The sequence below is a fragment of the Diospyros lotus genome, chromosome 5, assembly GCF_014633365.1.
Source record: "Diospyros lotus cultivar Yz01 chromosome 5, ASM1463336v1, whole genome shotgun sequence".
Taxonomy (NCBI): Eukaryota; Viridiplantae; Streptophyta; class Magnoliopsida; order Ericales; family Ebenaceae; genus Diospyros; species Diospyros lotus.
Genome location: NC_068342.1, coordinates 17,650,244 through 17,760,176, shown reverse-complemented (window position 1 = coordinate 17,760,176; position 109,933 = coordinate 17,650,244). Strand labels below are relative to the sequence as shown.

At 36.4% G+C, this 109,933-nt stretch overlaps 5 protein-coding genes across 6 annotated transcripts; 2 read left to right on the top strand and 3 right to left on the bottom strand.

Annotated features, from left to right (window-relative positions):
- Positions 1-20,477: 20,477 nt before the first annotated feature.
- Positions 20,478-63,251, top strand: LOC127801420 (T-complex protein 1 subunit beta-like). 2 transcript variants are annotated; one of them, XM_052336571.1, is made up of 12 exons: positions 20,478-20,629; positions 20,755-20,801; positions 20,890-20,946; positions 21,361-21,426; positions 21,636-21,747; positions 22,009-22,137; positions 37,522-37,593; positions 45,218-45,333; positions 45,761-45,837; positions 46,737-47,222; positions 62,164-62,479; positions 62,855-63,251. In XM_052336571.1, exons 2-12 carry the CDS (start codon positions 20,796-20,798, stop codon positions 62,999-63,001), a joined length of 1,584 nt encoding a protein of 527 aa, XP_052192531.1. In that variant the 5' UTR covers positions 20,478-20,629; positions 20,755-20,795; the 3' UTR covers positions 63,002-63,251. The 2 variants fall into 2 exon arrangements, with proteins under 2 accessions (XP_052192531.1, XP_052192530.1); XM_052336570.1 differs by having other exon boundaries at positions 22,003-22,137.
- An 803-nt stretch (positions 63,252-64,054) lies between these two features.
- Positions 64,055-76,292, top strand: LOC127801918 (golgin candidate 4). The gene is made up of 15 exons (XM_052337450.1): positions 64,055-64,459; positions 66,129-66,227; positions 66,991-67,119; positions 68,731-68,919; positions 69,283-69,421; positions 69,501-69,565; positions 70,511-70,678; positions 70,819-70,932; positions 71,913-72,059; positions 72,528-72,824; positions 72,916-72,981; positions 73,491-73,693; positions 74,463-74,517; positions 74,969-75,151; positions 75,520-76,292. The coding sequence occupies exons 1-15, from the start codon at positions 64,253-64,255 to the stop codon at positions 75,856-75,858; spliced, it is 2,400 nt and encodes a 799-aa protein (XP_052193410.1). The 5' UTR covers positions 64,055-64,252; the 3' UTR covers positions 75,859-76,292.
- Positions 76,293-76,549: 257 nt separating this feature from the next.
- On the bottom strand, positions 76,550-80,640 carry LOC127801919 (reticulon-like protein B2). Its single transcript, XM_052337451.1, has 5 exons — positions 80,307-80,640; positions 77,989-78,169; positions 77,765-77,906; positions 77,225-77,294; positions 76,550-77,038 (listed from the first exon to the last, which is right to left on the bottom strand). The coding sequence occupies exons 1-5, from the start codon at positions 80,515-80,517 to the stop codon at positions 76,869-76,871; spliced, it is 774 nt and encodes a 257-aa protein (XP_052193411.1). The 5' UTR covers positions 80,518-80,640; the 3' UTR covers positions 76,550-76,868.
- A 9,644-nt stretch (positions 80,641-90,284) lies between these two features.
- On the bottom strand, positions 90,285-92,814 carry LOC127802347 (probable methyltransferase At1g29790). Its single transcript, XM_052338100.1, has 3 exons — positions 92,692-92,814; positions 92,324-92,433; positions 90,285-92,154 (listed from the first exon to the last, which is right to left on the bottom strand). The coding sequence occupies exon 3, from the start codon at positions 92,123-92,125 to the stop codon at positions 90,629-90,631; it is 1,497 nt and encodes a 498-aa protein (XP_052194060.1). The 5' UTR covers positions 92,126-92,154; positions 92,324-92,433; positions 92,692-92,814; the 3' UTR covers positions 90,285-90,628.
- Positions 92,815-102,269: 9,455 nt separating this feature from the next.
- On the bottom strand, positions 102,270-103,118 carry LOC127802672 (uncharacterized). Its single transcript, XM_052338623.1, has one exon. It carries the CDS (start codon positions 103,107-103,109, stop codon positions 102,456-102,458), a length of 654 nt encoding a protein of 217 aa, XP_052194583.1. The 5' UTR covers positions 103,110-103,118; the 3' UTR covers positions 102,270-102,455.
- Positions 103,119-109,933: the final 6,815 nt, after the last annotated feature.

Below are 109,933 nucleotides of genomic sequence, written 5' to 3'. Positions count from 1 at the left end.
TTAATCTTGCCCACCTTTTGTTTGCCTCCCAACCAACACAACAAATTCTTCTTTTTCACAAATTGCCATGGAAAATGATAAAGAATGAAAATAGAGAAAAACAAGAGAGAATAACAAAAAAATAAAAATAAAAATTGTATATGGTAAGGGCATTTTGATCATTAAGAAATACTTAGTGGGGATTAACTAATAGTAGAGAAAAAATCACAACACAAGATTAAAACTCAAAAGAACTTGGTGTATTTTCTTAAATATCATGAATAATTCTTACAATTACTTTTAAGTCTCAAGAGTATTACGTGAATTTCTCCAACAAATATTATCATTTGCCCCATAAGTCTAAATAAACATCTTAGATTAATAATAATTATTTTTAATAATTTATATATAAGTAATTCAAACGATTATTTTCTCAACAAAAAAATTAATTAATATTCATATAAAATATATAATATCTTAAAAGGGTATATTATTGGTTTACTTAACCCTTAAAAAAAGTGTTTAACACTAGTCAAATATATTAAAGACGAGGGAGAAAGAGGGGAAATGTCTAAGTTTAGTCATATGTGTTTAGCAAACACCAAAGCAATGTCCACTGAATGCCTAATTTGAAATCTAGGTGTTTGTTGAACACTTTGATAACAGTTGAGTGATTATTGAACCATCAATATTTTAATGATGTTAAATCTAAATAGGAAAATGATTAGGAAAAGATAGAAGAAATAAATAAGAAAGAAATAAGGAGGATGTTGTCGTCATTGCTAATGCTATTTTCGCTAGAAAAGAAAGCGAAAGTGAAAAGTTGGCACAAAAAGAAAAGGAGATGAAGAAAAGAAAGAAACAAAGAATGAAGGATGGGGAGAATGGGCAAAAATATAAGGGCATTTTAATTAATTTTAAATTTTTAATTGAAATTAACTAACGGTTGGAATTTTAGTGCAACAAAACTCATCATATAAAGAGTAGTCATTATTATTTTCAAAACTACAAGCATACTATTTTCTTTTAATATATAAATCTCAAGAATACTAAATATATTTTTATTCATTTTGTTTCATAACTTTATTTTTTGTTGTAATCAAGATAGATAAAGAATATATGAAAATTTATCATACGATAGCCTAAGTAATTAAAGGCCGATGGTAAACTTCACAAGCTTAAAAGGCTTGAATTTTGGAAGCTACCTTCATTATTTTTTGTGACTGGGTAGTGTCTCAATATAGCAATCCCTGGGTTTAATGAGGGGAAATGAGATTATAATGCTATCAAAGAAGCACTAGTAGGAGATTTTACTTATAAACAATTGACAGTTAGGTTCTCAAATTGAATTCATGCATAAACAAACATAAGTACACATCTTTGAATAGTCAAATCTATCTATTCTCTTGACAACAATTAAAACCCAGGATGTTGTCAGGTGAGTATGGCGAGCTAATATAAGTACCCACAAATGTGAGAGGTCTATAGTTCGAAACCTAGGGTGCCCGACTCCTGATTTACTTCATCTCCTGTAGTGTGGGACCGCTAGAGAGGGGCATCTATTCTGGGCGTTATCAGAACAATTAAAAGCTTTATTGGGTTAACGATGCCCATTAAGTCTCCATTTTTATACCTAAAAGGAGAAAATTTTTATTTTAGTGCATTTGAAATGTAAATAAATTTTTGAAAGTGTACATTTATCATGATTCATGAACATAACAAAATTCTATATTTAATATATTGACATTAAAATAATTAATTATTATTTTGTTAATATATTTTTTTCTTAAATCCAAATTAAAAGATTGCTTTTAAATATCGTGAATCATAAACAAACTTTTTGGTAAATTTCGCGCGATACTATTGAAGATTGGAAAAAAAGTATAGGCTTTCTTGTGTTTTTAGAAATAACATTTATTCCTATTAAATAAATAAAAAATGATAGTTTTACCCTTATATTTAAATAATATACTCTCACTTCTTCTCTATCATTTGTCTTATCTAATGTGCATCTCACTCTCTCTATTCTTAGGAAAAAATTATATTTGCAGCCACCTATTTTACTCTTCGCAACCATTAAAAATTTATTTTTCCTTTTACTCTTTGTAACCATGTTAATAACTATTTACAGTCAAATTTTTCAAAAAATACCCTCTTTTATCACCATCGTACATATACACAGCCATTCCTGAAACACATCATCAAATTTAAACTCCTCGAATTATCGACCAACTGTGTGGGTGTAGGTGTGGGCCATTTCTGCAAAATTAGAGGCGACATCACGACTGCCACCATCACGGTAGATACATATATATATATACACACACACACACATATATATATATACAAACAAACATACATGTATATTTACCCACCCATTTTTGTCCTCCCAAAAAAATGGGTTCTTCTATCTTCAAATGCTATATTTGTTTTGTAACTTTGGTGCCTCTCTTATTTTCCCCCATTTGGAATCCAATCCTTCCGCACCTGATCATATTATAGGTTATTGAGACAACTCTGTTCCTGTCTATTTCAAGTGATGTGTTATTCTGTGAGTTTATGTTAGAGGCATGAGATTATACACCATCTATAAAACTTATTATGTGATCTCACCAGCGGAAATACTTGGTCTCTCATTCACCTTTGTTCCATAGCATCATCATTTATGCTATATGTGTGTAATCCATTTCATGATCTTAATCAGATTGTTTGTGCCAAATCATCTTTTATACACACACAGATACACACGTATATATATACATGTACACATATATGCATATATATATATACACACACACATAAACACTGGGCATGGCGGCCATACCCGCCGACGGGTTTGGCCGCCATGGCCAATTCCCAGAATCTGTGTATATATATGTATATGTATGTATGTGTTTCTTCTTGTGTATATATATATATATATTTATGTATATGTATCTGTGTATGCAGGCTTTGCGTGTGTGTATATTTATGTATATATATGACTGTGTATGCATTATTCTATTTTCATTCATTTTTTTATTTTTGCATCACATCTGGCGTTCTTCTCCGCATCATCTTCGGTGTGAATGGGAGGCTGCATATGTCTGGCGGGCAGTTCATTGAAGGAGAAAGTGGCTAAGGGTAAAAATAAGTTTTCAAAAGAGGATATTTAAGGTATATTGAAATGTGGCTATGAAGAGTAAACTGATGGCTGCAAATAGAATTTCCCCTATTCTTATTCTCCTCCTTATTTTTTAGTAAGTTTTTTAGTGACTTTCAACTCTTTCTCCCCTTTTTTATTTTTTAACATAACTCAATAGAACTAGTAGGTTCTACATTGATCACTAGCTATATCTTTCTCAACTATTTTTCGTATTTCACTCTATTTGTGGCATAAATTGATGCTAATAAGTTTGAAAACCCCTTGCAATAAGGTTTTATTTGAACACGATCATGTTGATAGTTGTCATGGCGATGGGTTTAATCAATAGAAAGAAATAGAGAAAAAAAAAAAGATCTCTCTTCCCAACCAACCATTATAGAATCACCAATTCTTTCTTCTTTTGTCTCTTTTTATCTCTTGCATTTCTTGCAACCGCAACACTAGGGTTGGGTTTAGTTCCATTTTTTACAAATCAAACACACATGCACTTCCTCTTTCTCTCTATATGCGTGTGTTTATGTCTCGACTCACTCTCTTTATGATAGATTCATCTTGATAACCCAATGATTTGGGTTTGCTTCTAGTGAATGATGACTTTTATCTATTTATTTATTATTTCGTAAAATTAAAGTGAAAAGAGTGACTGAAGGGCATTTTTAAAATTTTGCACACAAAAAAAAATAATAGCTCATTAACAATAGAAGGAACGCAATTTACCATCGTAGAAATGGAAAGAGGTTGATGTAATATTTGAAAACACTTACACCATTCAAAAATGTAGCATGGGATTTACCCCTTTTTTTTTCTTTTGCTTCACATAGTTTGAAACATTTTATTTCATCTATTAAGTGTATAGATGAAATAAAATTTGTAAGCATTCAATATTTCAAATAATAACTACTTCATTTACCTTCCATTTCTTGTTAGTATCAAAACTAATCTTAGATTAAGGTTCTAAGGCCATTTTTATTTTTAAGGCCGAATAGACAAATATATCTCGAACTTTAGGTCAATTTTTAATTTTATCCTAATTTGACCTTTGCTTCAATTTAGTCATCTAACTTTTAAGTTTGTTTCAATTTTATCATCTTTTTAGGAAGCATGTGCCCAAACAAACGTGGTTATTGATGTGTCGACTGATGTGTCAAGTAACTTACAACTCAGCATAAATGGCGTCGTTCCGGTAATTTTTTGTCATTGAGCACGACCAAAACGACGACATTTTGGCCATGCAAAAAACACCCCTCGGCCCCTCTTGGCCCCACCCCTTTTCGCAATTGCCGACTAGGGTTTTGAAGAGGGCCACGAGACCAAGCCAATGGTGACAGAAACTCACTATAATTGAATGCGACAATGCACAGGTTCGACGGTGACGGAAAGGGTGTGACAAGTTCGAGGGTGACAGAAAAGGTATGAAGCGTTGGACGGTGACGGAGAAAGTGCGAAGCATTGGATGGTGACTGAATCGACCACGGTGCTAAAGTTGATGGATTTCAAATCAACGGCCACAACAACCATCGACACCAGCTAGGCATTGGCTTCTCTCTCTTTCGGGTATGAAGCTTATCTCTCTAGGTTGTGGCATGTCTGTTGATTGACCCGTCTTTTCTCTCACTGGAATAACATATTGTTTCCTTTTCTTGATATAATACATTGCTTGAATTTAATAATAGTGTTTGGTGTTAGGTGAAGTTCGTGAAAAATTGTGAATCAGTGGTCTCGAATTTGTGATCCCAAGGTTGTGTTCCGTTCTGACCATGGGCAAAAGGCAGAAAAGACAACGAGGGTAAGAATCTATGGTCCCCTACATGTGTTTTATCATGCCTCTTCCATGTTTTGTCCATGTTATGCAACAATGTGAAACAATGATATTATTAAATTATTATTTGATTACTATTTTGTCCATTATTATCCATTGTATTATTTAATAATAATATGCAACATGTTGTGTCCATTACTGTCCATTACATGATTTTGATAACAATATGCAACATGTTTTGTCTTCTAGAATTTTAAATACTGTGTGAGAATTTGTCATATTGTATACATTGTTAAAGCATGTTTTCTCCACTATATTTTATGCAATATGCTCCTTCACGAGAAAGACAAATCTTTGAAAAAAAATATGCTACATAAGCATAAAGTTATTATTTTATACAATATGCTACAACATCTTTATGTGTTATGTACTGTACTGTATTCATGCATAGTGTTGATAAGAACATTATAATATTTTTGTCAGCTTCGTATGTTTTTACATTATAGTGACAACATACCTCAAATTTTTATATGGGTATATTTGTTTAGTGTCCATTTTTGTCTTATGGTGACAGCATACCACGATGTAGTTATGGTATGGGGGTACATTTGTTAGTGAACTCGTGATGATGTATGAGGGTGGTGAGGCAGTTTTGATTCAGAATGTGGAAGGGTTGCCATTAAGGTATTTAGTAAATAGAATAAAAGACTTAGGGTATAGTTACATAATGAATGTGGCATTTCAGATGCCTAGATCTAAAGGTTGGGAAGGGTTGATGTTTGTGGGAAGTGATGAGGAATTCTTCCAAATGACGAAGGTTGGCTTAGGGTATGAGTTTTTGAAGGTATATATTCAAGCTAATAATAATAAGAATGCTAGAGTTAAAGATGGTTTACATCCAATTGACATGCGTGGACAGATAATAGAGAGAGATGCAACAGCTAATATTATACAGGAAGAGAATGTGGATGAGGGTGAGGGTGATGATGACAGTAAAGATGATGACTACCAGCTCGTGGAGGCAGAAGAATCAGGGAGCTTGTCAAGTTCTGGTCCACAGTCCTCTAATGAGGATGACTGTGACATAGCAATGCAAAATAGGATGAGACTGAGAGGAACTTGTATAGAGCATGGTTATAGTTTAAGTCTTGATAATAGGGACAACATGACTACACATTACTTTATTAGGAGTGGTAAAAAAGATGATAGAGATAGAGTGAATGTTGGTGATGACAGTGGCTGCCATAATGTATATAATGACACTGACAATGATGACAAGACACCGAACAATAGTGAGGAAAAGGAATTTACTATTAGGGTGCGAAGGAAGAAGAAAGTTAACATTTACAATCCTAGTTGTGACCACAAGGAGTTTGACTTTTGTATTGGTATAATATTTGACAATGGTGCACAATTTAAACAAGTTGTTCAAAAGTATGGTATCAATAAAGGGTATAACATAAGGTGGGTGTGAAAAATTGATAGAATGATGGAAGCAAAGTGTAATGAGGCGTGCAAGTAGAAGACATATGCCTCTCAGAACAAGGGTGAGAGAACTTTTATAGTGAAGACTTATAATTCCAGCCACACATGTTTCAGATCCATGAGCAACAGGCAAGCCACAACAGAGTGGTTGGCAACAGAATATTTATCAGAGTTTAGGAAGAACCCGAATTATCAAGTGCAGGTAATGGAGAAGGATTTGATGGAAAGATATGCCCTGTCTGTTAGTAGAGTTTCTTATTATAGAGCAAGGAAAAAGACTTTGAACAAAATTAGAGTAACCCTGGAAGAACATTATGGATGATTGAAGGATTATATTCTTGAGTTAAAGAGGGTGGATCCTAAAGGCACATTTGAGCTGGGAGTAGTAAGGATAATCAGAATAATCAACCTCTATTTAAATGGATATATATAGGTTTCAACAGTTTGAGAAAAGGGTTTATTAAGTGTTGCAGTCCCATTATTAGTGTCGATGGTGCTTTTCTTGAAGACTTTGACTGGTGGGGCCCTTTTGACAACAATTGGGAGAGATGGAAACAATAAGATGTTTCCAATTGCATGGGCAATTGTGAGAGCTGAGACTGAAGTGACATGGACGTGGTTTTTATCCTTATTGGCACAAGATCTAAGGATGGATACTGGGCTTGATTATACTATAATCAGTGACCAATAAAAGGTTAAATATTTTCAATTGTTTATCTTTATCTTTTATTTAGTTACAATGATGTTGCTTATTCTTGCTGTTATTAACTCATCATTTGTTTATCTTTTATATATGGCTTATTAAGTGTTGTGGCTAATCTATTCGTGCATGCTGAGCATCGAAATTGTGCCAGGCACATCTATGTAAACTAGAAAAAGGTGCACAAGGGACAAGTGTTGAAATTTCTATTTTAGAAGGCTGTGAATGTAACTTATGAGGCTGATTTCAATGTTGCTATAAAGGAATTAGGGGCCAAAGTATCAAAAGCCGCTAAAGCTTTCTTGAGCAAAGGGTGCACCATTTCTGTAAGACATTTATTAGTATTATTCCTAAATGTGATAACGTCGGCAATAACATTGCCAAAACCTTTAATGGTTATGTCTGTAAGGCAAGAATAATGCCTCTTATTTGGATGTTAGAGGATATTAGGACATCACTAATGGAGAGGATGCACAACAAAGTTAACATTATGCTAAAATATGATGATGTGGTGTGTCCTAGAATTAGGAAGAAAAATGAAAAACTTAAGCTAGATTCAAGATGGTGCACTCCTAAACCAACCCTAAACAATAAGTTTCAAGTGAGGGTTTGGGAAGATCAGTATATTGTGGATTTAAATGCTAATACATGTTCTTGCAGATTATGGAGTCTTAGTGGTATTCCTTGTAGTGATGTTATATCTTGCATTCATTACATGAAGCAAGGTGTAGTTGATTATGTAGATGATTATTTTAAGGAAAATGCTTATTACTTGGCTTATAAGTATGCATTGGAGCCTATAAATGGCAAAAAGATGTGGCATGTTGTTGATAGAGAAAAAGTGAAACCCCCATTTTACAAGAAGGGTCCTAGGAGACTTAAAATTAGTAGGAAAAAAATAGTGAATGAGAAAGACACATCCTCCCGAAAGCTGTCTAGAGTTGGAGTTAGAATGCAATGTCAAATTTGCTATGAATATGGGCACAATAAAAGGGGATGTACAAGAAAAGATAATTCTCCAGCTCCTCCATCAAGACAACACAATTCAGTGAGTTTTCTAAGTCATTTAATTTTACATTTTTCTTATGTTACATTTCACTATTTTCAGTTACATTCTATTTTGAGTTACGCTCGGCCTACTTTTTGAATATTATAACAATCATCAAGTAGAAAAAAGGCCAAAGAAAAACAAAATAGTTCATCTCATACTCATTGTAGTCCTAGTTCATCACAAGCTCATTCTATTCCTGTTGAGACGCAATAACATATGGAAACACAAGCCAGTCAAACTGGTCAAAGCCGAGTAATAAATAAAAAGAGAGCTCAGGTATAATTGTTATTGATAATTATCAATAGTTTTATTTGGTTGCCATATTTTTATTGTTTAAATTTTATTTTGCTTTCCACTGACTCGAAAAGGATATGGAGTGAGGATATTCTCTAAGACTGGGAATATGTATTTACGGGTAAGTATTGATGTTATTTCGATTTTAATTTTCATATATTAAATTATTATTACTAGTTTTATTCTATACAAATGTTAGATTTGTTAGTGGGTCTTCTGGAGCAACAATTCTTGGTGCTGCTAAGGTAATCTCCAAACGACTAGTTAATCAAGCAGTGAGGAAGTCATTCAGGATTACAAGTTAAGTGAAGAGTGGTTCAAGTAAGAGCATTGACCATATTGTTATTGACTGCACTCTCACCCTGCAATTAAAACACAATAAAAACAAATCATAATAAAATTTTTATATTTTTTTTTATTTTAGTGAGAGGTTTATACTCGCCAGTGTACGAGTGCAGTTATAGTTCAAATTTAAATTTATATTTTCTGGATGAATTCAGGTCGTCCACTGAGAGATTTATTTATGGCAAAAGAAAAAGAATGTCACACACATGCACACGCATTTGGACAAATTGGCAACAAGGTTTTTTATGGATTTTTTTTAGACAACAGATACTAGAAAATAAAGTAAGGCAGAAATTGAAATAAACATTAAACGTAAAAATATGAATTTGGATAGTGCTTGAGTTAAGACAATTTCAGTACCAACCCGTTGATTCCCAAATTTTAGCATAAAAAATTAGCAACATTAATTTAATTTCAAATATGAGGGTTTGTTATTAAATGCAATTAGAGATGATGATAGTTCTAGGTTAAGCAATCCCCATACATGATATGCGAGATTCTAATTTAAGCAACCACCATAAATCCAATTGCAATTAATACACAAAACAACTAAATTAATCATCTGGGTTTAGGTATGATAGCATTTCCAGTTCTAGTAACTCTCATATATGGCATGAAAGCTCTAAGTTAGGCTTACGCTCCAATCCAAACCTAGTGATTTTTCAATAATTAATACACACTCATACTGAAATTTAAATTAATGTTACTTATTTAAAGCGCAGCTTTCTTTGGGAATCATTGGCGTTGGACACTGTCCTTGCCTTAACCCAAGATTAGATTTAACTACTCATTTTTATTTGAAAGTTAATTAACAGAAATTTAATGACGTAATTTAAATAACAGAATTTAAATGACAAGAAATTTAAAGGCATAAACTAACCGGCCATTTAGGCGGTGGATAATTAAATGACAAGAATTAAAATTGCAGAAATTTAAAGGCATAAACTAACCGGCCATTTAGGCGGTGAATAATTAAATAACAAGAATTAAAATTGCAGAAATTTAAAGGCATAAATTAACCGGCCATTTAGGCGGTGAATAATAAAGTAATAATAAATGACATAAGAATTTAAAAGAAGAAAGAAAAAAAGTAAGATTATAAGAGAAAGTACTAAAGAAAATGAGAAAGAACAAGAACAATTCTCAAAGAAAGAATTATAAGGAAACAACTAAACTTTTATTCAAGAATAATAATCACACTTACAAAGGCAATCAAGTGATCTATTTATAGGCCACAAGATGCAATACAAACCACACAATTTCAATTATTCAACTAGACATAATTATATCAAATGGGCACTCACACACTTAAAGTTAAATGGATTTTAGTTATAATACACACCTAATATTAAATGGATTTTAGCTAAAATACATACCTAATAAAGCACTCATAAAGTTAAATGGATTTTAGCTATAATATTCACCTAATAGTTAAACGGATTTTAGCTAAAAAACACACCTAATAAAGCTCTCACATAAAAAATAAAAATAGATTTCTATAAATTGGTTTTTAATCTTCATTAGGATTAAAAATAATCCTTGGGCCTTCTCCAAATAATATCTTCCATGAGTTGCTCAAATTGGGCCTTAATTCTTCATGGGCTTGAATTCTTCATGGACTTTAATTTTTCATGGGCTTGATTTCTTCATAGGTTTGATTTCTTCATGGATCTGAATTCTTCATGGACTTGATTTCTTCATGGATTTGAATTCTTCATGGACTTTAAGTCTTCATGGGCTTGAATTCTTCATGCCTAAAAATAATAATAATAATAATTTAATGTTATTAATAAATTATATATTATATATATGTATTACACATGGCACATATATATATTAGATTATATTATATATATATATATTACATGCATGCATATAATGATATATATGTATTATATATAATTTTATATATTATTATTATTTACTTTAGAACTTCATTTCATTCATCTTTCAATTTAAACTTGCATATAACCATAAAATATATATTAATATCTAATTTAAACCATTTTTAAGATCAAAAGAAGGGTATAATTATAACAAAAATTTTTATAAAATTAACCACTAATCAGTTATTGATTGAAATTGTAATTGCAATTGTTGAATTGTTATTATTCAGAGACGAAACGGGTTTACAAACATGTTATGCGTTGAATGAGATTCACAAAGTCGTCGTGGTGTGGTATATGATCTTTTATGAATAGCATGTATTGATAATATGATGTTATATTATCTTTTATGTATTATTAATGATAAACAACATGTTGTATTTTGGGCTTAAGGAAGCTGAATTGTTGATCTATGTAGTGCACAGTATACAGTGATGTATGTCCCATTTCTAACTACATAGGGAATTCTAGTTGCTATGTCTAGTTTTCCATAAGTTTGTTTAGCAAGTTGTATTTTATTTTGTTGTTTCTTATACATTTTACATATATGTGCACAAATATAAAAGGATACTTAGACCAAAAGTAGGTTGAAAAAATCAAGTATGAACTAATTAAGTAAAGAAGCTCATGCTAAAGAAAGATACCTTATGCAAAGTGTAACATCCCTGATTTTGAAAATAATTAGTTTATGGATTTTAAGGTGATTTATTGAGTTATGTGCGATTTTGAGGAAATTAATAAATCATTGAATCGACGGCAGGAAATGCCTTGGAACTTGGATGTCCAGGGAAGGGGGCATGAGATTGGTGAGTATCTCGAGATGAGGCTAATGATGCTGGAAACAGTCAAATCGAAAATAAATAATTTGTCTATAAGCCTGAATGGATGTTGGTACCAAATGGTCGTAGGGGGCCTCCAGAAAGCTAAGGGGACCATAGGGGTGGTTCAATTTTTCCAGTAAGGCAATCTTGAATTATTTTCGAGTGAAATAAAGATCCCGTGTAGGCGCACGGGAGAAATCAACCTTGTCGAGTAATTTGGAGTTATTAATTTTGGGTTTTAAGTATCTCAATGATTATTAATTTAAAATTTGAGGATATAATTGCAAGTATGCAATGCATGAAGTGGGATTAATAATTTAATTGAAGAATTTATAATGATTTTAATAAATTATATATGCAAATTATATATATATTAGTAAATGAGTGAAGGTAAGTTCCAACATATAATATATGTATTCATGTGTGTGAAGTGTATGTGAGATGGGCGTGAAGGCCAAGGCTTGGCCATAATGATGGAATTATAAATGTATATATGGAGTGGTGGCCAAGAAGGATACAATTATAATATGTAGATAATGTAATTATTATATGTATGTATAGAGTAGCAGCCAAGTGATAGTTATAATTAAAATATAATATTCATATATGTGTGGAGTTACAAATACTCTTGGAACTTGAGGAAAAAGTGAATAATGGACTACCAAATGATGCCTAGGAAATTAAAGGAATAAAATGATGATGTTTTAAAGAGGCATAATTAGCCTTGTGTCTTGTGAGGGTAAAACAATGGATGAAACCATGGATTTGGATGTGGAAACAAGGGGCAGCTGAGGTTATAAATAGGTGGGCATGGGAGTTAAATGGAAGGCATGGAGTAAGGGAAGCAGGAAAGGTGGCTGAGAGCTTGGAAAGGAATTTTCGGCAGTGAGGTATATTAATTTCAAAACTAATTTATAGTTAAATTAGTTAACTTAATAAGCTCGTTAATTAGTAAATTAACCTAGTAAAATAATTTAATGGTATTTATAGGAGGATTTCAGTAGAATGGTTGTCATGGATTTATTTAATTAATTTTGTTATACATATAGGGATTTTGAGTGCATCAACGGTACAAATTATCAGGCGGCACGTATCTCAAGGTAAGGGTTTAATATGCTCTGTGTGTAAATTATTTTTGCCATGGCTTGCATAAGATGTTGAGGGAGTGCCTATGTATGAGGCTGTGGATTTCTGACTGTGAGAGTCTCGAGATAGGTTCTTGGAGGAAACCACTAGGGGCTACCTAGAGCCTGAGATAGGTGCGCTGGAAGGGATTGCATGCATGTTGCACTTCATATTTATCTATGATGTCATGCTTAATAATTTATTGCATTACGTATTACCTTTACTGAGTCCCAGGACTCACCCTTTCCATTCCTACTAATCACACGGATAGTTCGGGGTCCGGTAAGGGGAAGGCGGTGTATGCTGAAGACCAACTGAATGATGAGAATGAAAATCCATGACGAGAATGCAACCTAGTAACTCGTGTCTATTATGTAATTATTTTGTGGTTGTGTTGAACATTGATTGTATTTCCCAGTTGGACTGGTTACTTTTAATGAGTACTTTGTGTAAGTAAGTTGTGATATACCATAATTACAGTTATTAATCTGCTTATAAGGCACAGGTCAAATTCGAGACTCGAGTGTCCTTCCGCTGCAAATGAGTCTTAGACATTGAGTTCTCAATGGTCGGGGGAAGTGAAGCCTGGACCCCACCTAGTGCGCCCACGTTATCTTTATCCCCCTGTTGCTAGGGCATAGCCGGCCTCCGAAGTAGGACCTACTGATGTAACCCTAGGTTACGGTGACACCCGGTAGTGGGGACGGGACGTCACACAAAGTAACAACTCAATGACATTTTCCAGGATAAATGGTCATTGAAAGAAGGAACTCAAGAAAGCATTCATGTACCCATAAATGAATGATAAACGAAAATCATAACAGTAGTGCCTATTTATAATTATTCATACACTGATTACTCTAAAGCCAAATATTTGAAATTACATTGTTCATTTTTCATCAACCATAAAATCAACACAAAACAAACTAACCTTAACACGATTAGACCCCTAACACACTGATTTTCTTTCATCCTATATTCTTAAAGCTTTCTTTTCAATTGAAAATTTTCTTCCAAAATACACCTATTGTCTTTTTCAAGTTTTAGTAACTTTTCCTTTCTCTTAAGACTTTTTCTTAAAAAATGATTGCTTGTTCTTGTAGCGTTTTATCCTTCTCACCCATGTCTGCCACGTTACGTTTGATTCCATTTAATTTGTCCAACAAAATACCACATAATTATTTCTCACGAGTCGTGTGTTCATCATCAATCCATTTAAACCATTTGTAATCATCATCTTGTCAACCAAAACCATCCAACAATCAATACCATTCACATTAACATTTTTTTCATAGATATGGATAACAAATTACCTTCCATAATCAACATCGTAAGGTTTTCTTCCAGGATTAAATTTACTCCATGATGTATAGCACCAAACAGGTTCACCATGTTGACACACAATTTTTTTATGCGAGGTAGAGGAGTTGATTGAAGTTTCACTCATTTTCAAATTGGATGTCATCTTAACTGAGACAAGATGGTAAAATTTATGCGTTATAAAATATTTGGTGGGAATAAGAATAGTATATGTAGGCAGGATACATGTTCCTTGCAAAAAAGACAACCAAAATTGAATAATGATCAAGTTTACAAAAACTAGAATTACTGAGAATCATTTGCCAGCAGAATATGGGAATACATTGCAAACTGCTGAACCGTGTTAATGCAAGAATTGTCCTATCTAATAAAAGCAGACAACTAAGCTATAAACATCTAGCATTACGACCAACAACTTGAGATATCTTCTAATTCTACATAATCTTCTATGGCAATAAAAGAAAAGTTTGTTGCCTTGATAGAAAATTTGATATCCATCAACTTTTTGTGTTAATTGTATAAAGTAATAGGTTAATTGTGTTTATTATATAAAGAAATTGACAAAATACCTACAATCCGTGCCCACCGTCGATTTTATATAAAGAAATTGACAAAATACCTACAATCCGTGCCCACCGTCGATTCCAAATCTGTCACCTTTAAACCTTTTCAACCCTTCGAACCCGTGCCTACTATTGATTTAGTCACATTCGCACCTTCAAACCCTTCAAAGCAATGCCCACTGTCGTCTCCGTCACCGTTAAACCCGTGTGTTGTCACCTTCGATTACAGTAAGTTCTTGTTGATGTCGGCTTAGTCTCATGGCCCTTTTCGAAACCCTAGTCGTCAATCACGAAAAGGGACGACACCGGTAAGGGGTGTTTTATGCAAGACCAAAATATCGTTATTTTGGCCTGGGCAACAGAACGACCAAAACGACGTTGTTTTGGCCGTGCTCAATGACAAAAAATTAGTTAAATAGTGTCGTTTATGATAAGTTGTAAGTTACTTGACACATCAGCGACCACGTCAGCTTGGGCACACGCTTCCTAGATCGAGGATAAAATTGAAAGAAACTTAAAAGTTAGATGACTAAATTGAAACAAATGTCAAATTAGGATAAAATTGACCTAAAGTTTGGGATATATTTGTCTATTCGGCCTATTTTTAAATATGGCAAAGAATGAAATATTTAATAAATTTTAATTAAACTTAAATATGATGTTTTGCATTTGATATAATTTTGATGATGAAAAACAATTGTATTTTGATGATGAAATAAAGTTATGAGATTTCAATGTTAAAGAATTTTATGATTCAAAATATTCTTTTTCATGTTATCATTTATCGTTTCAGTTTTTATAAAAAGAATAGTCATCTATGTGTTTATGTTCTGTTGATTATGTCTGAAAATAGTCGACTATGCTAGTTTGATCTGTCGACTATTTTTCACTCTGTCGACTATCATGTAAGGATAATCGACTATAGCTTTTCATCTGTGGACTATATTTGTTCATGAATTTCAAAATCCTCTTCATATTTTTGCATCTATCGACTATGTCTATGTGTCTGTCGACTATGGAAAATTTGTGTTATAAGATAGTCGACTATGCCTTCTTGTATGTTGACTATGTTTAGTTTTACTTGAAAATATAGTCAACTATGCATTTTCTTCTGTCGATTATATTTTTTGCAGAAAGCTTCCAACGGCTAATTTTTCAAACTCTAACGGTCACAAACGGCTAGTTTCCTCTTCAATCTTTATGTAAGCCTATATATACAACCCAAGCAAGATTAAGAGACAGCTAATGGACGGGAATGAAATAATTTGAGCTTACTGTTATTCTTGTTTGTATTTACAGTGATTGTGCTTCAATTTTTTCTCTCTTCAAGGCTTTGATTTTAACTTGTATTAATTCATTCAAGCCTTGTTTTCATTATGAGAGAACTTGTAACTAAGAGTGCCAACTCTTAGCATCTCGTTTACATTTGTATCATTCTTATTTTCCTAGCTTTGTGCTAGAGGATTTACTCGTTGAAACAAGGGGCTGTAATTCCTAGCTAGGTGCTAAAGGGCTTGCTTGTATAAGCAAGAGGTTGTAATTCATATTCTTGGACTAGATGACCTACTTGGATTAAGTAGGGGGTTTTAGTGGATTGTTTGCAAAATCCTTAGTGAGGAGCTAAGGTAGTGGATTAGGCTTGGGATAAGCCAAACCACTATAAATCCTTGTATTTCTTATGCTTGTGCTTCTTGATTTATTTATCTTTCCAAGCATTTCATTTTTCCTCACTTGGTTTGATGAAGGGTCAATATTTCCTAAATCTTAATGAATTATATCCCCATTTTGGCTTTATAATTATGCTTAAAATAAATAATTATTTGCATTACATATTATTACAGGATAAAGCAAGGAAGTTGACTTCTACAATTAATTAGGGGCATAAATGAAAAACGTTGGATTACCCATTATTGTTGCTCAAATTCATGGACAAATTATGAAGTCTAGAGGATGTTTCAAGTGCACTTGGCCCAACTATCAAATAGAATCCAACATAGGAAATGCCCAAGACCAATCAAAGGCCCAACAAAGCCCAATTTGTAGAAGACTTTTCTTTGTTTTGTATTTTTATAAGTGCTTTACCACCTAAAGTCTTTTGTATTCTTATGAGTAGTCTACCACCTAAAGTCTTTTGTATTTTTTGTCTTTTACCTAATTTTCTTCCACTAGTTAGGTAAATGTTTTGTGAGTGCCCATTAGATATAATTATGTTTAGTTGAATAATTGTATGGTTTGTATTGCATCTTGTGGGCTATAAATAGCTCACTTAGGTGCATTTGTGAGAATGTTGTTATTACTTGAATCAAAGTTTAATTTTGTTCTTAGAATTCTTTCTTTGAGAATTACTTTTGTTCTCTCTTATTTTCTCTATTGTTTTCTCTTGTGATCTTACTTCCTTTCTTCCTTCTCTTCAATTCTTATGTTATTTATTGTTACTTTATTATCCATCGCCTAAATGGCCAGTTAATTTCTACCTTTAAATTTTTGTAATTTTAATTTCTGTCATTTAAATTATCCACCGCCTAAATGGCCAGTTAGTTTTTTGTTATTTTAATTCTTGTCATTTAAATTATGTTATTTAAATTACACCATTTAAATTCCTGTCAATTAACTTTTAAATGGAAATGAGTAGCTAAATCTAATCTTGGGTTAAGACAATGACAGTGTCCAACGCTAATGATTTCCAAAGAAAGCTGCACTTTAAATTAGTAATATTAATTTAAATTTCAGTATGATTGTGTTTTAATTATTGAGAAATCACTAGGTTTGGATTGGAGCGTAAGCCTAACTTAGAGCTTTCATGTCACGCATGAGAGTTACTAGAACTGGAAACGCTATCATACCCAAACTCGGATGATTAATTTAGTTATTTTGTGTATTAATTGCAATTGAATTTATGGTAGTTGCTTAAATTAGAATCTCACATATCATGTATGAGAATTGCTTAAACTAGAACTACCATAATCTTTAATTGGATTTAATAACAAATCCTTTTATCTGAAGTTAAATTAATGTTACTAACCTTGTCTACTAAAATTTGGGAATCAACGGGTTGGTACTGAAATTGTCTTAATTCAAGAGCTATCCAATTTTATATCCTCACATTAAGCATTTATTTCAACTTTTGCCTTACTTTATTTTCTAGTTTCTGTTATGAAAAAAAAACATAAAAAATCTTGTTACCAATCCATCTAAATACGTGTGCGTGTGTGTGACATTCTTTTTCTTTTGCCATAAATAAATCGCTCAGTGGACGACCTGGACTCATCCAGAAAGTATAAATTTAAATTTGGACTACAACTGCACTCGTACACTAACGAGTATAAACCTTTCACCTAAATAAAGAAAAAAAATATAAAGGATTTATTGTGTTTTAATTGCAGGGTGAGAGAGCAGCCATGGTTCACATATTTTTTCTTTGTAAACTTACATCTGTTATTTTTATGCTTTACGCTTTAAAACTCTAAAACCTCAATCTGTATCAAAAAGTTTTTCAAATTCTATCAATTAAGTTTTTAAAATAACCAATTCACCCCCCCTCTTGGTGTGTGCTATAGCACCTCTCGTTCTAACAAAATATTTTGTAAAATATTTATAATTAAAACCACTAATGCATGAAAAAAGGTAAAGATAGCCTGGAACAATTTTTGAGCTGTTTCTATAATTTGTGAAATGTTTTGAGGGCATTTCACAATTATAGAAAACTTTTAGAAATGCATTTCTTGCGATGAAATAACCAACGACCATATATATAAACAAGAAATTTGTTGAACTATTAATCAAAAATTTGTCGACGAATTGTTCGTTTGAGAGCATTGAAGCCAAGAGATGTTATGTTTACAAGGAGATCAAGTTGAAGCTCGACATTTTCTAGCCTCATTTCACCATCGTGTTGTTGTAGGAATAGACAATGCCAACCCTGAATTCAGGGAGGCTCAGGTATTTGGAGTGGTTGTAAATGATGTGGATGAGGCCGGCGTCAATGACGATCATTTTTGGACGATTTCAAATAGGCTTATGAAGTTTGGCAGTTGAAAAACAGTGGCGGAGTAGAATTTCATGGAGACGAGGTGGATGTTATTGTCGGCGACAAAGGCAACGAGGCTCTCGAGGGTTTGTTTGTCAAGGACGATGCCCAATAGGTTACTTATGATCAAGCCTTTCGCATTGATCTTGGCTTCTATACGTTTCTTCCAGAGCTTTTCTCTTGATTTGGAAGTAGGGATTCAATGAACTCTATGAATTTATTTTTAGGTAAATGTATTATGTTTCAACTATCTTTTATTATTTTTTATATTAAAATTTATATTTAAAAAACCCCTTAAAGTGCGTTTGATTGGCCATATTTTCCATGAAAAATGGCTATTTTTTACCTAAATTATAGCTTTTAAGGTGTTTGATTATTCAAAATTTCCAAACAAATTGTTTTCCCACTTTTGGTCACGTAATGCCATTTTTTCATTTTTTTAGGAAAATGTTTTTTCACGGGGATGAGGTAGATTAAATTTTATAGGGAATTGGAAAGCAGCCCATCGCGTAACCCGTCTTTCCATCCCCCCAACAACAATTTATCTTCATTCTCTAGGGCTTCTTCTTTCTCATTTGGCGCCGACCCTTCCCCTTCATATTTGCCACCATCTCCATCGAAAACGAGCTCCAATTTCGAGTTCTAGATCGCCATTCATCTTCGTTTTCGTCCATGGTAAGGTTTTAGGCCATATTTTTTTTTTCGTAGATTTGGCGATCGATCTTGGTCTTCATCCATGGTAAACTTTCCGACGCCTTTCTTTTTTGGTTTCTGGCCACCTTCTGACTTCCTATTCGTTTTCTAACTCGAAATCGACGTACGGTTTGCAATTGCTTGTAGTCCCATTCTTCTTCATTGCATGTGTTTTAGCCCAGGTAGAGACGTGAAGTTGCTTAACAACTTCTCCAACAAAAGTCAATTAATAAGGCGAAACCCATAATGCTGTAATTTTCAAATTTTTAAATGCTAAGCGAAAACGATGGCTTCCTTCGTTATCGCCACCCCACATCCTCTCTCTCTTTCTCCATCTTCTCAATAGATGCAGTGGCGGACCCAGTGAATCAATTCCCAATTCCTCCCCTACTCTTCCATTTTTCTTTTTATTTTTCTTCCTTCCCAGGGAGAAACACATCAAATACTAGAGAAAAAAAAAAAAACCATTCTTTGTAAATTTACAAATCAAAGAGCTATATTTCTCAAATGATGTACTACAACAAATAAGATATGACATCCAATTATACCATAAAAAAGAAAAAAAAAAAAACAACTTTCAAGTTCAAATAGGTACACTTTTCATGAAAAAATGGACAATTTTCATAAGAAAAATAATGGATATCAAACAACCAAAGTTAGAAAAAATGACTAATTTCATGAAAAATAGTGACAATTAAACACTAAAAGTTTAAAAAGTATAACAATTTATAGGTACAAAATTAAGCCAATCAAGCTCTCAGGGCATTGTGCAAGTGGTAAACCTCCTAAATTTTCTTGAGAGTGACGAAAGATCAATTCATGGTGGAGGTAAAAATTTCTCATTTGGTGGAAATTGATCGCATGTCTGCTTAGAAATGTATAAGTTTGCGACTGTATATAATTTACCTGAAAGTCGAATCAGGAGGGAAGGACGATCTCTTCCAGGACTAGGTGGACGAAGCACGGACACCTGGGTCATAAAAAAAACTAAAATTAAACTAATCAAACATTTTAATTAACAATTTTCATCCAAATCATTTATAGATAATTGAATTACCTACAACTTATTTTATTTTTATGTAAGTTCTATACTTATCATGAAACGCGCGTTTATATTCTTTTTAATTTATACTTTAGCCTACATTTGTGTTTTCTATTTTTTAAAAAACTGTTATTTTTTTATTTCTATTCTATATTAAAAACGTTTTCCATTTCATGCAACTTAGATTAAAACTAACTTATTTAATTTATCATACATTTTTTATATAATCAAAACCCCCCTCATTCCCCAAACCCTAAAACGATAATGGTGTTTAGCTTCTAACACCTCCTTTCAAGCCTCTCAGTATTGACTGCCACTGCTACTGCCTACAATTACAAGAGGGAGGGGAGGAGAGACAGAGAGTCGAAACCCTAATCGCGAAATACTGGCGGAGGTAAAGTCCGATAGCTTGCTTGCTAACGGATATTTGTTTTACTCGCATACGGAAAGTGATGATGCAATGCTATGCATTCGTGCCTGGATCTAGTATTTGAATGACTGTCGATTCACTTGTTTCAGATAATTTACTGAGCGAATAGTCTCTGTCTGAGTGATTTGCCATGGCGGTACGTTGAGATTTAGACAGGGCCTCCGTTTTTGTTTCAGTGTGCTTCTGTTGCGTTCTGGCTTGATCTGTTTGCTGAAATGTTGTAGGTCGATAAACTCTTCAAAGACGAAGCTACTGAAGAAAAGGGCGAGCGTGCCAAAATGGTGAGATATTTTTCTTTGTTTTTTTTTTTAAGGGGCTTAAGTCTGCTGGGTGTTCTTTTTTCTTTTTCTTTTTTTCTTAATTTTTTTTTCTGGTGGATGGATGAATGTTGTGCTCACTTGTACTCTTAAAGTCAAAAAATATTCGGTTATATTTCGGACTTGGATTTGTATAGGGAAATGAGAAGGAAAGGAATAAGAAAGGAACTGAGTGTACGTTTATTTATGTTTTTGTTGGTTAGGTTGCAAATAGATTTTGTAGAAAATTCTTTTCTTTGGTTTGGTTATCAATGAAGAAATGCATATGCAAGTAATTTTATTTTGATGTCATTTACCTCCCTTAGAAATTTTAGTTCCAAACAGACATAATTGTCTAACTTATCTCCACATGCTTAACCTGTTTCATTGATCTTGTAGGCACTCTTCGTTGGGGCAATGGCAATTGCGGACTTGGTTAAGACAACATTAGGTCCAAAGGGAATGGTGAAGTTTTTTCTTAGCTTGGCATTTCGCTAAATTTAACGATGCTCCTGTTTAGGCAGGCTTATATTGTCCTCCAACAACAAACCCCCCCCCCCCCCCCCCCCCCCACACACACACACACACAAGTAAATAATTTAGGCAGTTCCTTTTACATGTGTATTAACTCAATTTATTGGTCTTGGTGGTGTATCTTTACCTTCTTTTGTCAGGATAAAATTTTACAATCAACAGGAAGGGGGCACAATGTCACCGTCACAAATGATGGTGCAACCATCCTGAAATCTCTCCATATTGACAGCCCAGCTGCTAAAGTCCTTATTGGTATCCTCACTATAGTTATTGTTGTTTTATTATTGCACCTTGAAAAGTGGACTGTATAATTGTTTAGGTCCTTTAGGGGTAATATTTAGTGGGATTTATCAAGTTGTTTGATTTTCTAGTGAAATATGTATTCTTAAGAAATATTTGTGCTGTGTAATAGCCTGTCAGAAAGTTTTGAGGTTGCATACATAATTGATATGCCTGTTTGCAAGGCGATGCTGGTGGTTAAATTTTACTGGGTGTCCTTACATTTAGCATTAGACATTTCGAAAGTTCAAGATGATGAAGTTGGTGATGGGACAACATCTGTTGTTGTTCTGGCTGGGGAGCTTCTGAGGGAGGCAGAAAAGTTGATAGCATTAAAAATTCATCCAATGACGATAATTTCAGGTTTCTATCAAGCCTTATTCTGTTCTTGCTTTGTAGATTTTTATTACTTTTTGTTAATGGTCTTTTGAGGAAAAATTTCTATCCATCATGTTGCATTAACTTATGAGCAACCTGGAAGTTGGAAATACCTAACTTCATTTGCATGGTGTAGTACTCAGACTGAATTTTGCTAACAATCTGGTGTTGGTTGGCCTATTATTTCTTCTGTCTTCTGAATTCACATTTTTATATCAATTTCTTGCTTATGCAGTGTGCATCATAATTTCTATATCCTTTATCTTTGTACTAGGTTGTTGTGCATACACAAGCATTTGATAATTTTGTGGAGGGTTTAGTTAACTGTAGTAGTTACCTTAAGTGGGTAGTTATAAATAGATGTATGAAGAGTTGGAGTAACTACAACCAACTAGGAAGTTGTAAAAGTTTGGTATTTGTTTCTCATTTTTCCCCTTACAATTAATGTGACAATAGTTTAAAGTTTTGATGCATATTTTGGCATGAAAAGTTTCACAAGACATGTAATGAAATGACCTCTTGCCTTTTAATGATAGTATAAACGACACACTAGTATTGACAGATGTTTCATCAGATGAATTTATTTTTGGTTTGAAACTTTATTGATAGATGTAATGATGGACATCCAAGGATCATCCTTTTCGTAAAATTTACATAATTGGAATCCCTATACTTTCTCATGATGTGTTTGTACAGGAATAATTGCTTTGCCAATTAATACCCTACTTTATTGTTAAGCATGGTGCTGATTAACATATCTTGACTTATGAGGTTTTTGTCTTGACATATTCAACATTTTATTTGTTTTTTTAATCTAAAGCACCTTTAATTTATCAAATGTCTAATATTGTGTTACGTGGTTAATTTTTGAGGGCTTGTTATGACTCTTGGGATTGTGCTTCTATTTTTGCTAGAGATATGCCATTGTTGGACAAAAAAATATATTTTTCTTAGAAAACCTATTCCCATATATTCCACAAAGTGTTAGTCGTTTGTTACCTTTAGGTGAGTATAGAACTTTTATTGTAACACTAAGAACTCTTCCCGAATTGCTATTTGAAGTTAATTTTTTGAACTTGCACAATCAGGTAATATATCAATGGTCATGATTGGATCATGAAAAAATCCTCCTATTTAATTAACCCTTGATTTTTTTCTCCAACCATGAATCATAGTCATCACATTTTAGGTTCGTGGTCAATCCAAAGACACATCATGACCTACACCTACAAATAGCAAAATTTTGGGTTGGTTTTGATGTTATTTGTGAAGTATGGCTGCTCATAGGATCAAGTAACATAGGAGCCTTAGTAGCAATGATAAAGTTACTCATTTGTGATAGGAAGGTCATGGGTTTGACTTGTAGAAACAACCTCTTCACACAATAAGGATAAGACTGTGAAAAATGACCCCTCCCCATCTCTCATGAAACAGGAAGCACACTACACTATAGGATCAAATGACATAACATACCGAAGATCTTCAAGAAACTATCAATGTGGGATGTTCTTGTTAGATTTATTGTTTTCCATTTGATCATTTCAATTGCATTTTCTCTCTCTCTGTTTCTCAAAGCAACATTGTCATTCTATTGTATTGTCTTTGCTTCTCATCACACTTCTTTTTCTTGTTTCTTTGTTCATGGTTATGTTGCATTTCCAGGTGAGGATGTGGCTTAAACCTAGAAGGATGACGTTGTGCCTTTTGACCTTTGACTAATTAAATGCTATATAAGTGGTTTGTTGAAATAAGCTAAATTCTTGAAAGCTTACTTGAATTTTATTGAATCTGAGTAGAGGTATTTATATAAGTAAAAAATATTTATGCTATCTCCTAGAAAACATGAATAAATTCAAATTTAGACTTTAGAAGATAAATAACAACTGATATTTAAAATGCTAGAATTATCTTTTTCTTTCAAGTTGCATCATTCCTTTAAATTTAGTAGCTTATCTTATCTTCTAGGTTGCCTCATCTTTTTCAATCTTGAAGTTTTATCTTATCTCCAACAATCCTATCTCCCCTTTCTAAAACTTGAGCAACCAATCTCATCGTCCAACACTCTTCCCCTCAAGTTGGTGAATAATTATTTGTCATTCCCTGTTTGCCAATAAGTGATTCGAAGCCTGGTCTTGCCATGGCTTTGGTAAACACATTAGCCACTTGACTTCTTGTAGGAATATATGATAGGTTAATTCCTTCTTCCTCTATTTCCCGCTTTATGAAGTTTCGGTCTATTCTCACATGCTTTATTCGATCATGCTGAATTGGATTATAACAATACTAATTACTGATTTGCTATCACGATACATCTTTGTTTGCTGTAACAAAGGAATATGCAAGTCTTTCATTAGCCTTTCTAGCCAAATCACTTCACAAATTCCTTGAGCTATAGCTCGGAATCTTGCCTCATCACTGTCATGTCCCAAGGGTAATTAGAAGGGCAATAATGTAATTAGTTATATTAGTTTGTTAGGAGATATTTGGATGTTTATTAGGAGCACATGGGTGCTGTTAGAAATTAGTTAAGGAGCTAGCTAAGGCCCATAAAAAGGCCCATTGTAAGATAAGCCATGTTGAAATTGATATTGAATCTCTACTTTCTCTCAAGTCTCTCTCTCCAATCTCCCTCACGTTCCTCTTGCTTCTTCCCCTTTCTCTCTCAATATCTCTCCCTTTTTCTACTGATTTTCCCCCTCCTACAATTCTGATTTCATTCCCCAATTCCTCTTCTAACCTATCACGAACCCTAGGTTCGTGACAAATGGTATCAGAGCCACCGTTCCTCGGCGGTTCTCTCTGTTAAGTGATTCCAGCGAATACAAGGACTCCAACGAGTTTCCTTGGTTACGGTGTGATAGGCGAATTCAGCTTCTCGTGAGTCCGACGGAGGAGTGGCTCTCGGCTTGAGAATTCCGAAAGTGTGTTTGAGTTTTGAAGACGAAGCCGACCATTGACGCTTGGCAACGAATTTCAGTGAGTCTTGCTCGAAGTGGAAGGGAACGCAGCTTCAACGTATTTGGAAGCCAAGTCTTGTAAGCTACTGCAACCATCGAATTCTCAATTCTTCAGAATCTCGTTGGTTGTAGCACAATCACTCAAGGAAGGTGTCGCGACCATTTCCAAAGTGATCGCTATTTTGCAGTGGGTGTCGCGATCTGAACTAGCAATGAGTTTGGTGATTTTGGAATCAGAAGTGATCGCAAATTGGAGTGGGCATGGTGTTGCGGTCGTACCCATTGCGGGCAGAGATTAACGATCGAAATAGAGGAAGGATTTGGTGTTGTGGTTGTATCAATTGTTGTCATCGGCTGAGGCAGCCTTTCGGTGAATCGCACAGTTTGGGCAGACGAGGTGGACGTCTCATCGATCGGAAGCATCAATCGATTGAGTGGAGGAGGAGACCGACTGAGGAAGGCGGGTGAAGGTGAAACTGGCCCTATTGTAAGAGGAGACCGACTGAAGGTAAAATGTCTCCCATTGTAAGAGGAGAAGGCATGCTGAAATTGATATTGAATCTCTACTTTCTCTCAAGTCTCTCTCTCCAATCTCCCTCACGTTCCTCTTGCTTCTTCCCTTTTCTCTCTCAATATCTCTCCCTTTCTCTACTGATTTTCCCCCTTGCTCACAGTCTAGAATTTCGATTGGAATCCATCGCCTGAAATTACTGCTCCATTATGATCTATCTTAATGAAGTCGGATCGGAATTACCGCAAACTTATCACGAACCCTAGGTTCGTGACAATCACTACTGTGGGCAATAATATATTATTTTTTACTTCTCCATGTAATCACATTTCCCCATACTTTAGTACAATAACCCAAAGTTGACTGGTTATCTTCAATAGATCCTGCCCAATCTACGTCAACAAAGCCCTCAATTCCTCTTTCTGCTGTTTTTTGAAATAACAATCCTTTCCTAGGTGTCCCTCTTAGGTACCTTAGGACATGAATAACAACATTCATATGTCTTTGGGTAGGGGAATGCATATATTGACTTACCAAACTCATTGCATAGGCTATATTGGGTCATGTAAGGGATAAGTAGATCAATTTTTCCACCAACCATTGATATCTTTCCCTTTCGACCGGTGCGTCATCATTGATTTGTCCAGATTCTCAGTTTTTTTTCTAGAGGTGTTCAGCTGGTCGACACCCTAGCGTACCTGTTTCTTTCAACAAATCTAGTGTACCCTAGCATACCTATTTCTTTCAACAAATCTAGTGTATATTTTCTTTGTGAGATGAAAATGCCTTCTTTCAACAAATCTAGTGTATATTTTCTTTGTGAAATAAAAATGCCTTCTTTTCTCCAAGCCACCTTCATTCCTTGGAAATATCTCATTGTTCATGGGTCTTTGACTTCAATTTCAGCTCTCAATTGCTTCTTCAAGCTTTCTATTTCTTGCATTGCATCCCTTGTTACTATAATATCATCCACATATATGATCGATTTAGCCATTTTTTCATTAGCAATGTGTTTTATAAACAATGTATGGTTTGCTTGCCCCCGTTGATATCCTAACCAATTAAGAGTCATGCTGAATTTCTTGAACCAAGCTCTTGGTGATTGTTTCAACTTGTATAGAGACTTCTTAAGCTTACAAACTCTTCCGGCTTCCACTTCTTGCTCAAAATCAAGGGGAACTCTCATATGTATTTCCTCATCTAGATCTCCATTGAAGAAGACATTTTTAATATCTAATTGATGTAAAGGCCACTCTGAATTGACAGCAAGAGAGAGTAATACTCTAATAGAATTTTGTTTAGCCATAGCAGCAAATGTCTCTTTATAGTCAATCCCATAAGTTTGGGTGAAACCTTGGGCCACTAATTTGGCCTTATATTTATCAATTATTCCATCTGCATGATATTTTACTGTATATACCCATTTACATCCAACTACTCTCTTATTTGAGGGCGGTAACTCTACTATATCCCATGTATTGTTACCATAGTTCTGAAAGGCGCGAGGCGCACGAGGCAAGGCGCGCCTTTGCCAAGCGAGGCGCACATTTTAGGAAAAAAACTCAAAATCTTGTAAAATCATAAACAACTATCAAATTATCAATAATAACACATTCATATAATTCATGATTCATTATCTTCAAATTCTATAAACTAACAACATCAAAGTTAATTCATTCATCATGCAAATTCTAAACTAGAAACATCATCAAAGTTCAAACTTAAAGTCTCAAACTTTACAAGTATCAATTATAATGCAAAGTTCTAAATAAACACATAAACACTACAAATCCACAATCAATATAAAGAAGTTTTTTAATCAATCATCATCAAGGAGATCATCAACATCAAGGTCAATATCTTCATCATCCCTTTCAATCACCCCTTCATCTTCTTCTTCATCTCTCAATTCTTCTCCCTCTTCCAAGTCTTCATCATCTTCGGTCCCTGCCTCACTTTCCTCCTCCTCTTCAATCTCTTGAGTTACTCGCTGCTTTGAAGTCGAAGTCGAAGCCGAAGTTGATCCCAATTGTGATCGAGTTTGTTTAGTTCTAAATTGATAACTAGGCTCTCCAACTCCTGCAGCTGCAATAACATTACTCCATGTCAACCCATCCCCAACGTCATCTGGAAAAACAGTTTCATCATCTTTATCATTCTCCTCATCAAGTTTTCCAGTTAACCATTCATTGCTTTCATCAATGTCGGTCAATATGATGGGGTCAATGGTATCACGCATTTGATACCGACGCCTCAATGCTCTATTGTATTTCACAAACACCAAGTCGTTTAAACGAATTTGATCAAGCCTGTTTCTCCATTTAGTATGAAGCTGCAACAATTTATGTAAAAACATACTAAGAATAAGCTACATGAAACAAACCAACTACTAATAAAAATTATAAGTGTTATATGTACAATGCACTTACATTTTCAAACACACTCCAATTACGTTCACACCCAGATGAACTACAAGTCAAGCTAAGAATTTTAATTGCAAATTTTTGCAACGTGGGTGTTGACATTCCATATGAAGTCCACCATTCAGCTGTCCAATAAAATTCATGGGTTAGTTATTATCTATTATCTAGAATGATTATATATATAATGTAATATATATATATATATGTGTGTGTGTGTACTTGGTGATTTCTCAGCTCTCTTTCTAATAGCCATATAGTTTCCAAAGAACCCATCTGCATTGTTATACATCGAAAGCTCAGCATCAATTTGGTCTTGAACCTTTACATATGGATTTAACTTTCTAATGCATTCATATAAGCCAGTCATGATCGCTGGATCTATACGTTTAGCCTTGTAGAAATATTCTGGGTTCAAGTACCAACTAGCTGCATGCAAGGGGCGATGAAGCTGAACATCCCATCGATTATCAATGATCTGAAAAATGGGTGCATATTTCTTTTCATCCCCATTAAAAGAGTTAGCAATCGCTTCTTTGGCCCTATCCATGGCCTCATATATGTATCCCATAGCAGGCTTCTTCTCACCATCCACTAAGCGCAATACACGCACCAATGGACCAGCCACCTTTAAAGCAAATACAACATTGTTCCAAAATGAAGTCATCAAAATCATTTCTACAGCCTTTTTAGCCCCTGCTTCTTTTACCCACTTGCTTGTCATCCACTCCTCGGAGGTAAACATCATTCTAAGGTTGCTTTTCAGACTATTCATCCTGCCCAAAGTGATAAAGGCAGTTGCAAATCGTGTTTTTGCAGGCCTCAACAACTCTTTCTTGTCACTAAACCTTCTAAGCATGTTTACTAGACCCGAACGAGTATAGATATAGCTATTCACCATAACATCTCTCTCAAATGTCTTCTTCATATTAGGTAACTTGAAAATATCTTCCAACATTAAATCCAAGCAGTGCGCTGCACATGGTGTCCAAAACAACGTAGGATATTTTGCCTCCAAAAATCTTCCTGTTATTATTTAGAGTGAAATTAACAAGATATTAGTAAATAATAAATATCTAATGAATATTCAAATTGTTCTATTTATAAACATAATACAAATTACAAAAATGAATTTCATACCTGCTAAAACATTGTTTGAAGCACTATCAGTGACCACTTGCACCACATTTCTTACTCCAATCTTTTTCACACATTTACTTAATAATTGAAACATCTTTTCCCCAGTCTTTGAATAACTAGAACCATCAACAGACTCCAAGAACATACTTCCTTTAGGAGAATTGACTAAAAAGTTAATCAATGTCCTTTCCCTCTTGTCTTTCCAGCCATCTGACAAAATGGAACATTCATATTTGGCCCACGCCTCTTCATGATCTTTCATCATTTCGTGAGTGGCTTCCACCTCTTGTTTGAGAAGGGGAACCCTAACTTTATGATAACTAGGCGGCTTCACACCCGGACCATACTGACCAACTGCTTCTATAAATACTTTAAAACTGTCATATGTCACTGCATTGAATGGAATGCCTGCATCATACATCCATCGTGCAAAGCTTCTACAAACTTGAGCTCTTAACTCTTTTTTTTGCAAAATCATGCTCACCCAACCTTGTTTGCTTTCCTTTGCCCTTGCTTTTCAACACATTAACTTCTGGGTCTTTAAGAAAAACATTAAGTGGACCCTTTTGTGTTGGCACTTTAACACTACCAACCATAGTTGTTGAATCGAGAATCGAAATCCTTATTTTTTGAATCGTGAATCGAGAATCGAATCGAATCGTAAGATTCGGTAGACATTTTTAATTTTAAATATAAATAATATATATCCATATAAAATAAATAAAATATATTAAAATTATACCAAAAATATATTCATATTACCTTTAAATTCAAATTGCACCAAATCATACCACTTTCAAAATAACAAGCTAGAAAAAAACAACTATTAGGCTACTAATAAATTTCATTGTCCATAATCTTCACTAATTATCAATCATATTCATCTTCAAATTGAAGAGCATCATCATCTTCATCATTGTCATTATCTTCTTTGTCTTTAAATGTAGCCAAATTTGTTTGTTCTCCATCCTCTACATCTTCCTCATCATCAATCATTTCTAAATCCAATTCTTCTTCCACTTTGTCTTCAATAACTTTTCCTTTTCCTTTTCTATCTAGCTTCAAGTTCCTTGGCCCTATATTATACAATATAACATATTAGAATTCAACTCAAACTTACACAAAGTTACAAACACATTAACTTAGTTTTAGAAAGTAGGAAACTATAAAGTATAGAATATAGATATATACCTCTTCTATTATTACTTGGCTAAGTACCTCCATCATCTTCAAAGCATTCGTTAGCATCCATCCATGAATTATCCTCAGGTAAACAAGGGTTTTCTTGTTCGGTGATCCATTCATCATTAGACTCCATATCACTCAAACAAATAGGATCATAATTTTCACCTCTTTTCTCCCTCTTGACTTGCCTCATTTCAAGTTGAATGTTATACTTCACAAAGACAAGAGCATTTAATCTTTGTTGTTCCAAACGATTTCTCTTTTTGGAATGGACATGCTCAAATGTGCTCCAATTTCTTTCACATCCGGTAGCACTACATGTGAGACTCAAAATTCGTATGGCAAGGTTTTGTAACTCTTTGCATTCTTCCCCATAGCTTTCCCACCATAAAGCTAAGACAGAAAAATAGAAGGCTAATTAGTCTAATTAGTTTGAAGGAGCTAGCAATTGAAATTTAAAAATGCAAACTTAAATCAAAATAATACCCGGTTGCTTCTTGTCTCTTGTTAAGGTAGCCATGCTCATGCCAAACAATCCTTCTCCTTTTTTAAACTTTTCTAATTGCTCATCCATTTTGAGTCTTGTTTCAATATCCGGATACATCTTTTCTATTGTCTTGTACAAACCAACTTTAACTTCTATATCCGCATTAAAAGACTCATCATATTGAAACCTTAAAAAAATGCATATAAGTAAGAAACAATAAAAGCATATACAAGGAACTGTTAGGAAATTAGAAATATGATTTTAGAAACTCACTTGGGATTAAGAAAATATCCAGCTGCATGAAGTGGCCTATGAAATTGCAAATCCCATCTTGTATCAATAATGTTCCAAATGCGCTCATACTTTATCTTTTGATGGTTGAAATTTTGTGCAATTTTCTCCTTTGCCCTATCTATCGCTTCATATATGTATCCCATTACTGGTTTCACATCTCCATCAACAAGCCTTAAAACTTTAACAAGTGGACTTACACACTTCAAGCAATACTTGACCGATTTCCAAAACTTGTCATCGGATAACAAGATTGCTCCCACTTTAATTGCATCCACCTTAGAAGCATAATGACTTTTAGCCCACTCTTTCGATGCAAACATAGCCCTAAGAGGAATCTTGTTTTCCTCAAAGCTCCTTAATGTAAGAAATGATGTGGCAAACCTTGTAACTCCCGGCCTCTTCAACTCTCTCTTCTTAGAGAACTTTCTAAACATGCTAAGGACCCAAGCATGTCTATAAATATATACACAAACTTCTTTAGCCTTCTTTATTGTATCTGTGAAAATAGGCAACCCACCTATATCATGCAAGATCAAATCAATGCAATGTGCTGCACAAGGAGACCAAAATAATTTTTTTCTTTTCTCCATCAACAAGTCACCCGCAGCTACGTAGGCCGAAGCACTATCAGTCACCACTTGAACAACATTTTCCTCCCCAATTTCCTCCACCAATGAATCAAGCAACTCAAATAATTTTTGTGCATCTTTTATAACATTTGAAGTGTCAACAGATTTAAGAAAAACTGTTCCACTTGGACTGTTCACCAAAAAGTTTGTAAGAGACCTACTTTTCCTATCCGTCCACCCATCTGACATCAAAGTACAACCGGTCCTTTTCCACTCCTTTTTATACTTCTCTAGCATTGAGTTTACATTGTCAACTTCCTTCTTCAAAAATGTAACTCTAGCCTCATGATAACTAGGAAGTTTTAAACCCTTGCCATATTCACCAACAGCTTCCATCATTGAAGCAAAAAGGGGACTTTTGACCAAAACAAAAGGCAATGCATGTCCATACAAAAATCTACAAATGCTATGAACAACGGGCTCCCTTTTCTTAACCATTGCATTTAAAGTTTGCTGTTTTCCTTTCCCTTTCCCTTTAGTGACAAAGGCATCCATACTAGTTTTTCTTTTTCCTCCTACCATTTGAACTTCTTTCTTTTCTTCTTGGAAATATTCTTTTTCATTCACTTTTTGTCTTTCTAATTCTCCTAAGATCTGAATACAAAGTTCCCTCTCATTATCCGGACATTGTGTACAAGGAGCCACATTATCATGATTACCCCGCAAAATGGTGTTTCATTCGATTTATCCCTCCCCATCTTTCAAGTCCACAATAATTGCACTTTAAGTTCATTCTGTTTCCATTAATCCGAGAGCAATATTCCCAAATAGAATCATTACTCTTTGTTGTTGTAGATCCCTTTTTTGATCTTGACGCCATGAGAAAGAAAGTAATATTCTTCTTCTAACATTGAAAAACAACATAAGGTCAAACTTTTGAAATAGAAAACAGTAGAATACTATAAAAAAAAAATAAAACTAAAAATAATATAAAGTTATAAACTAATTGAAAATTAAAAGTTTCACTATATAAAAAGAAATAACATTGAAAATAATATAAATTAGTTGAAAATTAAAAGAAACAGAAAAAATTGAAGAGAAATTGGATTAGGAAATCAAAACAAATCATAACAGAAAGTTAGAAAGTTAAAAACAAACCAAAAAAAATCAAAGGAAATAAGATAAAGAGACGTAGTAGTAGCACTCACTGTAGAGCAAAGGAAAAAAAAATAAAAAAATAAAAAATACAATAGATTGACAAAGATTAGTCAACAAAATAAAAGCAGCTGGAGCTGGCAAGTAGTAAGCTTGCTTCTGGTCTCTACAGTCAACAAAAGCAGCTGCCAGCTGGTAGCTTAGCAGTGAGCTTGCTTTTATTTTTAACCAGTGGCAGTGACAACCCAAAGTCAACAAAAGCTGCTAAGCAACGCCTACACCTGAGTCTCAGCTGGTTTTAACTTTTAAGACAGACTCGTATAGTCGTGTAATTTCGAATAAAGCAAAGAAGAAGAAGCAGCAGCAAAAGAAGAAAGCAATGCAGTGAACGCACCTTAAGGCTTGAACAGAAGTTACAGAGCTTGAAGTCTCGCAGTCGCTGCTCTTGTCTTTGCTTCTTTTGACGTTTCAGCTAATGGCATCATGCTCATATGCAGCAACAACGTTTTATCCTTCTCTATCTGGTTTTCAGCTCCCGACGTTTCAGGTTTTAATGTTTCACAGCTCATCTTTGTTATGCAATCCAAGAAGCCATATAGTCGGAAGGTTTGTATAATGAATTTAGTTTGGATAGTCAGGTCATTACAAACAGTCTTGTGATTCGTCTGATTCACTCGATTTTTCCGATTCGTTTGATTCTTTTCCGATTCTTTCGATTCATGGTCGATTCTAGGGGAATATCGATTCACCCTATAGATTCGACTCGATTTCTCATTGAATCGAGCCGAATCTTGCGATTCGCATCGCGAATCGCACGATTCTAACAACAGTGCTACCAACACTATCAGTACCGCTTCCACTTCCGGTAGATACATTGGGTCTTTTTCTACTTTGAGGCAGCGACTCATCATCATCATCATTATACCCTTCACCAAATTGAAGATCATCATCTAACGATGCTATATTTCGCTCATCCCTATTATTTTTCTTCTTTTGCATGTACTCTCCAATCTCTTCTTTTACTGATGGAGGACATTTTGGACAAGCTTTAGTATTCCTAAAACCGCCCACAAGATGTTGTTTTGCCCGAAATATACCACCTTTTGTTACTTTACGACAAAATTTACATATGGTGGTATTTCTATCATTCGGATCAGCTTCAAAATAATTCCATGCCGGGTCCGTTTTGGAAGTGGTTGATGACATTTATTGGGCTGTTGCAACACAGTTTCAACTTCCACAAAATTCTCCTAATGATAGAAATAAACTATAAAGACTTAAAAGAGATATCAGCAACCAGCTGCCAGCAAAAGAAATTAGGCAAGAATGCAAGAAATAAACAAATAAAATACAAGTAAAAAACTTACAAAATAGGAGAAGATCGTGGGCAGCCTTAGCAGCTTCAACTTGAAGAGCAGATGAGAAGAGAGGCGAGGAAGAGAGGAGAAGACTGTGGGCAGGCGTTGCTGGAGAGTGGAGAGGAAAGGAAGAAGAACAAGGGGTCGTGGCTGGGGAGGAGAGGAAGAAGAAGATCGGGCCAGCTGGAGAGGAGAGGAAGAAGAAGATCGCTGGAGAGGAGAGGAAGAGAGGAGGCAGGCGTGACTGGGTCTAGAGGGGAAGAGGAAGATCGGGCGAGCGAGCAGCGAGCTGGAGAGGAGAGGCAAGCGCGGCAGATGCTAGAGTCGAGAGGAGTGACTGGGCTGCAACATTTAGTTAGAAGACCTAGGTTTCATGAGGCGCGCCTCACGCCCCAGCGCCTAGGCGCGCAAGGCGAGGGCCTCTCCAAAACTGCCTCGCCTCGGCCTAGGCAAGGCGCCAAACTTGCGCCTTAAGGCGCTTCGCGCCTAGGCGCGCCTTTGATAACTATGATTGTTACCAACTAGGGCTTTCATTTCTTCCAGAACAACATCCTTTCACTTAGGATCTTTCATAGCACATTGGATGGTCTTGGGGATTTCAATGTTGTGTATACATGCAACAAAAACTCTGAATTGCGGAGACAACTTTTTATAAGGCAAATGATTAGAAATAGGGTACTTAACACATGACCTTACTCCCTTTCGCAGTGCTATTGGAACAACCCAATCAACAACCAAATGATCAATCCTTGTAGTGTTGTCCTTAGATAGACCAGGCTCCTCAAATGAACCAGGCTCCGAATTCAATGTTTGACTATGTTGAGGTTGTTGATGGTTTTTAGGCCGCCTGGAATAAACTAGAAGAGGATTATCAAGAGTTGGAAGGTGAGGCTTAGGAGCTGTTTTAGGAGTTGGAGTGAGGTTTTCAGGATCAGGCCTAGAAGTGACAGGAGGGTCAGGAGCTGCTACTAGTGTGTTTTTAGGAGTTGAGGCTGATGCTCCCCCTTGAGAACACATTGGTGGCTGAGAGGTAATAGGATCAGGCATAGGAAGAGAGATGGTGGGATCCCTAGGCCACTTTGCACTTATAGTCTCCTCTGGAAAAGATATAGGAGGATAGAAGGGTTGATCCTCGTAACAAATTACATCAGAGGATGGAAAGAACTTTTGAGAGGAGGGACAATAGCACTTGTATTCTTTTTGAGAAGGAGAATATTCAACAAAGATACACTTAAGTGCCTTTGGTTTAAATTTGGTCCGAGAGGGATTATGATTGTGAACATACACAGTGCAACCAAACACCTTGGGGGAAAGTAAAGTAAGGAGATGAACATGAGGAAACATATCATGAAGTGTGTTGAGAGGTGTTCTAAATTGAATTAAAGGGTTTAGAGGGAAGACAATTGATGAGGTAAGAAGCTGTAAGAATAGCTTCCCCCCAATAGGAATGAGGAACATACGTAGTGAACGTCATGCCTCGTCCCATTTTGAGAAGATGTCATTTTTTTTTTTTTTTTCAGTTACCCCATTTTTTTGAGATGTATGGATATGAACTTAGATGGAATATGCCATGTTCCAAAGAGATATTGCATGTTCCAAAGAGATATTGAGTGAAATCATGAGAGAAATATCTCGGTCATCATCAGTTTGAAGAACATGAATAGGAGATTGGAACACATGTGAGAATGGGCAGATCACGAAGGCTTTGATACCATGTGAGAATGGGATAATTTCATTAGTTCTTTGCTAAACAATACAGCCCTAGTTATAGGTAAGAGGAAAATACAACATAGGAAAGAATACACTAGTTAAAACTAGGAAAGATTGCCTATGCAAGGTTTAGGAAAGTATCCTAAACTGGAATTATGAAAGTATCCCAAACTGATTTAGCAATTTTAAAAAACTAAAGATTAGATCAGCTTCCGAACTTAGGATGGATAATTAGTCAACCTTATTTATCCTTTCCTTCGTGAATCCTTTGGGAATGTACATAATGAAGTACTTTTTCCTTGTCCCTACATCCCATTCCCATGCACGAACCTATTGGATAATATGCTTAATTTTTCATTTTCATTCCCATTGGATATTTGTACCTATTCAGTTTATATAAAAATAAAAATGTATTTGGTTACAATATTTTCTGTAATTGCATAATGGTAAAAGTAATCATAAAATACAGAAGATAAGTATTATAAGCCAAATGAAACCAATAAATGCAAATATTATGTTTACTGAGACTCCAATGAAGCAATTTGAGGTTGTAATTTTATTCAACTGAAGGAAAATTAAAAAAATAAAAATAAAAATGTCAGAACGGAACATAACCTATGCAACACCAAGAAGAAGTTAGCGTATTCAATTTTTATCCCAATCAATGTCTGTTCAAGGTGTCATGATTTATGGCATGGGGGTGGACTAAGTAGCCTTTTTATTCAAGTATGTTAATTTCAGCCTCTACTCTAGCGAGTATCAGTACACGATAAAAAAAATGGTTATTTTAATATATGTGAATTGGATATAGTCACCTTATCCATATCCAATTGGTGATTTCTGTTTTGTTCCATAAGCACCTTGTTGGAGAAAATTTTGGATCCATTATTGTCCCAAAATGGACTAGATTTACCAGATACCTATTGGGGTAAGAAAACATTGCCATCCCCATTCCAATATTAAGATATATATACACATGCATACAAAGTACGTATAGGAGTTCGACTACATTATGGACATTTAAATGTAGTATTTTGAAATAAGATGATTCTATTAGTTAAAAAAAAATCAAAGGGAAATCTCTCATCCACTGAGAGCTTTGAAATTTTATTTTGCCATCAGTCATCAAATTTGAGCTTCTTTTTCTTCAAATTTTAAGAATAATTAAAGGATCAGGATCCAAGTGTCCATGAATGCAAGCGTCTGACACATGCCATAACCTAATCTTTGTGATGTCCAGTAGACACAGAACTTGGGGATGAATAGAACAGTCCATTGTGTTTGTGTTTTCCAGCCTATTTTTAGAACTATAAAATATGAAATGTGTGATTGGATATTGGGGTGTCCCTGATCTCAAACTGGTAGCCATACCACTTAAGGAAAAATTTTGCTCTGCTAGCTGTTTCTCATTTAAAACCCAGTTTGCTTCAACATTTTTCTTGCATTTTTTCCTTATATGTTCCTTTTTACACGTATTTGTGACTTCCTATGCACTGAATATTCTCAATCTCCATCCCTCCCTCTCACCCCTCTCTATCAATATACAACCTTGTAAAATTTTTGACTTTGGTTTCTTCCTTCAGGTTATCGAGCTGCAGCTGAATGTGCTCGGAAAGCTTTGTTGGAGAAGGTTGTGGACAATAAAGAGGATGCTGGTATTAATCTTTTTTGTGCATTCTTACAGCAAATATAATTAGATATGACTATGGACATAAATGATTGGTGAATTAGAATTTATGTAGTCGACCCCTCTTAATGAGATTAAGGCTTGATACGTTGTTTTTAAAAATAAATATGATTAGTTACTTTGCTCAATTGGTTTGAATGCCATGACTTCTCATTTTTCACTATATGTTATTGGCACTTGCTAAATGAACTCACAACAACATGAGCCTTAAATCCAAACTATAATTATGTATCTATATTAAACAACAACAACAACAACATATCCAGCCTTTATCCCACTATGTGGGGTCAGTTACATGAATTCTAGACTTCCATGTATTTATGTTTTTTGTCATATCTTCATTTAAATTCATACACTTCATATCAAACTTTAATGTCTCTCCCAAAGTCTTTTTGGGTCTGCCTCTACCTATTTTTTTGACTAATTGTTCTATTTCATCAACTCTCCTCACATGAGCGTCTCTTGGTTTCCTTCTCACATGACCAAACCATCTTAGTCTAGTCTCTCTCATCTTCTCCTCGATTGGCTCTAATCCTACTTTATTACGAATAACTTCATTTCTAATTTCTAATTATGTATCTATATTATGGAAAATAATTCGTAAATGATATATCCCTTGAGTTACTGATAGGGTTTGATCATGAACAATGTTGTATAGACAATGTCTCCCCAATGTTATAATGATGAATTCATTATGGTTGATAGTGTACTTTCCTATCTTTTTTCCTTCCGACGTATGTTTCACATATGGATAACTACTCTGTGATAAAAGAAAGGTGAACCCAGTACACGAGGCACTCAAATTGCAAGCTTTGGGCAAGTTTAATCATACACAGCCTTACTCTTGCTTAGCAAAGAGGCTGTTTCCTGACTTGAAGTTGTGACCTTCAGGTCTCAATGAAGCAGCCTTACCATTGTGCCAAGGCTCACCTTCTGATAACTACTTTTTGATAATGGAAGATTTTTGTATAAACAATGTAACATCAATGTTTCATTACTAGTGAACTGAAACGCGGCCTAGGTGGCCGTTGGCCGCCGCGATTATGGCCAAATCGGCCACCTTAGGCGCCAGCCCGGCTAATCGATACTGGGCGGCGCCTAGGCAGCCAAGGCGGACGCCTAGCCACGTGAACTGCCTGGCCGATTATGGTCTAATTGGCCACATGAATGGATTAGTATAAATTTATTAGGGTTTTGTTTCTCCTTACCCGTTACTCCTTCTCTCTCGTCAATTTCCCCTTCTCTCTTGCGTGCACCGCCACCGACAATCTGTTGCAGAGTCGCCGTTGCCTCTCTCGTGCTTGCATGCCGCCTCCGTCTCTTGCAGTTGCAAAGTAGCCATCGCCGCCGCCACCGCCACCGTCTCTTGCAGTTGCAGAGTTGCTGTCGCCACCGTCTCGTGCTCGCACACCGTCGTCGTCCCTTTTCTCGTGCTTGCTCGTGTCAGCTTCCGAGGAGCTGATTGTGGTTTTCTCGGTTGAGTGATTGAACGATACGAAAGAATTAGGAGGAAGAGAATCAGTAGGGAGAATGAGAGAAAGAATGAGAGAGAATAGAAACTTCTAGGAATATTCATTCATAATGATTGGCGAGTTGGACAGCTGCTTATAAAGCTAAGCCACCAGCCCATGTGCGTAACAGAATGCCGTTGCTGGGAATGTACTACTCCTAAAGCGGCAACAAACAAATTACAACTCCTCAATGCAAAACTTCTAATATACTACTTACTACTCATAGTATACCCTTATTACATTAGCACCTCTCCTACCCGTGACACATGACAATCGCCCTCCCCTTCAAAACCTTCTTGTCCTCAAGAAATGCTGAGAAGACCGGCTGCCTTAGGAAATTGTTTGAGAATATCTGGGAGGTACTCCCAAGTATTGTTGTCGGGGTGTAGATTAGACCATTGCACCAGCACCTGGATGATGGGAGCCCCTTGGTTGTAGATCACCCTCCTGTCAATTATCGCTGTAGGTTCCTTTGGACTGTCATTTGGATTTGGAAAGCGAGGTAACACTGGATTGATAGCTTGCTGCCCCACTGCCTTTTTAAGCAATGATACATGAAAGACCGAATGTATATTGGAGTTATCTGGCAGCTGTAAACGATAAGCCACACTCCCAACTCGAGCTAGCACCAGAAAAGGGCCATAATACTTCGGATTGAGCTTTGAACTGGGCTTTCCGAGTAGAGCTTTCAGATGGCCTGGCTGGAGCTTCAGATAGACCCACTCTCCCACTTGGAATTCCCTTTCACTTCTCCTTCTATCGGCAAATTCATCGCGTTGGCCAATTCTGTTTTGATTGTCTGGAAAGCTTGCTGTCTCCGTTGAAGGTAAGCATCGAAGGCTGCCACTGTCGAGGAATTTCCCAGGTTTGGCAGTAAGGTTGGCTTATATCCATATAGGGCTTCAAAAGGGGATCTCTTTATGGAATTGTGGTAGTTGGAATTATACCACCACTGTGCCAATGCGAGCCACTTGTGCCAACCTCGGCTGTAAGAAGCAAGCACATCTTAAGTATGTCTCCAAACATTGATTTACTCTCTCGGTCTGACCATCGGATTCTGGATGATAGGCCATTGACATGCTGAGTTGGATTCCCAATAACCCCGTCAATTCCTTCCACAAGAGGCTATAAAAAAATTTATCCTTGTTCGACACTATAGTCTTAGGGATTCCATGTAACTTCACCACTTGGTCTAGGAACACTTTAGCTATCTCTTGAGCTGTGTAGGGATGTGTCAATCCGATGAAGTGGGCATATTTGGTGAATTTATCCACTATCACCATTATGCAATCACGCCCTTCCGATTTGGGTAAGCCCTCAATAAAGTCCATTGTGATACTTTCCCAAGGCTCTCCTGGTATACTTAGTGGCTGTAATAACCCGGGGTGGGCCACCGATTCTGATTTGCATCGTTTACAGATATCGCAACTCAGCACCAAGTCCATCACATATTTTTTTAGCCCGGGCCAATGAAAGTGTTGCTTAACTTTGTGATAGGTAGCAACTATTCCGGAGTGGCCCCCTATTGGAGAACTGTGCAGCGCCTCCACAATTTTTTTCTTCAAATTCTCATCCTTTCCTATCACCAGCCTCCCTCTGTTTCTGATAATTCCATTAGTCAAGGTGTACCCTTGTTTAGCATTAGGATCCACCACTAGTTGTTGTAGCAGCTCCCGCATGCTCTCATCATTTTCATAGCTCGAGGCCACTTCCTGGTCCAGTCTGGAACCATCACCGTAAGAGCAGTAGCATTCCCTTCTTCATGACACCTTGACAAGGCATCTGTAGCTAGGTTTTCCTTCCCATTCCGGTATTGGATTACATAATCCAATCCCATCAACTTAGTCATCCTTTTCCGTTGCAATTGCGTATGTAATTTTTGCTGAAGTAGGAATTTCAGACTTTCATGGTCTGTTTTGATCACAAACTTATTGCCTTCTAGGTAATGCCTCCACTTATCTACAACCATCAGCATTGCCAATAGCTCCTTCTCGTAAATGCTCAACCCGAGGTGTCGAGGAGCTAATGCCTTACTAAGAAAGGCCAAGGGCCTCCCTTCTTGTACCAGAACAGCCCCAACTCCAACAGCGCCGGCGTCCGTCTCCAATACAAATGGTTTGTCAAAATCCGGCAAGCCCAATGTTGGTACCTCACTCATAGCTCTTTTCAGTTTGTCAAAGGCCTCCTCAGCCCGGTCATTCCATTGGAAGCCATCATTTTTCAGCAATTGCGTTAGTGGCCTACTGATAATTCCATAATCCTTGACAAACCGACGATAGTAGCCAGTTAGGCCCAGAAATCCCCTTAATCCCTTGACATTTTGAGGCCTCGGTCACTCCACCATGGCTGCTACCTTGCGAGGATCGGTGTTGACTCCTGCATTAGATATTATATGGCCCAAATACTCCACATGACTCTGTGCAAAGGAACACTTGGACTCCTTAACATACAATTTATTGAGTCGAAGAACCTCAAAGGTAGTTCTCAAGTGGGCTAGGTGCTCAACGAAAGTGGAGCTATAGATTAGAATGTCATCGAAAAAGACTAGAATGAATGCACGCAAGTAAGGTTCAAATATTTGGTTCATTAATGCTTGAAAGGTAGCTGGGGCGTTAGTGAGTCCGAAGGGCATTACCTTGAATTCGTAGTGCCCTTGATGAGTTTTAAAGGCGGTTTTAGGGATATCTTGAGGCTCCATTCGAATTTGGTGGTAACCTGCTCTAAGATTCTGCTTAGTGAAAATTGATGCATGCTTCAATTCATCAAACAAGTCTTCTACAATGGGTATGGGAAACTTGTCCTTGATGGTTATGGCATTGAGTTGCCTATAGTCCACACAAAATCTCCACGAACTGTCTTTCTTTTTGACAAGTAGTATGGGAGACGCAAAAGGGCTATGGCTGGGTTGGATAATCGACTTTTGTAACATGTCTTGGATGAGTCTTTCTATCTCAGTTTTCTGTTTAGGAGGGTAACGATAGGACCTTACGTTCACTGGTTCCGAATTGGGTTTGAGATGGATGGTATGGTCACAGGACCTTTTTGGAGGAAGTGAGCTAGGTTCAGAAAAGAGGTCTTTGAACTCAAATAATAGCATGTTAAGAGAGTTAGTTTCACGTACCTTCCACTAGTCGTGTGAGTGGCTACTCACTGTAATGGCCAATTCTCCTCCCTGCTCCGGTTCCTTCTCGAAAACTTCCAAGGCCTGAATAGAAAACAGCTGCACTACTTGGGAGAACTTGCTCTTGAGCAACCGTTGAAGTCTCTTTCCCGTTATCATTTTGCACATACCCGCTTCCTGGCTACCTTTGAGTATCCTCTTTCTTCCATCCTTCTCAAAGGTTACCTCCATCTTATTGAAATCGAAGCTGATGGGACTCACGCCTCTCATCCAATCAACCCCAAGCACCACATCACAACCCCCCAATTTCAACAGCCTCAAATCTGTCACAAATTCTTCCCCATTCATCTCCCAACAGAATCCCAAACATGAGGATTGACTTAATACCTTATTTCCGTTTGCTACTGTTACCGAAAGGGGGTGAGAATTTGAGACTTCACATCCCAATTTCTTTGCCATACCTTCATCTAGGAAGCTATGGGTGCTTCTGCTATCAATGAGTATCATTAGCGGGCATTGATGAGCTCGCCCTTCCACCTTAATAATCTTGCTGTGTGTCAACCCTTTTAGTGCATGTAAGGAGATCTCTCCTTGATCACCTTCGCCCGTCTCTGAGGTTTCTTCCATGAGTCCTTCCTCATCCTCCCCTTCCAGTAACAAGATTTGTCGTTTGCACCTGTGTCCCGGAAAGTATTTATCCTCGCACCTATAGCATAGGTTCGCTTGGCGTCTCTGCTCCATTAACCCTCCTCCATTCGTTGGGTTAGGGGCTGCAGGAGGCAATGCTAGGACCCCCTTACCACTGTGCATCGTATCTCGTCCTTGAGTCTTGTTACCAAACTGCCATCCCTAGAGATCACTCCTTTTACTTGGTTGTGCTGCTTTTTTAACAGTGCTTCAATCGTCATTTCTTGCAACCTTGCACTCTCGGCGGCCAGCCTCACTGTCGTTGGCTGCATCATTTTTACCATGGGTCTCACTTCATCTCCCAAGCCACTAATAAAACTCGATACAAAATACTCTTCCGATAGATGGGGATTGTGTATCATCATTAAGGATCTCAGCTCCTCAAACTTGAGCTGGTAATTTTGTACCGTTCCCAGTTGCTTGAACTTGTTAAACTCTTCGACTATATCCCGCATACTCCGGTCTCCAAACCTTTCACATAAGTCATCGGCGAACTCGTTCCATGGGCTGCCTTCTTTCTCCGCGAGCCACCCCTGGTACCATGCATCAGCCATGTCGTTCAGGTAGGCAGAGGCCAGGGTGACCTTCTGTTGTTCCTGCACCTGATACAGGGCGAACATACGTTCACACCTCCTTACCCACCATCTCGGGTTTTCTCCATCGAAGAGCGGAATCTCCAGTTTGGGTACCGGAAAGCTCGGTTGATAACGATCTACTTGAGCTCTCGCTCTTCTCTCCCTTAAGTTATTGTCGGTTCCTTCTGTCTCAAATTCCACTTCCGACGTTCCCACTGGTCGACGCTCCATTCCTACACCTTGAAGAATGGGTTCCGACTGTTCCCTTTGCGAAAAGTCTTACCGGCTGCTGGGTTGAGAACATCTGCATAATCTGGTGCATCTGTTCCATCACTTGCTCATAGAACCGAGCATTCTGTTCTCGATTCTCACCTCGCCACCTTTCCATGGCCTGATCAATCCAAGCATCTACCCCTGCTCCAATTGAGGATTCGAGAGTCCCCATTCTTGTTTGCACCTCCGCCACTGTTGTAGCCACTTGCTGTAGTTGAGACTTCATCTGCTTCATCCTCGTTTCTTCGGCCATATGGATATCCTTCTCTTCTTTTGCCTGCACCCAAGAACACCACTTTGATACTAGATGTTAGCTTCCGAGGAGCTGACTGTGGTTTTCCCGGTTGAGTGATTGAACGATACGAAAGAATTAGGAGGAAGAGAATCAGTAGGGAGAATGAGAGAGAATAGAGACTTCTAGGAATATTCATTCATAATGATTGGCGAGTTGGACAGTTGCTTATAAAGCTAAGCCACCAGCCCATGTGCGTAACAGAATGTTGTTGCTGGGAATGTACTACTTCTAAAGCGGCAACAAACAAATTACAACTTCTCAATAAAAAACTTCTAATATACTACTTACTACTCATAGTATACCCTTATTACATTAGCACCCCTCCTACCCGTGACACATGACAACTTGCACATCTTCCTCACTCATCCTGCACCTCCTCTGGTAAGCAATAAGCAAGCAACAGTGTTGCTGCTGCTTGCTGTTGCCTCTCTCGTGCTCGCACGTTGCCATTGTCTCTTGCGTTGTTGGTTCTCGATCTTCTTCCTCCGCCGAGTGTTTTTTGTTCCAGCTCGTTGTAATTTGTTGCTTGTATTTTGTTGCGTTGTTCTTCCTCCGCCAAGTGTTGTATTTTGTTATTGTTGTATTTTGTTATTATGTCTTTATTTGATTCTATTATTTCTAATGCCTATAAATTGTGTTTCACAAAGTCAAGAGTCTAAACTCTAAATTTAATAATCTATATTAATATTTCATAATTTTTGTTTAATTTATATGTGTATTTGGGATAATATGAATTTTAATTTAAAAAATAGCAGTTTTTTTAGGCCCCACCTAGGCGGCCTAGCCACTAGCCTAGCGCGTTCTGACTAGTGCCTAGCGCGTTTTAGAACACTTCATTATATGCAACTGAGATTCTTGTAATGCTACTTCTATGAACCAATAAAGTATCTAGTGATGTTTCTTTCATACTTCTTGATGATTCTTTCTTTGAGCATATACTTGTGTATTTTATATGATCTTTTTCCTTCCTCCTAGGAATCACAATGTATATAGGACAGTGATAACACATGGACAACAATGTTTGGTTTTTCACTGAATTGGGATGTGATATTCTATCATATGCATTTAGATTTCTATTTTTGCTCTTAACTCTACTTATTTAATGTATGATTTCATCATAATAATTGCAGATAAATTCAAATCGGATTTGATGAAGATTGCAATGACTACTTTGAGTTCAAAAATTCTCTCCCAAGATAAAAAACATTTTGCAAAACTGGCTGTTGATGCTGTCATGAGGTTAAAGGTGACACAGCGTTATTGCATTCAGTAATTTTTAGTACTTTCAGACAATGATCTAAGTGCAATCTGTTCAAGAATTGTTTTCCTTTTTCTTCTAGCAATGGTGAACAATAAGTATTCTAGACTTCTGCATAAATCATCCAGCAACTTTCTTAGTATTATCTTCATGTATAATTTTTTTCTTAATCGGAGAGCTAACCCCTTTGTGGGTTTCTCTAATGGTCTTTGTTTCTTTGCAGGTGCATGTTTTCCTTTTTCTTCTTTTTTTATTTGCAGTCTGGGGGGGAGGGGGGAGGTTACTGTTAGTCCTTCTCTTGAGAACAAGATAGGAAGAAGAAATTATGCATTATCAGTACTAATTTGTTTCATGCTGGTGACATAGTTCCAACCCTTTTAATCATTTTGTCTGGTAATTCTCTTGGAAATGGCAGGGCAGCACAAACTTGGAGGCAATCCAAATTATTAAAAAGCCTGGAGGATCTCTGAAGGACTCATTTTTGGATGAAGGGTGGGTTTTGCATTATAGAAAATTCATGTGTTGTATATGCCAGTTTTCACTGCAAATTGCCCACTATCTTTCATATATTGCAGAAAAGGGCATTTTTGCATGAAATACATTTGGATTTTAGATGAGATTTAATTCTCCCCTATGGGATGCATATCTCTGCTGATACTCTGTCTGGTTGTTGAGAAAAATAGGAAATAGGAAGATTTTAAAGGGCTGTTTACTTGTGGAAAGCAATCCAGTTTTCCAGAAATTACTGAACAGAAAATGGTTTAGAAAACTTGTTCAAATACAATTTTTTTACAAATAGAAAATTGAGATTTGGAAAATGTGGTTTTCCAAAATTGAACTGAACTTGGAAAATACCTAAAATAAGTTTTCTAAGTTTTCCTTATCAATTTGGAGATTTGGAACATACAGTTGCAAGAAATTTCCCCAAATCATTTCCATCTCCTTCTCTAATACAAGTTGCACAAAAGAAGTTAAAACATCTCTATTTTTGAACATATGTTTTAATTTTCTAGATTGGAAATTAGTTTTCTGTATTTCTAAAATTTGAACATGTTTTTCAAATTCTCTATGGAACACTAAAACTAGAGTTTTTTTTTTTTTAAAAAATTGGAGATAGAAAATTGGAAATCATTTTCTACAATTAAACAGCCCCTAAAAGTTTTGGGCTTAAAAAACATTTCCAAAGTTGTAATCTGCACAAACAACTCCTTCACATGTTTGTGCATAAACAACTATTAGGCCTTGCCATCTTAATCAAGGAGGACTAACTATTTTGCTTTATTGAATACTTCCCAAACTACTAATTATATAAGTTGCTTTATTCATTAGAGCTTTATGATATAACTCTTGTCCAAATGTTATTCCTCACTTTGATTTTACACTTTATGCAGTTTTATTTTGGACAAAAAGATAGGCATCGGCCAGCCAAAACGCATAGAGAATGCAAAAATTTTGGTGGCAAATACTGCCATGGATACAGATAAAGTGAAAATATATGGCGCACGTGTTCGTGTTGATTCAATGTCTAAAGTAGCTCAAATTGAAGGGGCTGAAAAGGAAAAAATGCGAGAGAAGGTGCAAAAGATTATAGCTCATGGAATAAACTGCTTTGTTAACAGGCAGTTAATTTACAATTTTCCAGAGGAGCTCTTTGCAGATGCTGGAATACTTGCTATTGAGCATGCTGATTTTGAGGGTATTGAGCGCCTCGCTCTTGTTACTGGTGGTGAAATTGCATCAACCTTTGACAATCCAGAGACAGTTAAGCTTGGGCACTGCAAGCTTATTGAGGAAATCATGATTGGTGAGGACAAATTGATCCACTTTTCTGGTGTTGAAATGGGCCAGGCATGCACTATAGTACTAAGGGGAGCAAGGTACGATATATGAATAAATTAGATATTTACCACTGACAGTCAAATAAACCTTGAATTTGCTCATACAAAAACCAGGAAGAAAAGCAAAAGAAAATGTTGCAACAGTCAACACTTTTTTATAATTGCAAAACAAGTATTATGTTCAGCACCCTTTTTATATATCCATGTTTGTGTCAAACCAAGAATGCTATACTATCCTGAATCCTACTTTGATTGTGAAGCTATCATCAATATCTGGATTTATGTTGGTTGCCTGATCTTGGAAGCATATTGTGCCATTCTTTTACATCTGATTAAGACATCCATTGCCTAAAACATCCTCAGAACTGTTAGTCAATAGGTTGTCCTATCTTTGCACGTGGTATGTTATTTCCATGGATGTTGTTCAAAAAGGACTATAGTTTATGTGAACTAAGTATCAAGTTTGAGTAGTGTGATTGCAAAGGCATGTTTTTAAATTGCTGCTGTGCCTTAATGGGACCTGAGCCAACTTTCTTTGCCTTTTGTAGCAATGATATACTTTCCTCTCTACATGACTCAAATGAAATTTAGATCATGATTTTAGTACATGATATCTTTGTTCCCACGAGGATTGTAATAAATGGCTACTGGAGAATGGCTATGGATGGCAGTGGGTGGGTGGGAAATAGGGGACACCTCTCCCTCTCTGGTCCAGCAGCATAAATCCTTCCTAGGGCACCACTCTGAGCTGATGCCAGTGAGCCCCCAACTTCACCCCATCCCTTCAATGTTTATCTATGTTTTGCCTGTTAACCTACCACCTCATTAACAATCCCAAGCCTTAATCCAACTAGGTGGGTTTGGCAACATGAATTCTATATCTCCATGCGTCTATCATGGCCCTCTATGAGGCCAATATCTATTCCTATTATATAAGCAAACACCACATTAAGGTGTTTGAAGCTCTACCAATAAAGTAATTTCTCAAAATTTATTTTGCTTAAAATTTTAAAAAACAGAACAATAAAAAAAGTTGTTTCTTGACTTAAACTCATAACTTCAAAATCACAATAAACTTGAGAACAACTTTACCTTGCACCTGGGCTTATCTTTAATTAAAATTTGCTCCCAGCATTGCTTCCCTTTGAAGCTCCTAGCTTCGCCTTTTATTTTTGTTGACTATAGGACCGCTTATCACACAAGAAACCTCACTTCTCACAGCCAATTCACAATCTCTAGAAACCAACACAGATATTAGAGTAAATCAAAATATTAATAGAAAGTAAAGAGGCAAGAACACTTATCCTGGTTCAGGCATAAAATGCCCTACATCCAGACTGCAAAATCTTGACAGAATCCACTAGAAAGCAATAGGATACAACACTCCCTCTCGCACACTCTTGGCTATGAACAATAGCCTTCCCTCCCGAGAATACAAGGACCGATCCTTTGCTCTCTCTCTATTCTCTCTAGAGCTCGTGCGAGAAACAGAATGAATGAATGCTGAAATTGCCTAACAGAGAGCCTATCCGCCTCTATTTATAAGAGATAGAGGTGGTTGCAACAGGTACTTATATGCAAATAAAAGAAATAAAAAGGACTGCTGGTAGTAACTTATAAGAGTTAGTTATCGTTACATTTTAAACTCATAAAATATAAAAGGCAAGATTATTTCTAACTACATTTAAACACCCTCTACTGAGAATTGAATGCTTAACTAATGCAAATCCTAACAATTTTGTTTTAACTCTTGTTCTTTTGAACCTTGAACAGTGTGCTCTGAACTCCAAACCTCAAGCTCAACATATAAAATATATTTATTTTATTTTTGGCTTTGCACCTAAAAAGCACTTCTCTAGCCTTGTGCTAGTGGACCTCACTTCTTTGAACCTCATTGTTATTGAATCATGCACTTCTCAACATACTTCAAAGAAATTATCACTTTTCACGAAACACTTAAATGTAAACTTTCCTTTGAGTTGTCACAATGCAATACAAAAATTTCATAAAGTAAAGATTACACCATTGAAACCCACTATTTTAACACAGATTCAAAACTAAATATTTATCATCCTAACCCCACTCGTAGAATGACTAATACTTTGTACTCCATATTTGAATAGCAGTGCTAAAATACAACAATAAGCTTTTAACATGCAAAATAACTCTAAAAAATCAATACAATCATATTTAAGGTAAGTGCTTAACACTTGATGAGGGATTTTAGAAAATATATTTTTCGTGCGTGATTGATGCCATGTGCATGAGTGTCACTTTGACATATTTGTGCCTAGAGATTGGTAACAGTCTTTTGAACTTCTACCACTTGACCCGCTTGCAAGATAGGTCTCAGATGCATTTGGTGCGTATCTCGTGCTAAACGGTGTACCACTCTCAAATACCTTGTGTCTAAACCTATGGCTATAGTTTCATGAAATGCAAAGAAAAATTTATTTTTCTTTGATGCAACAACAAATAAATAAATAAATAAATAAATTTCATGCTTGAGATGAACGATTCATCACAATAATATATTTATCATGTAACATGCTATTTTTGAACTTGACAATGAACCATCGCCTTAAGGTTGAGCTTAATTGCTTTAGTTCCTCCTCTGTTCTTTTCCTATTTGCCTTAGCTCATTGTTGTGCTCTCTCTTAGCTTAGAATGCGGAAGAAGCTAAAGAAGAGAAGTCACCTTCTCTTTTATATTCAAACCCCAGCTAAAGTTGTCAATCACCACCCTAATCTCTCAATTAGAAATCATACTCTTCTTGCCTTCATGCCATGGGAAAAATTAGTAGATTAGAGATTTGTCCCAGTTACATATATCTATTTCCTTCAGGTTGTGTTTATAAATGACCCATCATTTGGGATTTGGGATTTCAAATCATAAATCCAATGTTTGGATACCATTTTATAGAATAAATTTGTATTTAGTACAAACCCATAATGGATTTGGACTTAAAAATGTGAGAATTTCAAATGACCCCACAAGGGATGTTATTTGGACTAATGTAATTAATTACATATGAATTATAAAATATTTTATTCTCATTCATAAGCAAAAAATACTTATATACATATATTTATTAAAATATTTACATGTACACATGTATACATATATATGTATCATGGATTTGGACTTAAAAATGGAAGAATTTCAAATGACCCCACAAGGGGTGTTATTTGGATTAAAATATTTAATTACATATTAATTGTAAAATATTTTATTTTCATTCATTAGCAAAAAAATACTTATGTATGTATATTTATTAAAGTATTTACATTTAAATATATATATATACGTATGTATACATATATGTATGTACCAGTGTTATTAAAGGCCCAATGTGCACTAAAGCACAAAAGAGTGTTGAAGCCTAAGGTGCAAGGCACAAGGCGAGACACGTGCGTGATGGAATTAAGCATATGCTAACTAAAAAAAAAAGAAAAATATATATACTAGTTGAAGAATAAGGTATAAAATGAGTCCTACCTCCTAATAACATATTCACAAGTATGTTATTAAAAAAATTAAAAAATTCAACATATACTAACTAGAAAAAATATTAAAACAAGTTAAATACTAGTAAATTTCAATTAAGCACATCCCATCATATTTCAGCAACTCACATATAAACATCACAAAAGTTAAAAACTTTGTAAGATATTTTAAAATTTATTGTTGGCATATATATATATATATATAATGAAAAGAACAATAAAAAATGTCAAAAGATGCAATTTAAAAGTCTTTAAGTTAATTTAAATTTAATCTTGTTAGGATTCATTTGTACTAGATTAGGGCTTGTAATGTGAGGGAAATATCATGTTGTAATTTTGTTTCTATGTTTCTGGAAAGGGTTTTATTGTCATTTCTAGGACTGACCAAGGTTGTTGTAACTGCCATTTTGGGTAGTCGGTCAGGAGGGTTCTCCCGCCCCCTATAGTTTATAAATAGGGGCCGAGAGGTAGGCTTTGGAGTGTGCTTTCTATTGTGAGTTTACAATCTGTCTTGGGTGAGAATGTGCAGTGAGAAAGAGTGTATATCTTTCTTGTATACAACTCTATATAGCTTTCAGGTGGGCTAGGTGAGAGTTGGGTTTTTGGTGGCACATGTAATCTTGTATTGGTATTCAAGATAGTGGAGAAAGCAAGGGCAAAACCAATCTGGATGTAGGTCTTTTATTGAGATCGAACCAGGATAAACTTGTGTGTTGTGTGCAGCTTTTGATTGTTTTCTTGATTGATTTCTGACTTCTATTCGTTTTGGATTGGAGAGATCGCTTGGTGTATTTTGAGTGATTGAGTGCTCATATATAATGGTGAGATATAGATTAACAAATCTTAAACAATTTATAGGTCTTAAATCTTAATTAAGATTAACTAATTATGCATTTTAAATAATCTAAAAATTATCCTCATTATCAAGGTCAAGTATTTCCATATTTTCATCCTTAGAAACATCATCTCCAATATCCTTTTCTTCCACATCATCTCCCTCTCCATCTTCATCTAGTTCAAGTTCAACTGGAGTATTTGAAGTAGTAACCCTTTTACTCATCAAATTTGGAGTTGAAACAATAAATATAAACCCTAAATCGTAAAAAGTTAAATAAAATAATAAATAGTAAAGTATAAACACTGAAGACAGTTAAAAAAAGTTAGGCGCGCCTAAGCTAAGGAGCCTTGGGCTTAGTCGTGCTTGGCTGGTTTGCACCCGCCTGGAAGCATTCCAGGCGCCAAAGGTGCGCCTTGCACCTGGGTGCGCCTTTAATAACAATGGTACATACATACATATATAATATGCGTGCACATGTATGTATATACATTACATGTAATATATATACATACGTACGTGTATGCACGTACAAATATATGTATGTTGGTATACACACATATTTATACATGTATGCATATACACATATATAAATGTATATATATACATGTTATACATACGTGTGTATACATATTCTATATATGTACTACTTACATATATATACGTACATAGGTATATATACGCATATATATATCTATAAGACATTTTATATATGTACTTATATGTATTTATGTATTATACATATTTATAATTTGAATGCATTTACATGTATATACGCACACACAGGCATATATATATATGTTAGAATGTTTGAATTTGAAATTCTCATGTATAATTGTCATCTAAACGCTTAAAGTTTCAAATGTCATTTCAAATGACAAAATTTGAAATGCAAATATTTCAACTTGGAATTTCAAATGACATCATTTGATATACCTCCATCCAAATGCAACCTTAGGTAATATTAAAATTTGAGAGATTCACTTTCTGTTTCATAGGTGCTGTCAGCCAAGCATTGAGAGATGAGCAACCCACTTAGTCCCAATTGCAGCTAAATGGTACCAAAAACCATTCACATTAACTTAACCTTTTGTGTTTCCGTCTTTCTATGCATTAATGCCCTATTCATTGTCTAATCATTTCACCCCCTTTGCATTAAATGCTCTCTCTCTCCATGCATGGAGCAACATGAGCTGCTCCTTTTTCTTGGCTTGTGTTATACATACATATATATATGTGAAAGAAAAAGAAAATATGTATATAACTATATATGTGAGAGATTTAAATTTTGGGGGGATAACATATGTATTTATATATGAAGACAATAATAATTATCAAAATAAAAGTGATTGTACATACACACATATATGAGACACAAGCCAAGAAAAAAAGAGAACCTTGTGCTGCTCCACGCATAGATAGATAGATAGCATGAGTGGGCGGTTCATTCCTTAGGTTTGGCTGACAACACCTAAGAGAGAAAGGGTATGGGTCTCTAAAGTTTGAAATCATTGCTTATAATATATATGTGTGTGTGTGTGTGTATACGTGGGACAAATCTTTGATTTTCTGATGTTATGTTACCAGAAAACTTCATGGAGATTATGAGCTATTTAATTGAGGGATTACAGTGGTGATTTCCAGGTTTGGTTTGAGTATAAAGCAGAAAGTGACTTCTGTTCCATGGCTTCTTCTACATTCTTAGTCAAGAGAAAAAAAAAGAGAGCACGATAGTGAGTTGAGGCATAGTACAAAGGAAAAGGGGGAACAAAGCAACTAAGCTCAACCTTAAGGTTTGGGTTTATTGTCAAGTTAAAAAAATAACATCTTGCATGATAAATATATATTGCTGTGATATATTGTTTCATCTCAAGCATGAAATTTATTAGTTTATTGTGGCATCAAAGAAAAATAGGCTTTTCTTTGCATTTCACGAAACTATGGTAATAGATTTAGACACAGGGGTGTTAGACGAGTGTTGCCTTTTACCATGAGATGAGTGTTGAATGCATTCAGGACGTATCTTGCAGGTGGGTCACACAATGGAAGTTTAGAAGTTTGTAACAAATCTCTAGTCATTGATGTGTCAAAGTGATGTTCATGCTTATGACATTAATCATGGATGAAACTTTTTTTTTTTAACCCTCACTAAGTGTTAAGCAATTATCTCTTACATTCAAACGTGCTCTAGTGAAGTTGAATCATCCAAAGGAAAGTAGAAGCGCATTGAGATTAAAGCTTATTTTCTGCTTTAGCGATGAGATTAAATATGGACAACTAAATTTCTAGTATCCTGTGTGTGTAGCTAGGATGCTTAATAATTAGTTGCAAAGTGTATTGCTAAAGTGGGTCTTGTTGTAATATTTATTTTGATGTAATTTTTATTTAGTATACTGGAAGGCTTTGATGGTATGTTTAACATTTAAATATTTATGAAAGATAGGATTTTTAAGTATGTTATGACTATGGAATTGTGAGGTGTGGTGTGTGAGGTTCGCTAGCATTGGAGCAAAGCTCAGAAGTATAAGGGTCTTAGTTCAGAAGAGCAAAGATGAAGGTTAGTGGACATAGGAGTGAAGCGCTGATGTGTAGAGCTGAAACGACAATCCCTGGTGATGTTTGGAGGGATGTCCCATGAAGTTGTGCCTTGGGGTGGCAATTCCTGTTCACGTGTTGTGTTCATGTTCTGTCAAGCTGTAAAAGTAAGTCAACACAAACACAACCCATATATTACACGTGCAACATGACGTGGCCAGTTTAACAAAAAATCTTAGCAAGTTAATAGCATGACACAATTAACTTGTATAAAACTAATTTATAAAAAATTAAAATTCTAGTAGAAAAATTAACATAACATATTTTAACATAAAAAAATATGCAACAAATTAACAATTGCAAATCTAATATAAAAACAACATCGAAGTTATATCTTATTTTTATATAATCTCAATTATTTTATATTTATTTATTGTGGGTTAAATAGGTTACATGGGTTCGATGCGTATGGGTGACACGGTTGACACGATTAACCCATTTAATAATCATGTCAATTTCATATTTCACGAGTCAACCTGGACCCAAAACGATTTGACCCGAACCCATTTAACTCAAACCCAAACTTGTTAATTTCATGTCAGTTTTGAATTGTGTTCATGTGTCATGTACAGTTGTCAAACCTGTTAATGGCTATGCTAAGGCTTAAGCTTTGGTCTGTCGACCAAGGCAAGGAAAAAAATATTCAATTAAAGGGAGGCGAACTCCCAGTGAGGGAACAAGTGGGAGTCGGGAATGAACACTCCTAGCGTACTACCCAAAGGAAGGTGAAGCTAGTAGCTTCGCTTTGGGTGGCATTTTAAATTCCACCATAGTTTAAGGAACGCCACATAGGTGGCCATTATTATATATACCATACTAAATTAATTAAAATAATAGATATTGATAAGTATATTAAAAAACTATACATTTGGAAATGGAAAATTCAAAAGTGGTGGTTGTCGGATCTATAAATCTGATAAGGAGCTCTTGCTAATTATGGTGTGAATTCGGGAAGAACTAAGGGATAATTTAGGAGAAATGTAGGGAGAATTAGAAGAATAGAGAATGAGGAAGGAGAGAGAGAGAGATCTCAATTATGGTATTTGATGATCTCAATCGGGTGTGGTCAGTTGTTTATATACTGATCCAGCAACCCTTATGGCGCCAACAACCAAAATTCAAGAGAGTACAACCGCCTTAAGTTATCTCTTGAGTACAAACAATCATTGCTATAACTACCCATGTACAATTACTCATTGCTTATAACTATCCATACAAGGTAACACCCTTATTAGCAGTAGGTACATGACAATTCCACCCCCCCCCCCCCCCCCCTCCAAATATCTTGTCCTCAAGAAATGTAGAGAAGGTTAGCAGCTTGAGGAAATTGTTTGAGCAAATCAGGGAGGTATTCCCAAGTGTTGTCCGGGTGCAAGTTGGACCATTTGATCGGTACTTGGGTTATAGGGGCTCCCTGTTTATAGATGATCCTTCTGTCGACTATGGCTACTGGTTCCATGGGAGCAGTGGCTTCTGTAGGCAAAGAGGGTGGAAAGGAACTGATGTGATGTGTCCCCATAGATTTCTTGAGTAAGAAGACCTGAAATGCCAAATGGATTTTGGAGTTCTCAGGCAAGTGAAGTTGATAGGCAACATTTCCAAACCTGGCAGTGATAGGAAAGGGTCCATAGAACTTAGGGCTCAACTTAGAAACTGACCCTAGCAATGGGTCTTGAGATGGGCATGTTTCAGCTTTAAGTATATCTCATTCCCTATAGTAAACTCCGCTCACTCCTTCGTCTGTCCACAAACTGCTTCATGTGGTTTTTGGAAGTCGCTAGCTCATTTCTAAGCAGTTGTAGGACTTGTTGTCTTCGCTACAAATAGGTATTCAGGGTTGCCACTGTAGTTGAGTCCTTGATGGCTGGTATGAGGGGAGGCTTGTACTCATATAAAGCCTCGAAGGGGGACATTTTGATGGAACTGTGGTGACTGGAGTTGTACCACCATTGAGCCAAGGAGAGCCACTTGTGCCACCCCTTTGGCTGCAAGAAGTGAAGGCAACGTGGGTAGGTCTCTAAGCACTGGTTCACCCTTTCCATTTGCTCGTTTGTCTCGAGATGGTAAGCGGTGGATATGTGTAATTTGGTCCCTAGAGACTTCGTCAGTTCCTTCCATAGTAAGCTTGTGAAAATTGTCCCTGTCTGATACTATTGATTGTGGGGTGCCATGGAGGTTCACCGCTTGGTCTAGGAAGAGCCTAGCCACTTCTTGAGCAGTGTAAGGGTGGGTTAGGCTTAGGAAGTGGGCATACTTTGTAAATCAGTCCACCACTACCGGTATGCAGTCTCTCCCTTCCGACTTTGGTAGTCCTTCAATAAAGTCCATAGATACACTCTCCCATGGTTGCTTAGGTGTAGCCAAAGGTTGCAGCAGGCCTGGGGTGGCTACTGTTTCGTGTTTACACCTCTTACAAACATCATAGCCCAGCACAAACTTCATCACAAATTGTTTTAACCATGGCCAATAAAAATGCTGTTTCACCTTGTGGTATGTATTCAGTATACCTGAATGCCCACCTAGTGGAGACTCATGCAGGGCCTCCAATATCTTTCTCTTGAGCTGATCACATCCCCCAATCACCAGCCTACCTTGATATTTGATTAGCCCATTGGTTAGAGTGTATCCCTGCCTGCTTGAGGGGTCCAATACCAACTATTCCAACAGCTCTTTAGTGTTTTCATCCCTGTCATAGCTTGCTATGACCTCTTGATACCGGTCAAGGACAATGGATGTGATAGCAGCCGATGTTCCTTCTTCAAAACATCTAGATAGGGCATTTGTGGCTCTATTTTCCTTCCCTTTTTTTGGTATTGTATAGCATAATCCAATCCCATAAGCTTGGCCATACCTTTCTTCTGCAACTGTGTGTGTAATTTTTGTTGTAACAAAAACTTTAAACTTTCGTGGTCCATTTTAATCACGAATTGGCCTCCTTCCAAGTAATGTCTCTATTTTTCTACTGCCACCAACATTACCAACAACTCCTCGTGGATGCTTAAGCCCAAGTGCCTGGGTCTAAGGCTTGGCTAATGAATGCTAAGGGTCAGCCCTCCTGCATTAAGACTGTCCCAATCCGTGTTGTTAGCATCGGTTTCGGTTTCCAAAGTAAAAGGCTTACGGAAGTTAGGTAGACCTAGCATTGGTACTTCACTCATTGCCTTTTTTAGTTTCTCAAAAGCCTCCTCAGCTTTAGGACCGCAATTGAACCCTTCCTCCTTCAATAATTCAGTGAGGGGTCGGCTGATCACTCCATAATTTCTTGCAAAGCTCTTGTAATAGCCAGTTGGCCCTGGGAAACCCCTTAAAGCCTTAACAGTGTTAGGCCTAGGCCAAGCAACCATGGCAGCCACTTTTTTTGGGTCTTTACTTACCCCTAAATATAAAAAAATTCTAAATAATAAATAAAAAGAATCTTCTTTTATTCAAAACGTCTAGGTACTCCACCTACCTCTCTGCAAAAGCACATTTTGACCTCTTGACATATAATTTGTTGAACTGAAAGACCTTAAATGTGGCCTTTAAGTGGTCAAGTTGTTGTGCAAAGGAGGGGCTGCACACAAGGATATCATAAAGAAACACTAGAATGAATTTCTGTAAGGTTAAAAAATTTGATTCATCAATGTTTGAAAGGTGGTTGGGGGCATTAGTGAGCCCAAAGGGTATCACTGTAAATTCGTAGTGCCCTTGGTGGGTTTTGAAAGCTGTTTTGGGTATATTTTCTGGCATCATTCTTATTTGGTAGTAGCCAGATCTAAGGTCTAGCTTGGTGAAAACTGAGGCATGTTTTAACTCTTCTAGCAAGTCTTCAACAATGGGTATGGGAAACTTGTCTTTGATGGTGATGGCATTTAGTTGACAGTAGTTAACGCAAAATTGCCATGTCCCATATTTTTTTCTTGACAAATAGCACAAGTGAAGTAAAAGGGTTGTGGCTTGGTCTGATGGTCACTTTTTCTAGCATGTCTTTCACCAATTTTTGCAATCTTGGTTTTTTGTCTTGGAGGGTAACGATAGGACCTTATGTTAACGGGTTCAACATTTAGTTTGAGGGAAATGGAATGATCATAAGGCCTTTCTGGGGGTAGGGAGTCAGTCTCAACAATAGGTCCCCAAATTCAACTAAGAGTATGTTAAGAGAGTCAATTTCATTTACCTCCCATTGGTCCTGTAGTTGGATGCTCACTGTCAGCCTTAGCTCCCCTTCATGCTCCTGATTCTCTCCCAAGGGGTCTACAACATGGATGGAAAACAGCTGTGCCACGTGGGACAGCTTGTTCTTGAGTATTTTCTGCAATGCCTTCCCTGTGATCATCTTTCAAACCCCTGATTCTGAGTTGCCTGTAAGAGTTTTCCTCTTGCCATCCTTCTCAAAGGTTACTTCCATCTTGTTGAAGTCAAAACTGATGAGACTCACCTCTTTCATCCAATCCACCCCCAACACAATGTCATATTCCCCTAATTTCAGTAATCTCAAATCAACCTCGAACTCCTCTCCATGCATCTCCTAACAGAATCCCAAGTAGGCTGATTGGCTTAGGACTTTGCTGCCATTGGCCACATTCATTGATAAGGGGTGTGTGCCAGTGAGCTTGCAATTTAACCTCCTGGTTGTTGCCTCATCTAGGAAACTGTGGGTGCTCCCCTTGTTAATAAGGACCATTAGTTTGCAGTTTTGTTCCTTCCCTTCCACCTTGATGATTTTGCTATTGGCGATTTTGCTATTGGCTAACCCTTTAAGGGCCCATAAGGAAATCTCTCCATTATCCTCCCCTTCAGTCTCCAATGGGTTTGCTGGCTCCTCTCCTTCCCGCTTCTACATCTTCTTTGCTTTCCAATAAAGGTAGTTGCCTCTTACATTGGTGCCCGGTGTGCATTTGTCTCCACACTGGAAACAAACCCTCCTTGCCTCCTCTGTTCCATAATCTTCCCTCCTTGTGATTGCACAGGGTTGGCTGCGGGAAGAGTTATTAATCCCTTTGAACTCTAGCCAACCTTCCCTGTCTCCCTATTGAACCCCTTGCTTCCTACTTGCCAAACATTGGAGCTCATTCCCTTTATCTGCATTCTCTGTTTCTTCATTAAGGCTTCCACTTTCTGTTGCTTGCTTAATGGTTCGGGGTTGTAGCATCTTCACGGCAGGTCTCAATTCATTGCTCAAGCCGCTAGTGAAACTCAAGACAAAGTATTCCTCAGTCAAGTGTGGGTTGTGGGTCAACATCAGTGATCTAAACTCCTCAAACTTGAGCTGATAGGCTTGCACTGACCCTTCTTGTTGGAGTTTGTTGAATTCCTCAACCACATCCATCATACTTCTATCTCCAAACCTCTCACACAAGTTGTCTATGAAGTCCACCCATTGACAACCATCCTTCACTCGGATCCACCCCTTGGAACCAAGCATCCCCCATGTCATTGAGATAAGCAGAGGCCAGAGTGGCGTTTTGCTGTTCGGGCATGTTATACATACTAAACATCCGTTCACGTCTCTCGCACCAGCTTGGGTTCTGACCATCAAACAGGGGATCTCCAATTTTGGCATAGGGAAGCTGGGCTGATTAGGAACAGCCTGAGCTCCTTGCCTCCTCTCCATTGTATTTTCTCCCATTGTGGGCAGATCTGCCTCAAATTCGGAGGATCCTTCGGATTGGTGGGCCGTCCCATGCCTAGGGAGGATCGGATCATATCTCTCCCTAGGGAGAAATTTGGGAGAGAGTCTTACTGGATTTTGTCTGGTAAACATCACCATGAATTGCTACATCTAATCTTGCAGCTGCATGTTTTGTTCGTGCATTTGCGCAATTGATTGCTTTGATTGTGACTCTCCTTGCGCCACTGTTCCATAGCTTCGTTTAACCTCCTCTCCACCATTGATTCCACATACGCCTCCAAAGTGCCCATATGGATCTGCATATCCACCACCGCAGCCATATCTTGCTGTAATTGAGACTCCATTTGTTTCATCTTTGTTCCATCAGCCATTGTGAAGAAGTCATTGAAGGAGATTGCCGCCCCAAAACCTTGCTTTGATACCAGATTGTCGAATCTAGAAATTTGACGAGGAGCTCTCGCCAATTATGGTGAGAATTTGGGAGGAACTAAGGGAGAATTTAGGAGAAATGTAGGGAGAATTAGAAGAATAGAGAATGAGGAAGGAAGGACCGAGAGAGAGAGAGAGAGATCTCAATTATGGTATTTGATGATCTCAATTGGGTGTGGTCAGTTGTTTATATACTGATCCCGCAACCCTTATGGTGCCAACAGTCCGCCAAAATTCAAAAGAGTACAACCACCTTAAGCTATCTCCTAAGTACAAACAATCATTGCTATAACTACCTATGTACCACTGCTCACTGCATATAACTATCCATACAAGGTACCACCCTTTATTAGTAGTAGGTACATGATAGTGGTACCGAAGATAAATAGATTAATTCTTATTTTCAATTAAATTTCAAGGTCTGATCCTCTGCTTTTGTAAGCTTATTAATTTATTATTATCCTTAATTACTACATAAAATTAAGGGCATCGCCTACTAGAGTTGGGAGGGGATAAACTTGACCCAATAAGAGGATTTGGATTCAAGTGTACTCTAATAAGGACAATTAAGGACTAATGGTTAATTATTCTATTAGCAATGGACGATTTATTAATTTGATTTAATTATTTATGAAAAAAAATTCCTATTATTTTTGGGCCCCGGAATAACATGGGGAAAAGAGCAGGGTGTTACAATGAGCCTTAATTTGAAATATTCTATTTTTTATTTGCATGTGTATGGCATGAGCCACCCCTCTACTATACACAATCTATATGCAAATCTTTATAGGCATTTTGACACTTGCACATATATATAGACATCAAGCCAAAAACTTGAAATTTTGTATTCACATACAAATAATGAATTATTTTATTCAAGAGTTATAGTAAAAACAACTTAGGATATTTTCAGATTAATAATAATTACAGACTGATGAAGGGTTAAAAGTAAACACAATAAAAACCATCTGGGCTCCTTGTCAACATATTGATATAGATATGTATGTACAGTGCTCTCAGTTTTTGCAAGTAAAAATGTCCCTTTTGTGCTGGCCAAGGTGATATTCCTGTCAATGCATTGTTGTGTCCTCAATCATCAGCCTTGATATATCTGCATTCCATTGAAAGATTGACTAGAGAGAGACCAGAGAAGAAAGTTCACTCAAATCCCTTACCAGAGAAGAAAGTTCACTCAAATCTCTTCCTCTCTACGAAAGGTCTCTCTTCATCTTTTGGCCCAGAGGGTGATCGTTGTTATGTTCATGCCCTTGGTTTTTGGTCGGTCTGGGGTATGCCTTAGCCTTGGTTTGTAGCCGTTTCGGCTTTGGTTTGAGTTCTATGAATCTCTCATTTACAGAAAAAAAAGAAAAAGAAAAAAGAAGATGACGAGGTACCCATGGATTTATTACTTTTCCTTTCGTAGAGAGGAAGAGAGACTAGGCTGCCTAAACCTGCCTTGGTCAAAACCATTTTATAAATGCATAAAGGCATCTTATGAATATGAGAAATGTTAATGGATTTCACTTAAATTTATAATTAATTGTTGGTGACAATAGTTTTTTCCTGCCCTTGATAAGAACCCAGTAAGATTGTTATCTGTTTCCTCCTAGAACCTACCCCTACCCCAAATTAAACCATCCCATACCTGCCTGTTAGGGGTGGAGCAGAGGCCTGAATAATAGCAGGTGAAAAATGGCAATAGCTGGGTTATTATCTCTCACGTCTGGTAGTTTGGGTGATGTTGATGTCTCCTTTAGGAGTTAGAACATCCTCCTTTTCCTTCCTTCTTCCTCGTTTCTTTTAATTTGAGCATTCATGTCTGCACTATTCATCTGTTGATATAGTTGGTCCTCTTTTGCATTATATTTGCCATATGCATTTGCTGTCAGCATTTTGAAATCTTTGACAAACGTTGATTTTTTTGTTATTGGGACTTTAAATATAGAGTTCTCTCCCATCCATTTCAGATGTTAACATTTTCACATGTGATGAACCTTTTGGCAGCTTTCATGTACTTGATGAGGCTGAAAGATCTCTACATGATGCATTATGTGTTCTATCCCAGACAGTGAATGACAGTAGGGTTTTGCTCGGTGGTGGCTGGCCTGAGATGGTGATGGCAAAGGAAGTGGATGAGCTTGCCAGGAAGACACCTGGAAAGAAGTCTCATGCTATTGAAGCCTTTTCGCGGGCCCTGCAGGCCATCCCTGCAACAATTGCTGATAATGCAGGTTTGGACAGTGCTGAGTTGGTTGCTCTGCTCCGTGCAGAGCACCATAAGGAAAGAAGCCATGCTGGGATTGATGTCATCTCTGGATGTGTGAGTATTGACACAGAAATGAGAATGTCTTTTCCATCTAGTGTAAATTGGTTGATTCTTTTTCCGCTCACTAGGTGTATGCTCTTTGATTTAAGAATTTTGTTAAGTAATTCCGTTAACTATAAACTGCCATATTCTCTCTCATACATCTTCATGCTTTTATTGGAATATTATTGGACCCAGTGGCTTTTCCAGTTTTAGTAATTTTTATTGCTTGATTTACTTTCATTCGCCTCTGCCTTTTCACCATGAAAAGAGAGAGAGAATAGGGGAAGACACGACCTTGCATTTTTTTTTTTTTTGTCGTTGTATTCTTATTTAACTCTCAAGTAATGTGATTGCTGGAGTTTTTAACTAGTGTTGGATGTTTGACAGGTAGGAGATATGATGGAACTTGGGATATGTGAAGCGTTTAAAGTGAAGCAGGCTGTTTTGCTTTCCGCGACTGAGGCTGCCGAGATGATTCTTAGAGTGGATGAAATCATCACTTGTGCCCCTCGAAAGAGAGAGGATAGAATGTAAAAGCCTACATGGGTCAGGATTTTGGGTTACTTAGGTTTAGGAGTTAGGATATTAGTTCTAGAAACGCAAAAGCCTTCATGGTCAGGTTACTTGGAGGAATGAATTGAATGATTTACCATGGTTTTTGGGTTTTGTTGGATTGCAGACTCTGATACGAACAAGTGTTTCATTTAAGCCCAAAGTTGTTTTCTTTCAAATGTTTGTTCGGATAGTGGCACTGAGATATGCAAATTTTGTTCCCCATTTCTCATTTTGTCTATATGAAAATGATGATCAAATCCAAATAAACTTGGATATCATGAGTAGAATGGTTAGTGGGATGGGAGGAGGGGAGTCGTATTGGCAGTGGAGCAAGGGCAAGCCTCTCTTTTTAGGAGCAAGTACCGTCATATGTGAAAGTGTGCTTTCAATATGAAGCATTTTCTTCTGGATTTGATTTTCTTAATGCTAAAGGAAAATAAATGGTACATATTTCCTTAGCATTGAGGTATGGTTTTATTTTCTTTTCCTTTTGTAAATTTTACCTTGGCGAATAGAGGGTCTAATTATAATATAAAATTTGGGTTTTAGATAATCTCTATTTGGTTTATTTTTTAATTGTTTTTGAGGGCTATGAATGTAGAATGGGAAACCAACAGAAAAATTAAAAAAATATATATATATATATATAATTTCACCATGCACCAGCTATGGGTGCGGGTGACATCTATCTATAAGAAAACATGTTATTTTTTGGCTGTTACTTACTAACGTCGTTTTATATTAAAAAATTAATAGAAAATGATTTCTTAATTTAAATTTGTAACCTTCGAACCACAATAAACTTTGAAAAACAGTTTTGAGTGCATGCATCAAGATTCAGGATCCATGTTCATTTAAGTTTTATTTAAAATAATTAAAAACTAAACCACAAATAAATACGTTTTTATTTAAAATAGTGTTTTAGGCAGAGCACAGCGGTTTAATTACTTAACCACACACGGCTTCTGGAATGGAATCAATCCCTTCTCTTCTCACTTCTCAGCCAGCCTGAGAGTAATAAATAAATAAATAAAGAAGGAAAGAAAGAAAAGCGTGAAATGTAAAGCCCTGGTTGGTTTATATGTCCAGAATCCAGATCTACGGACGGACTACTAGTACGATTTACGAGTGCCGCTTCCAACTTCAATCCTGAGCATCGCTGCAAAACTTTGCCCACACAGCGCTGATAGAAGAATTTCGGTTCAATCCTCTGGGGAGCTCAATCGAACCATGTGGAGTTCGATCGCCAATTTGAAAGAAAACCTCCACAAAATCGCGCTCGATGTTCACGACGACGAAGAGCTCCAGATCTACAATTCGCCTGCCCGAGAAAGTCCTCCCTTCTCCGATCGTCGATTCGCTCACACTCTCGCGCATTCCAGTCCCGCCTCGCGCTCTCCACGTGCCAATGGATTCGATTCGCCCTACGACTCTGAGGTATTATTCCCCTCCCTCTCCCTCTTCAATTCGATTTCTTCTCTACTTGTATGCATGTGTCTATAATGCCCTTGCTTTTGGCGGATCAGTTTCATGAATGACAATACTCCATTACTGTCGTTGCCGCGAAGGGCTATGCATTTGTAAAATCGTGTGGATTTTTTTACGGAATTTGGTGTTCATTTAAAAATTCCCAAGTGATGATGCGTCTTATGTATCAAATTGGGGTGTCTAGTCTTGTACGGTATGGGCCTAGAGCTGAGTGCTGGCCTTCATGTGTGGGGATTTCTGGACCTAGCGGAGAATTTGTGTTAGATTCAATTCAAGTTTCTGGTGAGGCTATGTACTTTTAGTGATGGATCAGTAAGAAGAATAAGTTTCCAGGTGTTATTTTGAGATGCTGATGCTCAAGGAATCAGCCATCTGAATTGATGTCGAGTTGATAGTTTGGGGCAAGAATGGTCCGTTATGAAAATTTAAGGGGCTAAAACTTGAACCCTATTAGTCTTGAGCATAGTTACCTGGTTCGTTCCAGTTGGTATGTGGAATGCGGTATGGGGGCATGGCATGCCACTTTGCCCGGAACGCCGTGTGAGGGGGTGGGCTTCTTCGGTTTTCCACTTTGGATCATGGTACGTTTCAGTGCACCAAAGTGGAACGCCTACAAAAAATATAAATCTTCAACGAAGTATATTTGACTCTTGACTATATAAATTAGGAGCTAATACAAGGATCAAAAGATCCAATTTTGGAGAACTTGCTACAACCTCTACCCATCATTCCCTTAAAGTCTTCTTCATCATCTTATATCAGATCCCATCCTTTGTCTGTCGCTGCTTGCTGTTCCTGATGAAGATTAGCCAGCCATGAGCTGTTGCAGAAGGAAAATAACGAGTATCAGAGATCTGGGTCTTCAATCCATTCCAAGATGCCAACGCACCACGTTCCATTGCATGGTCACTGAAACACAGTTCCTAGGGGGAGGGGTGAATTTGGTAACTATGGGCTTGAGCTTTTAGAAAAGGACGCTCAGAGAGGGAATGAGTGAAAGTCAGTCCAAGAAGTTTGCATAGCAATGTGCTTAAAGAATTCTGTTATTAATTCTGAGACTACATTTTTTGGGTGGAATCGCTTAGATGCATCAATAAGTATTATTTTAACCATATAAATGCCACCATTTCTCAGTTTAAAGAAATCCTTCTTAGTCTCTTAGGGGATACCTCAGATCTCAGTAGGGGATACCTCAGAGAGTCTTGAGTTCCATTACATTAAGTTAGCTATACAAAATAAAAAATCAATGCTAACATTCAAAGGAAGAACACTAAATTGGTGTTTTCCTCCAAAAAGTCTGTACTAGCAGTCTAGCAAGCATGTAAAAGAAGAATGCCGATTTGGTGTTTTCCTCCATTTGAATCCATATCAAATTTTCATTTAGCTACACTTCCTCCAAGAAGTTCTTATATATATTATCTGAATTACTTTATTTTCTTTAATTTTAAGTGTAAACATAAAAATAATCCTCATTAAAATCAGGATTGGTTATTTTAACTTAATAGCTTTCAGTTGACAAAGTGGATATTTTGGTGTCACATTTTCATTGTGGCTGGTTTATGTTATGGAGCTCTTTTTGTTGAATGATACGAGGTTTCGTGTTTCCGGGTTGTTGCAGATTGAACAATACAGATCAGAAATCAAGAGGCTTCAGGAATCTGAGGCTGAAATTAAGGCAATATCAGTTAATTATGCAGCTTTATTGAAGGAGAAAGAGGTATTTATTTGTTTTTCTTTTAGTTGCTTTTCTGAAATGTTTTGTCCTGGATAGCCATTGCTTTAATGTTGAGTTTAGATTGAGAGGAACATTTCTTGTTAAAACTAATGATGTCTTGATGCATTAAGGTTTTATGCTGAATGTGCTATTTTGACCTGTAAGTTGGAAGATGTTATCATTGTGATTTAGTTCAAATCACACACACCCCTTAATGGATGGGATTCATCACAGGATCGCTGTTTTATATTTTGGAGATTGCAATGAACTACTGTTGGCTATATGTGTGTTCTTCCATACAGATTCATGATTTCATTTATAAAATTTAAACTTTTTCCTCGAACTTTAAGTTATCAATTTGATATCAATTTGCAGAATCTAATACGTTGAATGAGACTAAAGTCCTCCTATTTTGTTGATCATGAAAATCAGCTCCTTTTTATTTGGTCCAATTACTGGGCTGATTTGTTTTGAAGTGCATTTTAAAATTATATTTTATCACCTTGTTATGTCTGAACATTTATACCGATTTCAATATTTGGTGTTGCCATAACCCACCTCTTGGTAGTCCATCTGCCTCAGAGGTACACTGTTGAACCAATTAACAAAATATTATGCCGAGGTTGGATTATTGCTGATTCTCTTATAAAGTGTTTGACATTTATCTTGAAAAATTTTACATTTTTCTAGGTACCATTACCCTTATCATGTTAGTTGAATAGAATTTTGATAAATCTTCTGTTTGTCTACAAATTTCATTTGTCAGGACTGGATTTCAAGATTGGATGCAGAAAACAGATCGTTGAAACAAAATCTAGATGCTACAAATGCTGCTCTAAATGCATCCAGAAATGAGAGTTTCAAGACATCAGCAAATAACCTGAATGGGCTCAAGGTATTTATAGAATATGAAGTTGTTATTCTGTAGGAGATGAATCAATGAAGAGCTCCTGTTCAAGAAATAAGCTAACCATTTTCTACGTAATCAATTTTAAAGAGTTCTTGTTTAGACTTTTGTTGTAAGTTACATGCTATTTAAGCCTGGCATGATGTTGCTTGTACCTAAATTTTTTTATAAGCTACACACGGTGTTGATTTTATGAGTTGCAGTATCAACATTATTGCTCTTCATGGTACTATCTACAGTAGTCAATCTGCTTAACTTATCACTTCCTTGAACCACTATTCCTTGTGGTCAAATCTTTTATGGTTCAAGAATTTTATGAAGCAAAAACCTTGAGAAGTGTTTTGAAAACAATTGTAAACTCTAGTTCCAAGAAAATTATAAGTTTTAGGCTGTAGAATTTCTAATTAAAAACCTATAATGGAAAATATTTTTTTATTTCAATTATTAGATGTTAAAAAATAACATTTCTAAAAGATTCAGAAAATAATCGGACATAATTTCAATTGCTTGGAATGCTTTCTGAAAAAAAACAAAAGTTGTTTTATCTGAAGACAGTCTCAGCACAGGCGAGAGTGCTGGCTACCTTGTCCTAAAAGGCTGTAAACAATGTTTTGTTATTGATGCGGTCACCAATCAAGACCCGCCCCTAGACCGACCTGACCAAAGCGGAACAGTATCACTGGAATAGTGACGCTAGAATAGTATTTTAATACTTCATATGTTTTAAGATTCTACTTCATGCTTCTACTTGATTTAGGATTCTACTTCATGTTTGATTAGGGCTTTATTTTTATTAGGATTCTAGTTGATTTTTACTTAGGATTTATTTTTATTAGAATTCTAGTTGAATTAGCCAAACACTATAAATATGCCTAGATCTAGAGTTTGTAATCAAGTTTTTTTCAATCAGATTTCAGCAATCTATTTGGGTTTTCTTAGCAAAATAGTCTTGTTTTTGCGTCTTCTTGAAAGTCAAGCTTCGGCCATTGAAATTTGTTCTTTCAAAAGTTTATTTGGTGTGATTTTTTCACACACGCACTACACGCCGCGTCAATTATGAACTTCTTATTATTATCTGTTCTTCTATGCATCCTAAATGCAACTAAAGGTGTACAGTGGTAGTTTACAATGTCCAAAAGAGGAGCATTACAGGGTTTTTGTTAAGTGTCGTTTCCTTGCATAAAAATTTTATTGGACGCACTTGATTCATAACTTGTAGGGTATTGAGTGAATTGAGTCTGTTTTAATTAGGTATACAGTCCTCATTTCAGAAGCATGAGTTATGTCCCAAATTCATTAGAGGGACTTCTTCCTCTTATTTTCTTTTGATAGTGTGAAATGTTTTGATATCCAGATGCACAATAATACAGTATTGTATTGTGTACAACATTTTTCATGTGCTCCTTATTATGAGGAAATTCTCATATTTGTTAGGTCTGCTCTTACAAATTCTCTGCTTATGTAAAGTTGAAACAATATAACTTCAACATAGATTATAAAAATATGAAAATTGCAGAAAGATAATCAAATGTGCATTTCGCAGATTTAATATCTATCCTTGAATTTGGCATTAACTTGTCCAATCTGGAATTTATCCAGGGAACTAATGATCAGTCACCCAGTCGGCAGCATAAAGCTATTGTAAAGAACCGGTCTGTTGGCAACCAAGCAAACAATGGTGCTGTCTCTAAACAAGATGGATTAAGCAATGGAGTTGGACAATCCATGCAACCTGATTTCATCCATAATAAAACAGAAGTAAAAAGATATGGTCAAGATAGGGAGAAGGTAATAGTTATATTCTGCTCTATTTATGCTCTTTCCTAGGTCCAGTTTGAAGTGATTTTGTAGTTACTCAATAGATATGCCACTTTTGGGCCTTAGGTGGTAATTCCCAAATGGGATGAATACTCATTGTAATAAAAAATCACATTCTGTCTAGCTTCCTAAAGTTTACAAGTCTGTCAAACTTTTATATTGGGATTTCTTTGATTAATTTTACCTCATGACTAGTGCTTTTAAGAACATACCTGTTCTTCTGTTTGTGAGTATTTATTTCGTTGCCTTACTTGCTGTCAGTTACTAGGTTTTATTTTTGTTTCTTTCTCCATAATGAATGAAGTTGACAGTAGATATATGAATGCCTTCTAGGAGCTTGCGGATCTGTTAGAGGAGAAAAACAGGTCTCTGGTTGCAATTCAAGCAGCTAGTGAATCACAAATACAAAAGTTAGGTTTTGAACTTCAGAAAGAACAGGACAAATTAGCAGATGTACAGCTACGATTACAAGGTACGTCCTTTAATGTCCAAGTCTAATGTACATTTTTTAATCTGAAGTTTCTTAACTGATCTTCTTCTTTTATTCCTAGAGGAACAGAAGTTGAATGGATCCATTCAGGATGAGTTGAACTCTTTAAAAATGGACAAGGACAAAGTAAGTCCAAATTAGGTTATTTGATTGTTTGTACAATATTTATGTAAAGATGAATCTGCTTTCTCTTTTATCTTGTTATTTGTAAAGTTATCATTGTTATCACAAGACTTAATCTCATTAGGTGGAGTCAAATATATGAATAATCTCTCTACAATCATCTTATTCCATGGCCATATCTTTTGTAAGGCTGTTAAATCCTAAGTTATGCCCAAGGGATTCCCGCTAAGGTTTGTTTGCTTGTTTATTATTATTATTTTTTTCTATCTTGTAATTCGTGAAGTACTTTTGAAATATCTATTTTATGTCCATTTAGTAAAAAACCAGAAGCTGACTTAAAGTATCTCTTAAGGCAACTTTAATATCTAACTTTACCACAGCTGCTTCATCTTGTCCGGTTTGTGAAGGGATCCAGCCTATCCATGCATTTCTGTTAATTGTTGTTTGGAACATCTTGCAGAAAAAAGGTGAAGATCCTTGGAATGGATCTGACATTTCATATTAAGTACAAATTTTTGGTCACTGTAACATGCTGCTATTTGCTTCACAAATACAAAGTAATATTAGTAGTAAAATGGGAATCGGGAACAAATTGGTGAAACAATTAACTTAAGTTCTCTCAGTTAGAAAATGTCCGCCTTGGTGTTTTCTGCATTGTCAGGTTTTTTCCACTTTGCTAGCATCTCTATCATGGTGCTTGGAATTTAGGACATGATCTTGGTAAAACATGAAATATGAATTAGCATGGTTTCTTCTCTATATTAACCGTAAGTTAATAACTGAGAAATGTCATGTTCTATGATCTCTGGATAGCTCTTATGAACCTGTACTGGTTTAACCTTTCAGTTTTATTTAGCATGCTTCTAAAGTTGTCGTTACTTGAATTCTTCATTGGTTTCTGTAATCTAACCTTTGCCTTCCATTTCCTCTCCAACTCTCTTCTTGCAGACTGTGACGGAGATGAACAAAGTTAATGCTGAATTGAGTGAGAAAATAACAGAAGTGGGACGGCTACAAATGGAATTGAATAGAAGGGAGAATGAAAAAACAGATGAGATTGCTGAGAATTTGAAACGAGTAATTGCGGCACTGGAAAAGGAAAACAATAATCTTAAGGTTAATAAATATATTACATATATATACATATATCTGTATTTTTGCTAGTAACTTATTTTTGTGTCATCTCCTATCTATATGGTTCAAAATGACACCTTTAGCTGTTTGAACCTGTTTTAATGTTCTTTTATATTTTGTAGATGGAGAAGGTTCAACTTGAAGCTGCTTTGCAAGCAGCCAGCAATTCTTCAGTCCACAAAATCCCTCATGGTGCTCAAGAAAATTCAAATAAGCAGTCAGCCAGTTTGAATGAGGTGATTGTCTATAGCTTTTGGAAGTTGTCTTGCTAATCTTTCTCATCCTTTGTTTAATTTATTTTTGTTTTCTCTTCTTCATGCATGACTGTTTACTTGTCGTAGGGAGTATAATTTTTAACTTGCTTAATTGTAAGTCCTACGAGGAGACCTAGTGGCTTTCCCCTGGAAAGGAAAAGTTTCTATTCAAACATGACCAAGGTCTATTACTTCAAACAAAATTGTTTTTAATTATAACCTTGACCTTTCCATTACTAGTAGTCAACCAGATTGTCGAATGGCATTTCACTTCAATTATTGCCTTTTTATTTCTTTTGACATTTCATCCTTACCATTTGCTTTCTAATAGAACACCCAGTTTTTGCCAATCAAGAAATTGTGTCATCTTAACCATTGTTTCTAATATGCATGATTTGTTTTTGTAAAAGGTGAACCCAGTGCACAAGGCTCCTGCATTGTGGTCTCTAGGGAAGGTCAACTGTACATAGCCTTACCCTTGCTTAGCAAAGTGGCTGTTCTGCGACTTTAACCTGTGACCTTCAGATCGCAATGGAGCTACCTTACCATTGTGCCAAGGCTCAAAATATGCATTATTTTTCTGTTGCACAAACATCTTAATAATGCTCATGAGATTTCAGAAAATACATAGGAAGCTGTAAAAGGTGACAAGTAAAGGGATCTATCTTTCTATCTTTATTCTATAAAGAGTGAAATATAGGATATAGGGAAGAAATAAGTTAAATCCCCATCAACTGCCTCAAAGTGAGACAAGGTGAAAGCATGATTTTAATCAAAATATCCAATTCATTATAGGGGCACTGTAAAATTTCATAATCTAAGTGTCCATCACATCACTGGATTTTTTTACTTTAGCATCTTGGTAATTATTACAATAATAATAGGTGGCTGTACTGTACCATTTAAAGTGGCAGTTGATGCACCTTGGTAAGCAAATCATGTGTATAATTTTTGCTTTACAGAACATGCAACCTTTTGGAAGATTTCCTGGAAAACAAGAGATGGAACTAAATCTGCAAAAGGTTGAGAAGGATTTGGATGAGACACGCCAACAAAGGGACAAAGCATTGCAGGAACTAAACCGTCTGAAGAAGCATTTACTAGATAAGGTTGAATATTAAAAGTTTTCTACTGTTTATAATGTTGATCTTCTTTCAAACTTTTACAGCAAGGTTTACATGTCTGATGGTTGACTATAATTCTGTAAATTTGAAAAGTTCAAAGCATACATGTAGAGGAGATTCCAGCAGTGAAAAGACAAAACAAAATGATCATGATTTAGTTCTCATACTTCTCGAGCTTTTTCATGTGTTTGTATGCTCTATAATACTTCCATTGTCATGATTTTTACCTGTCATCTGATCGTTGGAATGAGATTTCCAGGCATTTACTTGTGTTTCCAGTTGGGGTCTCTCAACACTGATGAATTCACGTTTTTCATTTTCCTGGTGCTAACTTTTTATGTCATGTTATAGATTCTTGGTCGATCCTTGATTCTGCATCTTAAGTAAATTTAATTTTTCATAATTTCTGCAGTCAAAATTGAAGATGGTTTCTCTTGCTGCAATATTGTCTAGGAATTGGAGGAATCAGAGAAGATGGATGAGGACAGCAAGATCATTGAAGATCTAAGAGAAAAGAATGAGTACCAGAGACTCCAAATACTACATTTGGAGAAAGCTTTGAAACAGGCAATTGCAAGTCAAGAAGAAGCTCAGATGGCCAATAAGAATGAACTTCAAAAGTGCAATGAAATAATTGATGACCTTAATAGGAAACTCAAAAGCTATACAAGTACAATAGATGCCAAAAATATTGAACTTCTAAATCTTCAAACTGCTTTAGGCCAGTATTATGCTGAAATTGAAGCAAAGGTAAATTTAGTAAAGCATCATGGTAGGCAGAGATAAATTGTCAAGTCTTGCAATTGTGAATTTTTTGTTGATTCCACCTGTGTGCAATCAGGAGCAATTGGAAGGTGATCTTGCACATGCCAGAGAAGAATCGGCTAAACTTTCTGAGCTGTTGAAGGTTTGGTGCTGTTTTTCACTTCATAATTTATGATTTCCTTGTCATGAGTCTTGCATTTCTTTCAGATAAAACACTTCGCTTTTTTTAATTTCAAATGATTATCCACCAATTTTAGTCAGCATTTGATGGTGAAATTTATCCATTAACCTGATGGTTCCTGTCAACATAATTACACCAACATTTTAGCCCATATAGCAGGTTTCTCACCCTTTGATAATAGTGTTGACTTCCATAAGTTTTTATGATATGATGACTTTTTATCAAAGGTCAGACTTTTAGAGGCTTTCATAACAATTAGTGGCATCTACCTCAGCACTGGGATAATGGAAATCATCCTATTCATGAAAGCCTGGTGTGCTAGGTTTGATCTGTATCGACTTGTTAGTAAGCTTTATTAGCTTTACTTAGTATTCAACATCTGACTTGAAAACATGATGGTATTTAGGATAAATGCAAAACTAATATTTTTCTTAGTTTCTTGCATATGAAAGTTCTTTTGCTTTCACCAGGATGCACATCAACAGGCAGACATATATCGGAGGGAGAAAGAAGATATTTTAGAAAAGCTTTCTCGAGCTGAAACGATAATAGCAGATGGAAGAAACAGAATACATAAGCTTGAGGAAGACAATGCAAAAATACTCCGTGCCCTTGAGCAGAGCATGTCCAGAATTAATAGAATGTCAATGGACTCAGACTATTATGTTGACAGGTTACTGTTTATAAGTTTAATATGTTATTATTGTGATATTGTCTTTTCTTATTTCTTTTATTGCCTTGGAGATAAAATTAAATGTTATTTTTTCATTAGTTTGTTGTGCTAGGTTATTACTCGATTTTGTTGGTCTTGGAGTTGATTGTTTTTTACAATACTTCTCATCTATATGTGCACCCATTTAGTTGCATCAAAATGGTAAATATTTGCAGATCTCTTGCAACTTGGGTTAACAAATCAAAGAAGGGAGGAATTTGTTAAACGGCTGCAAATTTATAATTTTTGAATTAAGGGATTTCCTTGGTTCCATACCTCAAGGAGCCATGTATAATTTATCCAATTATCTTTTGTACTATTTCAGGCATGTAAATCTGCTTTGTAAGTGCCTTTCATATTGCCACCATGGTTACTCATTGGTTCCTGTTAAGTGTTTTGAGTCATGTTATACTTCATCTTGGTCTTCCATATTTGCGATCATATATCAAAAGCAACTTGCAACCACCACAGAACTTGAGCTCAGATCATAGCATTTACCATCACTTCCATCACTGTAGCTATAACCTGCAAGCAGTTACATTTTTGCCATATCATCTGAATTGCTGCTCCTTTTGACTATTTGATTCTAGATTTTTCTTTTGTCATTCTTCTAGTTATATATATTGGGTGCAAAATTTAGTTGAAGGTGTGCTTTACTTTGTTCAATGAATACATTTATCTTGTTACTGAAAGTGCTAGTAATATAGAGAGATGACTTGCATTTTGGCAGGCGAATAGTGATCAAGTTGTTGGTGACCTACTTCCAGAGAAACCACAGCAAAGAGGTATTGTTTAATTTTATAAAATTAGATTTTAAATTTCTAGCCTAGTCATGCTAGAAAGACATGGAGCTTGAGCGAAGATTTAACCTCATGTCCCTCCAAAAACCATTAAACAGGCACAAATCTCTTCTGAGCTTTTTCTTTTGATTTTGTAAATTGATTTGTGGAAGTTTCTTAACAATAAAACTTAAGCAGCAGTATACTACCCTCCTTGGCCAAATGGAAAAAGAGGAAATGAGGGGTGAATGTAGATTGTTCAATAAAATGGCCTACCATCCTCTGTCAGCCTCTTCAATCGGGATGCCAGGATGGGGTTGGCTATCTTTATTTTCTTTTGCTTTAAGATCTGTCTTCATGACCACTGCTTTCAGCATTCTGTTCAGCTAGCTACTGTCTTCAAATCTTTCAATTTAGCAAGCAGCTTTATGTGCCTAACATGTTTTGGTGGTGCCAGGTGCTGGATCTTATGGTTCGTATGCTGGGATTCTCTGATGAAGATAAGCAGAAGATAGGTGTTGCTCAGCAAGGTGCAGGTAAAGGTGTTCGCCGTGTTTTGGGCCTACCTGGCCGGCTAGTTGGTGGCATCTTAGGTGGTACTTCTACTGAAGCTAATGCAAATATGGCATCTGAAAACCAGGTAAAGAAGATTATTTATGCTAAAACCTTCACTTAGTTTGCATAAATTTATTCATGATAAAACTTTCACGAAGTTTTGATAAAGATATTTACACTATTCCTTCTCCAATTTGAATCAACTGGTTATGAATTAGCATGTAGATGTTCCTTGTATTCTCCAAATGGTGAAAATTTGAGAAATTAAGGTTTAGTACCATCATTCTTAGATAGTTCTCTTAAGTTGCCAATACCATTCATTTGCTGACAATTTTCTGATGATTATTGTCTTTGTCTGCTGTTGCGTGCATTTCCTGTTGTGTCAGCTGGAACTTTGTCCCAGACCTCTCTATACAGTGAATATAAATATACTCAGGCCTTGTGTCCTTCCAGTCCTTTGCAGATCTTTGGGTTGATTTCCTTCTCGAGGAAACTGAAGAAAGACAGAGGAGGGAATCTGCAGAAGCCATCAATGCATTGAAGGGGAATCAACAAAAACAGAGCCCGACTAATACGGGGTCTGCTTTGCAAAAATCTGATCACAGAACAAATACTGCTAGTGGCACTTCTCCTTTCTCAAGTTTAAGCCCATCTCTGAACCAAAACAGCGCCCTATCTTCCTATCAAAACATCCTGCCATCTGAGCACTCGGATTCTGAGTTCTCAACAGTTCCTCTAAATTCGGCTGAGCGCACGTCTCAGATATCGTCAAGGCTGCTTCCGAGATATTGAAGCTATGTTAAATTTTGTTACAAGGTACAAATTTTCTGTGGCTTTTTAGTAGGTGCAAATTTGTTTGGCCAATTCTTTAATCCGTTTATTGAAATGGGGGGTTGCATGTAATTGTTTCTTCGATAGTCACCCTCAATAAATCGTCAAAATAGAGATGGTAATTGTTGTACTGCTCAGCTTGTGAAGAAAAACGTCAGGTGGTTTGTACATGGGAATATCTAATTCTGGACATTAACTGGGGTTGAGGGATGCTCAAGAAAGGATCAATTTATGAGACTCTGTGTATCATAGAATACGCTATCTTCGACGTTTATTGTTTGTCAAATGTACATAGTGAACCCCTGTAAAGGTGTCTTATCTTTGTTGACGGGGTTTGCATTATATTTTGTATGAGCAATGTGTAATGGCCTCAGAGCTAGCATATGGGTGAACAATGAATTTTCGACCTGGAATTTTGCAATTATTTGGGCAAATGAACTGTTCCACCTGCCCTAGTGGGCTGCATGGACAGCTTTTAACGGGACATTACAAAACCAACCCAATTATGAGCCTGTAGCAGCGTTTGGCATGTTAGGGCCTATTGGGCCATTTGAATTCAAAAGCAATGCCCAAACCAGGGCTGATTTTAGGCGAGGCGGGAATACGCAATCATCAGCACAAAAATAGAGCTCATTGGCAGGATCAAGCGACGTTAGATATCAAATGACAATTCTATGATTAAGCTGGGGTTTGTCAGCTGTACGTGTATGATGGTAACGTAACAAAAAGGGAAAGAGTACCCTTTTAAATATCGAATGACAAAAACTGCAATAATTATAGGAACTGTTATAAAACCAGCTCTAGTGGATGCTACATAAAAAATATCCTCGAGAGCACCTACACCTTAACACGTTCCTAATTGTGGAGCGACGGTAGGAACTGACAGAAAATACCGGGAAATAAAGTACAGAGAAAAACCAAAGTCCTCCAGAACGAAACCACGCCATGGCACGGTAAAAACCTTCTCCTCTTTAAGCTCTTTTCTTGTCCTTCAATGGCCCCTTCGGAATTTTACTGAGAACTTTGGCATCAAACACTGCATATTGCTTCTTGATCTCAATCATCGCTCTTTCTGCAAGCTTATCAACTCGGTCTTCGTATTTTTCATATAGCACGGGCACTGTGTGCACCATCACAAAACCTGTTTCATCAAACCAGAAAATACTTCAGACCATGAGTAAAATACTTTTTATTTTTCAGATTAGACGGAAAATTTAACGAGATCTTAACTCCAATAGCCTTTATTATGCAATATAGCTTAAGCGGCCAGGGGGCAAATATAAACAAAATACTAAAGCGCACACCAAAACATGTTTATCATCCTTACATATATAAAACAATGTTAGGAAGCTGCACCATGTTCCAACAATTGACAATACCCACAAGCCACCAATCACCTGTTGGCACAACAAAATATTTTAATTAGTCAAAATCAAATTCTCTGGATTTGCATAAACAACACCAACGAATGAAAGGAGATTGCACATCATTCTTTAATATGAAAACATACGCTAGACCAACCTACTGAATTCTCTTAACACAGGTCAGGCATTGTGCTCCAGCCACTAATTTTTTCAAAATATGCATATCACAGACAACATTCAATATGCAGCAAGGCAGTTGAATTTTTCTATTACAGAGGTTATTATCTTTTCAAGATTCATTGGCATTCAAATTATAGGGTTGAAAGTAATCCGCTATGATGAAATGATGCACATATTCCGATCTTTCATTAACCCTTGATGAGGAAACCAATTTCATTCAGGATGTACTAAAATATTCCAAATAAAATGGCATGCACTGACACAAAGGTGAAGCATTATGACCCCCCCAAAAAATAGAAAACAGTAATTGCAATATAACATACTCCAAGAAACTTCTTCAGATCCCCTCCAGAAACTATTTCTCGTAATACTGCAAGGGCTCGGTTAGTTTCAGTCATCAGAACGGAGGCAACCTCAAGGAACGGTTCCTCTGGAAGTTGAACTTCTGGAATACGTGGAGGAGACCTGCAAATAAAAAAATTGAAATTATAAATTTATAACAACTAAAAGTCAAGAACACATTAATAATAAAAAAAAATAAGCTTACTTGTTGATAAATGTTGCAGCATTGGACCACAAGAAGAAGATTGCAAGCAACAGTATCAGTATGTGGCACACTAGAGAAAGAAGGTGGTACTCCAGCAAATCGAACAGAATCCATATGGCAGTGGCACTACCAAGAACACCGGCAGATATCTTTTTGTTCCTCCAGAGGAAAATGTCAGCAGCTGCACAAAATAACCAACAATAACAGCAGTTATAAATTTATTTGAGGAAGAAGCGGGAGGGATTTCAGTGACACAAACACAATCTAAACTACTGGAGAATATCAAATACAAGGAGGGATCTTTCTTCACACTCATTCATTTAGAAATATTGACATTCTCGGCAAACTTCTAACATCTTTTTTCATATTGTTTTTTGCGATTATTATGTACTGACACAGATGAAATGAAAATCCAACCTTGAGAAATATAGGATACTATGTAAGAAACATATTTTTGCTGTTTGAAGAATTAATGAATTTCATACAGGAAGGTTGAAGTTGGAATTTGCAAGAGACATTATACAACCCTCACAAGATCCTGAATAGAACTTCAGAAAAGGGGTCTCAACAAACAAGAAAAAGAGATTAATCATGACAACTTGGCTTCAATAATTATGAAATGAAATGGAAATTATAAAAACAGGCCCTTAAGCATCTAATATTACGCTTCATGTCAACTTGGCTTCCTCCAGAAATGACAAGGAGCTAGCCGATACTAAAATAAAACAAATATAGGCATTGAATATCACATTTCATGTTAATTTGGATGTCAAATAATTAAAACTCAATAAAAGAGCAATGGTTTTCCCTACCTTATGGTGCATGCACGAGTGGGATTGGTTACCTCAAAAAAATAAAAGGTAACCTGAATTTTTCTCAGCAACGCCCAGTAATTTATTGTATATCCCTTGTAATTAGTTGCATATATTTAAATATAACAAGAGGAAAGATGTAGACTAGAGAAATTATGCTCCCATTAAGTGGAAATGGCAAAATTGCAGCAAATTTAACAATCCCAAACTAAGCTGGGCTTTTAAGCCATGGGATGCCAAAAGTTAAATTCAAATCATTAAAAGTGTTAATTTCTGACAATGAAAAATAAACCAGTCTATGAATATGGTGCACCTTTATTTCATTGGAAGGTCAAAGTTTTAGATTTGAAGAATTGAGCTGTAGAGGCAGTAATATATTCAGGTAATGCGAGTTGGTGGCGGGTCCGCTACGGATTAAAATACAACTATGTGTTTGGATGCATTTCTATCCCCCTCTGTGTGTGCGCGTGTGTGTGCGTGAGAGAGAGAAAGCACAATGTGGTGGCAAAATCAAGGAGTGATATAATTGGAATTTCTTGGAGATAGTGGCTGTGAAAAATCTAAAAGTTAGCATAACAGAAAATCAGTCATTGGGGGGGGGGGGGGGGGGGGGGGGGGGAAAGATGCTGGGATAAGTGAACAGGGGCAGTAATGCGCTTTAGCAGGAATAAAATCTGATGATAAGGATCAATTCAGGGGATGAGATGACTGTCGCCGAAGGAAAGAAAGGTGCTCCCTCGTTCAAGATTAACTCAACAAGCTGACAGATCTTGTTAAATAGGTCAAGCGGACCCACATTATGACAATCAATCAGCAAACCCGAGCAACAACTAACAGTGGGGATGATTAACAGACGGCACCCGAATCAGAGTTTAGTGTAACGAAGGTTCGCACAATCAGCACCACAATCAGCACCAACCACTGGAAAAACCAACTAGTTGGCATAGTTTTCCCTAAAAATGACTCTTAATTTTCATAAAGTGGGGAATTGAATCAACAGGTACTGGTAGATTGGTAAAAGATCAATTAAATATTACCACTATTGTAGATTTCCTGACGCAAAACAAATAAAATAGATTTAAACCTGTTTCTTTTTTCAATCAGCACTTATCCCCACCGTTTTCTCCAAACCGAACATTGAAGTGATCAGAAGACTGAAACCTTAATAAGCTTTCAAGTTAAAAAGCAATACGCTACACTATTTTAACACCAGTTGCTCATCATTAAACTAACAAACAGACCAGGAAGGAATTAAATCAGATCCGGAAACTACTAAAACCCCGATTCATCGAACAGTACCCATCTCACTATATAGCACTGGATTCAAATAACCATCCGAACTACACTTGATGAAAATAATCCCAATATTTACCCCAGCATTTTAAACAGATCTACTTAAATCGGAAGAACTTCGAACTTCTAAAACCCTAATCCACCAAATGACACTCCTATCAATATATGAATACACACATTTATATAGACATAAAGATAGAAGGTATAACGTACGTTTTCCTCCACCGAAAACCTTGTGAATTGGCTTTTCTCGGCCGAAGAGGCGGTAAGTCTTGGCCTTGACGGACGAGGGCGACGAGTTGGGCTTCTTATCGGAATCCGAATCGGAGGAGCAGGACGAGGAATCGTCGCCATGAAGCTTCTCGGTGATCTTCTCCACCAGCGACTCGGCCATTGAATCTGAACTCTCTTTGTGCTCCGCCATTGCTGGGGAAAACTGTGAATCGAAACCCTACGAGACCAAGCAAAACAGAACAACGGAGAGAGACAAAGAGGGAGAGAGAGAGAAGACGAAAAAGATAGCTGAGCAGAGAAGTGAAACGGAGCCTCCTCAGTCACGATTAAAAGGGCGTGAGTTCCGAGCCTGAGGTTCGGAGGATTTTGAAGAGAGAGGGAGAGAGAGAAGACGAAAAAGATAGTTGAATTAAAAGGGCATAAGTTCCGAGCCTGAGGTTCGGAGGATTTTGAAATTTTTGGTAACTCCGAGGCGTAACGCCGTCTGACTAGTTGACGGCTTATTCGCCCTTCTGAGCAGGCAAAACCAAAGATCGGCGTGGGGTTGGCCCCATTGCTTGGTGTGGGCGGGTGCGGGGTCACCGACCAGGGAAAGCTCACGGACAGGTGTCGATATATTACTGGAGAGACAGGAATCGTGGACGGTTGCTTTTTACGGGGTCGGGTGGATTTTAGAATCTCGCCGGCGGGGGGGGGGGGGGGGGGGTACGTCTACGAGTATTATGTGATGTGATGTAATTTACGTCATCCGTCTGCATACAGCATAATTATAGGGATAATGCTACAAGTACAAAAAGTTGTAAAGAAAGGGGACAATTCTAATAAAAAGTTAGATAATTCTAATAAAATTATCATATATGTAAAAGATAATTTTATTCTTGATCTATTTCACTCTCTTTCACCAAGATGTTGACTTTCACTCACTCTCTCTCACTCTCCCCTATTTATTATTCTCTTTGTATCACTTTCCCACCTCTTAGATCGAAAATTCACTTCCGATCATCTATCTCCTCACCTCTCAAAAATTCACTTTTGCTAATCTCTTTGTATCACCTCACATCTGTAATGTGAAGACTCGAAAACCCACTTTTGCTAACCTTTCTGTATTACCTCACCTCTGTAATGCGAAGACCTCATTTTTGGTCACACTCTCACACTTAATGGGGAAGCCCACTTCACCTTTGACCGAGATCGACTATTGCCTTTTCCAAGTCGACCACCACTAGATTTGCCAAATTCGCCCTCCATTGGCAGTTCATCGCCGGATTGACCACCCACATTCTCACCCATCGATACTTCGTTGATCTCTCACAGAAGCAGTAAGTCCCCATCTAACTACAGTTCCTGATCTCTCCATTGGTACGTCGCTTGTTATGTACGAATGTAATAGATTTTAGTCATTCTAAGTTTGGTTTAAAATCTTAAATTTGTTAAATAAGATCATTTTATGCATCTAATTGTTATCCTTTTCTATTCTCATTTATTCTTGTATAATGAAACATCGTTTTCTCTTAATGTACAAGTATGGGTTTTGGTTGTTTTATGTTTTCTGGTTTCAAGTTCTTAAATCCATGCAAATGGAAAAATACCTAAACTTGTTATCTCTTCTGTGTGCCTGATTGTAGCTTATGTTGAATGGAGAAGTAAACTATACCTATTTCCAGGTACATTTGGTTCTCTATTTTAAAAGAATCATCTCCTAATTTACTGTGATGACAAGAAGTTTGGGTGTTTATTTCCTTGTTATTTTTTTTTGGAGATATAGCATTTTGGTTCTCTTTCTTATGAATGTTATGTTCACGCATCCAGTGCAATTTTGTTCTTAAGGCTTCTAGAAATTGGAATCCATGATTTAAAAACTGGGTTAATCTCACAACACACAAGCTTTTCTTGGCAAGTGCTTGAATTTGGGCCTTGTTCATCTTTGTTTTTGGTGATATGGTTTTTGTTTGTCATAGTAGAGATTTGTGGAAATAATTAGAGCATTTCATCAATACATGATGGGTTTAGGGTTCAACTATAGGGTTGATGCATAAGTGATGTTAATGGCCAAATTTTGTATTCAGTTGCTATTATTTTTTAGATTTTATTGCTGACAAACAATTATATTTTAGAAGATGAAAAAAACCAACAATGAGTGACATAAGTATGTTTGATTTTTTCCCCAAATTCGGCACAGATTTCTCGGACTACAACCATATAAAACAAGCTTTTGCTAAAGAAATGTATGTGGATAATGCGAATTATAAATCTAATATTATATTATCATATTATTGTAACTTGTTTTGATTCATAAAATTATACTGTGTTTGCGAAATCATTTGAAGATAATGAGAGAACTTTGGTTGATAATGAGCAAATTATTGAAGATAATGAGTGTCTTGCATTAAACAACGAATTGCCAGAAGAAGACAATGAGCTTATCCCTAAGGTTTGAATGAAGTTCAATGACGAGAAGAAAGTTTTCACTAAAAGAAAAATCATATTTAGCGATTGAATTTAGAGACGGAATTATTTCGTCGCTAATTTTTTTTATTTTTTTTTTAATTTAGCGACTAAATTAGCGACGAAATACCCGTCACTAAATTTAACGGTCGCTAAATTTTAATTTTTTTATTTAATTTTTTTTTATTTTTTAACCCCGTCGCTAAATTTTATTTTTTTATTTAATTTTTTTATATCCAAATTTTAAATTTATTTATTTATTTATTTATTTTTTAGCAAATTTAAATTTTTTATTTTTTTATTTTTATTTTTAGCGACGGGAGTAACCCATCGCTAAATTTTATTTATTTTTATTTATTAGCGACGGGGTTGATCCCGTCGCTAAATTTTATTTTTTATATCTAAATTTTAATTTTTTTAGCTATTTTTTATTTTTTAGCGAATTTAATTTTTTTTTATTTTTAGCGACGAGAGTAACCTGTCGCTAAATTTTATTAATTTTTATTTATTTATTTTAATTTTTAACGACGGGTTGACCCGTCGCTAAATTTTAATTTTTTTATATCTAAATTTTAAATTTTTTAATTTATTTTTATTTTTTAGCAAATTTAAATTATTTATTTATTTATTTTTTATTTTTAGCAACGAGAATAACCCGTCGCTAAATTTTTTTTTTTTTATTTTTAGCGACGAGTTGACTTGTCACTAAAAAATAAAAAAATTAATAAATAAAAAAATTAAATAAAAAATTTCAAATTTGCTAAAATATAAAAAAAATTAAATAAAAAAATTAAAATTTAGCGACGGGCCACACCCATCGCTAAAAAATAAAAAAAAATTAAAATTTAGCGACAGGTCAATTCCATTGCTAAAAAATAAAAATAATTAAATAAAATAAAATTAAATAAAATAATTCAAATTCAACGACGAGTTGAATAAAAAAATAAATAAATAAATTAAAATTTAACGATAGATAAAAGTAAAAAAAATTAAAAAATTAAATAAAAAAATTCAAAATAGCTAAAATATAAAAAAATTAAAATTTAGCGATGGGTCACACTCATCTCTAATAAATAAAAAATAAATAAATAAAAAAAATTAAAATTTAGCGACGGGGTGTTGCTAAAAAATAAAAAAAATTAAATAAAATAATTCAAATTTAGCGACGGACTCACCCCGTTGCTAAAAAATAAAAAAAATAATTAAAAATAAATAAAATAATTCAAATTTAGCGACGGGCTCAACATCGTCGCTAAAAAATAAAAAAAATAATTCAAATTTAGCAACAGGCTCAACCCTGTCGCTAAAAAATAAAAATAAAAATAAATTAATTAATTAAAATTTAGCGACGGGGCCAATCTCGTCGCTAAAAAATAAAAAAATAAGTAAAAATTAAAAATTTTACATTTAAACATATCATAATAATTTTTACTAACATTAATATTAGTAAAAATTAAATTAATAATTTTTAAATATATTACAAATTAAAATAAAAATAAAAACATAATTTTTCACTACTAATATAATAGTTAATAAAGTTTTATTTGAATTAATAATGAAATAAAATTAAAATTAATATTCATTTCCCTTTACTAACATTAAATATTAAAATTAATATTACTAAATAAGTTTATGAAATTTTGGTATATAAATATAATTCTAAAATATTTGGAAGAAAATATTATAAATATATTTTATGTATAACAATAAATAAGAAGGCTTCTAGATCGGCTGGCTCGCACGTTAAATTTGGTCATGAGAGGTTGGGGGTTCGAATCCGATAGAAAGTTTGAGAATAATAGCTGGGGGAGTAAAATTCAGCATTGGCACGTGGCGAGCAAAGGCGCAGCCATGTGGCGCACAGGGAGGGGCTTGGCGCGCATTGAATTTTAAATTTTGGGGTTGAATTTAGAGACGGGGTCACACCCGTCATTAAAAAATAAAAAAAAATTAAATAAAAAAATAAAAATTTAGCGATGGGGTCATACCCATCGCTAAAAAATAAAAAAATTAAATTTAGCAATGGGCTCACACCCGTCGCTAAAAAATAAAAATAAAATAAAATTAAAAAAATTAAAATTTAGCGACGGGCTCAACCCTATCACTAAAAAATAAAAAAATAAAAAATAAAAAAATTTAAAAAAAATTAAAAAAATAATTCAAATTTAGCGACGGATCAACCCCGTCGCTAAACAGCGACGGGTATAACCCCCGTTGCTGATTCCGTCACTAAAAAATAACCGTTGCTAATTCTGTCTCTAAATTTCAGCGATGCTAGTTTTAGCTACGGAAAGGTACTCGTCACTAAATCCGTCGCTAAAAAATTTAGCGACAGATTTTGATGTTTTAGTGACGGAATTTTCCGTCGCTAAAACGCTGATTTTTTGTAGTGTTTTTAATTATATAAAAGATATGCTTACCATGTGGGTTTTCTTATTAAAAGAAGGAGTTCGAAAAATGAAGATGATAGGCTGGTAAGATATGTGGGATATGCATGTTGCCGAGAAGGGAAAATAAATATTAAAGTTAGCACCTCCCTGAACCCTCAACTAACAATGCAGTTAGGGTGTAAAGCTAGGATGACAGCATATTAAGATGTTTTAGGGACATGGTCACATGGTGAATAAGCATGGTCTATCTTGAGTATAACCATAAAATAAGTCCAATCAAGTTTAGGTTATATCGATGCAACATGCAATTAAGTGAACATGTGAAGTGGCAGCTTGAAGTGAATGACATAGCTAGAATTCTATTACACAAAAGTTTTAACTCAATTGTTGTTGAAGCTGGTGGATATGAGAACCTAACATTTGTGGAAAAGGATTGCATGAATTACATTGATCAGGTGAGGAGGTTAAGACTTGGGGAAGGAGATGTTGCTGCTATTCAAGCTTACTTTTCGAAAATGCAAGCCTTTTGTCCGGATTTTTACTTTAGTGTTGATTTGGATGAAGAGTACCGATTGAAGAATGTCTTTTGGGCTGATAATAGGTGTAGACAAGCATTCAATGAATTCGACGATGTTGTCACATTTGACACCACATACCTGACAAATAGATACGACATACCCTTTGCTCCATTCGTTGGTGTAAATCACCACTAGTAGTCAACACTATTTGGATGTGGTATAATTTCCAATGAGGACACCAAGACTTTCGTGTGGCTTTTTAGGACATGGCTTGAGTGTATATAGGATCAGGCCCCGGCAGGGATAATCATTAATCAAGATAGGGTCATGCAAAATGCTATTAAGATGTCTTCCCTAACGCGAAGTATAGATGGTGCTTGTGGCATATAGTGTACAGGAACGCCGAACAGGTGTTGTACTTGACTTCTTTGCGTACTGAGTCCATCCAAGCTCCCACTTCCGCCTTGATATCATCGATGGTCTTTTTTGCGATCTCCTCGCACCGGATGGCTCGATCGTCGGCCTGTTTTCGCTCTGCCTCGGCCGTTTTTAGCTTGTCTTGGGTTCCCCGCAAATCCTCCTTGGCTTTATTTAGCTCGCCGGTGAGCCTTGAGTTGGCAGACTCTCACATATTCTTCGACCGGCAGAGCTCCTCGTCGAGGTCTTTGTTTCTCTGCATCGCCTCTCTCAGACGCATCTCAGAGCCCTCAACCTCATTTCGGACAGAAAGGAACTCGACCTCTAGAGCTTTCTTCTCCCCCTCGAGCTTCTCGAGCTCGACCTAGAAGGATGTGTTCATCGCATCTAACTGTGCGTCGAAATCCAGGTGCTGTTGTTTGAGCTTCATAGAGGCGAGGGAAAGCTGTGAAAAAGGTAAGCCAAGAAATTGAAATATGAAAAAGAGTAACTTACCACTAAGTTGTGACGAGCCATGAAATCGTAGAGAGGGATCCCTTTCAACGCAGCATCATCCAGGGGTTTCACAGTCACACCTAGGAGAGTAGGCATGTAGTCCAGGAGAGGGCCGACGAAGGTCTCTCATGGCAGGGTTTCCAAAGCTGGCTCCTCTTCAGGGACCCTAGCATTTTTTCTCCTATCATCCTCCCGCTGCGATAGCTGGTCGGGTCTTCTTTTTGAGCCCGCAGCAGGGACATTCCGAACCTCCCTCACAACCTCATTCCCGCGAGCTCCACTCAAACCACGATCCTGAGCGGCGAAAGCTCGTTGCCCTGATTGTTGTGGGGGGCACTGTTATTGTTGCGTTTGCGGAAGATGGGGGCATTGCCTTTGTTCTTGCTGTTGTTGGTTATGTTTTTGCTGTTGGTGTTGTTGTGGGTGTTGTTGCTGTTGAGATTGTGACTGTAGCCGCGACTACTCCGACCTCTCACCCTACGAACTTGAGCTCGGGGTTGCGGATGAAGTGGCACCAGATCTGGCCCTAGACCTCTTCGGTTCGACAAGGTCAAGATCTACCATACCTTTAGCTTAACTGCTGGACTCAGGCACTTGGAAGGCAGACGGGAGGACCTTTGCGCCTAGGACCCTAATGTGGTTCCCCTTTATAACCTCGATGTTAAGGGGGGAGCAAGCTCGTGGTTCTTGAGTAGCTCGTCGATTATCTCAAAATTCTCAAAGCCCGAGCCCGTAGCAACGAGCTTGTCCTGAACCTTGGTCTCTTCGGCTGATAAGATTGGTTTTTCGCCTCCAAGGTCTGCATGGCAAAGCTAAATGTTAGAAACATAAGGTAAAACAAAGCAACCTAGGCCGACTAGCGTACCTTTACTTGGAGTAAGCACGAAGCTAAAATTTTTGAGCAACAAAAGCGAAGGGCAGGAGATAAAGAGCCAACTGGACTTATAGTCGCCCACGTTAGATTTTCCCTTTGCCCTACCTTGAGAAAGGACGGATTTGTGTTGCGAAGGACGAACTACCAAGTAGTACAACCCATCCTTGGTATTCTTAAAAGAAAAGAGAAATCTAACTAATTTTGGTGATGGAGGGGGAAGATCGTTCCCAAGAAGTAAAACAGTTAATGAAGTGAGTTGGGCATATGAATTCGGTGTCAATTGAAAAGGTGCGAGTTTGACATCGTTCAGAAGGTCAAGAAGGTATGGAGCTACAGAGAACCTAAAGCCGGACTCGAGGTGCTGGGGGCTAATGGCTATATAATTAGCTGGTGGATAAGCTGCGTGAGAGCTCGAGGCGAGGACGTACACTGGGCAGTTCGCCAGAAAACGAAACTCCCGAGTGCAGGTCCCCACCTTCGGAAACTTGGCTTTGGAGGGAAATCCTTTAAAAAATTCACGCCCAACTCTTCCCTCAGCGACCTGATCTTGGACCTCCAGGTCGACTTCAAAAGAAGTCACACTAACGATCTCCCTAGATTGAGAGCTCGTTGCCTCATAGTTCTGCGTCTCCATCACAAGACAATCTTCAGAGTTCGAAGTATCATTTTCTCCTACGGTGTAGTTGCTGCGCTTTTGGCCTGAACTCTCTCGGATAGAATCGGACATCTACAAAGGGAAAGAAAAATAGTCAGGTCGTAGATCACGAGCATGACCTCAAAAAAAAAAAAAAAGAGCCCTAAAATTATCCCCTATTTTTCATAGGCCATGCGCTTTGCAATAGGAAGCCGCCTAAGGCGGGGAAGCTACGACTATGAGCTCGGTATTTTGTAGAAGACTAACCTTAAGGTCATTGTGCCTGAAGGCTTGGTGAATACCTAACCAATCGATTCAAGTTGATCCCCTAGAAAATGGAAGCGACACCAACAGAATCGGAAAGACCAAAGGAACCGACGATGGACGGCCTTACAAAAGAAAATGAAGAAAGTCACTGCAAACTTACCAATCACTGAGCCTGTCGTCTGTGTGAGAGCTTGGGGCAAGCCCTGGACAGAGATGGTCAGCGTTTGAAAGCCTGGTAGCAATGAAAGTCTCGAGAGAAAAAGGCAAAAGCAAAGGAGGATTTCAAAATAGCACGAAAGAGGGAAAATGGTAACACCTTCTACTATTTATACCTTCAGCTCGATCCATCCCATCTGTCGGATCAAAAACGACTTATGGCGTGCTCCACATCCATCGGCTGCACGATAGCTTATGGGTCCCACAGATATAGTCATGCGCAGTAATAGGGGAACGTGCGCACTAAATGCGTTGCAGATAAGGCGTGCTGCGTGAAACGACGAGATTTGAAGCGATTGGGCAGAAATCAGAAATGTGGGTTAACAACTGGCACACATCAACTCCTAGTCCGAAGATTGCACTACGAGCTGGGGGGCTTGTCTTATATGTATTTCCCGCACCACTCCTTATGGGCTAGACTCAGTCCAATGGGCCGGCCCAATCGCCCGGAGCTTAGAAGGTTCAGGCAACCTCATCAAAGAAAACTCATACACCCCTGAAATCCGAAGCTCATAATCAAGCTCCTTGCGAGATTCTGGCAAAGCTCCTAGCGAGCTCTCAGCAATCGACCTAATGAGCTCTCAATAAAGGCCCTAGTTCGCTGGACTGATCAGCTCGCTAGCCTAAAAAACCACCAGCTCGCATAGATGACAAAGCTGTTGAACAGCCAGAGGCCCACTTACTTTATCTGAAACGGATCATACTCCTCAAAATGAGAATCCCACTCCCAGTTTTATACAAATGATAATGACTGTTTGTCCCTCATTGTACCATCTTTATATTTCTATATTTTATCCAAATTGTAAATGCCCATCATTATAAATAGGAGTAAGAGATATCATATGGGGGGCAAGAAAAATAATCAGATACTGTCGCTCTAGAAGAATAACCAGGGTATGGTCGTGGAATAGGTATCGTTTTGGCCGAACTATGTGAAAATTCTTTATGTTCACTCATATCTGTTATATTTGTTTTCTTTCCCTTGGCATTTTTGGATTCACTCATTGCGGTCCAAAATGAATCAAGTTGGCCGGAATTGAACGTCGACAATTATAATACAAATTAATAATATATTAAATATAAATATAATATATTATAAAAGTATATGATATATTGCAAGTAGATCATTAAATATATATATTCTATTAAAGCTTGAGGTTTCACGTAAAGCCCAAGTAGCACTCAAAAAAGTTTTACAGACCTTACACCAAACCACCCTTGTTATTAATTAATTTTAATTAAATATAACCAAAATGCGCTCATGACATATTTCTCTCACTAAAAAAAAAAAAAAAAAATTGTGGTGGTATGAATTGAATGTCTTGCTGTGTGTATATAAACTGTGATAGTATCTAAATTTACCCAATAGGCAAATTGGGGGGAAGGTCGTTCATCTCCAAATTAGTCGAGCAAAATTAAAAACTTGGGTTATCAAAAAGAAAAAAGATGATAACCGTTATAGTTATCGTAACTTATTTAGTGAATGTTTATGTTACCAATTAGTGGAGGTAATTAAATTAAGAGAGGAGAGAAAGTGAAAGAGAGAGAAGAAAAAAAAAAGGAAAAGAGAAGAGAAAGAGGGGTAAATTAATTATTTTATCTCATCTATTTAACATTAGAAGAGGTTGTCATTATTTTTAAAACGGAAGAAAATAATTAATCTCTATTGTTGAAACCAACCTCTCATCTCAAGAAGAAAAGCTCAAATAATGGAAAGCTACCTAATGTCGTCACCTCATCAATTCCTTCTTCAACTTGATGCTAAATGCTTACTCATAGAGCCAAATTAATGGCCTAACACAATCTTTGGAGCCATCTTGAAAGAGGCTTAATTGGGTTTCGCCCAAACTTGTTAGCAAGTGTGTAGCTCATGGAACCCAAAAAAAAAAAAAAAAAAAAATATATATTATTATTATGATATCATTATTATGGAGACTATGACTTGAAAAGCAAAAGTACATAGAATTTGCCTACAACATGAATCATGATGTTGAAGTTGAACGCTCTCGAGTCTTTGTCTGAGTCTGAGACAGAGGAAGATATAATTACCGGAAGGGTCTTGGTGGCTTCTCCAAGACAGCAGAAAAGAAAACCTCTCGATCATCTTTATCCAGCTTTGGCACAACAATCCACTTGTGTTTCTTATAGCTTAGCATCCTGAAAGCCTCCAAATAGTCATCGAGGTCCTCCTTCAAGCAGAAGAAGCTGTCGATCCACAGAAGGCCGCCTGGCCTCAAAATCCTGTCCCAATCGAACAACACAAAGTCCAAGAGCACCAAGTCTATCCAGCCATCCAGGAACCTCGTCGTGTGAATCAGATCTAGAGTGTTGTCAAAGAAGGGAAGCCTTTGATTTATGGTCAAGTAGAGAGGGACGAGGCCGCGAAGAGCAATCATTTCGCTGAAGGGTGCCCCGAGATTAATGGTTGCAGAAACTATGGTGACATTGAACTCTCTCATTCTGGCAGCAAATGTACCAGTTCCCACACTGAAATCCAATCCGATTCTTATCTCCCCGGGCTTCAAATCAATAACTTCGGATATGAGAAAGTCTGCAGTCAGGTTCGAATTGGAGGGTTCGATCCATCTGGGCTTTTCATGGTGAGTAAGATTGAAGCAGTCTGCACACTTGAAGAATCCCTTGCCAGAGGAACTATTAGCCAGGCAACCGAAGCTCTTGCACCTGTACCGGCCCCAACGCACATTTCGGTTGTCGGGGAGCTTCCACATGGATTCATTTATGGGCAAAGGCTTGGTGTATAGCTGAGGGGCTCTTGAGAAGCACCTTCTCCTTGGCAAAGGATCGCACCCATGAATCATCAGATACTGAGCTAGTCTCCAGTCGTCGTTGCAAATTTCACCAACATCGTAATCCATGTACTCTTCAAGCTCTGCCTTCATCCCGAAACAAGCATGGCCGATGCTGGTGAAGGTTCCATTGGCTCCCATGAAGTTCTGCCTTCCCAATCTGTTTGGTTTGATCCTGACATACTTGCGAATCTCTTCTGTCAGAAAGAAATCAACAGGCTCGTCAGATCGGTGCTTCGGCCTAGACAGAGGATGTGCCTCCTCATCGATTTCATTTTCTTGCCGGTGGCCCCCTTCATCAGATTGTTGCTTTGGTCTTGACAGAGGATGTATATCTTTGGTTTCATTCTTTTGCTGATGGGCCTCATCAAAAAGGGATAGGGATGCCTGAATTTCCTCCACTAGTCCTAAAATATGAAGAAGAAAAGTGCCACATCTCACTGTTGACAGTGGAGATGATGAGGACTCATTTGACAACTTCCTTATCTCTGAGATTTCTTGTTTGATTTTCTGGACTATAGATTCAGCGGTCAACCTTACCTCTGACCTAGTTTGCCCAAAGATTGCAGGGCCATCGCATTTGCAAACTTTTTCCGATGTCAGAAGAGATCTGACAGAGTAGAATTTCGACAAGGTAACAGTACAGACAAGGAGAGCAAGTGTGGCCGCTACAAAAAGAAACGCATGCAATCCTCTCCACCTTCCTAACTTCGTCGGTACATTTGGCTTTCCCATTTCTGATATTGGAAGACTGAGAAACCGGGCTGCAAGCAAGAGCAGCAATTAATGTTGAAGTTGAAAAATTAAACTAATCTTTGCAGATCCTAACTCTGATCATTTCTATATAATTCACACCTGACATGATCATGTCCAAGCATCATCCACAATGGAACATAAAGAAAAACAAGAGGGAACAACACATGAAGAGGGTACCTGAGATTTGACGCCACGGCCGGAGGAAAAACTGGATGAGCGTGCTTGACTTAGATGATGGGTTTTAACTAATAAATTAAACTGTTCAAGAACTGGAGATTGTGAAAATCCTGCGATCAAGTTCACTGCATCTAGTTTGTCATGGTTCAGAGCCTTTCATAAGCATTTAGTATGTTTATAAATACTAGCTTGCTTCATTCACTATTGAAGTCTGTACCCTTATAAGATTAAGTAAGTCAACTCTTCCCGCTGGTTATTTCCGGTACTAATGCACCTTCTAAATTAGATGTGCCAAACCCACCATCACATTTGACCATTGCTTCGACATCAACTATGCAGTAAATTAGCCTTTAGAATTGCAAATTTACCTGGTAGCTTCCCTTTCCTCACCCCTCTCCTTCAGTGAGAAATTAAGATTGTGAAGTTGGATCATCTGTAAGGCTTTGAGACTGCTCTGCGTTTAAATTTCTCAACCATGAAGAAAGGAAAACTAGCAAGAGATGAGTGCCCAGAAACAAAGAAGTGAAGTACAAGCAAAGTAGAACCTTCGATTATATAATAAAAACCTTATGGGATGTGAGCCATGGTTGATGAAAAGGGAAACATCCCTCTTTCCCCTCAAAAAAATTATTTCTCTGGAAGATGGACTGTTTATTATTTTCTTTAGATATTCCAGTGGTGCCTGTAATATCTTAAAATATTTTTTTAAATATAGAGATTTAAAAAATAAATTTAAATTTGAATTGTAAAATAATTTATTTGGTCAAGTGAATGGATTAAATGATTTAAATATGTGGATATATATGTTCAATATATATGTACATATTATAATAAAGTGTGATATATAATCAAATATACAAATATATATATTTATATAAAGGAGAAAGGAAATCGAGCGAGCTGCAACCCCACAACAGCGTGAGGTCCCTTTGTGTGAAAGGGACCCCACAGCTTGGGAGGGGGAGGCAACGAGCATCTATTACTGCTGCTCGCCTGTGTGCCCATGAGGCAGCCGCCTTTGCACCTTTGGGGATGGCTTGGAAGCCATCCTCTAGGGATCCCATTAACCCCCTTCCCCTTCTCTTCATTTTCATTTTTCTTTTCATTTTCCTTCTTTTTCGCAAGAAAGATAAGTTCAAAAAATAAAAATAAACCATAAATTTCCTTACATTAATTGGCTTATTTAAAAAAAAAAAATAGAGATCTTATAAGTTGAGAGATGATAGTGAAAACAAATGTAAAAGAAAAAGAAAAATATAAAATATAAAAGAATAGAGAAGGAAGGAAAGAATGAAAAAAACTAGTGAAATTGGAAAGTTAGGAGAAGTAACCAAGTTTTTCCCCAAAGAGCCCCCAAGGTGAGTTCCTCCCGCTCACAAACTCACTTAAGAGTTTTTTTTTTTTGTTGTTGCATGAAAAATCACTTTTGAAAACATATTTTGTTTGATTTTTCATTTGTATCAAAGATCATGTATGACAATGTTACTCCGCTTTATGTTGTTTAGACTCGAGGTAAAGTGATCGAGGATTTTCTAAGAGGTCTTTAGGGGGTCGGCTGAGAAAGCTCTTGGAAAAATATCAACATTGTCACAAGTGACATCATAAAGTAAAAACTTGTATTTTCTTTCATACATACATTTTATATAAATATTTTATTTTGGGGTTCCTCACTTAAAAATTCCATCTTCTAACTTGGATTTATCCCTTAAAATATTCAAACATTTCAAGATATATATATATATGAAAGCAATTCGAAGGATAGAAAGTCCTTGAAAGGCTTTGGAAGGTTCACGATATTTTTTGTGCATGTCATACTTTGTAATTGTTATGTGTTTTTATATAATACCCTAAAAGCATGCATATTCATTATGTTAGTAATATTAAGTGTATTAAATATGCTAAAATCGTTGTACAAATTTAGTTTTCATATAGATAATTTTAACATCCATATCTTGAGTTGTAGTGATTTAAAAATTTATTCTAAGGGTTTTTGAATATTCGGGTTGGGATGCCCGAAAAATCATTTTTTTTCTTTTAAACTCAGTATTTTAGAATGAATTAAAAATTTAAACTTCTTAATATGAGTTATAAATTATACTAGATTCGATTTGTGAAAATGAGTGCACACACAAAGATCCCATCTTAATAAATTAAACCAAAAATAAAAATTTAAATGAAAAGTGGACCATACTAACCCAATTAGGCTCGACCCGATAGAGGCCCAAAACCTTTACTGGCCTTTCAGCCCCATATCTACCAGCTGTGATCATCATCACTTTTGTACTTGCAATATTCTCGCGCCCACTACACATTCCATCGGCATTTAATGCAGCATAATGAAGGTTCCGTCGGTACCACACCTCTATCAGAAAACCTCGCTAGCACTAGATATTATCTCATCCCGCTAGATCACCTAGAGGCCAGCTCACATGTCAGGGAACCCCTTTTTCCCTCTATTTAAGGTAGCTTGCTCACAGGCCAAATGTATGTTCTTTTCAGCCTATCAAGTTAACTCAATTCTTTACTCACTTCACCATCAGAGTGTTTTGCAGGTGTTGCCACTCCTTACTTTTGTCATCAGAACTGGGTCTGAAATCCTAGAATCTCCCTTATTTGGTAATCCTTTGGATTGGATGGAACAAAAAGATAAGGTCACTAAAAATAAAACGTTTAAGAGAATAATTTTTATTGAATTTGAAAAATAAAAATAAAAAAATAAAAGGTAAAGTAAATAAAAATTTTGAAAGTAAAATATAAATCATGAAGGTTGACAAAAGAATCTTATAAAAAAGATTTCAAGTTATGAGGTAGGTACACATTCTAAAAAGGAAAGCATTTCACACCCGGCGAGCGAGATCGGAGGGAGAGAGCGTCGGAAACGGTGAGTTGAAGCAGGTGGGACCGACAATCCGGTGGCACTCTTTGCATCCGTCTGCGCCCCTGTACTGGCTGGCATAAACAGACCCAACAGAGAGGGAGGGGGACTGACTGACTGAGGCCACCATGGTGAATAATAACAATTACTAAATAAACAATGAGTAAATAGTAACAATAAATTACTTACAGAGCCTTTAACAACATGAGAGATAGAGATGACTCCTCATGTGATTGTAAGACTTGAAAGCTTAATTGTAAGTTGTTGTTAAATGTTGTTTATGAAAAACTCCAGAGAGCTTTTGTTGCTTGGTGAGGAATATTTCGACACAGAAGAAAGAAAAAAATTCAATTTTATTGCTGATCAAGGTTTCCGGTAATCTTCCATATTTATAATGAGAATGAACAGAAAAACAAAAAAGTATTATGACAAACATAACAACTAAATAACCCAGAAATAATAAATCAAGTAACTACTAACAAATAAGGCAGTTGTTTCTCCTCGTTGGAGATCGAAGAGAGTATGAGGTCTCTTTCCAGTTTGACAATGGCTTCAATTTTGCAAGAGAAATTGCAAGTGTAAATGACAATAGAAAGGTTAAGTTGCCTTGTCTTTGTTATTTTTAATTTATTTTGAATTTTTATTTTTTAAAATATTAAAAATACATTTTTTTTTTGGTTGTTTTCAAAAACATATTTTTAAAAATAAAAAAAAATCCAAAATAACAAATGCTATTTTGGGTGTTTTCAATCAAAACTAATTGAAAACACCCAAAATGTTGAAATGCGAAAAACACCCACCAACAACCCTCCCACCCCACCCCAATCTCCCACGTACCCACATTTTCCCCCTCTCTCTTATCTTCTCTCTTCTTCTTTTCTGGCTGTTGATTGCCACCGCCACCCCCATCACTGCCATCGATTGCGCTCCCCACCGCCACCGCAACCACCGTCGTCTACCACGCACGCCACCGATCGTTTGAGCCGCTGTCAATCGCTCCCCAATTGGTTGCTAGTTTTGTGTACTATCTTCTCTCTTTATCTCTTCTCCTCTTTTGCTGATTTTTGGGTATGTTGATCGATGGGCCATTGGGTGTCAGATGGTTGCCTTTGATCGCCAGAAATCACCAGCCACGGTAGTTGGCGTCGACTGACAGTGTATATATAGGCGGATGGGTCGAACGTTTAAGCATAGATCTAAGGAGATTTGGTCGTTGGATCTTGCTGATTTTTGGGTATATTAGTCGATAGGCCCTTAGGTGTTGGGTAGTTGTCTCTGATTACTGAAAACCACCGGCCACGGTGGTTGGTGGCGACTGGCAGTGTCATTTTGAATTTGTGGCCGAAAATTAAATATTAAATCTACGCAAATCCAATTGTTAAATCTGACCCATTTTTGTGTATGTTGACCCATTTGTCTTGGAGATTCTAATAGTAGCCTCTGATAAAAGAGAAAAAAATTAAAATTTATATCTATATTATAATTAAAAATATAAGATAATATATATTATATTATTAAGTGTATAATTTAATATAAATTATTGTTAAGATGTATGTTCGTAATTTATTAATCAAATTTATTGTTCTATTTTAATAGTAGAATTTCATTAAAAAGAGTTGGACTGTCTGAGCCCAATCTGGTCCCTCCCTCTTGGCCCACATCTTGGCCCAATTTGGTCTATCCCTCATGGCTCGATCTTAGCCCCATCCTAGCCCATATTGGGTATCCTCGCGTCTGCCCCAAATCTCAACCTCATTAATAACGGATCATATCCACATTAATAAGGGTCCCGTCGACACCATGTTACTGCCTGGGAATCTTTATCGGCGCTGGACACTTAGTCCCATCACCTGCAAACGCACGACGAATGCATGCAGGAGGACGTGTTCTCCTCCTATATCAACCAACTCTTTTCAGAGCCAATGTATGTTCTGCCATCTGACCTATTGACACACCGCCATTTCTTTACTCTCTTACTCACTTAAGCATCGAAGTGCTTGCAGGTGCCAACCGTCTCCCGGATCAACTCGCCGCCGGAGCCAGCTCCTTGCCGTTACGATCCCATCTTCGATCGCTCCCTTTGGTAAAAAAGGAAGAAGAGTTGATTTTATTATTTAATAATTAAATTCATTGAAGAAAATATCATAATAACAAAAAAGAAGTCATTTTTTAAAATTTCAAAGCAACGCATTTTCTAGTTTTCTATTTTAAGAAATAGTTTTTTAGAATGATAAAATGAATGCGTTTTTCAAAAATCTCAAAATAGACACTTAAAACACAAAACTGAAAATAAATTTAAAACTCAAAACTTATAACTAAACACCACCTTAATATTTTAAGTTAATAGAAGGATAAGAGTTGAGCCCAAAAGTAATTAAAGCCATGCAACAAAAAAGAAGATGATCGTAGAGCTAAAAACAGTTTAGTGATATAGAATATATAGTAAACAGGTGAACAAAATATATTTCAGTTAAAGAGCTTCAAGTCTATTAATTGCATAACCAAATCAAAAGATTTGTATCATATACAAGGATACAAATTAAGAGAAATATTATGATTAAAATACATGTAAAATAAATATGAGTGAGTTTTGGGATTGAAAACACTTGGTAAACAATTCCTTTAGAAATTACACTTATGATTCTAACAAATTATAGTCAAATTAAACTTAAATAGAAACGATAAAATTAGGAAGACTTCAATCGAAACTTTTATAAATCAAAATTAAAGAATAAAAAATTAATGTAATTAACAACACACTAAACTTTTGTCAACCACACGACCAATTTGATTGACTAAATTTTTTTGAGACAAATGTCCTTAATTAATTTGCTAGCATCCTTCTCTGTAGTTGTAAAAACTATTATTATAGACAAATATCTTGTGTTATATAATAGGGTTTTACATTAAATTTTTTCAGAACCACTCCACCTTTTTTAATAAGGTTTTCTATTCTATTTCAACTAATAAATTCACATGCTCTATTATTGAATTTTTTGTAGCCCAGGCCATTTTTACACGTACTCCACGTGGTTTAATTATATTTAATTTAATATTTCAGTTTCTATAATTTAATTTTTAAAATAATTTTAAAAGATAAAAACATGTCTACCTAACATATGAGATTATTTTAAATAAAAAAAAAAAAAGCAAAGGAGAGTAGGGACTTAAAATATTAAAAATAAATCATTAAAAGTGTGTGTAAAAATGACTCATTTCACACAAGGTCTGGTGGAATTTATTCTGTAAAAAATTTAAGTTTAACGTACTTAGGATGAGTCTTCTTACGTCACTTACGGTGTTCGCGTTCTTGATTACTTTTAAGAAAATAAATCTCAAGTTATGCCTTTGCCTCTTACGCAAGACGAGGATCGAACTCGCAGCCCACTGAATTGACATCAACATATTACTTATCCCATCATTCGACCTATACTCGAAAGGCTTAACATATTTATAATATACATACTTGTTGGAATAAGTATATCACTACAATAAAAATGATTTGTTGAGACATCTTTTTTAGGGTATTTTTTAGAAAGTGTCATCTAAAATACCATTTTAAGGCACAATCTAAAAAAGTGCCCCAATACAATAACTTTAATGAGGCACAATAATTAAGTGTCTTATAAAATATTATTTTAAGGCACAATTTAAAGAAGTGTCCCAATAAAACAACTCTAATGAGGCAAGACAATGAAATGCCCTAATAGACAAATATAAGTGTCTTATTTTTAGGGTATTTTTTAGAAAGTGTCATCTAAAATACCATTTTAAGGCACAATCTAAAAAAGTGCCCCAATACAATAACTTTAATGAGGCACAATAATTAAGTGTCTTATAAAATATTATTTTAAGGCACAATTTAAAGAAGTGTCCCAATAAAACAACTCTAATGAGGCAAGACAATGAAATGCCCTAATAGACAAATATAAGTGTCTTAATAGATAAATCTAATAGGGCATAATTCTTGAAATGCCCCATTAAAATAATTCTAACAAGACACTCTAATAAAGTGCCTTAATAGACAAATCTTAAGTGCCCCAATAGAATAATGCTAATGAAACTTAGATATACTATAAAATAAATATAGGCACATATATTAATAAGATAATGTGTAGATCAGGTGGTCACGCGTGTGCAAGAAGAAGGAAAGGTTCAGGGTTCGAATTGAGGGAGAAGTGAGTTAGAGTTAAGAGATGGCCCTTGGGGGGATATGAAAAATAAATTTATAGTGATTTTTGAGGCATTTTTAAATGTCGCAATAAACTTAAATTTATAGTTGTTTTTGAGGCATTTGTAAGTGTCTCAATACGTTTTTGGGGCACAGTTATATAAGACATTATTATTAGTGCCCTAATAGTTAAAATGTCCCAATAAACTATCTATTAAGGCATTTTTAAATGCCTCTTAATTTAAAATTTGTTGTAGTGTATATTCAGCATTATTGTGCTCTTAAATATTATTTCTTAAAATAAGTAAGATAAATTTATATTAAGATAAGGTTAAATTACTTTATAAACTAAGATATAAAATGATCAAGATAATGTTAGAAAACATTTCTAAATTTTTATCAAACTATTTGTTAAATTTTTTAAAATACACTAAAAGGCATATTTGTCATCTTTTTTATTTATCAAGTTCAAAATATGCTTATTTTGGGAGAATGATAGATAATTATATTTAAAAAATGATAGATAAGAAGTTATGTGACCTTTTTTGTTAAGAGTCATCATATAAATTTAATAAATATATTAAAAATGACAAAAATTTGAAAATTTATATTTTTCGATTTATATCTTACTTAACAAACATTACCTTAGTTGTAGTATTGTATTGTACAGTGTTTTGAAATCAATATTAAAAAAAACAATATTTAGTAAGGAATATTTCTTAATACTAAAAATAATTAATAAATATAAATTTCCCGTAACTTAGTACTTTTTAATAAAAGCGAAGCTCTTTGATCTTGTTTTTAAAAAGCTTATATAACTTCTTTTTTTCCCCAAAGAAACGGTTATGATTTAAAAATAAAATTATATTTTACTGAAACAGTTATATTTTTGCATTTAATATCAATGGCACTTTACTTAATTTAAAAATATGTGACACGTGGTAAATCAAGGATTGGTTGGAGTCATTTGGTTTACCGGTGCAATCTGTTTTACGTCATCGCCTCCGTCTCAAAGGTCAAACTTGTGCAAACATGACGCCATCTCCCTACGTTTTGGCATAAAATTCTGATTCACTCCGCTTATTTGAATTCTTTCGTTTTCTCTATAATTTTTTTTTTTAAAAAAAAATCTTTGTAATTTTAAACTCAAAATGATTTTATTAGTTAGTGATAAATATATTCTATTTTAAAATATTTCATCATCAACCAGTTAATGTATTTATTGTATCTTAATTATTGTCTCAATTAGCATTCTCATATTCTACAATGCCTTGGAGGTATTGGTACCAATATAATGCAGAAAATAAAAAGAAATATTGTAAGAGTAATGATATAATGAAGATGGATGAAACGTAATTAGTGTAAAATGCAAAGTATAATGTAATAAAAAAGTAGAATTACAATCGAATCAAATCATGTTGAGCTTTACTAAGTTCAAGCTCAACTAGAGTTGCAAATGAACCTAGTCATTTAGGCTGCTGCCTTGCCTCTCCTCAAAAGGAATAATACAAGCTCAATTGTTGCATGTCATCGTCGCCCCTCACCATTGAAGTCCGTTGTTTTCGCCTCTTATCGTTGAAGCCTCTTGTCGCTAGCTTTAAAGACAAAGAGACTTGTTGCGAAAACCTGTTGCCTCGAATCTTTTGCCTCTCTCGCATCTCTCACTACTCTAGTCACCGCCAACCACCGCATCCTCCTCGAGCATAGTGGCGAGCCTGACCCCGAGCTCAGCACAAGTCGAGCCCAAGCCGAGCTTGAGCTCGGACTATGTTAACCAAATTCGAGCTCAAGCCAAGCTTCTAGACTCGAGTTGAGCTCTAGCCTAAGACAGATTTGCTGAGCCAAGCCTAACTTAGGAAAGCATAGCTCGATTGCACTAGGCTCAACTCAGTGAGCTGGTATCTAGGTTTATGCTCGACTCAAGCTTGTCAGCAAGTTCGGGCTTGCTATAACCTATTAGTGGGCCTAAGCTTGAGGAAGTTGTGTGACAATAGTAGCAGAAAGGAGAAAGGTGTACAATAGTGATAGAGAGGAAGGTGTGCAACGACTGGCAACAATAGACAATACTTCAAATAGGCAACTACGGTGAGTAGCCATAGAAAGGAAGAGGTCTGTGCTATAGCAGTAGACGATGGAAATGTAACAACTAGCTTCAGAGAGAAGTTGAGGGTGTGTGACAGTGGTGGAAGATAGTAACTGGCGACTGTTCAACCTAAGATGAAGGCTTGCAGCAATGACGACAATGGGTAGTGAGTGTGGGCGACATATATATGGTTTCTTTTGTTTTTTTTTCCCTCTTCCATCTTCAATTCACAAATCACCGTTCACAACTTGCTTTTTGAGTTTTAGGGTTTCTAATTTTTAAGTGAGCTATTTAGTGTGTTTGGCTAAACCTAATTTGGTATTTCACTTTGTTATATATATATATATATTATATTATGTTAAATGATTAAATTAATATATATAATAATTTTAAATATATTAAATTTAATCATATTATTAAAATAATTTTAAATTTTAAATTTTTTTGTTAAATAATATATTTATAAAATTATGAATAAATTTATTAATGTAATCATAAATGAGTCTATTTATGAATTATTTGTAAACTTTTAATCGAGTATATTCACGAGTTTTTGATTGAACCTATTCACTAGTCTCTAATCAAATATTTTCCCGAACTTAACGAGTCAAACTTTAATGATTTTAAGTTTAGCTCATTTATAAATTGAGCATCAAAGTTTAAGGACAACTTGTTTAGGTTAACAAACAAATTCTAACGAATTTTTGTAAAGTAGAATGCCAAGTTGCTCGCAAATGGTCAACTCTTTTACAACCCTATAAAAAGGGGACGGGACAAGAAGATTGTGTGATGAAGAATGCGTCATGGGTAAAAAAAAAAAAAAAATTCCTGACTAAAAGGAATGAGGATGGTGTTGGATCACATGGATGACTATTTTAACATCAAATAGTAGTAAATTTGATCATGAATGATCAATTAACAGCATACAAAATTAAAAGAAATAAAATAAAATAAAGTCGACCCACATAAATAATAATAATAATAGTGAAACCGCATATGGATCCTAAAGCTTGAGCTTCCTCTTGCATTTGACCTGCTGAATGGCCTGGGTGGTGATGTTGAAGGTGCTGGTGCAATTCATCTTCACAATCACATGTTTCCTTATCACCTTCAGTATCTTCACCTTCCCCCCCACTCTCGTCAAGCTCCCAATGCTCATCACCCCACCCTTCCCCCCTTCTTCACTTCCCAATCCAATTAGGTTCTGACCCAGCTCGTCCGTCATCATCAGATCCACCGTCACGTTCATTCTCTCCGTCCGCCGGGGCTTCGACACCCCCGCCGGGCTCCTCACCTCTCCCACCACCTTCGCCCCGTAGTACAGCTCCGACGTCGCGCTGCCGTGCTCGAACGTTGCCGCGTTCGGATTCTTCACCGATACGTCCACCGTCAACGTCATGTTCGACCCCGGCCGCACCCTGGCGCTGCCGTTCACCAGCTCCAGCTTCTCCACCCTGATGCCGTTCATCTTTATGATCGGGTCTTTGATCCGGAACACTGTCAAGATCAGGACTACGACTACTATGGCTTCCATCAGCAGAAGGGCGGCGATGCAGCCACAGCACCGGATGCATTTCTTTCGACGGATTTTGCTTCGGTCAAAGGTGGCCTCTTCGCCGGAGGTTGTGAGCCGTTGGGGTGGCCCCTTTTCCGCCATGGCTGGACCTTGCGTTTTGAGGTTTGGAGCTGGTTGTGAGGTTCATTTAATATATACAAGCAGTTTTGTTTTCTTTTTTTTTTTTATTTGGATGAATATAATATATACAACTATATATAACAACTGCTAATGCGGCTATTAGAGTAATCTGGCCCTCTAAGTTGGTTCGGTACATATTGTTGACTTCCGGATACAACAAAGTTTGAAATTTTGCATGGAAATTGATATTTTATAAAATTTAAACATAAAAAAGATAGTGAAGAACAGTATGGTACTAAATAATTATAAGTCATTGTATAATATATGAAATTAATTATGCTTATAATTAAAGCACATCATTCCATCAAATTAAATGAAATGGAGCAAGCATGTTATTTGCAGTATGATTAAAACTTGTTCGCTTAAAATTCAATTCCACAAATGAAAATGTTGTTGCTTAGATACACTAATAAATTTGTTTGATTGAAAACGTCATTGTTAAAACGTCAAAATTTGTAAAAATAAGAAAACAATTATAAGGCATAGGGAGGTCCCCATACAAACACTCTAATACTTAAATCGAACATTGAAAATCATGAGAATTGTATTGAAATAAGTATTAAACATTTATATTTTTAGGAATAAATGATTGCTTATTTATAGAGACTATAGAGTAATCTTAAGCAATTTGGAATTTTGCTTATTACTGATGACGTTTATCTTAACATTCTGAAACCTATTAGAATTAGGATACAGATAACATCTATCTTTATATTTCCTCAATCCATTAGGATTCGAGTTATTGTAAATGATATTTATCCCCGTATTTCATAATTCTTATAAAATTAGAATTCTTTATAGATAATTATTTATCTTCTCGAAGAAATTTTTGAATGTTAGAGTTATCTAGTTTGCGTGTTTGTGTGGGACCTCCTCGCCCCATGTATGGGAAATTTATGTCTTTTAACTCAAAAACAATATTTTGGGTTTTTGGGCATTTTTTGGGTCTTTTTAATAGGTCTTTGCCCATAACACAATAATTGCTCCCCACTCTTTTATTTGAGTTTATCAGATGGAAAAGTAGACTGTGTTGTGGCTGCTTTTATTTCTGATGATAGATTATTCTCACACTTTCTAAGTTTTTGATTTATGAACCGTTTTCACACCCTCGTCCTTTGATTTTTAAACTGTTTTTGCATGTCTGATCTTTAGTGTTTTCGAATTATTTCACACCCTTGTGCTTCAAATTTTAAACTGTTCTAACACATTTGTATTTTGGTTTTCTAAATTGTTCTCACGTTCTCATGCTTCAGCTTTCAAACCGTTCTCACACGTCCTCGCTTTGGTTTTTAAACTTTAGCATGTGTTCGAGGCGAGTCCTTCATCTGTTGACGCAAGCGACCCCCTAATATCTTGATGGTCTTCAACATCCATGTGTGTTAGGGGCGAATTCTTTGCCCTTCAACGCAAGTGATCCCCAAACATCTTAACGTTTTTTTGTCGTCGCATGTGTCTGATGCGAGTTTTGTTTATCTACTGACCCTTAGACATCTTAATGGTTATCGCGTATGTTTGAGGCGAGTTTTTTCATCTACTGACCCCCAAACATTTTAACAGTCTTTTTCGTCGCGTATGTCTGAGGCAAGTCTTGTTCATCTATTGACCCCCAAACATCTTAACGTACGGTTCTCGCGTGTGTCTGAGACAAGTCTTTTTATCTACTGACCTCCAAACATCTTAACGGTCTTTTTCGCCGCGTGTGTCTAAGGCGAGTCTTTTTATCTATTGACCCCCGAACATATAAAAGGTCTTTCTCGCCGCATGTGTCTCAAGCGAGTCTTGTTCATCTACTAACTCCCAAATATTTTAACTGTCTTTTTCGTCGCATGTGTCTGAGGCAAGTCTTGTTCATCTACCGACCCCTAAACATCTTAATAGTCTTCACATCTGCGTGTGTTCAAGGCGAGTCCTTCTTCCGTTGACGCAAGTGACCCCCAAACATCTTACTGGTCTTTAACATTCGAGTCTGTTTGAGGCGAGTCTTTATTCAACGATACAAGTGACCCCCAAATATCTTAACGGTCTTCAATATCTGCATGTGTTTAGGGAGAGCCCTTCATCTATCGATGCAAGTGACCCCCAAATGTGTTAACAGTCTTTAATATCCACGAGTGTTTAGGGAAAGTTCTTCATTCGTCGACGCAAGTGACGCCCAAATGTCTTAACGATCTTCAATATCTGCGTGTGTTTGGGGTGAGTCCTATGTATGTCGACGCAAATAACCCCCAAACATCTTAACGGTCTTTAACATCGACGTGTGTTCAAAGCGAATCTCTTAGCAATTGATCCCCGGACATCTTAAAGGTAAGTTTTTGTCACATGTGTATGAGGCGAGTCTTTTAGGTATTGACCCCTAGACATCTTAACGATCTTTTTCAACATCCGCGAGTGTTTGGGGTGAGTCTTCCGTCCATTAACACTTTCGACCCCTGAATATCTCACTGGTCTTCAACATCCACGTATGTCCGAGGTGAGTCTAACGGTAAGTTTTTACCGTTTGTGTCTAAAGTGAGTCATTTTGGTATTGACCCCTAGACATCTTAACAGTCTTTTCAGTCGAGTGTGTCCAAGGCGAGTTTGTTAGGTATTGACCCCCGACATCTTAACTATTTTCAACATCCACAAGTGTTCAGGGTGAGTCTTCCATCCATTGATGCTTTTGACCCTCGAACATCTTAGGTCTTCAACATCTGCGTGTGTCCGAGCCAAGTCTCTTAGGTATTAACCCTAAGACATCTTAATGGTAAGTTTTTGCAGTGGCTCTTCAGTTTTGTGTGTATATGCTTGCTGGAATTGTGGGTGACGTCTACAATAAGAAAGAATATCAATATTTTGTTTTCGCAATTCGGCATGACGTCAACATCTGCAATTAAAGAACATCCATATTTTATTTTTGCGATTCAGTGTAATGTTTACGTCCACACTTAGAGAAAATATCCGTACTTTATTTTAACAGTTCGGCGTAATACCTACGTCCGCACTCAAAAAAATATCTATATTATATATATATTAACCCAAATCTACTCAAGGTCTGCACCTTTAGCAACCCAGATCTATTTTGGATCTGGGTGCTTCTTTAGCAACCCAAATCTGTTCTAAATGTATTTTTTTAGCAACCAATATCTGTTCCAAATCTGGGTGCCTATTTCAATCCATGCCCTTTTTGGGGTCATGATAGCGTGCAACAATAAGGGAAAAAAAGCATGCAACATAATGAATCAATTAAATAAGCTTTGCACATCAAACTCAGAAGTAGTTGAAGTACTTGTGTTTCTCCAATCTAGCAAACAGAGAATTAACTCTACGAAGATGTCGAAGTATGTTGAATAAGTCGTATGATTAGAAAGGCCCAGAAAAAATCTTCTTGGCAAGCTCAAAGGGAACTGTAGATGTGACATTAGAAGCTAACCAAGAACTGGTATACTTGCAAGCAATCTGCTTTCGATTATCAACTAGGTAGGTAGATCGATCGAGATAAGCTACAAAAGATGTTAGAGTAATGTTGATGGAAAAATATCCTTTGACAATGTTGTCGGTGGTGAAGAGTGGCCCTTCCGGCTTTTGTGGAAATCCGAATTCAAACAGTGACACCCCAACAACGTAGATCACCAAAACCACCAGGAAAGTCTTCCATGCCAGACATAAAAAACCACCTTGTTCACTATTCGATGAAAAATTATTTAAATCCCCCATATCATCTTTTCACGCATAAAGAATCAAACACTTCTAGATATTGGGGAAAAGATTTCAATGTGGCGAGTGTAGACGAATTTCAGTGTGCCGTCAATCAACATTACCTGAACCTAAATCAGTCATCATTGGCCTCGCGCAGCTGTTGTCAGGCATCAACTTCTCATGTCGCCAGCATCTTTGCTTGGTTTCGCATCTGCATCTCTACCATCGCTGCCACCACCCCTCGTCGCTTTGACGGTCCTGGTCGTCGGTGGCCCTGCTACGGCCTCTGCCACCATCTTTCGACGTTAATTTCGTGGTCAACCTTCAACGGTTGTCGCTTCATCGCAACCACCATTTCGCCACAATTAGGCTTCCACCGTCATTGCCTCGCCCAAGCAACACGGTCTTCCATAGCGGTTGTAGGCCTTCCACAGTTGGGCTTCCACCGTTGTTGCTTGGTCTCCTACTCAGGGCCGACTCAAGGGGTAGGCTAGTGAGGCATGTGCCTAGGGCCCCCAACCCCTTGAGCTTAATAGACAATTATTTTAATTGTATTATTAAAATAAATTAGTGAATTTTTAATTTTCAATTTTTTATTAAGGGATTGGGGACCCCTAAATTAATAATGGCCTAGGGCCCCCCAACCCCTTGAGCCTATCTTGCTCCTACTGCGACCGTGCTCGCCATCAGCTTCCCCTTCGGTCGCTATTGTTATAGTGGGCTTCGCTGCCATTCGTTTCTGCCACCGTTGTCCGACTTATGTGGTTGTGCTCCGCCATTAGCCTTCTTGGCCTTTTTAGTTAAGGCTTCTAGCTTTTCCCTTTTTCCAGCAAAAGCTTTTTCCAAAAGCCCTTCTCATTATAATATATATATATATGATATAACACAATTCTGTCAAACTTCCCTCAGCTTCCACGAGAAGAAAATATATGTATACATAACATGTATAGCATAATACCTTTACTTGGGATGACCGCCCTTGCGCAGCCCTTGCCGGTCAAGCCCTCAATTCTAGCAGATGAGGTAAATCATAGGTGACGCAGGGTTAGAATCGAACTCACGACCCATCGGTGCAAACCTGACATATCACTTGCCCGACCGCTCGACCTATGCCCTAGGACCAATACCTTTACTTACTCTTTATGTATGTGAGATACTTGATTTGCAAGACTTGCAATTACTGTGTCATGTGGACTTTTCCAATCGATTAACTTTGGCTTCTTTCCATATGAGATTGTGTAAGAATCATTGTATTCATAGATTCTTGGACATTTCCCATAGACAACATTAATTGTTGTTCCCTAGATACAAAAATAAATTTGTTTGATTGGAAACATCATCGTCAAGCCATCAGAATTTGCAAAAATAAGAAAACAATGTATAAACATTCCAATAATTAAGTCAGACACTGTAAATCATGAGAACTATATTGAAACTAGTATTAGAGACATACATTTTCAGGAATGAGTGTCTTCTTATTCATAGAGAAATATGGAGTAATCTTAACTAATCTGGAATTATGTTTCTTACAAATAACGTTTATCTTGACATTCTAGAACCCATTAGAATTAGGATACAAATAGCATCTATCTTTATATTTCCTCAATCCATTAGGATTCAAGTTCTTATGTATGATATTTATTATTGTATTTCATAATTCATATAGAATTAGAATTCTTTATGGATAATTATTTATCTTTCAGGAGAAATTTTTGGATGTCGGAGTTATCTAGTTTGCGCATTTGTGTGAGACTTCCTCTCATGCATGGGAAATTTACTCTTTTTAGGTCAAAATGATATTTAGAATTTTTGGGCCTTTTTGTTGGTATTTTTTAATGGATTTTTGCCTATGACACAACAAAATAAAATCTTAAATAGAGGGCTTCATCATTTCTCTTTTGGTGTAAGTGGGTGGTTAACTTTTGGCCTTCTTTTGAGGGGCCCTTAAAGAACTCAGTTGGCTCTGATTTTGGGGTAGGGTGGGGGTGTTCTCGAAGATTTGATTTGATGTGATATTCTAGGATCACATGTTTAAGTTTATTGTTAATATATATATATATAGAGAGAGAGAGAGAGAGAGAGAGAGTTTCAATTCTGCTACTCGTACAGGGGTGGTTTATGATATGACCATTTTTCCCCAATCCCCTTTTTCTCTGCATCTATTATTCGAATTGCAGATTCATAAAATCTCTCTCTCTCTCTCTCTCTCTCTCTCACCAAAACAATCGCCACTCAAGAATCCAAATCCAATCTCCACACACACACTCTCTCTCACTGTTGATGGCTTCTTCGTCGAATTTTGTACCGATTTTCCTTATTTGCATTTTTGATAAGACAATTTCATATGGGTTTCAACAATGGCTAGATGTTTAAGAGTGGGTTTCATCTGTATTTTTCATTTAATTCAAATCTTTTACAGGGCATAATTCATTTCTTTCATTTCTTGCAAGTTATATGGGTCTAGTGTTAATTTTTTGTTTGCTTTTCCATTTTCGTGGAGTTCTTCAATCTAGGTACCACTTTCTTTTTGAAATTTTAGTTTAGATGCTTGTTTGATATCGAGTCTTGTCATGAGTATTGTGTTGTTTTAATCTTCTGCTAAGTTATTCTTCACTAATTTTTCAACATTTTAATTTTTTTATTTTAATTTTTGTGTTTATTTTCATTTAGAGCAATAAATTAAACCTTATTGTCTTATTTTCACTTAATATTTAATGATTACTAGTAGATTTCTTTATTCCTATTACTGAGGCCTCTTCAATTCATGTGAATTCGATTCTTCTTGAATTTTGATTATTATTTTTTTGTTATATTTTTCGTATTCAATAGATTGTTCTTTCCTTTTTTATATTTTCGGGCATTACAATTGTAGTGACTCTATGTTTGGGTTTCATCTTTGTTGGTGATGGTAGATAATTAGGCGATAATTTGGCAACTATGTTTTGGTTTGATGTTGGCAGTTGTGTTCGGCTTGGCATCTTTGTTAGTGATGGTAGATAATGATGATGATTATGTTATATATAAATGTTAATGCTTTCTAGTTTGTGGACTACACATTTCATGTAAAATTTAAAGGATATGTATTGGATTTCTTCTTTCTTGTTTAGCCT

Bases quoted from the DNA above. Each gene is read 5' to 3' on its own strand.
- LOC127801918 (XM_052337450.1), top strand. From the start codon at position 64,253: ATGTGGAGTTCGATCGCCAATTTGAAAGAAAACCTCCACAAAATCGCG. The intron at 64,460-66,128 runs GTATTATTCCCC...GGGTTGTTGCAG, and splicing joins ATTCGCCCTACGACTCTGAG to ATTGAACAATACAGATCAGA. The intron at 69,566-70,510 runs GTAAGTCCAAAT...CTCTTCTTGCAG, and splicing joins TAAAAATGGACAAGGACAAA to ACTGTGACGGAGATGAACAA.
- LOC127801919 (XM_052337451.1), bottom strand. From the start codon at position 80,517: ATGGCGGAGCACAAAGAGAGTTCAGATTCAATGGCCGAGTCGCTGGTG. The intron at 77,907-77,988 runs GTAAGCTTATTT...TTTTATTTGCAG, and splicing joins GCTGCAACATTTATCAACAA to GTCTCCTCCACGTATTCCAG. The intron at 77,295-77,764 runs GTATGTTATATT...TTGTGCCAACAG, and splicing joins ATCTGAAGAAGTTTCTTGGA to GTGATTGGTGGCTTGTGGGT.
- LOC127801420 (XM_052336570.1), top strand. The intron at 20,947-21,360 runs GTGAGATATTTT...TTGATCTTGTAG, and splicing joins AGGGCGAGCGTGCCAAAATG to GCACTCTTCGTTGGGGCAAT. The intron at 37,594-45,217 runs GTATTAATCTTT...TAATAATTGCAG, and splicing joins GGACAATAAAGAGGATGCTG to ATAAATTCAAATCGGATTTG.
- LOC127802672 (XM_052338623.1), bottom strand. From the start codon at position 103,109: ATGGCGGAAAAGGGGCCACCCCAACGGCTCACAACCTCCGGCGAAGAG.
- LOC127802347 (XM_052338100.1), bottom strand. From the start codon at position 92,125: ATGGGAAAGCCAAATGTACCGACGAAGTTAGGAAGGTGGAGAGGATTG.